This window comes from Pelobates fuscus, chromosome 4 (genome assembly GCF_036172605.1).
Source record: "Pelobates fuscus isolate aPelFus1 chromosome 4, aPelFus1.pri, whole genome shotgun sequence".
Taxonomy (NCBI): domain Eukaryota; kingdom Metazoa; phylum Chordata; class Amphibia; order Anura; family Pelobatidae; genus Pelobates; species Pelobates fuscus.
Window position 1 is genome coordinate 93,830,200 of NC_086320.1, and position 144,179 is coordinate 93,974,378.

General features: G+C 40.2%; 1 protein-coding gene across 1 annotated transcript; it reads left to right on the forward strand.

Annotated features, from left to right (window-relative positions):
* The first annotated feature begins 4,355 nt into the window (after positions 1–4,355).
* On the forward strand, positions 4,356–115,529 carry ATP6V1H (ATPase H+ transporting V1 subunit H). The gene is made up of 15 exons (XM_063450428.1): positions 4,356–4,457; positions 7,856–7,933; positions 12,858–12,972; positions 23,705–23,804; positions 25,293–25,382; positions 27,204–27,317; positions 29,616–29,720; positions 34,885–34,938; positions 42,088–42,185; positions 45,375–45,567; positions 50,774–50,952; positions 56,579–56,704; positions 62,225–62,326; positions 80,949–81,062; positions 115,029–115,529. The coding sequence occupies exons 3-15, from the start codon at positions 12,869–12,871 to the stop codon at positions 115,087–115,089; spliced, it is 1,440 nt and encodes a 479-aa protein (XP_063306498.1). The 5' UTR covers positions 4,356–4,457; positions 7,856–7,933; positions 12,858–12,868; the 3' UTR covers positions 115,090–115,529.
* The last annotated feature ends 28,650 nt before the right edge of the window (positions 115,530–144,179 follow it).

The window sequence follows — 144,179 nt, forward strand, 5'->3', positions numbered from 1 at the left end:
TGATCTCTTAAGCAACCTGCATTATATTATTTTGGAATATTCCTACCTGTTTCAACCTCTGCAACTCTGCATGATCCTGTATTGCCTTATCCTAAAATGTATTTACCTATAACTAGCTGCATTGCAAAGTATCCTGGAAATCCTTAACTACTTGGTATAACTTCAAGCCTGCTTGTATACAAAAGACTTTATTCATTTACTTTCTAAAGATCTTGTTTGGGGCATATCGCCTAAAGCCTGTTTTTCTCAAAGTATCCTGTTTGTGGAAGACTGCCCTTTATTCTTTATTTCATTAAATTTGTTATGTCTAATACGACATATAAAGTTTTAACCAATAACCCTTGCAATTGTCTCCTCTCTGACCTGCTCAGGAGCATGACACCTCTTTTCACTTGAGTACCCCTTGGCAGCCCATTTTCATAAATTGCACCCCTCGTATTAGCAAAACATTTGTTATAGGGCATACAGATGCCCAGACACATTGATATACACAGACATACAGTTAAACACATTGCCACACATGCAGATACATAGACACACAGATACAAACACTGACACACATGCAGATACACACTGACACACATACTGATACATACCGATACAGACACCCAAAACACACATATGGATCAAAACTTTAGCCACCCTCCAGTTTCTGACCTTTTAGATACAGGAGGGTGGCTTCTACTCGCTGATAGGCTTGCTCCTCTCCCCCCTACCGCACGTACGGGTCTGTTTCAGCTGGAAGGAAGTGACCGGCTTTCCCTTCCTCCCAGCTCTCCCAGCGGATAAGAAGGGGCACATTCTTGCTGTTAAAATGTTGCAGCGCACAACTGGCTCCTGATAACACATGTCTATCGGGTGGCCCTAAGTGCATAGGCCACCCGATGGACCGTCACCCTTTGGTTCCCAACCTGTGATTTGCAGCTTTTTTTCAACTACTCCTGGGTTCACTGGATTGTACCCCTTGTGGTGAGCATACCAAGGGTTGGGAACCCCTGATCTAGGACACTACTTTCCTTCTTTTCTCCATTTTTTCACTGTTTGTGCAGCTTTCATACCACATCCAATATCCCTCTCTTATACTAATATTATGAAACATCGTGAGAATGTTAAAATAAAATAACACCTGGGAACTTTGTGATAAGCACTATCATGTTTTTCTGTTTGTACATATGATTTAAAAACATGTATGCAATTTTTGATTATTTTTTATTTATTATTTTTGCACATATTTCATATTTACACTTTAAATACATATCATGTTTAAACTGTATCAAAAGAATCCTGGAATGTGTCATTTGCATTCAACCACACCTGCACATAGAAAAAGGGGGGAAGAAAAATAGGAGTATTTATTTCTGGTTACAAAGCAAACCACCACATCCCCGCGCAATTTATTACATTCACCTCAAAAGCTAAACATAGAGTGGGTTTGGTGCTAATTCACTGAAGACCACTGCCTGCATTCTTTCTTAAAGGATGCATGTAGGACCACACACATAGATAATCCCAAAGAATCCACTGAAAAATATTGAGTGTGAAAAAAGTATGTATTCTTTCCTCCCTGCAATGTGTGCATAACTTCCAAGTGACAAGGTTTTGTGTGGGTCGATGGACTTTTAATTTACTCCGTTCAGGGATATGAATGTAACAATTCCAATGGTACAAAAATACCTATCAGGTTTAGTTACTGTGACGGACCACCTGGCTAAACTTTAAATTGTAGCAAATTAAAGTCCAAGTGACAGCTGGGCTATTTTACCCTCTGTTTTGCCATTTGCTAAAATTTAGTTTAGTGAATAACTCAGTCTATTATTTAATGGACATTCTAAACAGTATAACCAGTAAAGTCCATTGTAGTGATTATAGGTACAGCATGCCTCCATACTTGACAACCTTAGGTGGTACAGTATGTAATTAGGACAAGTGAGCAGGCCTTCCAATGATGCAACTTATGACACCCATAATGGGCGAATCCTCCTAATAAAGGGGACATGTCAGCCTGGCGTCAAACAAGCCACGCTGACAGCATCCGGCCAGCCCGCTGCTTGACCATTTTTTTCACGGCTGTAGTACCCTCTTTATAGTGCAAGAGAGATAGAGGGGACATCAGGTTGCTAAAATAGGACAGATGGACAGGACTCTTGGCAGCCCTGTGTCCCTAGCACCATCCCCCAATGCTGTGTCAAACCATTTACATGCAGTTTGAAAGAAAACAATTGTCCCTCAACTACTCATAACCAATCCCTTGCTCAGCATATTAGCTTGCTGTAGTGTTTATTGTGACCGGAGTGCCTTGGAGTTAATTACCTATGTCTACCAGTTTTTTGCAATCCCTACTTCTGGTCTTCTCCTTTGGGAGAATCAGTTAGCTTTACAGATCTAAGCAAAGACAAGCAGGACCACGCTCACTGCCTGAGAGCATCCGCTTGAGTGCTCTCATTCAATCCTGTATGGCTTAGCTCTGAGCTGAGTGAGGAATTGGCTATGGGCACCTGGAGGACCCTTGATGTTCCTCCACCTTAGTGGTAAGGCATATTTGCACCAAACTGCTTGAAAAAAATTTGACACGCAAACCACAATGCATGCAAACATCATAACTACTACCTCTCTGGTGGTTATGGTACTAATGTGGCTCTGTCAGGCCAAACTTACCTTACTTAAATAGATTCCTTTTATCCCCCTCTACCTCTCTCCAAATCTGGTCTCTTTTCTATACAATCGTCTTTACATAAAATATTCCTACACTTGCCAAAGGGTGGTGCTTAACCCCTTAAGGACACATGACATGTGTGACATGTCATGATTCCCTTTTATTCCAGAAGTTTGGTCCTTAAGGGGTTAAGCAAAGTTTCTTTGGAAAGCTCACTAGTACCATAATGCTCATCCGACAGTCGTATCCCTCGCTGTATTCCCCAAACATTGCGCATGGTCAGGACATGTTCCCCTTCCTTTTGAGTGACTTTGACAAGGGCAAAATTGTGATTGCTAGAAGACTGGGTCAAAGCCTCTCCAAAACGCCATGAGCGCTTATTGATGCACATTGGGAGCGACAGCTAACTTGGCTGGTCTGAGCACACAGAAGAGCTACTGCAGCCCAAATTGCTGAAGAACTTAATGCTGGCCATGATAGAAATGTGTTAGAACACAAAGTGCATCGCAGTTTGCTGGGTATGTAGCTGCCGCCAGTCAGAGTGCCCATGATGAACACTGCTGAAAGCACCTTGAATGAGGTCGTGAGTGTCAGAACTGGACCATGAAGCAATGGCAGAAGCTTGCTTAGTCTAATGAATCACATTTCTTTTAGATCAGGTAGATTTCGAGGTGTCTGTGCGTGGTTCACCTGAGGAAAAGATGGCAGCAGGATGCAATATGTAAAGAAGGTAGGCCGGTGGAGGCAGTGTTATGCTGTGGCAATGGGTTCTGGCATTCATGTGGATGTTACTTTGACACGTACCACACATCAGGAGATTGTTGCAGACCACGTACCCATCTGTATGGCAATGGTGTTCCCTCATAGCAGGATAATGCACCCTGCCACATTGCAGAAACTGTTCAAGGGTGGTTTGAGGAACATGACGAAGAGTTCAACTTGTTGCCTTGGCCTCCAAATTCCCCAGATCTCAATACAATTGAACATCTATGGGATGTGCTGGAACAACAAATCTGATCCATGGAGGCCCCCACCTCGCAACTTGCAGGATTTAAAGGATCTAATGCTATTGTCTGGAAGCCAGATACCACAGGACTAGTTCAAGAGGTCTTGTGGAGTCCATGCCTCAATGGATCAGATCTGTTTTGGCAGTAGGAGGGGGACCTACACAATATTAGACAGATGGTTTTAATGTTGCGGCTGAACATGGTATAGTTGTGGTGGGGCAACAAAAACAAAACGGGTCTGGCCATGACAGAGCCGCTTTATGAGCACATCTATTTGTGGAACAGTGCAAATTTATTTTTTTTAAATCTTGTATTGAATTTAAAAGCAAGCTGCAGTTTGTAATAAATTCTCTTTGTTTTCCAGTTACTGCAAATCAAGGTTTAGTGAATAAACCCAAGTATTAGCGACCACACGAGTCATACATCAGAGTGAAACTATAACATAGAACTGGCACATATGTTAATTTAGAGGGACAGGGTTGTAAAACACAAAGCCACAAATAACAAGAGAAACATGCACAGTGATCTGCCAACAGAATACCATCAGCCATAGCAAAACGCAGAACTAACATCACACACAACCCAGTCTGATCACGTGACACGCTCTCCTCCTCTTGCACGATCACAATTTGCCTGCTTCCGGATTGTGAATCACGTGATCCTACTGCCGTCACATGACTGGTCGCCTTGTCAGCTGCACAGAAAGAGAGAGAGAGAGAGAGGTCATACAGCGATTTCTGGAGCTCGGTCTGATCTTCCTGGCGGACCGGTGTGCCGGGAGTGACCCGGAGACGAGGGTGAGTTCCATGCCCAGTATCCTGTGAGAGGGCATAGTATGTGTGGTCCTTCTGATGCCCAGCTCTGGCCTTTCTCTTACCCCATGTCAGTCCTGATGCCCAGCTCTGGCCTTGCTCTTACCCCATGTCAGTCCTGATGCCCAGCTCTGGCCTTGCTCTTACCCTATGCCAGTCCTGATGCCCAGCTCTGGCCTTGCTCTTACCCTATGTCAGCCATGATGCCCAGCTCTGGCCTTGCTCTTACCCCATATCACCCATGATGCCCAGCTCTTGCCTTCCTCTTACACCATATTAGTCCTGATGCCCAGCCCTAGCATTTCTCTTACCCCATGTTAGTCCTGATGCCCAGCCCTAGCCTTCCTCTTACCTCATATTAGTCCTGATGCCCAGCTCTTGCCTTCCTCTTACTCCAGGTCAGCCCTGATGCCCAGTTCTGGCCTTTCTCTTACCCCATCTCAGCCCTAGCATTTCTCTTACCCCATGTCAGTCCTGATGCCCAGCTCTGGCCTTCCTCTTGCCTCATGTCAGTCCTGATGCCCAGCTCTGGCCTTCCTCTTACCTCATGTCAGTCCTGATGCCCAGCTCTGGCCTTTCTCTTACCCCATGTCAGTCCTGATGCCCAGCTCTGGCCTTTCTCTTACCCCATGTCAGTCCTGATGCCCAACTCTGGCCTTTCTCTTACCCCATATCAGCCCAGATACCCAACTATTTCCTTGCTCTTACCCCCTATCAGCCCTGATGTCCATTTATGTGCTTTTTGACTTGGGTTCCTTCCTGGACATATTTCTGTGAGTGCCTGAAGCAGCTATTGCTGACATACCTATTAAGAATTGATTCACTAAAGTCTGACATATTGCAAATTCAAATCTGAATGTCAAAAATTTAGTCTAAAATAGCAAACTGTTGCTGACATTTTAGATTTCAATTCACTTAAATTCTATTTTCAGTGACAAAATTATTATTATTATTATTATTGGCCTTACAACATACACCATTAATTCTTAAAGCAGCATTCGTTGAGGACTTGCTGAAGACTGTATTGCAAAAGCCAATTGCTTTGTAAGCATTTGTATGTCTTTTTTTTCTTTTGTATTTATGCCTTTTTAAAAAATAGTTTTTAGGTAAAGAATGAGTTATGTATAAAAATAATAATTAAAAAATAAATATGCGTCATGGGTTGAATGTTCAGGACTCTGCCTTGACAAAAACATGAAATACCTGCTAATGTATATTAAAACAGTGGATACTTTTATTCATGGCTATTAAATGTAGTAATGTCCAGTGACAGTCTTCTCTCTTCTTATTTACCAAACTGAAAACTTTGGGAATTCAAAATGAATTTCAAGTTTAAGGAAAGAAAACAAAACCACAACTGAATTGGACAATTTATCCAAGTCAACTGTGCTTCTAGTTCAACTGTGTTGGTATAAAATGTCAAATTCACTTTGAATTTCTGACAGTTCTCATTTTACTAAATAATCCTGTAGGCATCTACTCGTCATATCCTGAGTAAAAAATTCCTGAAACAGAATTTTGGAAATGCAAACTTTGTTATTGTTAGCATTTATATGGAGTTAACAAATTCTGCTGCACTATCCACTCTGCTATTTTGTCTGCTACATGACAGACAAAATAATACCTACAGAAATCTATCAATGTGTGATTTGTTAGTGGTTCTACATTGTGGACAATGTTATCAGTGTGATTTTAATAATGTAAAATTATAACCTTAAGACACTTTTTAGCCACTTTGTTGCCACTTTGTGTGTGTTTCTAATATTATGCATAACAGTAATAACAAGTGAAGAAAAATCCAGGTCTATTTGTAAATTACAACTGTTTTGGTCTAAAATTAAAAATTCTATTTGAATTCTTGACAAGTCACACTTTAGTGTGAATAACCCTGCCAGTATCAAACTTGTACCAGAGGTATTTTGACACAATTTTCACATTACCAGTCCAGTTTAAATTTCTTCTGAAATTATAGAACTGAAAATTGAGGTTACTTGTAGCTGCTTGTGGTACAAGATAGGGCATTTAAAAAAAGTATTTTTAATGAAGTTTCATCTATTGAGAAAATCTTTGAGTATTTTTGTTATATGTAGATAAAATGGATAAAACATTTTATAGACTGTATGGGGTTACCTACTGAACAGGTAAAGTGCTGCTGGCAGGCTGATCTGCCTTCCCCACTGTGCTTGGTGTACTTGACACTTTATGGTTTATTGTTAAATACCAATACACCCTCATTTACGAAAATTACTACCCCAGTCGGGTAACTACATGGCAAATTGCAAATAAATGATTGAGACAGGAAAGAAAGGATTATGGCCTTGCTTTTAAATTTTTTTTTTTTTTATTTAACTGTTAAAATTATATAATATTTTGATATTTTTTGATAACTGATATTTTTTTACGCACAATATATATTTTTCTATTTTTAATATTTATAAAAAAATATTGTAGACTTTTATCTAATACTATTAAATAATTTTTAAAGCTTATGCAAAAATACTCAATTGTATATATTTTTAAATACACTTTTGGTGGTGCCAGTGTTCAAGTAACTAACTCCGCAAAACGGATAATAGCGCAGATTTCAGATCCATAACTTTATTCTGGTCATAGGTATTTAAGTAGAACAAATTGGTCAGAGGAAAGCAAGTAAAACCACGTTTTGGTTTGCTTTCCTCTTCTAGTGACCTTTGATTGTCCTTTTCTAGGTTTCTCACCAACCAATTTTCGCACAACTTTTATTTAGGTGTGCTGTGTTTTTATGAAATGCCCTTATCTGCCTGATCAAGCTTTTTTTTTTCCCATTTACACAACAGCTAAGATATTTAAAAAACAAAAAAAAAAGCAAAATGCTTCCCCTATCCTAACATACAGATCCCTTACAGCAATTTAGCCTTTTATTACTTTTCTTTGTCTTGTATCCAGTTTTTCCTACTTACTCTGTGTCTACATAGTGAATGAATGTATTTTAGCTTGCTATAGATTGCACATTTAGAAACCAGTCTTCCCCTTGTAGCTATTTATGTGCACTTATACTCCCTTTTCTTTACACTTCAAATTTCCGTTTTTCTTAACTCCTCTTGTTCCTATTTGTTATTAGTAACCTAAATGATCTTGTTTAGAGCTGTAGAACACTTTACTGGTTTATACATTAAAATGCTAATCAATAACAACTTCTGTGTTCGTCTACAGAGCTTATCCATTTGCTAAAAACGTAGGTTTCATAGAATAACATTTGATTTCACACTGGCATTTTCTATTAGTCCTCGTTTAGACTTTCTATACCATTTCTGTATGCTCTTTGAATGATTGTTGGTGCTACACAAGTTCTTCTGTCCTTGATTTAGCTTTGACGGTCACTGTATTTTTTTTTTTTTTTTCAGGGCAAATTTCTTTAGTTGTGACTTCACTCTCCATTGATCAGTTATAGTTCAGAGCATCCAGCTTGCTGTCTGTTTCAGGTGAGTCTGAGGGCTGGAAAGATCTGGGCTATGTGCAGATAGAACTGGCTCCACCCTTCACACAACTGTTTATGGAAAAACAGAGATTTGTTTTGTCATCAGACATGGATTCACATTACATGACAAGAATGTTTGAAGGACAAAAGAAAGCAAGGAGATCATTTGATTTAATTTTTTATTTCTGCAGTGCTCCCACTTGTAGCCAGTTATGCCATTAATGTTTACATCTGAAGGTCTGAAGCTTCAGATATTTCTACTTGTCTTTCTAAACTGAAAAGAAGAAAAGCTGTCTTTTATTTTTCTTTCTCTCTTTCTCTCCGCTTTTTATTGAGAAGTTACTAAGTACACCACACTACTATTGTATATTTGATGGTTGTGTTTGTCAGGCTGGCCATAAGTGCCTGACAAAGTTATGTTGCATGTTTGGTAGCTCCCTTTTGTTTTGTTTGATACTATAGGAAGTGCACAAGTCTCTAGAGGCGGCCCTGGGAGACATGCCTATAATTGCGCAGGCATGGAATCTCTATACAGCAGTGGAATTCACACCCAGGTGGTGTTTGCCTTCCATCAAATGGTGATTGAGCTGCTACACATGTTCCATAGGAATTTTGTATCTGGCACTGTTTAAGTTGTCTGGGTACAGTGTCCCAATTGCACTTAGTGTTGCAATGTAAAACATTGCAGTTCCAGAGAAACTGCAATGTTTACATTGTAGCACTTAGTCTGCCTACTGTGGCTGTCTCCCAGAAAGCCACTGGAGGCGCTTCCTAGATCCTAACGGACCTTTGATCCTGTAACTGTCGCTGGACGTCCTCATGCTCTGTATGAGGACATCTAGCATCAGATTTTTCACCATAGAAAAGCATTGATTCAATGCTTTCCTGTGGGGAGGTCTAATGCGCGCAGCATTTGTGGTGCATGCGCATTAGCGCCCGCTCGGCATGGGACTTTAGAGAAAGGAGTAAGGTAAGTAAATAAAGGGTTTTTAACCCTTTATTCAGGTCGGTGGGGGGTCACGAGGGAGGGGGAGGCAGAGGAAGGTTTGTATTCCTGGCACTTATAGTATCCTTTTAAGCTGTGCATACTTGTCTGTACAGGAAAACGTGTAACCAGCTCCCCTTCCCACATTCTGTTTTTTTTAATGAACACTATATTGTCAGGAATACAGACATGTGTTCCTGGCACTATAGTTCTAAAATAACAGTTTAGACCCCATTTTAAAAATGGTAGTTTGCTCCCCTTTCTTCCAGCACCATGCAGGTCTGTTGCGGCAGGCATCCGCCCCCTTGGCTTAGATCATCAAACTTGATCATCTCAGCCAATCCAGTGCTTTACCATAGGAAATCATTGGGAGGCTATTGTGTGTACATCTCCATATAGAGATACATTGAATCAATGCATCTCTGTGATGAACGTTTAGCACCTCCATGCAGCTGCATGTCAGTGCTGCACAGTGTTCAGCACTTGCCCAGGAAGCACCTCTAGTGGCCATCTGAGTGACTGCCACTAGAGGTGTCCCTAGGCAGCAATGTAAACACTGCCTGTTCTCTGAAAATGCAGTGTTTACATTAAAAAGCCTGCAGAGACATGCAGTAGACACCAGGAGAACTACATTAAGCTGTAGTTGTTCTGGTGACTATAGTGTCCCTTTAAGGTAAAGAATATTGTTTTTCACAAGACTTATTTTAATCCTGTCTCAACAGATGAGATGGACTAACCAGATAAGCCTGTTACCACAGCTACAAGCTAGATTCTTGAACCAAGAATCTAGCTTTTATTGAATGTTCCTTTGCTGGATGGCTGTAAAAAATAAATAAATGTTTTAGCCTCTTCCAACGGAATCCTTCCACGAGAACCTGCTGACATTTTGGTTCTGGACTCCTCTTATGGGTGGGATCAGTCTGAAATGCCTTGGAAGAGGTTCTCTCAGTAATTACACAAGTGAGCAAAAAATATTTTGAGACCTGAGCAGGGATGGACAACCTACTGAGTTTCTCTAAGCTTTTGTCTTTTCTCTGAGTTTGCATATTCTCTTTTTGTTGCAAAACAAAAGTAGATGCATATTTTTTCTTAACTGGTTCTTGAGAAACCTCTCCCAGCCTTGTGAGACATTTAAAGAAAAGGCTACTAAATCCAGAGATTCTGCATCTGTCCAGGACTGAGCCAGTGTAAGGAAAGAAGAGACAGAGGCCCTCTACATTTCCTCTTGGTCAGACATACCTAGCCAGGAATGGACTCTTATTCTGGTTTTCCGGCAGAGGAATAAAACAAGTTTTCTGAAGAGATGGCGGCTGTTATGGGAGAGGATGAGACCCTACAAAAAAATGGAAGGGATTCCGAGTACATCCAACATTTTCAAGCTTTATGATATAAGAATGGAAAAACCTGAGAAGAAAGCCTTTATTTTGAATCCTTTCAAACAGATCTTAGTTGCACGATTCTAAAAGCTGGGAAGAAGTGCCAAAGTTGGACGTGCAAGTTAAAAATTTATCCAAATAGCTACCGTTCCCATTGGAGAAGTGGCTGGGCTCAAGGATCCAATGGACAAGCAGACAGACACTTCCTGCAGGAGAACATTTCAAGCGGAAGCCTTCCAAAGAAAAGCCAGCATTGCGGGATTGTCAGTGGCCAGAGCTCAGAGTGTGTGGTTACAATCACAGGAAGTGTGTCTCTTAGGAAGAACAGCCAAAGAACTGAATCATCTTCTGAAAAATATTATATTGGCTAATAATTGATTAAAAAAATTATGTGACATAACAGAAGTTGTTCTGAAACTGTCAGCCCTATTCATGGGTCTCTCATCTGTGGCGAGAAGAGCGATCTGGCTACAATCCTGGATCGCAGATACAGATTCTAAAGCAGCTTTAAGTGACCTTCCTTTTGAAAGGAACAAATTGTTTGGTTCTCCGCTTGAAGAACTGATTAAGCAAATATCTGAAACAAAGAAGGTGCTCCTTCAACATAAGCGAAGCAAATGGAACAGGTGTTTTTTTCCACACACAAAAAGATATTACTGATATGATTGGTTTTGCAGCTTCCATAGGCAACTGCAGAATATCAGGTGGTGAGAAACAGTCTCATACCAGGCAAAATACAAAGAGAAAATGATAACGCCAGACAAACAGGGGGAAGAAGATTCGACAATGGGAACAGATGACTCAAAATCCTTAGGTGTTGGACGCCATCGCAAATGGGTACAAAATAAGATTTAAAGAGGTACCTTCTTCTCATTGCCTTTGTTCAACTTACAGTTCTCAAGTAAAGACCAATGCTTTATTAGCCTAAACTTTGGTTCTGCTCCCAAATTGCATCATAGAGAAGGTTTCCAAGATGCAACAATTATAGGAAGTCTATTCAAGATGTTTTCTAGTTGAGCACTTATTCAATAACAAAAATTTCAGACAGAGTCAATCTTTTCTGTCACCCATATGCTACACAGAGGTTACTTCATGACCATCTTGGAATTAAAGGACCCATATCTTATCGGTCACATATCTCCATGAATGCACTGCCATTGTGTCCTGATGGCAGTGCACTCAAGGAAGCCCTGAGATTTGCTATCAAAGCAGGAAGAACAATTTTGCACTTCCAATTGAAAGTCCTCTCTATCCACTATGCCAAGAAAATGTACCAAGCTTATCCCTCTTCCGGCAGGTGACTCCAGGAAAAGGAAATTTCAGTTGTCCCTTATTTAAATGATTGGTTTCTCAAAGCCCGTTTAGAATTGGTAACTAGAAAGAAACATCCAAGTCACACTCCAAATCTTGCAGGATAATGATTGTCTGGTGAACTGGGAGAAATCTTTTCTTATTCCCTTGACAAAAAAAAACACATTTTAAGGCCTAGAAATAGACTCCAGGTCTAAGACTCCAGGAAAATCAGAAAAGAAGTGTCTGCCTGTTCTATCAGGCAATGAGCACACTAGGAATTCTCACATAATGCAAAGATCCCCGATGGTGACATTGCTTTCTGGGAGTCCAGGGCAGGTAAAAGTGAGATTTGCTTACCTGTACTTGCCCCTCATGGGCATCACCATTTTGTTCCATCTGCCGACATCACTGCTGTACTATTACGCATGTGCAAGAGTACGGCATTGGGGTGTATGGATGATCCCGAGAGACTTAAGATTAGTGCCTACGTCTCTGTATATCTCTTGATGGTTTGGAATTTCCATGGAATTCTAACACAGTCAAAATGAGTATTTTGTAAAGATTCTGTGTTCTATAAAGATTCTATCCTTATGAAATACTCATTTTGTGGTGGGGGGATCGACAGTGCTGCTCCAAGGTATGAGATGGTGGCGTCTCTCTTTTAATTTACACATTTAATTATTGAGGCTACTCGTCCACTTTAAAGGACCACTATAGTGCCAGGAAAACATACTTGTTTTCTTGGAACTGTAGTGCCCTGAGGGTGCCCCCACCCTCAGGGCCCCCCTCCCGCCGGGCTCTAGGGGGTGGAAGGGGTTAAATCTACATCTTTCTCCAGCGCCGAGCGGGGGCCTCTCCTCCTCCTCGGCTGAATGCGCATGCGCGGCACGAGCTATGCGCGCATTCAGCCAGTCCATAGGAAAGCATTATCAATGCTTTCCTATGGACGCTGGTGTCTTCTCACTGTGAAAATCACAATGAGAAGCGCGGAAGCGCCTCTAGCGGCTGTCATTGAGAGAGCCACTAGAGGCTGGATTAACCCTACTATAAACATAGCAGTTTCTGAAGTGGTCTGGGTGCCTATAGTGGTCCTTTAAGGAAAAACATCCCTTTTTGTACTGCCGCCATATTAAAGTTAAAAGAAATTTACTGTAAGTAAAATTTCAGGTTTTTGCCATGTTTTGCTTTAATCAATCTGTGTGCATGATTAAATAGAAGAACAGAATTACTTGAAATTGGAATAACAGAAGTGCTTTCCATGTATTTGATTGCAGGAATTGAAAAGATGGATATTCGAGGTGCAGTCGATGCTGCTGTCCCAACAAACATAATTGCAGCTAAGGCTGCAGAAGTTCGTGCCAACATAGTCAACTGGCAGTCCTATTTACAGTGAGTCTTTGCATAGTTAATCTTTTAAGTTATGTTTTGTACTTAATTTGCCAGTGAGAGAACCATGCTTTTTAAAATTCGGTAAGATTTAGTATAAACAGTAAAATGAATTAAATGCTGTATGTTGATTTTTTTTTTTTCCCACATGAAAGTATATGAAATCACCTATGTGTAGATGGCAAGGTCCTTTTCTGAAAGTAATTTGGTCTGTGTTGTATTTGCAAAATCACTATTAAACGAAAATTATTAAAGGAACGCTCTAAGCACCATAACGACTTCATCTCAATAAAGTTGTAATGGTGCATAGAGGTCCTGGACACTGTATTATCTGTATTATTTTTAGGGGTTATATTGTTTACAAAATAGTTTTACCCCAAAGTTGTGTAGATGCCACCTCTCTGCTCTGCCGATTTTCTTCCAACAAAGTCCTCTGCTTTAATGAGGATACTTTAGGTTGGATGTCTGTGAAAGGCTGAGTGCGTCAGCTGATGCTCTCAGCCTATCAGTTGCTTCAAATTGAGAAAAGTGTACGAGATACATACATACAGAATAGTATGTGTGCAGCTGCATACCACATCAGAACACAAAAAAAATAGCTGTGGTCTATACCTCCTTTCTATTGGTTTAAATCTTAAAGGACCAGTCCACTCACACACATAAAGTACTTCAGCTTGCATTTTAATTGCAGTTTATAAAAGTAGAAGCCAATTTATCAATAATTAACCTTTGCGCCCACAGGGTTCATTAGCTGTGCGTCCCTGTCTTTCCTGGATAGCTCAAGTTGATGTGCACGCTCATGGCTCAAACTCCAAGGCTGAGAAGCCTCTGATTGGTTATTTCCCTGTCACATACTGAAAGTTTGTGCTGGGGAAAACGAGGAGGGCTTGCATAGGCTGCAGACAAGATTTACAGCTTTGTTTATAGATTTAACCTTATAAAATAATGCATAAATTAATGCGTGTATGTTTTTCCATGGGCAATTTATTTATTAAATAGTGATTTTTATATTGCCCATGGAGTCTATATACTATAAGAACCGAAACAACTTTAGCTTAATGAAGCAGTTTAGGTGTATAGATCATGCCCCTGCAGCCTCACCGCTCAATTATCTGCCATTTTGGAGTTAAATCATTTTGTTTATGCAGTCCTACCCACCCTTCCCTGGCTGTGACTCACACAGCCTCACTTCACACTTCCTGAAAAAGACTCTGAGGCTTCCCTTATTGCACAGTTGTTCAATTTATAATTTCTTATCTTCTGCTCTGTTAATCGGCTGTTAAAACCTGCAGGTGTCTCCTATGTGTGATTAATGTAAACACACTGCTCTGTAAACGATGCAACTTTTGTTCCCATGGAGGCTGTGAGTCAGAAATTGGATTTCTTATAAGCCTTTCTAGGCATTGCATACAATAGTCAGCATTTCCCAGACCAGTCCTCAAGACCCACCAACAGCCCAGGTTTTATTAGTATCTCCATTGGAATAAAACAGGGAAATACATAAATCCTGGACTGTTGGTGGGCCATGAGGACTCGTTTGGGAACCCCTGCATTAGCTATTGATGCTGTTGATGAGATATCCATGCTATGTTAATCTGCATAATAAATATGCAGATATGCTGTCTAATATGTTCACATACGTCCTATAAGGCTTGCAGCTGTTCATTTTCACATGCTACTTGAAAATCAGATTTTTTTTTTTTTTTTTTTTAATCCATTGAAGAGACATTGTGTTTACTGGTTATTAAGGGCACTCTCTGCACCATAATTACTACCGCTCAGTGTAGTGGTTTTGGTCAAAGAGTGTGTGTGCACAAAAACAAAATTGGTCTCTTCATCATACTCAAACACCATCCCCCTCCTCTCTAATTGATAATGTGGAAGTGTAAACACATCATTTCATTATTAATACTGCATCTGTGCAGCTTGGACAAGGGTGATAGCCTCTGCACGGCACATAGACAGAGGACAGTCTGTGGGATATAGGGAGAGCCCCTCTATGAGCACAGCGATTCATAGCACCATACTTTTGAATGAGAATATAATGAAATAATAGTAGAGGTATTCAGGATATGTTATTAACTAAAGTGGTGTTTATTACATTATATGCCAGGGTTCAAAAATTTCAAGGCATTAGGTTGTCATGGTGAAACAGAAATGGCACCTAGCTCCAAACATTTGTCTCCCTAACCTATCTTTTTATCTATTTATCTCTCCCATCAAAATATGGTGCAGACTGTCTCTACTTGCTTTTTTAAGTGAAATAAACTTCACTTTTTTTTTTTTAATTATCCTGATTGAGAGAGCCCCCAAAGGAAGTGATTACATCACACCCTTCAACAATTGCTCTGTCAAGATGCCACCAGCGGCAGCAAATTAGACTTTAAGCTTATCACTGCTGCAAGACAATGTAGCAACCGTAACAGTAGTACAGAGTACAGAATGGGAACCCCTGATCCCCCTCTCTTGCTTCACTGCTGATAGAGTAGGCATTGGAAATGTATTGGCTAATAGTCCATGAGAGTGGTTAAGTGTGTGTAAGTAAGTAAGTAAGTAAGTAACTAATATGGCATGGTTGTGAGCTTGGTTAATTGAGATTGAGTGCGACTAATGAGGTACCCTGATTTCCCAGGACTGAACTGTACTGTAATACCAATTGCTAAATATTCAATAGAAAAGAAACCGAAGCATCAGATGAAGGACTCCCCCTCCCCTCCAAAAAAAAGTATATACAAATTATAGAGGATTCCTATTTTATTTCATTCAGTGTTGTGATTTCTGTTGTGAACATTCCCCTTTAAGATGTAATAGAATATATCTGTTTGTCATTGATAAATAATTTTCCTGATTTATAAAATGTACAGACATTTGTCAAGCCCTGTTTTCTTTTCCTATCTTATGTCTGTATGTTATTGCTAAGAATTTTGCTTTACAGGTTTTAATATTTCACTACAGTAATAATGCGGATGGTTCTTGCTGGGTTCTACCAGTTCACTATAGTTGGTTCCAATATGTCCTGTGGAGAAAAGCAGCATATGAAACAAAGGACTGCATTACACAAACAAACACAACATGTTTACTGTACACTGCTTAGTAGTATGCCTGTTTGTACATAAATACTAGTGTGTGTAGATAGATCATATGTAAACAAGGCCATGAATGAAATATTAATTGTTATTTTAAGCAAAGTTTATTTAATTTTCATTTATTCATTTGGTGTTTTACAAACTCTCTTGGAAAGCTACATGTAATTTCTGACGGTGTCTGTTTTTAATTTACATTTTAACTTGATGCCCAGTAAGTGTTGCAGCAAATTGTCTACTCTTTGAAATAAATAGCTTTTTACATGACAAAGCTTTGAGCCTTTTGAGTGCCAGAAGGCTTTATTGGAATGCACTGTGCATTCCTCTGGCAAGTATTTGTTAAAAAGAAAACCTCACAGGCTGCCCTTTTTGCCCCAGTAGTATTATGCTTTTTGACCTTTTATACTTTTGATTTGCACATAAATCAGATTTTGAAATCCCTACTCTGCTATACAATTCTTTTAATCATGCCTCACACTGAGAGAACCTGGCCTTGTGCACTCTGAACCGTGCCTGTTATCATACATTAGATTCAAAGCATTATTTTAGTATTCTTTCTCAAAATAATCAGGAGAAGCATTGGCAGCTTAGACAAGTTATGGTTATTTGAAAACACATGCATAAATGTGTATACATGGGACACTGATGGTGATAGAATTACTTGGCACTATTTATTCTTTCCCTGTTACAAAAAGTCCATCCTTTTTGGATTCTTTTTTATTTTTGTTTTATTTGTTATTTTATTTTTGAACAGCAAGAGCTCAGGGAAGCTACTGATGGGATGAGGAGTATGTTTCAGTGTCAGCCAAAGTATGGTTCCAAGCATCCCTTTCAAATTGAAAAAATGATGCACTTTAATATCCAATATAGAAGATAAATTGTTGCTGCAGATACCTTTTAAAGGATCTGTTTTTTTTCTTTCTTCTTGAAAAAACAAGAAATTGTGTACAGCTATCTCCTTGTACTGCAAAGACCACCACTATCTTGACCAACACTGGGACATACATATCCAGATCTGCCTGATATTAGTAGGAGTTAAACTCTCATGCAGCTGTTGCTGCCATGTTTTTAAGACACAGTGGTAGTGTCCTTTTAACTATTAGGTGGCTTCTCCTCTCAGGAGAAAGGCCAAGAAAACTACCGTAATTATAATATGGATAGATGGTACTACCCAGCTCCTATTAGAAAGTGTTTTTTCATGTCATGACAGCAACTTAATATCACTAATGATTATGCATGCTGATTTTAGTGTCTGATGCCATGAGCACAGCTGTTATGAGAAATATTGTGGCCCTTTACACAGGGCCTTCGAGTTTGCCCACAGAGATACAATCTGTGTGTGTGTGTGTGTGTATTTCTGTGGGATAGGATAAGGGGTGAGAGAGGACCAGTTTAAAAATAAATAAAATGTATTATTATGTAATGGGGGGGAGACTAGAGTACTATTGGAACACCAGGGATTAAGATTCCAGCTTCCACCTACGCTGGGTGCAGGCTCTTCTCTCAAGCCCCGGCATTCTATAGCATTGGAGCAATGCTCTGACAGGCTGGTGCTCCGGTAAAAGGGAAAGAAAGGACCCGTTGGAGTTGAAGGCTGAGAGTCTCTCTCCCCTTCCTCCCTTCATACAAGCCAGGAGTGGTGGCCCTGGCCAAAGGGCAGAGGTAGGCAACCTTTGCCACTCCAAAAGTTGTGGACGACATTTCTATTGGTACTTTGCTTGCATTATGGATGTAAGAGCATTATGAGATTTAACCCACAACATTTGCTTGAAGGTAACCTACCCCTGCCATAGAGTATAGAGTATCCTATGGCATTTGTTACTAATTCTCATTGCTGCACTGTTTTATATAATTTTTATCTCCAAAATAAATTTAATTATTTTATACCACTTGGAGATTCCAGACCTATCTCTGTAGTTTTTATCCAGAGGATTCACACAGCAATATCCTTGGTGGGGATTATACCACCTAAGCCTATTGGGATTGAGCAATACCTTTATTTGCTCTCCGTTTATGAGTATATCTCATTTTAATTTCTTTTATCCTGTTTAATACATACAGAGAGCACTATATTCTGTTTTTCATTTCTTCACCTACATCTGGAGGACATTTGATTGCCAGACTGCGGTAAAACAACTAGGAGCACTGGGCACAACATCTGCTAATCAGTACAAGTACCTACCACCATATCCACAGGCAGGGACTGTTCTATCCATGCACATAAATCTGTAGCTGAACATAAGCTCCAGAAAATTGTAGGTATACTACACTATATTATGTTCTCTCTGCTTATTTCACATACTACTTTGGATCTAAGAACAACACTATAGGCACTGCCTCCCTGCACCTTTCTTTGCACATTATTTATAAATTATTATTTTATTATTTATATAGCGTAATCAGATTCCATAGCGCTGTACAATGGGTTAAATGATCTGCCTAACGTCTGCAAATCCTTAACTGTACACATGTATTCAGACGACACTGTAATCTACGCTAGTAAACCCAAGCTACCGCAGCTTGCAGCTGTGCTCCAAAACCAATTCAGAGGTAGAAAAGTGGATAGCGCATAACAAACTCTTCCTAAACACTGACAAAACTGTTACAATGATCTTTCGACCTGTCCCTAAATTACGTAAACTACAAAATCAACAACTGTGTTTCAGAACAAATTCAAATAGCATACTGACAGCAGTCTGCTCTTTTAAATATCTAGGTATGTTGCTAGACACCAATCTATTGTTTGGCCTTCACATTGAAAAAAATATCTTCAAAACTTTACCCAAAACTAGGTGTCCTGTATAGAAACAAATCCTGCCTCTAAGCCCTACAGTAAGGAAACAGTGCAACAAATGCTAATGTCAGTCATTGATAATGGGGATGTAGTTGATGCACCCGCACCGCAAACCCACCTTAATAAACTTAATACATTATATAATTCATTCTGCTGCTTTGTACTAAAATGTAATTACTTTACCCACCACTGTGACATGTTAAAAGAGCTAAACTGGCTACCGCTGGAATGCCGACGCACTCTTCATCTTTCCAGCCTTGTGCATAAGAGCATTTTTGGGAAGCTCCCACCCTACCTGAGTAGAATGCTCTCCCTGGCTGTTCCCACCTCCTTTAAGCTCCGATCCAGCACTAGCACGATATTTAGCATACCGCAATACAAAAATAAAGTGTTTAGATCCTCATTTTCCTACAGAGCACTGCAATTACGGAATAACCTCAGGGACACAGTCATATCTTCATTCACTCTAAAATCTTTTAAGAGATCTATGGCAATATACCTCAATACAGAATGCACCTGTCATAGTTGAATATATTTATTACCTGTTATGTATTAAATTCATACACATATATATATATATATGTGTAACAAGGGCTTGCACTCCTAGTTAAATTCTTTATGCCCGGTGCAGGTCTGGCAAAAATCATGTAGATACAGTAGAAAGGACCGCACTCCAAGGTCTTTGTGATAGTTTTCAAATAAAATGTAACTTTTATTTAATCCATATAAAAGTCAACGTTTCAGCCCCCACATGGAGCTTTCATCAGGACAAGAAAATCTCCTGCTGAAAGCTCCATGTGGGTGCTGAAATGTTGATTTTTATATTTTATATGGATTAAATAAAAGTTAAATTTTATTTGAAAACAATCACAAAGACCTTGGAGTGCTGTCCTTTCTACTGTGAAAATGAAATATATATATATATATTTTTAGTATTTTTGTAATATTGTAACAATGCAATGATTTGTGGACCCAGGACATACTTGAAAACGAGAGAAATCTCAATGTATCCATCCTGGTAAAATATTTTATAAATAAATATCAACCACACTACCAGGAAGAAGAGACTCTTCTTCCTGGTTAGGGGAGCCCAAGCTGCCACACTGAATACAGGTGCCTAAAATTCCACTCCCTTACATTTATGATATGAAGACTTGTTTCTTTTATAGGCTTGGTTATCTTAGCCTGACTTTCTCCCTTTTAATGTATGGTAGGACTCTCTTTGATATTCTCTATGGCTCATCAAACGGCCTCTAGAGTACACTTGTGGTGCTAGTTGCCAACACTGTATCTGATAAGCACCGGGCAGTACTGTTCATGCTAATCACTCAGTTTTGTTTTTTTGCTTGACATTTCTGCTTTTATCGAATACTGTCTTGGTTATCAATCAGGAAAAGAAAAACCACACTAAGTACATAAACCATCTTGAAAACTTGTCATATTTTCATGACAAATATATTTTAGAAAAAATTAAGGACCACATAATACTAAATTGGAACAGGAACATGTAAGATTTTTGCACAAACCAATTTATTAAAAACAAAACGGCAGAATCCATTTCTAACTAAAAGTTTTTTTTTTTTTTTTTTTTTTTAGCACAAACCACAAAATAAAAGCAATTGTTTATAGGCTGTGCTGGCACTGTCATAACATACTATCAGGCTCACGTTACAAGCCCCATGATGCCGTCCACAGCAATATAGAAGGGTGGCCGAAGCTGGCAAGCACTTGTTTACTACGGAGATTCTGAGTGGGAACGAGTGGACCTGCAGTATTTTGAAATGATGTTGCTCTGAAAACAAAGTGCTGAAGATGTTAATGTGTTTTTACTTACCTTTATAACCACTGTGTTTTCCACAGTGTGGGTTTTAAGATTTGTCACTTCCTAAGGAGCAAAAGATTTGTACAAAATTGTTCAAGTGACTAATTACTGCCTTTTGTTTATATATTATCATAGGTTTTTCCCATATCACGCAGTCACGTGTTTGTGGGAGTTATAACATCTACTTTTTACCTTTTTTTTTTTTTTTTAATATTTATTGAAATAAATCTGATTATAAAAGATTACCGTATATATATTTCCGATAGAAGTGGGCCTGCAGGTTAATCCTCTAAAAACATTTTCTAATCCAATGAAGTATAAAGGCTTTATTAATTCAGTGTAGACGGCAATACAAGCGAGAATGTCATAAAGTATTGCAATGCTGAAATGTAAACTTTACACCTTTTTGAAATGTGCTATAAGACATGGGGACAAAATGAATCCGCTAACAATACACTCTGCAGAATAGTTCATAGATACAGTTCTGAATGTGCACAGTTTATACTGTATACTGTTAAATGTGAGTGGGATAATGAAAGTAAGGGATCTGTAGAAATCCCAGCTGGCTTGGACTTATTCTTAATAAATATGGTCTTTTAAATCTGAATCACAGTATAGATCACTGCAAGTTACACTAAGCCTTACAGAGTCAATATATATTTTATTAAGGTCCTTAAGCCGGAAGGCAGAAGCATATTTTAAGGTGTATAAGATAACTATAACACACGTCTCACGATGAATTGGTTAGAATTAAAGAAAACCATGCTTCAGACGTACAATTAGTGCATGGGTCGTATAATTGCACTGTGAGGGCCCTGATCTTGGGCAAACTTCAGACATATACTTTCTGGTCTGCCTTTTGGTAATTTAATTCAACTTTTCCATGTGCTGAAGTAATGGCAGCAGCTAAAATAATTGTTTTCCAATAATACATGGTTCACCATTTCACATTATTTTGTTAAAAAATAAAATTAAAGAGACACTATAGTCACCAGTGCAACTACATGTATTCCTGACCCTATAGTGTTAACACCACCATTTAGCCCCTCTGTGCCCCTCATGCCTCCATAAATATAGTAAAAATCTTACTGTATTCAAGCTAGAAGCTGTAACTCTGCATGTGGTTTGCCTAAAAAAAAAAAAAAAAAAACAGTCTGCTGACATCATCAGAAGTGGTAGCCTGATCCAATCACAATGCTTCCCCATAGGATTGGCTGAGACTGACAAGTAGGCAGATCGGGGCAGAGCCAGCATGATTCAAACACAGCCCTGGCCAATCAGCATCTCCTCATAGATGAATTGAATGAATCTCTATGAGGAATGTTCAGTGTCTGCATGCAGTGGGAGGAGATACTGAATCACCGGATGCTCGTGCACAGCAGATCTGAGTGGATGGAGGCATATTATGCCTCCATCAACTCCGAAGTCCCTCTGGTTCACTCTGAATGACTGCAACTAGAGGTGTTCCTAGCTTTCAATGTAAACACTGTATTTTCTCAGAAAATACGGTGTTTACATGAGAGACTGCAGAGAGCTATAGTTCTCACCAGAACAACCTCATTAAGCTGAAGTTGTTCAGGTGACTATAGTGTCCCTTTAAAAAAATACACTTGCATAGGCTGAAAAGAGACATGTCCATCAAGTTCAGACTTTCTCTGCTGTTCAAACATCTGTACAGATGCTGAATAAACCACCCCGTCAGGCAGAAAATCCACATTTATTGTTCTTACTGTAAAAAAAACAAAAAAACTTTACTTTGCCATAGACTAAATCTCCTTTCATCCAGTCTAAATGCACCACATGTCCTATTTAGTCCTGTTTAGGAATATATTTCCACATAATATGACTTCTAATGCTTAGGCCTGTTGTACTGCTTAGTTCACTTAATACTGACTGATAAGTGTGAGCCAATCTACTTGACAGACATATGACTGTTTTGTGATCTGTAAAAATTTAAATTTTACTTTATTTGCTATTACATTTTCTAAAACATCCATTCCGAAAGAGCACAATTTAAAAAAATATATATATTTTATAGTTGATATATTTGTGCTTCTTTCTACTATTTATAGTAATTCTAAAGCGAAGTGATAAATGACAGTTAACATTTCACTGGATCCCACATGGGCGTACTGCCCCTCAATTTGCTCATTCTTTTACTTTGATAAATATGGCCTTTATATATTATCGCTTAAAGCACAATATATGCCTAATCAGTCATGCATGAAAGACGACATCAGAACTGGCAAGAATATTAATTGAGACCCTCTGAATAGATATAATATTTTTTTTTTTTTTATTTTTTTTTTTACTAATTTTATCTTTCCTTCTCTGGTATACACTGACCCGGCATGTCACCAACAGATAAAGTTGGCATGTTCTTACTGTGTGTCACATTCTTCTGCTCCTTTTTCTATAATGTTATTGATGTAGTCTAACATCACTAGGGGTGGCTGGCAAGTATGATTTCCATCTACTGCAGAAACTGAAAGAGAAAATCATGTCAATGTGCGAGATTGTCAGGTTGTCCCCAGTGTGCGCTGTCTTTTATTTATATTGTAGGAAGACACGATTTGTCACTTAAAAAGTGTCATTTTTAAGCTGCATGGTCTTTTTAATTTCCAAGGCACAAAAAATAAATAAATAATTGATCCTGTAAAACAAAAGAAAGTTTGGTATGCTTGACACGGCCTCCTGTGTGGACACGTTTTAAAAACGTCTTCTAAAATTTGCTTATTAAACAAACAAATCCTCATATGAATGTGTCCTGATGAAAGAAAACCCTTCCATGTTCTTCTACAGCGTGTAAAGACTTTGAGCTGTGGTGTTTAGGACAGTTATTCGACATGGTCAGACTGTCTTTTAAACTCTGAGTTCTGCTTCCTCCTTGCAGGACGTTTGCACACAGTGTCTGTAAGAATGTGCTGTATAATGAGCTGTGGTTGCTATGGTATTTGCTATTTCCCTTTAAATAGTTGGATACTTTCATTTGCCTTCAATAACATGTTTATGGTATGTTCTCACTTTCCCTTTTAGAGGCCAGATGATTTCTGGAGAAGATTGTGAATTTATCCAAAGATTTGAAAAATGCCGCACTGAGGAGAAGCAAGCAATATTATCCAGCGATGGAAATCAGGTATATTGATAATTAGCTCTCAGTGGACAATAAACCCTGCCATACCTCGTGATCCATAGGTCAGGTGGGACAGCATTCTCAGTGTTTTGGAGCCACAATGAGTTTCTTCATTAGGTCACGTCATCACCAGCGACTTATCTTTAGCAAAAGTGTTTCTCACAGTTGCAGTGGTGATGCGCAAGTGGCATTAAGAATCCTTAGAAAACTCACTGTAGAGTATTATGAAAAAAATATAGTCAGCACTTTGCTAGGCTGCATTTCATTTATTTATTGCAATGAAAAACTAGACCCTATACTGAGCGTGTATACACTCTTAACACCATAACCACTAACCTGTATTGTGCCAGGAATGCCCCATTGCATGTTGAATGGTTTGACTTCTTACCTGGGGTCCATTGGGAGCTGCTGTAATGGCTTACCCGAGGTGGGAGTCTGGTAGGCAGAGATATATGCTCACCCTTGCAATTAAACACAGGCCAAGGTGGTCAGGTAAGAATTCACCTGGCCTGGGAGTCTGTGCATGGGGGCAGTGCAGGATATTGCTCCAAGTCGCAGTACAGGCAAGGACACAAGCAGGAGAATCGTCAAGGGTAAGCCAGAAGTCAGAGGGTGCCATAAGTCAGGATAAACAAGGGTAAGCCAAAGTCAGAGGATGCCAGAAGTCAGGATACACGATAAGAAAGCCAAGGTCAGGAGCCAACTGGAGAACACTGGATCACAAATACCAACACAGGAACCAAAGTCAATGAACTGACACTGCCCTCAGAGAGAGGCAGTGTTTTATAACTAGCTATACAGGTGGACCATGATTGACAAGAGCAGTCACAGGTTAAGTCAAGCCACCAGTGCTGGAGACATGGCAGGGCTAAGTTTCAGGCCAAACCAAGAACTGAAGTGGCTCAGAAGCAGGAACACAGGCTTAGAGCCATATAGCACCCAGGTTCAAATCCCCTGTTGGACACATCTGGGGTGACCTCGTCTGGATGTCACGGTGAGGACCGTGACAGCTGCTCCCTGCCACCTTTTATCCACTTGGAGAGTGAACTGTTCCTGCTGAGGAGCCTCTGTTAATTATCCTGAGCTAAGCCCTGAAGTCCTCTTTGGCTCAGAGAGTCAGCTGACTGCACTCGGCCAATGAACTTAGCCCTGCACAACCGTGCTTAGCTCAGACATATAGCTTCTGGCGCTGTGTCTTCTATATTGGGGGCAATGTAGTATTTATAGTGTTTGTAGTGTTCCTTCAAGTAATGTTGTGTTATTTTAACATAAAGTTTACTCATACGTTGTCCACGTATCTAGAGTTTGCCTTTAAGTGTGTAATGAGGCTTTTTTTGCTCCTTTAGACTGGTAGGGGATGAAAATACTGGCTGTCGTTTTTTTTTATAATTTATTTAATTTTTTTTTTAAATTTAAATCAGATTTTCTTCCCTGTCATTTAAGTAGATATTCAAATTTAATAATTTCTGTTATACTTTTGACTTTTTATAGTGTGCGAAAACCTTTATCAACTTGATGACACACATTTCCAAAGAACAAACGGTGCAGTATATTTTAACCATGGTGGATGACATGCTTCAGGTATGTTGTTATCCTTGAGTGGTACCTAGTATTGAATTAAATTAGATAAACCTACACCTTACTGTATAGTTTGGGACACAAGATTTTTTTTTTGTTTGTTCGTGTGTCTGTCTGTGTATATATGTGTGTGTGTATGAGAATTTGTGTTAGTTTATTCCTGTGTACCCAGCCCCCATTTGGCAGTTTTGTTTGGTACTACTTTGGAGTCCTCCTTTCTTAAACTAGTTTCTGAGTTTACGCTCTTAAACAGATTGGGATAATTTATTTATTCATTTTTAGGTATTATTTGAATTAATCACCAACATATTATTTATCTGTTCAGTTCTTATAACACATGCCAGATGTTAGAAGATATATCTCTGTTTTATAATAATATTTAACATAAGGTCCCCTAGTTTGTCCAGTATATTACTTACTTCTCCTGGCCTGAAGGTGCAGTTTGGCTCACTTTCTTGTTACTTCTATGTTAAAAACAATGAATACGCTTTGCCGTCACTGTGAGACTGGGCTGACTTCCTTTTGCTTATCTTTTTGAGTAATGATGTCACATTAATTACTCGGTAAGCGAAAGGACAGAGCTGAGATACTAATTAATGTGATTGATGTCCTTCCAGTACTGTGGTTATTGTCCATGCATTGTGAACACACATTACAGAATAATGATATAACTCTTTTGCCATGATCACTTTATAAAGTGAAATGGAGAGCGAGAGAGAATTAATATATATAAACAGATTAACAAGGGGTACATTTCTACTCGCCTGGACTACGTTTTCAATCGCCAGCGCCTAATCATTATTCATCAGGTTAATGGAAATTGCAAAATTGTATTTATTTATTGGGTGTAAAGGTTTTCCTGCCTCTGAAAGCCATTACTGCTGCATAACCTCATGGATTGCTATTCCTCGTCAATTCTGTTTGTGCCATGAAAATATAGGCAGTTATGATCCAAGTGTTTCTGTTATAGTTATGGCTTGAAAAACGTTTTGAGCTGGGTTCTCCGGACCATATAATTGTTTATCTTTTTGTACAGTGTTTCTGAATATGTTATGCAATTTATCTGTAATGGTATAATATTGCTCCAGGCTGTCCAAGTATCCTAGAAATGAAGCTCACAAACATATGCATAGCCAATGTTTTTATCACTACAAATTGCAGATATTTTAAGATATTGGTTAAAGGTCTGTCAGTTATTATTGTCCATAAGAAAATGTTTATTTTTAACACTCCAACAAATATGCATACTTGAGAATCTAATTAGAGTAGGCACAGAAGACAAAATTATTAAAAAAAAATTTAAAACTTTTTAATTGTTTTTTTTTTTTTCTGTTGTGTCATAAATACACAATCCTCATTTAAGCATCAGACCACCAAAAGGTTAGCTACTGCGCAGATATGAAAGCTATTTGGAGTGTCATCAGTGACCTTATAGCTTGATGAAGGTTAATTAATCATTGTTTTTTCTTCTGTTCTGTAAAACCAACTGCCACCTTAATATTATTTAATTTTAGAATGTTCTCAAATGGTACCTGCTTTTGGCAGATTTCTTGGATATTTATTAATTAACCTTTTGTGATCAAGCTGATCATTTTTTAGCTTTATTCACTAAATAGTGAGACAACGGCTGAATTGTCAATTGCTAATGTTGATCTTTAACAGCTGTCATGTTTAAATATATTAATAAATCTCAAATTGGCTTCCTGCTCATCACATTTTAACGTTTAGTAAATTCCTCACCTCTTTATTTTATGTGTACAGTCTCCTGACATCCCGAAATGAAATATTTTATTGTGTATCCACTTATAATTGTTTTGTTTTCAGGAGAATCATCAGCGTGTCAGCATATTTTTTGACTATGCTCGCCGTGGAAAGAACACTGCGTGGTCATATTTTCTACCAATGCTAAATCGGCAAGATCTGTTCACCGTCCACATGGTAAAAATAACACTGTTTTTAAATAATCGATTATCCACTGTACTGAATCATGCTTATTTTTCAGTAAGATATTTATTAACTATACTGAAAAGAAAAAAAAATATTTGCTTGACTGTCTCATCTTTACTTTCTTAGCTTATTTTACGCTATAATTTCTACCATAGTACTTGTGGTTCTGCTTAATTCTTGACATTTAATTTCCCTGACTAAACTCGGTCACTCAGCAGACCCAAGTCTGGCATCAGGCTTGTCAAATCATGTAAAGATGCACAGGTCCCACAATGAATTGCTGTGCGTTTCAGCGCATGTGTTGTGAGTGCTCAGCAAATGGGCAACCCTGATTGGACATTCTGTGGGTCAGCTTGTCATCTTGGAGCACACATCCTGCAGTACTTCTTGTCCTCTTGATGGATGGCATGGCCCCAGTGACTCTAAATGCATCATTGTGGCACTTGCCTGTTGCTCCGCTCAGTCTTTTTTGATGACATGCTGTACTAGCACTTATCCTACCTACTATATACCTACTACTGGAACTATTCTGCATCTAACTGTTTATTGTTCATTACATAGCTTGCATTTTGTTAAATAAATCTCTCATTACCTTGCAGATAGTTGATTTACAATGTTAAAGGTTTTTTTTTTATCTTAGCAAAGGTTAGTTTGGTGGCATGTGAAGCAGAAATGGCTCTTTGGCTTCATCACTCATGTTTTGATCTGGGTGAGAATTAATGGCTCTTGTAATTAATTCTTAATACTTTCCTTCAGACTTCGTCCACACACTGCATTGCACCCCAGAGTGAATGGAGCGTCTGCTAGCTATTCCACCTCTGAATAATGTTAACCATGTCCCACAATTCCAAGCATGGTAGTGCAGCTGCCCCTGCCACATCTTAGTGCAAAGAAAAAAGTGAAATATAAAAAAAATAAAAATATCCCCCCACAAAATCCAAAAATGAAAGGAATAAAAAGCTGCATTTGAGGATCACCTGTTCTTCAGATCTCCAGTTTATCCTGTGTGTTTTCACCATACCAGGGAGTGAATCAAATATCACATCCAATCAGAGTCCCTAATTTTCCACTGGGAGCACTGGTTATGTCTTAAAAAACCCAAAATTAGTTTTTATAGGATTTGCATTTTATCTGTCAGATGTTGGCAAATGTTTGGAAAGTCTATGCATACCCGACTAGAATTAGCTTTCTTAAAATTTCAATTTATTTTTTATTTTTTTTTATCCACAAATGAAGCTTTTGGAAAGAAACTGGAAGCATCTCTAAAATAGTGCCTAACGTGTGGGTGCTTGCAGTGTACGCATAATTTTCAACTTGGCGGACTACATATGATGCATTAAAGGGACTATAGTCACCAAAACAACTATAGCTGAAATAAGCAGTTTGGTCACTATAGTCCCTTTAATGCATCAGTAGTGTCACTGCTCAATTCTCTGCCATTTAGGAGTTAAATCACTTTATTTCTGTTTGTAACATCCATCAGATGTTAACTTGCTTTACCCTGTAAATCGAACTTTGATCACACACAGGAGGCTCCTGCAGGTTCTAGAAAGCTAATAACGAAGTAGAATTTTGCAGAATGTGCGATAAATTAAGTTTAAACACTAGTTAAACACAAGAAGTGTTTAAGAAGACTGAGATTTACAGCCTTCCCTGTAACTGGAAGGTGTGGCTAGAGCTGCATAAACAAAGTGAATTAACTCCTAAATGTCAGAGAATATAGCAGTGAGACTGTAGGGGCATGATCTATACACTAAAACGGCTTCATTAAGCTAGTAGGGTTTATAGTGTCCTTTTAACCCCTTAAGGACCAAACGTCTGGAATAAAATGGAATCATGACATGTCACACATGTCATGTGTCCTTAAGGGGTTAAAGAGGATTGGTAAGCTTCCTCTGTAGAATAAATGCATATCAAAGTTTATAGGTATTACAATAAATACAGGCAGAATGTTCATCCAGGGGAAAATTCTGTTTGCATTTTCAAGTCAGTCATTTTATTTCCCTGGATAAGATTAACAAAAAAACAATACCTGAGGGGCTGAATGTGATAATCGTGTTTACAGATGAAGCAATTATACATTTCAGTACTGAACGATTGCAATAAACAGGCAGGGAACTTTAAAGTTACATAAACCTTAATAGCTTTCAATTTTGGAGCATGCTATTTGCTGAAGATTCTCTGCATTGAATACTGAAAAAAAGTAATATTTTTGTTCTTTGAATAATATATCTGGCTTCTAGTTAGATGGAAATAAAAGATATATGCATGTTGTTTTTCCTCTTCCAGGCTGCTCGCATAATTGCTAAATTGGCTGCCTGGGGTAGAGAACTGATGGAAGGCAGTGATTTGAATTACTACTTCAACTGGATTAAAACTCAGCTAAGCTCACAGGTATTTTGTTTCACTGAATATTTCTCTTTTTCTGTATAGGATGGAATAGTGATGCTTGTTTCAATAGATGATGTACACTGATTTGTTTTATCTTGAAGTATTGTTTTATCTTGAAGTATAACAATGGATGATAAAAGCAGCTGTTAAATTATGCTATGGCACATTGCCTCCAGCACATAAGAGCTTTCTTGTATGTCTGGTCCAGTATGTCTTGTTCCAGCTTAGTACTGATATATGATACATACTGGGAAGTGGTGTTTTAGTTAACCATTTTATATACCAAATCTCATGTAGAACGTTGTCCACCACCACTACTGCAGACCTCTTGGAGTTTTACATTCACTATAAGGGAAGTGTAGTATTGCTATGGTCATTGATAGTCTAGTTTTAACTAGGCACTACAGTATTTGCATCCCAGTGTAGGCAGAGCAGGGAGGAGAGGGCTTTGTTGCCAGGTCACAGCCATACCCCATTTGAAACCCAATGTTGTCCCAGTGCTCTATTTAAGTGGAATGTACTCTAGATCAAAATTAAATGTTTATAGCTCTTTTACGTCATATACATATGGGTAATATATGAGGGTTAGGCTTCTGAACAATCTGAATGTGTACCATGGCATTAATACACATACAGACGTATATGGACTTGATTTCAAAATGCAGTCAACTCCCATTTGGAGTGTCCAAATTACGATAGCCTGAAACCTCTAGTCTTGTAATTTCAAGTCAGATGTTCTCATAAAAGGCACTCCAGGTAGGATTATAGCACAGCCTACGTTTATAGCCCAGTGTGCTAAATCTTTGTGCAGACACAGAGATTCATCGGTCACATTGAAAACAAAATATACATGAAATAGTATTTCCCCTTCTCCAGTATTTGTATATTATTGCTTTCGAAAAAGAATGTGCACTGCATTCCTAAACAATTATGAGCTCAATTTGCCTATTAATGTATAAATTAGTGACTTGTTGCAGGTAATATAAAGTTCTATCTTAAAAATGCACTGGGAACTGTGGCTATAAATGTTTATCACGTGACATACGTATATAGGAAAGGTATGAATGTGACATTTCTCTATTCCAATAGACAGGATGGCTCAAGAATACACTGGAAATACCAACATTTTAAAAACTTTGGATGTGGCCATTTATGTATGGGGTGTTTTATTCACTAAACTGTGAATTGTAGTGAATTAAAAATCAATTGCAAAATATAGAGTGTGTGTGTCTGTGTGTGTGTCCCCAAATAGGTCATGATGGGGTAAAATTGTGATTGAAAACCCCTTCCACCTGAAGTCTGTGGATAGTTAATACAATGTTAAACAAAAATCTGCACACCAGTCAAACCATAAGACTTGCTTTTCCCACAGAAATCACAAATCTGCAGTGATGTTACTACCGCAAAGGATTCTGGGTAGGCATATGCAAATTAGTTTAACAAACAATCACATTTTTGCCTCATTCCATTTTAAACATGGATTCCTTTGAGTCTGTGTTTGCTGCATACAACAACTTTGAAACACAACTTAGGAAAAAATGCATTGCCAGTGGTTTGCATATGCCCACCCAGAATCCTTTGCGGTAGTAACATCTCTGCAGATTTTTGATTTCTGTGGGAAAAGCAAGTCTTATGGCTTGACTGCTGTGCAGATTCTTGTTTAACATTGTATTGAACAGCTAAGGAAACAATTCTCCCCTCCTTGCCGTTCTCTTTCTCAACCACACATAAATCATGCTTTCCCTACCCTTCAGACTTTCTCCCCAGCTACTGAACAAGAGGTGGCTGCACTTCTCCATTCCTCTCGCCCCACCACTTGCCCACTTGATCCTGTCCCATCTCACCTCATCAGATCTCTGTCCCCTTGTCTTGTGCCTATCATAACACACATCTTCAACTGCTCTCTCTCTTCTGGCACTGTTCCTGCTGACCTTAAACATGCCACTGTAATACCTATCCTGAAAAAAACATCTCTTGACCCGTCCTCCCCCTCTAACTATCGTCCCATATCCCTGCTCCCTTACTCATCAAAGCTTTTGGAAAGACTTGTCTTTACCCGTGTGTCTCACTTCCTTAATTCCAACTCTCTCCTTGACCCTCTCCACTCTACTGAGACCGCTCTTATCAAAGTGACTAATGACCTAATCTCCGCTAAATCCAAAGGTCACTACTCCATATTAATTTTCCTTGACCTCTCTGCTGCCTTTGACACAGTTGATCATGCTCTCCTCCTTCAAACTCTTCAATCACTCGGTCTCTGTGACTCTGTCCTCTCTTGGTTTTCCTCCTATCTCTCCCAACGCTCATTTAGTGTCTCCTTTTCCAAGGATACCTCCTCCCCTCGCCCTGTCTCGGTTGGAGTTCCCCAAGGCTCTGTCCTTGGTCCCCTTCTATTTTCTCTTTATACTGCCTCTCTTGGAAAATGTATTGCCTCTTTTGGATTCAACTACCACCTGTACGCTGATGACACTCAGATATACCTCTCCCCGGCCGTCCTGCAACGTGTCACTGCTTGCCTCTCTTCCATCTCTGACTGGATGTCGTCCCGCTTTCTCAAACTTAACCTCTCTAAAACTGAACTCCTTGTCTTTCCTCCTCCTAATACTGATCCTCCTCTCTCACTCTCCCTTCAAGTCAGTGATATCCACATAAGTCCATCCCTACAAGCGCGATGTCTTGGCGTCATACTTGACTCTGGTCTCACCTTTGAGTCTCACATCCAGTTTGTTGCCAAGTCCTGTAGGTTCCAACTCAAAAACATAGCCCGCATCCGCCCCTTTCTTACGCAAGATGCTACCAAGGAGCTTGTCCATGCTCTAGTAATTTCCCGCATGGATTACTGTAACCCTCTCCTGATTGGTCTCCCCAAAAGCCGTACTGCCCCGCTACAGTCTGTAATGAATGCTGCAGCTAGACTGATTTTCCTATCCAGTCGGTCCTCTCACACCTCGCCCCTCTGCCAGTCCTTACATTGGCTCCCTGTATCCTATAGGAGTCAATTCAAAGTGCTAACCCATACATTTAAAGCACTGAACAATTCCAGCCCCTCTTATATCTCTTCACTGATCCAGAGGTATGCCCCTCCTCGTACCCTCCGCTCTGCCCGCGACCACCTCCTGACCGCTGCTCGCACCCGTACGGCCAACTCAAGCTTGCAGGACCTCTCACGGGCGGCTCCTCTCCTATGGAATAACTTGCCTACTGCCATCAGACTCTCCCCTAGTCTTCAATCATTTAAGAAGGGCATTAAAACCCATCTCTTCAGGAAAGCGTATGGCCTCCCAGAGTAATCTCTCCCTTACATACCTGTCTCTTGCTCTCCTATGGGATAGTGCTTTGCTCTCTCCTCCAGCTCTGCTTCACTCCTACTTGATATTTCCTATCCTAATGTTTCTAATACCCCACCTCCTATAGACTGTAAGCTCATTTGAGCAGGGTCCTCTTCAACCTATTATTCCTGTAAGTTTTCTTGTAATGGTCTTATTTATTGTTACACCCCCCCCCCCTCAAAATATTGTAAAGCGCTACGGAATCTGTTGGCGCTATATAAATGGCAATAATAATAATAATAATATTAACTATATATACATACATATATATATACACACATACTCTATATTTTGCAATAAAAGTAATATATTTATTTATTTATAAAATATTTTACCAGGAAAGATACATTGAGATTTCTCTCGTTTTCGAGTATGTCCTGGGTCCACAAAACATTGCATTGATACAATGCAATATTCATTGCATTGTATATATATTTACAGCTAGGCTATTTTGTTGTTTATGGACTATATGGTCTTGGTTTAAGAATAGAGGGCCAGTTTGTTGGCACATCTGGCACCCATGAGTTGCACTGAATTTAGTAATTTTTTTTCTGACATTATGTTCATCATTCATGGTAGTCAATCTGCCCTGGACCTGCATTTCATATCAAAACGATCGTATTGCAGCAAGACTGGTATTTAGAAATTTTTATTTATTTATTTATTTATTTATTTTCTTCAATTTGAGGAGTCGGTTCTTGTCGGACTTAAAGGGCTAATCCAAGCACCGTGAGCATGTATATTTATTTGACATGGTCTTGGTGGTCACTTTTGAAATTCTGTACATACTGAGATTCACCCCTTTGCTGCTGAAGTTGTAACACCACCAGCGGTGTAATGAGCTGGAGGTTTCGGACTGGCTAAATTGTTTGTCCCTTTACCGGGGAATCGGGGCAGGGTACTCCTGGCATAATGACCACTACACAATAAGTTGTAGTGGTTATGATGCTTGGAGCAATACTTTAAAGGGCATGCCTCAAACAACCTTTAGATTGTGTATACAATTTTCTCCCCATCTATACAATTGCTAGCAAATGTATTGATGGGGAGAAAAACCTATTTAAAGGTAGGTTTTTCTCCCAGCTGTTAGTCAATGCCTCTGCATGCCAAGTCATTGACTGTCAAGGGATAGCTAAAAAGACCTCCCATAGAAGGTTCCCAGTTCACCACCTACCGCATCCATAGCACATACGCTGTTGTTCCTATGGAAACTCCCTACCTGGCGCTTCTAGCACTTGCTAGTGTCTATAGGAACAGAGTGACATGATGTCACTCCATTCGGATGATGGCAACGAAGCCAGTGTGCCAATGTCACTGTGGAGATTTTCCCTGCTTGGGGATGTGTCCCCAAGCATGGCAAATCAAAGAAGCGACCAGGAGGAGCAGAGGTGGGTGTTACATGAAGAGCTAGAACAGAGGAAAAGTGAGTAAATCAATATATTTTACATTAAATGTATCTTTGTGATAAATGTTGTATTCAATGTATATGGGAGCAGTTTCAGGTAATTTTTTTTCATTACATTTTCACTTTAAGCTCGTATATTGTACTGGTCACTGTTTATTTTTATTTTTTATTATATAGTTAGTGTTTTATAGTAGGTTGTGCTTTTCCTGTTTAAAGAGAGACGTAAGATGTGGAATTATTGTAAGTTTTCTTGCTAACATTTCATTCATAAACCATGCTTCAGGATGAATAATGAGCCATTACTTTAGCTACCTGGAGTGTTTCTTTAATGTTTTTACCAGAAGTCTCTTTGGATTTATTTACAATTGAAATTGGACATAATGCACCAACGAGGATTAGTTACTAATCATTTTTTCCTGTTCTTTTTTTAAAGAAACTACGTGGAAGTGGCACTGCTGTGGAACCTGGAACTGTTTCGCCAAGTGATGTGAGTAAATGGAAATAGTGTGTATTAATACTGTCTCCCTGGTACCTAATCATTGGCAACACATGCCATTAATTGCTAATCAGAATATCTGCTGTCTTATGATTTTGCTCCATTGAATTATTCTTGGAGCTGAAAATGATGATAAGTTTGATTATGAACAGTAATACACCCACACTTCTCTCCTGCATTCATTTTTTTAACACAGCACTGAGATCCAGCTGTATCAAACTCAGTGTGTTGCTCTAATGCTTAGCAATAGATTACAGAATTGATTGTGGAGGTGGTGGTGGCAAAAATGATGTATTACAAGCATCTGCGATTTACTTTGAAATATAGTGACAGTACTACCAAGGTAACCTCATAAAAGTTTGTGCTTAAATTTACTGCTCCTTTTATTGTTTTTAAATCTGTGCCGGAAAGAGTCTATATATCAGTGCTTTAAAAATAGAACACTGAAAACACAGAAAGATATAAGCATCAATTCCTTCTTCCGTTGATCATTTGACATGTAATTTGTCTTCAATGTTTTTTTTACAATGCATTCTTATTCATATATACATACAAATTGAATTTACCCATGCTAAGCATATGTGTGGTAGTTTATTACTCAAAATCCATTTTTTCTACCAGCCCACTCTTGTTTGTCTACCTCCTAGAGTGTCCGTCACCCACACTGTTCCTCTCAGTTCGTTTTTTTTTTGTCTGTCATTTCCTCTCCGTTTTGTTTGTCAGCTGCCCTTGCAGTACCACCCACATAGCTTATCCATAACCTCCTGTGTCTTTCTCCATATCCCACCTAACTGCTTCTCTCTCTTTCATTTACCTCTCATTTGCATGTTTTTTTTTTGTCCATATGGAAAATGCGCCTCTTAATTTAAATGATTTGCTTTGACCTCATCATTGTTTAATTTAAAGTGGCTCTGTCAGTCTTTATCTTTTTCTGTTTCAGCGTGTATAAAATCCATACCCCCTTCTCTTCTCTTCTTTTCTTTTTTTTTTTTTTTTTTTAAAATCATGCTTATTTCCAAAATTTAAACATAAGGAAAAAAATAGAATTTTCCTTTTTATATAACTTGCAGAGTTAAAAAAAATAATTGACAAAAGGTGGAGCTCATGTCGAGCTCCACAGCCTTTGTCATCTTTGTCATTGGCTTTCTAGTTCTTTTCTCACCTCCCTCCACTGTCACTTAAGTTCCAGCCGAGGTGAGTCATGAATCCTCTGTTGACTCTTGTATCTTTAGAGTCAAGACATTTCTAAGATGTGGTAGACATGCACTTAATTTAATACGCATGTCCTAGGGAAGGCAGAAGGTGGGTTTTCTGGCGGCAGCCAAATTAGAGATTCTTAGATGGCAGCATTGTGAAAAAGGACCTGCCAGGACTGGCAGAACATTAGAAAAGGTAAATTGCACCGGGCCAAATCCAGGACTTTGGTGGTATGATATTGGGCTGTGTATAGGATATACTATAGTATGCATTAACCCCTTAAGGACCAAACTTCTGGAATAAAAGGGAATCATGACATGTCACACATGTCATGTGTCCTTAAGGGGTTAAATAGTTTACCAGTATGATAGGTATGTTCACCAGTATTCCCCATGTTGGTTTTCTGTATTGAATAGTAATGTTAGTGCACAGTTTTGAGCATCTTTTGTGCATATTGCATTACATCTTTTCATCTTTACTCTGGTTTTCATCTTGGGTTATTTTAATATTAGATTGCCTTATTCTAGTTGTTTAAGTGATCTTTGAGGTGTGAAATTAATTACTTGCCTATTATTTTAGTGTGGCTTTGGGCTCTCCCAATTTGCTGTGCCATATAATTTTTTTTTTTTTTTTTTTACATTAAATGTAATTCTTTTGTGTGCTAACCTTTCAGAGGAAACAGGGGAGGGGGGCGTTAATCTACCTTCATAAGTGGAATTCTGACAAATTTACTACGATCTATATCTTTTGCTTGTATTTACAGAATGTATTGGTGATATTAGATGCATTCATATTTGCATTTTTTCCCCCTAAAAAACGCACTAGGGCTTATTTTAAGTGAAGTTCTTATATTGGGGAAAACCTGTAGCAAGTATCTGCTAGAGAGCAGGGGGGAATTCCCCCGAACATAGACCAGTTCACTAGGTCATTGAATCCCGCAAATCTATCTTTGTGGAAAACTTTCCGAAACCTAGATTAGTTTACTCGCGAATAGCATCCCACGAATCTATTTTCGGCGAAACTTCCCCGATCATAGTTTAGCGGACTAGCGTCTAGGGCATATATTACGAGCATACCCCGAAAATAAGCCCATGTCTTCAGGGAAACAGGATATGTATGTGTGTGTGTGTGTATGTATGTATATAATATAATTTGTCTGTGCTAAATTTAATTATACTTATAGAATATGTTGAATTTTGCATTTTACATTTTAAAATCTTAATTTTCTTCATATTTTTGCATTTTACATTTCTTTCGTCATTTTTGTAAAAATGATTTCAGTGTTATTTTAGTGGATATCTGTCATTCGTGATGAATAGCCTTGTATAGATAGCAGATGCCAACTGGAACTTTATTTTATTTAAGAGCTTTCTGTAATTCATTGTTATCAATTCTTGCATACAGCTGTTGTTTTAGAAGGTTAGAATAAAAATATTCCTTCCATAGCAGGGGAAGAGTTGACCTTGTGTCCTTCCACTAAACGCTTTCCTCTAATGATACATAGTGTGCATTCATTTTCTCAAATGTTATAGAAAAAAGGAAGCATCGCAGCAGTTTTGCATTCATTTTTTCGCAAAAGAATCTTATTCTTCTGTCCTTGAAATTATGTTCTTTTTCTGTATTTTTTTTCTATGGTTATTGTAGCCTATTTTAAATGTGATGGATTTTAATTGTAGAAATCTTTATTGATTTAAAATTGCATGAAAAAGTCAATTTATTAGTTAATTGACTTGGTTGTCAATTTTGTGCCCAAGGATCTCTCTCCTCAAAGCATTAATGTGGGCTTGTGATTATATTTCCAGGAATTTTTCTTTTTACTGTAGATGGTTCTTCGATCAATTCATTTCTGTACTAGGTTTGTACAGTTATTGTTATTTAACATTGATGTTTATTTGCTTACATGATTAGTACATCTTTATGTAACTTGCTTTAGTATTAGTATTGTACAGCTTATTTTCTGACAATATACACTATTGAGACATACCTCTTAATTATTGAATTCAGGTGTTTCAATCAGACCCATTGCCACAGGTGTATAAAATCAAGCACCTATCCATGCAGTCTGCATTTACAAACACTTGTGAAGAAGAGCACCATGAATTCAAGTGTGCTACTGTGATAGGATGCTACATTTGCAATAAGTTGGTTCTTGAAATTTTATCCCTGCTAAATATTCCACGGTCAACTATAAGTGATATTATCGGAAAGAGGGAGCGTTTAGGAACAGCAGCAACTCCGTCACAAAGCAGAATGCTATGTAAAGTCACGTAGTGGGGTCACAGAGTGCTGAGGCACATGGTGCATAAAAGTCACCAACGCTCTGCTAATTCCATAGCTGAAGAGCTCCAAACTTCTGCTGGCATTACTATCCGCACAAAAACTCCTGCAGGAGATTCATGGAATGGGTTACTATGGCTGAGCAGCTGCATGCAAGCCTTACATCACAAAGTACAATTCCAAGCGTTTGACCGAGAGGTGTAAAGCACAACACCACTGGACTATGGAGCAATGGAAACGTGTTGTGGGGAGTGACAAATCGCGATTTCTTGTTTGACGGTCTGATGGGTGAGTCTTGGTGTGGCAGATACCAGGAGAACGTTAATTGCCTGACTGACATTATGCCAATTGTAAAGTATGGTGGAAAAGGGATAATGGTATGGGGCTGTTTTTCAGTGTTTAGGCTAGGCCTCTTACTTCCAATGAAGGGAAATCTTAATGCTTCCGCATATCAAGACATTTTGTATAATGCTGTGGTTCCAACTTTGTGGGAACAGTTTGGGAAGGTCCTTTTTTTTATATTCCAGCATGATTCTGCCCCAGTGCACAGAGCATGGTCCTTAAAGACCTAGTTGGATGAGTTTAGTGTGGAAGAACGTGACTGGCCCACACAGAGCAAGGACCTCAACCCAATGTGCCAATCAGCATTACTCAGAGATGCATTGAATCAATGTATCTCTGTGGGGAGCGTTCAGTGTCTACATGCAGACCACTCTGCAGCAATAACCCAGGAAGCACCCCTCGTTGCATCTGAGTGACTGGCACTAGAGGTGTTCCTACTCCGTAAAATAAACACAGCCTTTTCTCTGAAAACGCCTGCAGGGGCAGGCTTTAGACACTTGGAACAACTACACTAAGCTGTAGTTGTACTGGTGAATATAGTGTCCCTTTAATGTCTATGTATTTAGTATATGATGTCATAAACGTCCATGTTGGTATAATGGTCAGGTGTCCCAATACTTTTGTGTGTGTGTATAAAATAACTTTTTTTTTATTTTCTCACACCTACCGGGTGGTACATATTTTTTGTGTATTCCTCATTCTGGGATCCTTTAGAGACCTGGGAGTCTGAGGGTTCTGCACAGTATCTTAGCTGATCTTGGAACCACTCTTAGAAGTTTTTAGAAGCACTCTTCTGGACAGAGATCTCAGATGCTCACAGCCCGGAGTGCTCCAATCACAACTGGGGCTACTACTGCCTCCACTTTGCAAATCCTTTCTAGCATCTCTTTCAGTCCTTTGGTATTTGTCCACCTTCTCATGTTCCTTCTTCCTAATGTTATTGTCACTTGGTATTGCCACATCAACCACCACTGCAGTGTTCCGTTCCTTGTCTTCCACCACAATGTCAGGTTGGTTGGCCCATAGCATCTTAACCATGTCATTCTGTTCTTTCTACCCTGTGTAGTATCTGCTGTCTAGACTTACAGGCCCAGCCCATATTCTGTATAGATGTTTCAATACATAATCCCAGCAATTTGGTTGTGCCTCTCCGTGTATGCTGTCCCTGCTAATATCTTGCATCTAGCCACTATGTGCTGGATTGTCAGAGGCCTATTTGCCTAGTCTGCACCTTGTGCCTTGCCTGCTGTTGTAGACACTTGCTTCTATTGATCTGCTGCTAAGTGCTGATAGGATTAGTGCCTCAGTGCTGTCTCTCAGTCCTACCTTTTCCAACCACTGGTAGAATTTTTCAATGTGAGCCACATTCACTGTCTATCAGTAGTACACTCCATGGAGAGGTTTGTCTTGCCAAGGAATCTCATCCATCTGTTGATGCCTTAGCAGTACATCTCTGCGAGCCATCTTCGTGATGTACCTGTGGATGCTCTGTGTTTCATCCAGGACTGTGATCTTTACACTCATCAGGCCCTGACCTTCTTTCTTCCGGCTCCACCATTCATAGTGAGTAGTAACAGGTTTTGACATCCGTGGTGACCAATTATGAGTGATAATTTAGTCTTGCTGAATGAGCTGCAATGATAAGTTGAACACAGGAACACATGTCAGTTTGGCAGTGCTAAAAGGCTTAACATTTTGCTATATTGTCTTTACCAGTCTGACTTGCTTCCTCAATTCCAACTCTCTCCTTGACCCTTTTAATTCTGGATTCTGTCCCCTCTACTCCACAGAGACTGCTCTGAATAGAGTTACAAATGATATAATTGCAGCTAAATCCAAAGGCCACTACTCCATACTAATTCTTCTTGAACTCTTCTCTACTGCCTTTGACACTGTTGATCATGGCCGGTCGGTCTCTGCGCTCTACTGGTGACCTTCTCCTGTCTGCTGCTCGCACCCTTACTGCAAATTCATGCCTGCAAGACTTCTCACGGGCGGCTCCTTTCCTTTAGAACAACCTGCCTACACCTGTCAGACTCTCCCTTAGTCTTCAATCATTTAAGAAGTCCCTCAAAACCCATCTTTTCAGGAATACTTATGGGCCTCCAAGAGTAACTTCTATCTCTCGATCATTCCTCTTGCTCTCTCCTAAAGTGCCACTCTCACCTCCAGTTCTCCTACTTTCCCGCCATTTCTATTTGCTATCTCCCTCAATACCCTTCCCATTGTGTTTTTATACCCCACCTCCTCTAGACTAAGCTCGTTTGAGCAGGGTCCTCAACTACCTATTGTTCCTGTTACATTTTGTTATTGTTTCATTTGGTAAATTCCCCTTTTATTGTAAAGCGCTGCGGAATAGGCTGGCGCTATATAAATAATAATATATTCCTCTACTTTCTGTTTATGTGTGTGTGTGTGTGTGATATCCATCTATCTATCCATCTCTCTCTATCTCCATAAAGGTGTTAGTTGGGATTCAGGCTCTGAAGGCTGTAATAGTAATAAAAGGAAATTTACTCTCATTCTGGAACTCGCGTGAATCCCGTAATTATCTCTGTTGTATCTGACTAAGCTTTTTCTTCCTTGCCTTCTGATCTTTGTATTTTATTTATTTATTCTTCTACTTAAAACCTTCCTCATGACCATTAATAAGCCCTGACTTACTGCAGCTTCAAATTCACAATAAAACGCTTTTTTATTTTTTTTCATTTTCATATTTATTTCAAAACAATAATTCACATTTACTATCTTTCCTCTCATTTATGCATCTCATTCATGGTTAAGTCTATAAGGATTTGACCTCCTGTCAGTGTTATCGTTATGGTTTTATTTGTCCCTTCCGTTAACTGTGTCCTGCACATACTGAACTCGATGCTCTACCGTAAGGTGACCTGTAAAATGCCAAGTACATCTGGTAACTCCATATAAGGAAAAATCTAGGTCTTAAAGGATTCAGAACAGAAATGCGCACATAATATCGTGACACTTGAGAGGAACGTCTGGGAGATAATGCTGCCATGGGATATAGTTCTACTTTAATTCTTATTCCAATCTTAGGGGTAAAGATAAATTCATGTTATAACTTATTTCTTCTTTCAGCAGTATGTCTGAGTGGGTAATTCAATCACCAATTTTCTTTCTCTTAATAGATAGAGCTTCGAGCCACTTTCTGTAGTGCTTTACAATCCCTTGAGTTTTAGAATCCAGATTGAACTTTTTTTTTTTTTTAAATTGATGTATTTTTTTTCTCCATATCAAACTCCCTAAATATTAGCAATATATCTTTATTTATTTCACACACTGTTTAATGCTTACTTTTTTCAGAGTTCCCAGTATGTGCAGTGTGTTGCTGGATGCCTACAGCTGATGCTCCGCGTTAATGAATATCGCTTTGCGTGGGTTGAAGCAGATGGTGTCAACTGGTGAGATTTTCTAAATTTTAATGATAAATGCATTTAGAATCCAATTGCTGTCACCATGGATTTAGGATCATCTTGTGAATACTATTAACATGATTATGGAAAAATAAGGAATGCAACAAAACATAACAGAAAATCATAACTGAAGGGAAGACCTATAGGAATTGAAGAAAATACAAATTCTAGAGAGCTTTTGTGTTTAGTAAAAATATAAAGATACTTATTTGTTATATAAAGAGAATTAAAGGGACAACTGTCATTTCCAAGTTTTTTTAATATCATGTTTTCCTAGTTCTTATACATAACTAATACGTTTTTACGAGGTGTGAAAAATAAATTAAAATGTTAAAATGAACACCTCTTCATGTGGCAATTGGGCACCTCCATCTTCGCTCCCTGTCAGTCATTGTTGTAAGCTCTTTCATTTGCATCTGGCAGTCAGCATAGAGAAGAAAAACAATCAGAGAATGGATGAAACATTGTATCGATTTCTACTTCCCATTTTAACTGTTGGCATAGAGTGAACTGGATTGTGGTGTAATTTTCTAGTGAACTGGATTGTGGTGTAATCTGCTAAATGCTTATATCAATTTAAAAGAAAACCGATAATCTGGGTCATTTACAGTTCAGAAGTCTTTTTCCAGTACATATTCCCTTTCTGAGTATTTGATGATACGGACAAATATATCTGCTCTTTCCTCTGTCAGAGGGAAGTGGTAACGTGTAACAGTCACCTGGGGAATATGTAACAGGAGATGGCACAGGAAGGAGGCAAAATCCAAAACACAGTACAGAATAAGGGGAAATCCAAAGGCAGGGTCAGACGAGAAGCAGAAGTCAGGGCCGGCAGCGGAGTAACGTAGTCGGTAAAGCAGGCAGAGGTCAGAGTCCAGGAAATCAGTCAGTAGCAAATCAAAGATCCGTCAGGAAACGCCAAACAGGCAAAATGACCAGATACTAGGTCTCAGGCAGGGCTAGCTTTTACAGCCTGCTAATTAGGTGCAGCTGACCCTAATTGGAAAAGGGCTGCAGGTGGATCAGCACTGCTTAACCCAGACAAGGGGTCAGAAAGCAGAAAAAAGAGTTCAAACCCAGCCAGGTCTCTTAAAGGGGCGGCCACGCCTTGCTGTATGCAGGGCTCGGGCTGTGCCGTGACATAACGTAATTAGTGACATGTTGCAAAAGGTACCTAAAGCTGAAGCGACAAAATTAGGGGGTTTGAAGTTTATTTTTCATATTAATCCGTTCTTATTCAAAGTAAACCTTTTCTTTTTATCAAAAATATGAGAAATGTGAAGGATTTCATTTCTCAAGGTTTTTAGTCTTGAAATATTGTTTTTTTTTTTGTGAGGAATAACTGTCAATATGCATAATGAATTCTTTATACATAGTAAGGCTGTAATACATGAATACATACAATGCTTGTGAGTCAGATGTATATGGCAGACCACTGGAAACAGAACTGCTGTCAGAGATTCATTTCTCGAAATCTGTCTATATAATTAATGATATTTAATGTTTCAAAAAGGTTTACTCCTTTAACTATAAGTAAATACATTGAGCCCATCATGATACCCTATGTAATACCCATAATACCTATCCATGCCTACCCGCGTGAATTTAAAAAGTACTTTTTATTTCAACTCCAACATTACAAGATTCTCTATCAAAATACTTATACATGTACTTCTGTGATTTACTGTGCATATTCAATCTTCTTGTGCGCGGTTAACCTAGTAAGAGAGCCCCATCATTTCTGTATAGACTTCTTTTGTTTCTTTGACACCATATATAATTTTCCAGACTGAACATAATTTCCAATCTGCTCCATTGCAAAGAATTTCCTTACAAATAGCCAAGAACTGTATTCAAAGTTAACTCTGAATGTCCATGCCACATCTCTGCCATTAGATTTGGAAGGGAAATAAGAATATTTTGAAATATCTATACATCTGCCAGTTTATGGCTGGAACAGTGAACTAATATAATAATTAGGAGATGTCAACTGTGTATGTATACATTATGCATTATTGAATTAATTAAAGAATATGATTAGGTCATCAAGTGTACAGCGCTACGGAGTCTGATGGCGCTATATAAATAATAAAATGTACAGCGCTACGGAGTCTGGCGCTATATAAATAATAAAATGTACAGCGCTACGGAGTCTGATGGCGCTATATAAATAATAAAATAATAATCAAGATTGATAAGGATAATATGATGAAGAGAATAGTAATTTAACACGTCATTGTTTGACCTTCCCTGTCCTTCACAGGGATCCCCCATACACATTAAAATAATAAATCAAGTTATGGTGTTTATATGTGTAGCTATGAGACAGAATTTGCCCTGTACCAAACGAATGCAGATCAAAGAATGCCCAATAATTCAAAGCCTGCTATTGCAACCCTCACAAGGACAAGGATGCTTCTTTAAATGTCTGGGTGAATGTGTTAGTACATTTTGTATGTATCATATAGTTAATTGTATAACGGCAAATTAACGGAGTTTGGAAATATGCCAAGTTAGCACTTAGACCTTAGGGTTAATGGCTAGTGTTGGAAACTTTGGGTCATGAAGTTAGGAATTGGGCTCAAGGACCAGGGTTGTTTATCTTAAACCTTCCATTTATTGTGCCCATGCAGAGATGTTTGCTGTGCTGTACACATATCTGGGTTTTAGCTGCCAAGAATTAAAATGTTGATAACTTGAGTTGTGTATGTATAACAATATGTACTGTGTGTATAGTACAACCATTTTGTTTTTCTTAAATAAATGCTTGTAAAATAATACTGAAAATGTGGGAACATATTAAATTGCTTTGGTTAGTCCATGCTGAGATTTACATTTTGGGCTCACTTATACATTTAGTAATTTAACCTATTCTTTTTGCAAATTGTGGTGCACCCACCAACTTGCAGAGATCACTAGACTATTGTGACTAGTGAGTGATGGCAAACGTTGAGGTAATGAGTTTCTCGCATTATCTACGAAATAGGGCGCTGTCCTAATCCTTATGTTTGTTGCACAAACACCTCAATAAAAATATTGAAATAAAAAAAATAAAGAAAACTGAGATAATGTGGATCGCATTGAGGAGTTTTTAAAAATGTCTCTGCATTAATAATTAGTCCATTTATTTAGCTTTTGTAACAAATAACTTTTTTTCCATGTGTTTGCCTTTTTCAGTATAATGGCAGTGCTGAGTAACAAATGTGGATTCCAGCTGCAATATCAAATGATATTTTCACTCTGGCTACTGGCATTCAGCCCACAAATGTGTGAGCACCTTCGGCGATACAACATTGTGCCGGTATTGTCCGATATTCTCCAAGAATCGGTCAAAGAGAAAGTGACAAGGATCATTCTAGCAGCTTTCAAAGTAAGTCTATTTATTATGTATTAGCTCTTACAAAGTCAAAATCATGATATCAATGGGCAATAGCACAGTTCATGTTATGTTAATTGTACAAAATAAAAGCAAATATCATATAACCCTCTTCACGGTTAATGCATGCTATGTTTCCCAAGTACCTAAAAAAAACTATTTACCATATGTCTGAAATCTGTGCTTTATTGACAAGATAGACCTTGAATATACTAACTAGAGTTAAGCAAGATTTAGCAAAGTCCTGAATCATGATTTTTTAAAATGTATTCCTGAATACAGCACTTATAGGTTTACCGAATTTAATGATCAAATCTCACCATCTCAAAATAAAGTTAAAAACAAATTAAGAAGCTTGGAATAATGGAAATGCTAATGTATTACTAGATAAACAAGGGTGTGTAATGATCTTTGATTGTTTTGTGTAGCTGTAACTATATAAGTTTGTGCAGGGGACGCATGCAAATCATATCATGTTCAGAGATAAAAATCATGGTGTCAGTTCAATAGATTAGGAGCTTTTCTTGAGCATTATGTGGCAGCAGCAGTCAGCATTCTGGGTAAATAGTAAAAGGAAGCACTTCGCATTTAAAGATTATTGAGACAGGTGGTGTTTGTAGAAATTCTTTGCAATTTGCAACACTTATTCGCACTGCTAGGTTCTGAATTATGCTGGCCATACATTCACATCAAGGCTGCAGTCGAACATTGAAAAGCTTGCCTTAAACTGATTTATACACAAATGGGAAATATCGCATTAAAATACCTTTCAGTGAGGCAATGAAAAACATCCATTTTAAAAACCTTTCATTGAGACGCTAAAACGCGGTCTACATTAAATATTGAAAGAAACTGATAACGAGACAATGGATCAAAAATAAAACAGAAGCAAAATACATATTGTTACTTATAAAAAATGTGGAAAGCTGGGAACACATTCAGTATCTCCACCTTGAGTCCCAAATGCAACATTTGCAAGGAAGTGGTTATCAACGCGTCACTGTATTCATTATACAAACAATATGATACGATGAAAAACAAATGCTTTTATCTAAACAAAGGGCCAATGGCCTTCTTAACTGTTTGTGTTTTGTGGTATGTAGGAGTATGATTACATGTTTAAAGGAATACTATAGGCACCAAAACAACTTTAGCCCAGTAAAGCCATTTTAATGCTTAGATATTGCCTCTGAAGTCTCCCTGATCAATTATCTGCAATATAGGAGTTAAAACATTTTTCATGGAACCGGTGAGTTACAATTGGGAGAGTTGTGGATAGGGCTGCATAAACAGAAACGTGATTTAATTGTCAGTCTGATCTTAAACTTAACTTAAAAGTTTTCAACGCCTTCACTCTAAATTAAACTTTAATCACACACGAGGCACCTGCAGTCTCTAGCAGGCTATTAACAGAGCAGGAGATAAGAGATTATAAATTACATTTATGGAATAAAGGAAATGTAAACATGAGATTTCTCTTTACAAGAAGTGTTTAGGAAGGTTTAGGAAGTCACATGCATAGGAGGTGTGACTAGGGCTGCATAAACAAAGTGATTTAACTCCTAAATGGCAGAGAATTCAGCAGTGAGACTGCACAGGAATGATCTATACAGCAAACCTGCTTAATTAATCAAAAGTTGTTTTGGTGGCTATATATCCCTTTAATGTATTTAAGTATTAACCCCTTAACGCCGTTACGACGTGCTATGCCGTCACGGATTAAGTGGGCTTTAAAGCCGTTGTGACGGCATAGCATGCCGTAACGGCTGAAGCCCCTGGAGCGCCCGGTATACTTACCTTACCGGCGGTCTGCTTTGGGAGGACTGCCTCACAGCCCAGGCAGCCCTCCCCATGGCAAATCAGGCCCCCAGGGGCCATGTGATCGCTCTCAAAGAGCGATAACATGGCCCCCTATAGCTGGCTGTGGATCTGCCAGCAGGGGGACTGTCTAAAATGTTAGACAGTCCCCCTGCTGGTAGGAGGTGTAAAAAAAAAATATTAGTCAGGTTAAAATAAATAAAATGCATTTTTATATATATAATATATGTATATATATTATATATTTATATATAATATATATGTATATTATATATATTTAACGTCATACATAGTGTATTTTAATACTAATATAAGTACATATATTAGTATTAAAATACACTTAGAATGACGTTACATATATATAATATACATATATTATATATATAATAGATATATACACATATATTATATATATAAATACGTATAATTACAATAATAAATAAATAAAATAATAAAATTAATAAATAAAATATTGAAACAAAATTTAATATAAATTATATATACATATGTAATTTAATTCTAACTGTATTTTGTTATTAATATATATATTGGTAACAAAATACACTTATACTGTATATAGAATGTCATTCTATCTATCTATATATAATGCAAATAACCGCAAATAAATATATATATATATATATATATATATATATATATATATATATATATATATAGATAAATACATATAATTACATAAAAGATTACATTAGTATACACGTAGAATTTAAATACCTATAAATGCATATATATTAAAATTCTACGTGTATATTTAAGTAATCTTTTAACATAATTAGGTGATTTGATTAATTAAAATTTGATTGACATACCTGACAACACAGGGAGAAAGTGCTGAGAATTTAATTCGCAAGCACTATATTTGACCCTGTAACTCTCCAAGACAACATAAAACCTGTACATGGGGGATACTGTTTTACTCGGGAGACTTCGCTGAATTCAAATATTAGTGTTTCAAATTGGTAAATTGTATTACAACGATGATATTTTAAGTAAAAGTGACGTTTTTTGCATTTTTTACAAACGAACAGCACTTTTATGGACTATATTATTGTTGTAATATGTTTTACTTAAAACACTAATATTTGTGTTTAGTGAAGGCTCCCGAGAATAACAGTACCCTACATGTACAGGTTTCATGGTGTTTTGGAAAGTTAGAGAGTCACATATAAGGGCTTGCATTTCATTTTTTTGACATTGAAATTTGCCAGATTGGTTATGTTGCCTTTGAGAGCGTATGGTAGCCCAGGAATGAGAATTACCCCCATGATGGCATGCCATTTGCAAAAGTAGACAACCCAAGGTATTGGAAGTGGGGTATGTCCAGTCTTTCTTAGTAGCCACTTAGTCACAAACACTGGCCAAATATTAGTTTTTTGCTTTTTTAACACAAAAACAAATATGAACGCTAACTTTGGCCAGTGTTTCTGACTAAGTGGCTACTAAAAAAGACTAAACATACCCCACTTTCAATACCTTTGGTTGTCTACTTTTTCAAATGGTATGCCATTATGGGGGTAATTCTCATTGCTGGGCTACCACACCGTCTCAAAGGTAGCATTACCAATCTGGCAAATTTCTATTTGAAAATGGAACGTTCTATATTTGACCCTGTAACTTTCCAAAACACCATAAAACCTGTTAATGGGGGATACTGTTGTACTTGTGAGACAAATATGTGCATTTTTGTGCAGTAAAACCTAACCGTATTATGACATTCACAGCTAAAATGTCAGACGGAAATACAAATTTAAAAAAAATCTTATTTTCTCACATTTTTTTAAAATTTTATTCATAATGAATTATGTTCCATATATGAATAGTTAATGATAAATTAAAGCCCTGTTTCTCCTGAACAAAATGATATATAATAAGTGTGGGTGCATATAATATGAAAGAGGGGAACTACGGGTGAACAGACATATAGCGCAAATTCCAGTTTTTGTTTACGTTTTGTTTTGATCAGAACGTGCACTATTGACTCAGTCCTGAAGGGGTTAAAAAAAATATAAACAAATCTACAAATAAATAAACCAATCCACAATCTACAAAGTTCCTAAAATTTGAGCACTTTCACAAACGTGTTCAACCAATGTAACTTTTTTTTTTTTTTTTTCCTGTGGGGGTTTTCTTTGATCATAAATTGTTGTCTTGCAGAAGTTTATCTTATACATATTTCAAACCCTGCTGCAATTTCACTCTTTACAAAGGATGAGTAAGCTGATGGCAGCCGTGTTGTTTTTATCACTTTATTCACAGCTTGGCTAATGTGTTTTGCTATTGTGTAGCGCCACAGAAGATGGAGAGACTGAATTTGTGTAAATTGGACAGAAATGTAAATAGCTTCTGATAGCTGCTAACATTTTTGAAAATTGCTACAGTTGTACAGCACTGGACAAAAGCAAGGGAACAAGGTCCTCTCTGCGCCATAACTTTTGCAATGATGTAAAGTTTTCATTGCTTTTAGGGTAACACATTATTGTTATTGGACAAGACAGGTAAAAGTGTACTCTTTAAATTAATTTAATACATTTTTATCAGAACATCCAGTTTGTGCAAAATGTCCAAGTGGGTCGCTCTTGGTCTAGAGCCCCAAAACAGGAGAAATAATAAAAGAAAATATACCATAAAGAACTGTTTATAATGCTTTGCTCTAATAGTACTCTAATCGTTTTAGCCTTACACGTGGCAGAGTACCTTTTTATGCTCATCGAAAGCTTTATTATCTTATATTGTCTTATATTCAATCTAGATGTTACATTATTAATGCATATAGGCACATTGGCAACATATTAACCACATTTCCTCTAATTTCTCAGTTTTTATGTTGTAGTTGTTTTCTGCTTTATCAATAACAGTTTTGTTCATTTATTGTTTAAAATAATGTAAAATAGTGTGTTTTACCATAGCAAAAATTATTGATCTATCAAATAATACTATTTAACATCTTCTTATAGTGCTGGATTTTAGATTTTGCTTTCATGTGATGTGACGTATTTTCCATTCCCCTTTGTGTCTTGCTCTGCATATAATTTGAATATTTGGAAATAAAGCATAATATTCTGAGCTTCAGAGAATATACACAAATACTGCCATCCATACTTTCATGATTTACATGCTGCGATTTTACAGAAACCGTCTATATCCTGTTGGGCCAAAAGAAGGCTGCATGCGGTCATCTCTATTTGGCTTCATGTTGCCCACATAATGAAAAAGAAATGTCAAACGTCATTATGGTCTGCTCGCTCTGCCCAAAAGCATAATGTTAACCGCTTCTAAAATGGATATAAAACACTGCCTGAAAATATAGATCCATTTTAATGGGTTACATCTTGATATACTAAATTAAATTGTCTGATTGCAGAACTTGTTAGAAAAATCCACCGAAAGAGAAACACGACAGGAGTATGCTCTAGCCATGATCCAATGCAAAGTGCTGAAACAGCTGGAGAACTTGGAACAGCAGAAGTATGACGATGAAGACATTGTGGAAGATATAAAATTTCTCTTGGAAAAACTAGGGGAAAGTGTCCAAGACTTGAGGTATAGTATCATGTCACCAGGTTACCTCTCCTTCAACAATCTCAGTCTGTAACTGCCATTCGGGTTGGACGTGATATTCCTTGGTAATACGAAAGTAAAGCTTTTCCAATATTAAGGCAACTGAAGAGAAGGTAGTCTGTGGGTGTGACGGAAAGCCCTGTATTTTTTTGTTTACACTGTCAAATTTGGTTAAAAAAACAAGGTAAAAACAAAAACACAGGCAATGGTGCTCAAAGACTTTTAACACTCACAACTGCTACAATGAACTGCAGTGGTTATAGTGCATACAGTGCCCCTTTAAATCGTCCTTAGGAAAGATATGGAAGTGGGGGGTGAAAACAAGATAGATGTTCTATTGAGAGTTTAGGAGCTGTGCTATATAGAACATAACTGGCCTCTTTGCATTATCTTATTCTTCCATAATTTCTTATTATTACGAGAGCAGTTGAGCAGGATCCTGGGTGAAATTCTGATATAAATATAGTGGGCCTGTCCTGTCATGAGTATCTAGTATATTATTGTGAGAAGTTTAAATAATTAATACTCCACCAGTAGTTTGTATAGTTACATACTTTTTGTGGCTTCCTGGCTGTATTATATATATGTTTCATCATAGTAATTTTAACAACAGTGTTCTCGTTTTTTCTGTAGTTAGAACACAATTTAACATAATCTGACATTCTCATATATAAAGTCCATGCTTCCAGTTCTGTGATCACTGTTAGTCCAGTCCGTTTTTTTGTTTTGAAGGCGTGCTCTTCAGTTTACTAATCCTTTTTTTTATTTTTATATATTTTGTTGTTGTTGTTGTGCTTGTCTCTACATGCAGTCTTTTGTGATAATGTTTTATCCTTATAAACTATTTGTGTGTGCGCTTTTTACATTTTTATTTAATGAAATGAGTTTGGATGTGTAGAGTAATCCATAGTGATAAGAAAGCCTCTGGATAAAACACTGGATTTTATTATCTTCACCTTTGTTTGACATGAGTGCAGTTAACCATCCAGTGATTTAGATTATTTTTCTTTATTTTTTTCTGTTTTGGATGCTTCAGGATTAATAGGCTGTCTGTATAGAGATGCAAACACAATGTTTACGTCCAGTGAGATCTACGTGTGGTTGTATGCATACGCTGGACAACTTTGGGCTTTTGAACTTCCTTTTCTAAATTATAAAGCTGTTTTTAAAAACCAGTTAGAAACAATAAAAAAAAAAGTTATTTTGCCTAGTGTAGCCTTTTTTAAAAAAAACCTTATTTTCTTGTTGTAGTTAAATTAGTAGCACTACCGTATAACTTTTGCTTCCACACTTGCGTTTTTGTATGTCCATGAAAATGTTAGTGTTTTTACATTAGTTAAGGCATTAAAGGTACTGTTTTGCAATTGTCATAGACCTCAGAAGCCTCCCATTCCGATTATAACCTTGCTGTACAGTATACCATGTAGCGAGCAAATCTCATAAAATGAGAGGTTAAAAAAAAAAAGCTTATTTTATTGTATCATTAATTCACTTCCAGCTTTATTTCCAACCAAGCTCAGATATTAAACTTTGTGTAATTGCTTTGGGATCACAATTCACCACTAATACCTGCAAATTCCTAAGCTGCATGTGGCTATATAGGACATGACATGATTGAAAATTATCCAATGAAGCACATAGAGCAAAAATGCACCTACAGAATACAGATTTTAATGATATAAATTTATCTGGTTAATCAGAGCAAGCGAATGAAACAAACACCTTGAAAATATTGACTACTTCACATACTCAGGCCTGCGTGATTTCACTTTGCAATGTTTCTCCAACAGAGTGATTCATATTAAATTCCAATAATTTGAACCCTTGTGCTAAGAGACTTTGAACGGATGCTGCCAGTAGATTTAAATGTAATTAAGTCTTTTTTCTTTTCTTTTTTTTCAACATTAAAATACAAAAACAAACCTATATCGTAGGTAGTTTCAAAGAAAAACTGCATTGTGCCCCATAACATTTATTTCCCAAAAAATTATTGGAAGGGTCTTTTAGATTCCAGGCCTCCCTTTTCACCCTGTGACATACCTAATACAATCACATTCACCCTACCCCCTGAATTACAAAGATTTACCAACCCAGTCACGTTCAGCCACTCAGTCACATGTCTTCACTCACCCACCTGTCACATCATACCCATCATCTACATACCTACTTGCCACCTACACCTACCATCAAACCTAGCCACATCGCGGCCACACCCAACGACCTATATTTTTTCATCACTGCAAACAAATTCACCTACCCAACAACAATTTTCTTCACACATTATTCACAAGTCCATATATAAATATAATGCACACAGCATAAACACAAAGTACATATGCATTCACATGCACACATTAGCAAGAAATCTGCACTTTTAGGCTGGTTTAGGATGTTTGTAATGGAAAGTTTGCCCTACAAACATCTGCAATTGTATGGTTAAAGGGACAATGTAATCACCAGAACAACTACAGCTTAATGTAGTTGTTTTGGTGAGTATAGTCAGTCCCTGCAGGCTTTTTATTGTGTTTACATTAAAGCCTATTGACACCTCCAGTGGCCACTCCTCTGATGGCCACTGTATGGTGCTTCCTGGGGCAGTGGTGCACAGTGTGCAGCATTGCCGTTCAGCACGCTGAACATTCCTCATAGAGATGCATTGATTCAATGCAGCTCTATAAAGAGTTGTTGATTGGCCAGGGCAGCGTTTGCTTTCGCCCCAGCCCTGCCTCCTTGGAGAAATCTACCCTGTGGGAAAGCAGTGGATTGGTTGAGATCATCAATTCTAATGATATCAGCCAAAGAGGCGGATCGTGGGCGGGGCCAGCAGCAAACCTATGGAGAACTGGAAATAAGGTAGGTAAGGTGGGGGGGGCAAGCCACCTAAATGTTGGTTTTAACACCATAGGGTCAGGAATACAGGTTTGTGTTCCTGACCCTATAGTGTTCTTTTAATCAACATTACTAGTCACTACATTTCTCTAGATTTTTTTGAGGACTATTGTATCCTATGGCCCGTTTTATTGTGAAACAGGCGGACATGTAAAAGAGTAGATGTATAAAGAGGCATACGGGGCAAGTTGTGGAAATAAATTTAAATTTAGAAATTCACACCACTGAGTGTAATGCTGTCAATAATCTAATCGAAGTGCTTTCTTGGCTCCCTGTCAGTCTTTGTTATAAGTTCTTTTCGGTCACTGAATCTCGACTGCGGTAAAACATATAGTGTTCCTGTTTCTCCTTTTCTAATGTACTCTGTGCCCTAGCTGTGCCTAGACTGAACTAGCATGTAAAGTCAAGAGCTAAATCTTTATATACATTCGAATGATAAAAGGAGAATCACGCAAAAAAAGATTGGAACAAGTTCTACATTATTTTCAATGTTTCACTCAGTGCTGCGATTTCCAGATAACGGATGCCACCTATTTAAGGTTCTGCAATTACTGGCACCTTATTTTCAGTAAAGTTACTGATTAATTAGTTTTTAACCCCTTAAGGACCAAACTTCTGGAATAAAAGGGAATCATGACATGTCACACATGTCATGTGTCTTTAACCCCTTAAGGACACATGACATGTGTGACATGTCATGATTCCCTTTTATTCCAGAAGTTTGGTCCTTAAGGGGTTAAGGGGTTAAACAACTGTTTCACAGAGTTGGTATATTTATTTTAAAAACAATCTTTTTCACACTGCACAAATATATATTTGGTAAAATCTAGTGTATGAGTAAGCAGATTATTAAATGTCCCCAGAAGTGACAGTTTCCCTTTAAATCATCAGCCTTTGGTATATGCTGACTGGTTGGCAAGACCAAGATTTTACAAGACACTCGAGTAGTAGATTTTCTTCCACTCCATATGTAAGGACAGTCAATTTTTGTAATTTGCTTCCTCAAAGTCCTTTGTAAATACACGTCATTATACTCCACAAAGCCTTACTGTCTGAGAGGGTAATTATAAACGACCAAAATAACCCTCTTAGCGAAATCTTCGTAGGGTCACGTATGAGTGTGTATATAATTATTCTTCTATTAGCACCCTTTATAGATGTACATTGCTAAATTAGAAGCTTTAATTAACACAGCTCCATTAAAGTGTTAATTTTAAACAAGGTTATCGTTATAATCTATATGATCTCTAGCAATACTACCAAGATTGGACACAAGATCCTTCTTGCGCAAACTCTTTGTCAACCTAATTTTAAACTCCGTGAAATGTTAATATTTATTCACTTTTATTTTCCTTATTCACCCTTTTCTAAGATTACTTGTTTTCAGGTTTGTGACCTGTCAGCCTCTTACAGCAGGACCATTCCTTGCACTCCATGTTTAACCTTATCTGACTTACTAAGTAGCTCCTCTGTTAAATCTTGAAGTTGAAATAGCCATTCTTGTTGTGCAATGAGAATTGATTGATCTGTCTCAGGAAGCCAAGAGGCTACTTGATGAAAATTGAATGCCTGTCTTATTAATTTTCATTGGAAGCAGGTAGTCAGTATTACTGATCTAATACTTCTGTACATGTTCTAAAAGCAACTTCAGGAGCAGCAGCATTTTTAATCAATTGGCTGCTCTGCTCCCTTGATGATTGATGTAAATGGTTCTACCTATATTTTGCTAACAATAGTGATATATAATGTGATATATAACCGTGTTTTCAATGTACTCTCTTACATGAAGAATGTAACAAGGGGAGAGTTGTTTGTGGTTTGTTTTAATTCTATTTATTGGTAAAGCGACTTAAAATGTCTTTGCTTTGAATTTCTGGGGAGCACTGCCAGACACTTAAACAGTAGCAGAGTTTACAGGTATGGCTTGATTTTAGCTACACAGAGACAGATGTTATGTATTTTTAGAACATTGAAATGCTATCCCGTACTTGTTGGCTTTGTAGAAGATTATTGGCCTACGTGCTTCTCTAATAGAAGGTATGACTGAGTTGCTGGAAGTAGACTAAGTGATGGATAGGGAACATGAACTGCGTGTACTGCAGAGGTAGTTTCCAGAGAAATTACCATTGAGTAAAGGTGACCTTAATTTATTTCTATATATCCCATTTATTTGTGTGTTTGTGTGTATTTTCAACTTACACCACTACTAGTCTAACTCTGTTTATTGTCCCTGACTACAAATGTAAAGGCTGGGCTGAAGGCGGAGCCTATAGTTGTAGGTGGGGTTACCCGGCCTATAAACACTCAAGCCACATCTTATGATGTTGCCTGGTTTAGTCCACCCACCACTTCCTTTTACAGATCATTTATTTTGGTGGGCCCCCTGTTTTTACAGGCCTATGCAAATGCAAAAGTCACCCTGGCAGGTAGAAATGTACATGTGGTGGGTATGCAATGACATGCAATGCCCAGTAAGTTGGAAGAGGACTTCAAATTTCAGGTTAAATATTTGTATTGTTCAGATTCAAATTACTTAGAACATTTGTGTCCTAACTAAACCAGAATAATGCTACGGTTTTTAGTCTTCAGTTCACTATAAATAAATTTCTTTTTTGGCACAGTTTATTCACATTTTTAATATGATGTGATATGCTGCAATATTTTATAATCTATAATTTATTTATATTTAATGATTTATTTATTTTTCTCGCGCATACAGCTCATTTGATGAGTACAGTTCTGAGCTGAAGTCGGGAAGACTGGAATGGAGCCCGGTTCACAAATCAGAGAAGTTCTGGAGAGAGAATGCTGCACGATTAAATGAGAAAAATTATGAGCTCTTGAAGTAAGTATACCAGTTTAAATAAATAAGTTGTCCACTTACATGGCGTAATTTTAATAAACCCTAGTGGGTTCCCAAGATATTTTCATATTGTTGCTAGGCCCTGGCTAAACAGATTATTTTAGGTTATATTTTGAGTTTTATGTGTGTAACTGGGAGAAAGTATAAAAAAAAAGTATTTTACACAAACTAATTAAAAATATAATCATTCAAAGATACATTTTTATGTTTTTGTTGCTTTAACATTTCTGTTATATTCTCAAATGCCAAACATTATAGAGGAAAGAGGGGCAGGGGTATTTGGGTTCCAAAAAGGAAGTGAAATATTGGAGCTATGAAGTAAGAAGAAAAAAAAAAATCCTCTTTTGCCAGTGTCAGATTAGCACTCACCTCAAATCCCATTTTAAACCATGTTATTACACTACACTTGAAGTCTCTTACATTGTTCTAGCTGCTCTAATGTCTGCCTTCTGCTGACCACGTCTTTGATCTTGCTGCCTATTTGGTTATTTCTGGAATTCTTCAACCGTCTTGTTAATCAAAATTGTATAGCTCTGATTTTTTTTTTTTTATTCTACTAGTTTTCTAGCTCATTTTCTTGCCACTGTAGGCACCTGCAATACTCTTACGATCCTTATCTTTGCTGTCCCGCCAAGTCCTCCCTGTTTAGCATCTTTTCTGTACTCAATGAGCTAGTGTCTCATTATAATGTAATAGTCACAACCAACAAGTTAATGTGTGTGTGTGTATTGGTATATATAATATATTTATGTATGTTATACATTTATTTGCGATACACTTTCAAACACAGAACATCTGCTTTAAATTCAAAATGATTTAAGGCTCACTATAGTGTCAGGAAAACACACTATATCATCCTTAGGACCCCCCACCCTCAGGATCCCCCCGCCCCCCCCCTTGGCGCTGAAGGGGATAAAACCCCTTCAGCCACTTACCTTTATCCAGCACCGGGCTCCCTTGGCGCTGCTGTCCTCTCCTCCCACTCCGACGTCAGCTCCCACTACATCTCAATGCTTTCCTATGGACGTTCTGCACCCTGGATGCGAATTTCGCATCCAGCGTCGCAGAAGTGCTTCTAGCGGCTGTCAGGAAGACAACCACTAGAGGCTGGATTAACCCTGCAATGTAAACATAGCAGTTTCTCTGAAACTGCTATGTTTACATCTGAAGGGTTAAAACCTGGGGGACCTGGCACCCAGACCACTTCATTGAAGTGGTCTGGGTGACTATATTGTCCCTTTAAGATATAGTTATTTTAATTATAGCCAACTTTGTTCCCATTGAGTCTTGAAAGAATTGAGTGTTTGATGACATGTCTGGGTTAACATTCAAAGCTTAAATGTAGTCTCCTGAAAAGAAAATTGTCTAATGATTTTCTTTGTGAAGTTAAAATAGCTTTGTCTGTTCATCTCATGAAAGGTGCTCCTTTCAGTGTGATGTCTAAATTAATTCTGATTCTCTTTTGTACAAATCTCATAATGATATAAAAATGTCTAATATTGAAAATTAATGGATTATTTGCCTTTTTTTTTCAATTCTTTATTTAGGTTGTGCATGAGGATAACATTCAAGTGTGCATTACCACAACGGTTGTCACACACAGATCATAAAACATAGGATTGTAAACGTGGTTTTATAAGCTAAGCACATTTTTTGTTTTATATAGAGAAGACTAAAAGATTAATTCTGGTCTAGGCATGCATTATCATACATTTTTCAGGAGAGTGACATGCTAGGAGGCTTGTAGGGAACGTTTGAGGTTATATTCTGTGCGTGGTTACGCTGACTTACGGAAGTGTACATATGCAAATTTTGTGGTCGATTTTATTGTTCCCTGGTGAACTAAAAATAAAATAAAATGACGAAGTACTAAGGCCCTACTGGGGATAGTCACACAATTTAGTGTTTCATCCTGGTTGGTATAGCTATCTTAGTGAGCGTTACTGGCGTTTATTCACCGTTGAAGTGCCACCAGGACTTTTCTTGTAGGGCGAGTTATGCCTATATCTGGTAATAATTACGCCCGGCTATGGCAGGGTTATGCTCGATAGGTATGCTAGGCTAGTGTCGGGCTGGGGGGGGAAGCAATGTGGTCGATAGACCTTCCTGTTAAAGGAGTGTGGCCAACAGGCGATTAACTTCAGCAGCCTAATAACTTAACCGTGGCTGTGTAACAGGTAAGTATATTTAACGATTGAACAATTGAGTCCAGCATATCACGGTTCAGTGTCCGACATGTTTCAGGTAGTCACATTCCCGATCAGGTCAACCGTGGGTCCACAAGGGACAAAGGGTGTCACTCTTTCGGGGTTCCACCTGGTTGCCGGCTTGGTTGTTCCCTGAGTGTCAGCTTCATTCAGAGAGTCCTGAGGGAATCCCAGTGTGGATAGTAGTGCTTTGGCTTCCCGGAGGTCTCGCACTTCGTGTATGGTATCTTCGTGTAGGATCATCAATTTGCGGGTCTGGTGCCATTTATATTTTAGTCCACATTTCTGCAGAAGTGTCGTGAGTGGTCTGAGCGACCTTCTCCATGCCAAAGTGCCCCCTGTGAGGTCTGTGTAAAAAGATAGTTCCATTGTTTCGAATTTGTAGGGGGAGCAGTTTCTGGTCGCTGCCAGGACAGCGGTTTTGGCTGAATATTGCTGGAACCGCACGATCAGGTCCCGTGGCGCTGCCGCTGGTGCCGAGGCCGGCTTTGGTGCCCGGAAGAAACCGTCCACGGTGAGTGCTTTTGCCTGTCATGGTGATAGTAGGGCCACTAGTAGGCACCTCAGGAGGTGCGGTATTTCGGCCTGTGGAGTATTCTCCGGGATGCCCCGTACCTTGATGTTATTAGCCTGGTGTGCATCCTCCAATGCCGTGAAACGGCGTTTATGTTCTTCGTTCTGTTTCTGCAATCCTTAGACCTCTTGTTGTAGTGAGGCAAGTTGGTCTGAGCAGACGTTGGAGGCAGTCTCCAGTGCTCCCATTCGACCTGTCAGGCCGTGTATGTCGTTGCGGAGTGAGGCTACGTCTGCGTGGATGTTCTCTTGGAGGTCCGCGAGGAGCGCCTTCAGTACCTCCGTAGTTACCGGTGAGGCATCCGTCTTTTGGGCGGCTAGTGTAGGTATTTGCATGGGTGTTAAGTCCGCTGCCTTGTCCCCTGAAGAGAAATCGTCTGATAAGTCGGAATAGGTTTCTGGGTAGGCGGCCATCTTGGGCCTAGCAGTCTCGCGTGTCTGTTGCAGGAGATCCGCAATATTAGGTCCCTGCCTCGGTTTTTCGGGTTTTATTTTCTTGGTCTTGCGCCCCATCCTGTTGTATTATCACCCTTGGACCATTTCGTTAGAGCCCTATTTAATATCCATGCCTAACTCCTTAGTAACACTGCTTACTTGTGCTTGATTGGCACTTCAAGGAAATAACAAGCAAACATTTTTATTTTTGTAATGTTTTGTACAGATTTATTTTTGCTGTATGAGTTTACAACACCTTGTGTTATCTAAAACAGTTAAAAAGAAAAAAAAAAATCAATGTACTCGGCTTCATCTACAGAATAAAGAAATACACCTTTATTTTGGGACACCTTCATTTCAGTTTTCAAATGTGTATTTCTGACGAGTTGATTTGCTGAGCCCAAGTCTCAATTTGAGACGTTATAGTCACTACAACTAAAGGAGTACTTTTGGATGTCTCCAGTACAAGAAATTGCATAGTTTACTCATTCATATCAAGTGAATTTGCCCTATTACTTATTAGACTTAAATGCTTTCCTCTTTTCTATCCTTTTTATTCTTTTTTTTTTTTTTGTAGGTCACAGTTTGTGGTGTATATGAGTAATTCAAGAGTTTTAGCGACGCTGTAGTAAAAGTGTTTAGAAATCGGTTGGGGTGTATGGAATGGTTTCTTTTAAATTATATTTTCAGTTACATAAATGGTCATGATATTACTTGGAACAGCTACAACCTACAGCTATATTTCATGAAGATTGTTTTACGCTTGGTTCCAGTGGCTGTGTTGTAATATCCCATGATAGGTATGAAGTGCTTTATAATATGCCTTTTCTCACTTTAGTAGGTCACAGATGGATATGGTAAAGCATTCCATTTAACACAATTTTACTATTAATGGCATGTAATCCGTATATCTTCATATATTACCCAAATACTTCATCTGTACAATTTAAAACATATTTTTTTTTTTTTTTAACATTTACCAAGTAAATGTTTGAAATTGTTTGTTTTTATTTTATTTGCTTTATTTTTAAATTAATTTATTTTTAAGAATTCCCAAAAACCCTTGGTAACATCGATGGAAGGCTTGGCACAAGCGTTCAAACTGTTAAAATTAACATGTCAGTGAATTTTTTTTCAGCTATATAATATAAGTAATATAACAGTTGTAGTATTATACAGTATACATAAAGTACCTCCAGTAGTATAATATCTTCTAAATAGTCTTTATATCTAGAGGAAAATAGAGAAACTGCATGTGTATGCTTTATATATTTTACTTTGTTTCATTGTTTGCAAATTTAACAGTAGTTGACTAAAGTGCATGATTTATGTTGCAGAATTAGTTGTTTTTTTTGGTTTTTTTTGTTTGTTTTTTTATGAGTAGTTACCTCATTTTTACAGCAATTCGCTCTGCACTCTCACCTTATTGTTTTGTGCATCACCTGAACACAGAGTATAACTAGTAATCATATTGATTGTGTGATCTAAGGAGTATGCAGAGTGTCCTAGCAGCAATTCCTAAAATGAACAAGTTATTTACCATTATTTTACTAAGCGCCTTTATAGCTAAACTAATTTCCACATTTTTTTGCGTGTACTCCTGTCACGAATTAAGAGCACCTGAATATAATTATCATGTAATTGTTTAGCAAAACCCTAATAAAGTCGGGAGTGGTAGTCAAACAGCAGGTACATTAAGGGTTTGATTATTATTATTATTATTATATTATTTATAGAGCGCCGTCAAATTCCGCAGCGCTTTACAATGGGTGGACGAACAGACATGTAATTGTAACCAGACAAGTTGGACACACAGGAACAGAGGGGTTGAGGGCCCTGCTCAATAAGCTTACATGCTAGAGGGAGTGGGGTAAAATGACACAAAAAAGTAAGGATAGTATTAGACTAGTGACAGCTGCAGAAGAGGAATCAGTTGGGAGCTATTAAGAGTTTAATTATCGTTGGATAAGCTTTCAAATGAGTTAATATTTTTGGATAAACTTTTGAAATAATTTAATATTCTAAAAAAATATGATAATTTTGCAATATTTTGAAGTATTGATTTTTTTTAATATGGTGGATTTTTTATATTTTAATATGTTTAATTTTAATATAAATAAATTTTTTTTGCCCAACTTACTGTAAAAGTCAAGCATCACAGCTGTGGTTCTTCTGTTTTATTATATATAAATATTCATTTGAAAAAAAAATTATTTCAAATTATTCTGACATCAAAAAATCCAAAGTAGTTATAAGTTTTATTTCTTTTTTTTCTTCCTAATTTTAGGATTCTAACAAAACTTCTGGAAGTCTCTGATGATCCTCAGGTTCTAGCAGTAGCTGCACATGATGTAGGCGAATATGTACGTCATTACCCAAGAGGAAAGAGGCAAGTAACAAACTAAACATATGTTTGGCTAAATTACAAAACTACTTGTGTGTAGTTCAATACAAAGTATATAAAAAATGTCTATGTCCACTCCCAGCATTCTTGATTTTTTTATTTTGGGTGATACGCAGAAAAACATAGCAGTAATACAATATGGAGTAAGGCAGAATTATCAAAAACAGTCACTTATGCCACTATATATACCCCAGTTTTATAACATGGGGTATAGGGTGCTGTGTAAAAAAAAAAAATAAAGGCTATGGCAACAAGTAAGATAGGTCTTCATTATATCTGTGAGGCATACCCCTGACCAAGGGAACAGGGAAGGAGGAGGTGGGAGGGGTGGGGGGATTGGATAAGAGGTTGAACCTTTTGTAAGTGAGCTTCCGAGCTTAACTTGGAGGGGGATAGATGATGTAACGTGGTATGAATTGTGCTGTTGCTCCTCCATAGTGTTTGTGTCCGGTATGCCTCTGAATTTAATGTTGCGCCGGCTTCAATCATCAAGGGTGCTATTTGTTGATTGTACTGGATATGCTTAATAGTGTCCCTCATGGAAGATGTACCTTGATGGAGATCTAATATGTTCCCCGCAGAGGTTTGGACTCTTATCAGTGACCTCTTGGACATCTGTCTTCACCACTGTCATGTCTGTAACCAGTAGCCACTGTATGTATGAGGTTCTGAATGTCTTGTTTAATGTCAAGAGCCATGCCATTAGACACACTCAAATTTACACACAGATATTCCATACAAATACACCACTGTATTTACACACAGACAGACACTCTGTACACATTCTCTCCTGAATTTAAGCCTTGCTATCTGTTTTAAATGAAACAAAGTTATACAATATGAAACTGTGAAAAGTTTACAGTGACTGTAATTTGTGAGCAATTGTAACAGTTTAATAGGAAAGCGGTATTAGCACAGTAAACCATTTTAGTAGCCTTTAGCTGCCAGGGCTTTATTTTGCTTGATCTAGCTGTCACAGTTTGGAGCTCTTAGAATTGGTAAATTGCTCAATTAGGAGGACAACATTTCGTGCTCTCTGATATCTTGAGCATAATAAACACTGTGAATTTGTTGTGCCAACAAGATTTAAGATTAGGTAGGAGTTCTCTTTGTAAATAAAAGTATTGGTTTAATAGGGATTGAATCTATGAAGAAAAGTTTCATGAAAAAAAATCTTAAAAAAAATAATCTAATTTATCCCCATTAATGTGTCAGTAATCAATACATTATGCAGGCAATTTGTACCACTGTGTGTTAGTAGTGCGCAAAGCACACAGTAACTTAAAAGGTTACTCCAACCACCATGACCACTTCTGCTTTTAAAAGTAATAATGGTGTTGGGAATCTGCGTATGCAGTGTTTCCTCAGAAATATTTGCACTTTTGTGCTGCGCGCTTCTTACACCCTCTGCACATGTGACAGTTCTGGGCTGCCTAAGGTTAAATCTGTGCATACAATGTCTGTCCATGGCACCCGAAGTATTATGCTTCTACCCTTGCAGGCAGTGATCCTGCAAGGGGAAGCCTACAACAACCCTCCCTCCATGAACTTCCTGCATTTACAGTTAAGCCTTTTTTTTTTTTTTTTTTTAAAGAAAAATAAATAAATACATATATTTACACACACACACACACACACACACACACACACCCTCTCCCTTGACCTCTCATCCCTTAATCAAAGTGTACACATGTGCTCTGAGCCTTGTAATTGGTCCGATTAATATGAGAAACATTTGATTGGACTACCAAGAATAAAGAAGTGATGCAGTAGGACATCTGACAGTGGGTGGAAAACCTTAATTTCCAGCCTTTTTGTTTAAAATAAAAATGATGCAGTGGAAACGCTATTAGTGCCCAGTAGGGCCTTTTAAAATAAAATATCTAGACGAGAAAAACTGATTAGAGTAACCCTTTAACCCCTTCAGGACCGCTGACGGTTCAGGACCGTCAGCGATAAAACGTGCGTTTGGACCGCTGACGGTCCTGAACCGTCATAACGGTCTGGGGCTACTTACCTGATCGCCGTCGGTCCCACGGCGGCGATCAGCTCTCCTCCCGGTCCAGGGGGACTGCCTGTCTGCCCGGGCAGTCCCCCCTCGGCAGATCAGGACCCCACGGCCATGTGATCACTCGATCACATGACCGCAATAGGGGTCCATGTGTCTGCCTGCAGGTGGACTGTCTGTGCTGACAGGCAGTCTCCCTGCAAGTGAAAAATCAAAAAATAAAGTGAAATAAAATCAATCAGTGTAAAAAAAATAATAATATGTGTATATATATATATATATATATATATATATATATATATATATATATATATATATATATATATATATATGATATATATATATGATATATATATATATGATATATATATATATACATGTATTATATCTATATATACCTATATATAATATATGTATATATATATCATATATATAGTCATACTAAGTGTATTTTTATATTTATATATACGTATATTAATATAAAAATACACTTTTATTTAAATTACACACTAATATATACAATATATATATAACTATATATATATATGGTATATATATATTATTATAAAATACAAATAAATGTTAATAAAAATAAATAACAACAAATAAAAATAATTTTTAATAATTAAAAAAAATTATATATATATATGCAATTTTATTCTAACAGTATTTTGATATTGATATATATATATATATTTATATAAAAATACACTTAGAATGTAATGATATATATATCTATGTATAAATAAATAAATAAAAATAATACGGAATATACATATGTCCACATACATAATTACATAAATAATTTCATAAATATACACGTAGACGTCAAATATATAAATATGTATATATATTAAAATTCTACGTGCGTATTTATGTAATATTTTTACCTAATTAAGTAATTTTAATGATTGCAATTTGAGGGACCTGCCTGCCAACCCAGGCCGAAAGTCCAGATAATTTAATTTGCTAGCACTGTGTTTAACCCTGTAACTTTCTATGACACCCTAAATCCTGTACATGGGGGTACTGTTTTACTCGGGAGACTTCGCTGAACACAAATATTAGTGTTTCAAAACAGTAAAACATATCACAGCGATGATATTGTCAGTGAAAGTGAAGTTTTTTGCATTTTTCACACACAAACAGCTCTTTCACTGAGGATATTATTGCTGTGATATATTTTACTGTTCTGATACACTAATATTTGTGTTCAGCGAAGTCTCCTGAGTATAACAGTACCCCACATGTAGAGGTTTTATAGTGTTTGTGAAAGTTACAGGGTCAAATATAAGGCTTGATTTTACTTTTTTTTTTTTATATTGAAATTTGTCAGATTGGTTAGGTTGCCTTTGAGAGCGTATGGTAGCCAAGGAATGAGAATTAGCCCCATGATGGCATACCATTTGCAAAAGAAGACAACCCAAGGTATTGCAAATGGGGTATGTTCAGCCTTTTTTAGTAGCCACTTAGTCACAAACACCGGCCAAAGTTAGCGGTTTTTGCATTTTTAACACACAAACAAATATAAATGCTAACTTTGGCCAGTGTTTGTGACTAGGTGGCTACTAAAAAAGACTGGACATACCCCATTTTGAATACCCTGGGTTGTCTACTTTAAAAAATATGTACATGTTAGGTGTGTTTCGGGGATTTATGACAGATAACGGTGTTACAATGTCACTATTGATACATTTAAAATATATATATATATTGAAACAGCAATTTCCTACTTGTATTTATAGGCCTATAACTTGCAAAATAAAGCATGTAAACACTGGGTGTTTTTAAACTCGGGACAAAATTTTGAATCTATTTAGCAGTTTTTTTCATTACCTTTTGTAGATAAGTAAAAGATTTTTCAAGTAAAAGTCCAAAAACATGTTTTTTTTTTTTTTAAATTTTTCACCATATTTTATTACTTTTTTTAAATACAATATATGACATAATACAAATAAATGGTATGTAAAGAAAGCCCTTCTTGTCGTGAAAAAAACCCAATATATAATTTGTATGGGAACCGTAAATGAGAGAGCGGAAAATTACAGCTAAACACAAACCCCACAAAAGTGTTAAAACTGCTCTGGTCCTTAATGTACAAACATCGCAAAAACAGGCCGGTCCTTAAGGGGTTAAGGTCACTAATAGTTCTGCAGCCAGATTAGTGTGTTGTCTATATATCATCTGTGAAAATGACACTTGCTTATGAAATCTCTCAGAAAACCATAAAAGTAAAGGCTGTTAATCAATCTGTTCCCAGAATCTTAATAATTAAATATTTTTTTTTAAAATGTCTGCCTCCCTACTGATAGACTGTCTCATTCTGTAGCCTGGTTTTATGAATATTGCATTAATGTATTCACATTCTGGCTCATTACGTCTTCCTCTCGGTATGGAAAGGGGATGCGATGTCAAAGGTTTAATCTGAAAATTAAATCAATATGCATAAGTATAGAAAATATAGAAGTGCCAAAACCATTACAAGTTGAATACAAAATGTAAGTAACAGTTTACATTTAAATTTAGATTTTTAATGTCTCCTTCCCCATGACGAGTAGGTCTTGTAAAGCATTTTTCATATTAGGGTGAGCAGCTATGCACGTAAAGCAGTTAACACATATGTAACGGAACCTTCCGTTAATGGACGCTTCCTAGCTTACGCCGAGGACCACAAGCACCGCACCGGACACCACAACCACCGCAGACTCCGCAACTTCCATAGCTTGACTGGAGTCTTGCCATCTTCCTTCCACCCTGGATCAGCTTTTGTCCTCCAGGACCGTGTGGGAAAGATCTCTTCCTTCCACCCTGTATGAACCTCCAGCATCCAGGACTGTGTGGGGAAGACCTCTCCTCCAAGGAGAGTGTATCAGGAACAAGCTCTTAAAAGAGCTAAGTGATTCAAGCTCAGGGGAATATGCAGAGCATAGAAATCATAGCACAGCTCCCTCCAATAACGAGACAAGGCTAAGTTTTGAGGGATCAAGAAGAACTGTCTAAAACTTTTACTTGGGACTAGCCCATATGGTTATTACATTAACATTGCTGTGAAAACTCAATAAAATTACAAACCGTCAAATCATAGCAGGCAACATACAGTGACTTATTATAACACAATGGCATATTTTTAAAGGGGTGGGGGAGACAACATTTAACAGAAAATATCTCACGTGCCTGCAGAATGTGCAAATCTACCCAAATATGCAAATGAACCAGTCTTGCTATTCAGGTAGTGCATATTGCTGTTGCTACCAACAGAGGGCACTAGACAAGCTCCATAGCCAAATCCACCTAGTTGGTAGCAAACCTCAGCAGTACAGGAGAGCAGGCAATACATTTCACCGTACACACACACACACTATAAACAATTACATTGCACACACCCTGCACCTATAATGGGTACAGGGTGACTAAAACATAAGAGAAATAAAGCAACCTATATAAATAGTCTGTCTGAAGGTAGAATAGGGGCTTTAAAGCCAAATACATCAAAGAGTTATAGTCACAGGGGAGGAGGCTGGCAAGCAGGCCTCTCCAGGACCAAGTGGCGAAGGGCCCTTCGTCACAACATAAATCACTAAATATTTAGAATAACTTTGTGACTGATATCTGTTCCAACAATGTTCTTAAACTGCTATCACCGTTACAGAAATTAGGTGCGCAAAAAAAAAAAATATACGTCTGCCGTCTGCATTGCACACTGACAACAGATGTAATATGATCCTTCCCTTGGAGGCAAAACTGTGATCAAACTTGCAATATAAAGCCACATCTCCTTAATGTGCTTAAATAAACCAAGTCTCCCTTTAACGAACAATGTCCGTTCTGCAATTAAATGTTCCCTTCCATCCCTCTCTTCAGTTTCCTCCCCTTCTTTACCCTCCCATCCACCTGTTCTATAGGGGGAGGAGAGACTGTTAATTACTTATTACTAAAATTAAAAAAAGGATAACGCTATATATGTTGGAGTTTACATTTGAAATTCAGTTTGAATTCTCACATTAGTGGCTTACTATGTAAGTATTTGGAGCAGGTATACCTAACATGACTAATGAGAGTATGTATTTCTAATTGATCAGATTTATTTTTTTTTCCCCCTATGCAGTATTTTATTTTCCAACAGTCAATCACTAAAGCCGTGTCTTCCTGTCAGCTCTCACATTTATATGTGTTTGTACAATCCCTCCTAGGTCTTTGTAGAAACATCTTCCTATCACTATGGTTACATGAGATGTGTTATTTTATTTTTAATTTTTCTTTGTTTCCCTCTTCGTTACACACAAACTGTTAGCTGTCTTATGGTTTTTATGGATTTGTAATACAGGAGCCTGCATATATACACAATGCTAATAAAATAAATAAACAAACAAATTATAAAATCTGAGTGCGTGCAACTGGTGGTGTTTTTAATGGAATAAATAACAATTTATTTCTTTTTTGTGATAAGCGTGAAAGAGGTCGGCATTTTACAGTTGGTAAAAATGCATAAAATCATTAAAGGGACACTCCAGGCACCCAGACCACTTCTGCCCATTGGAGTGCCAACTCCCAATACCCTTAACCCTGCAAGTGTAATTACTGCAGTTTCCCTCGTGCACCGCAGTGATGCCGGAGCCAGAATATGACGCCATTCCGGCTCCGGCATCAGTGCCGGGCGTGCGAGGGAGCTGGGCAGAGAGTGCTCAGGGGAGAGTGCTCCCTCGCACGCCCGCCAGCCAGCACGCCCAGTGACACCAGGGCCAGCCTCGGGGGGCCCTAAGGTGGCCATCTCCTGGACCCCCCAGGAGAAGAGGCTGGCCACACTGGCGTACATACTGGGTCGCAGGGTGGCTGGGCCCGGCCGAAGCCGCGACCCCTGCGACCGCGGTATGTACCCCAGTGAATGTACATCATTCCTTTTGTGTAGTCATACAATCATCACTAATATAATAAACCAGCGGTTCCCAAACCTCACGGCCCACCAACAGTTCAGGATTTATGTATCCCTGTTTTATTCCAGTGCAGATACTGTCATAACCTGGACTGTTGGTGGGTTTTGAGGACTGGTTTGGGAAACACTGCACTAAACTATAATGATTTTGCGAGATTTAGATTTTTTTTTTTAATTTCATTTCAGTTAACTACGATTTGATGTTCAGTGAATAGACACACAGACGTTTCTTCTCACAATAGAAATATTTATCATTTGTTTTCATACATCTTATTTAATTTTCTCTCCACCCCCAGGGAATTTGGTAGTCTTTAATCTCCTGCTCCTGTAAAATGTTTTCTTGTTCCGTAAATGGTCTTCCTGGCAGCACTTTCATATGTGTTTGTACAATATCTACAAGGTCTTGTAGAACATCTTGCTATCTCTATGGTTACACAAGACTATCTATACTTACATCACTTATACCCCGTAGCATAGTTGTTACCAGTTCTATAAATTGACTGGTAAAGTGCCATTTGGTGGATTGTGATTTGAGAATCTGTCAGATACAGAGAATATAAAATAATTGAAAATCTTTTTGTGTGCAGGTGGTGAAGTCTTGAATAAAAATATAGATACATCACAGGTCACATCTGCACATAAATTACATGTATAAAATAGCATTAAAAAAAAAAAAACAAAGACGTGTGACAGCTGCAAAAAAGTAAAGATTTTTGTAGTTGGTCTGTGTTAAATTGCAAACAAGTGCGATGTTATTAGTTCCCGTTTTTGTGATTCGGTTGTACATCCTGCTGTGGACAGAAAAGCTTGCAACTGTGATTGGTTAAATATTCTGTTAAATTATCCCATTTTATGTTTTTATCAAAAATCTAAAATAAAAGCACACCGAGATATATACTGGGGGTTCATGCTTTGGGCTCGGAATTGAAAAAGTGTAGAAAATGTTAATAATTTTTCTCCTCATGTTACATAAAAAATGTCAGGGTTATTTACTAATGTGAAAATAGTTAGGAGTTCAAAGTGAATTTCACATTTTAGACCAAAATAGCTGAATTAGAAAAATAGCTGACTTGGAGAATTTTGCCCGTTTAACTATTTTGACCTTTATTCGAAATTCCCTTTGAATTCCAGGCAATATTTTACTATATTAGAGTGAATTACTTAAATATTAAATAAAATTAAATAGTTGAAAAACCAGAAATAAAATAAATACTCATAACACACCTTCATGCACCACCAAAATATGCACAACAATGCAAGCACCGAGTTAAAGATAAGGTGCAAATGGCGTAATACCCTTTATTATAAACTGCCACTAAAAACAATCTAAACACTTACAGAATAGGTGCTGGCACCACAAAGGGGTGATTTATAAATAGATCCACTATTCACATCCCAGTATATAGCTCTGTAGCTTCCTCATCTTTTCCAGCGCCGTAATGAATCTTTTAACTATGGTTTCACAGATTGTAGCATGCAGGTTTCGGGTTCACGAATGGGCGTGAAGAAGTGATTTGTGTCAGCATTTCGACTAAAAGGGTTTAACAGTTTGGGATGCTTCTGATAATAGTTTTTAGTGTACCTGCTGTGATACCTATTAATCTACCAGCAGTTTGGACACTTGCTAAATCCATGCCCCTCCTGCCTACATCGGAAAAATATTATTTTTCACATCTTGTTTAATTTTTTTTTTTTTTTTTTTTTAGTTTCTCTCAAGGTTTAGTGCATTGACGTCTGAGGACATAAGTAGGGCAATCTTGTTCTCTGCTAAGATAACCAATGCGTAAAAAAGGATTTAACAGTGAAATGGTTTATTTCCCAACCCTTCATTTATACATTTTGGGACCAAAGCAGCATGATTATTAGAGAAGAATTAAAGATCTTGATTATTTGGGTGCACTGACTAGTAGAATCAGTCAAAATTAATCTCTCAAGTGAGGCACTGTCATGCTGAGTCCAGATGGACCACACAGTCAGGAGCACAGAATATATAAATTGATTAAAGGAACATTTGGGAAAGTTGTCCATATAGTGCTGGCTATCTTAAAGGGACACTCCAGGCACCCAGACCACTTCTGCTCATTGGAGTGGTCTGGGTGCCAACTCCCACTACCCTTAACCCTGCAAGTGTAATTATTGCAGTTTTTTATAAACTGCAATAATTACCTTGCAGGGTTAAGTCCTCCCCTAGTGGCTGTCTACTAGACAGCCACTAGAGGGAACTTCCTGGTCCCTATCACGCTGTGTGAGGACCTCCAGCGTCGCTCTATTCCCCATAGAGAAGCATTGAAATTCATTTTCAATGCTTTCCTATGTGGTGCGCCAATGCGCATACCACATTGCTGCGCATGCGCATTGGGACTCCTCGGCCGGTGGGCGGGATCAGTCTCACCCACCGGTCGACGGAGGAAGGAGGAGCGGCGGGGGAGGAGCAGGCAGCGACGTGGGACATGTCGCTGCCTGAGGTAAGTGACTGAAGAGGTTTTCACCCCTTCAGTAACCGGGGATTGGGGGGTGGGAGGGAGTGGGACCCTCCAGTGCCAGGAAAACGGATCGTTTTCCTGGCACTGGAGTTTCCCTTTTTAAGGACCACTATAGGCACCCCGACCACTTCAGCTTAATGAAGTGGTCTGGGTGCCAGATCCATCTAGGGTTCACCCTGCCTGCTGTAAACATAGCAGTTTCAGAGAAACTGCTATGTTTACATTAGGGTTAATCCAGCCTCTAGTGGCTGTCTCATTGACAGCCGCTAGAGTCGCTTCCATGCTTCTTACTGTGATTTGCACAGTGAGAAGACGCCAGCGTCCATAGGAAAGCATTGAGAATGCTTTCCGATGGACTGACTGAATGCGCTTTCAGATGATGACGTCCAAAGGATGAGGAGAGTCCCCAGGAAGTGCCAGGAAAACGAGAAAACGACTCAAGCATTGACATTCTAGCCCAGTGACTATGCTGGGATGTTTGGTGTGTCTGTCTACAGTAGTGATTGTCTTTTCCAGTTTCTGAAGTAACCATCAGTACTTGCCTGCAAGGTAGCCATAAATAATGGCGGTTCACTGGGTTCACCTAAGGTGTTTAATGCCCTATTGCATCATTTTTAGGCCATGATACAGATGGTGAAATTTAATAGAAAGCCGAGGCGAAAGACTGTGCAGTGAGAAGGAGAGCAGGTATGAAGCGACAGATGAAGATTGGTATGGATGATGGGAAACTAACATTTTTTGAGAGAACTAAATACTGAATTAGAAACGACAAACTGAAAATGTGATGCATGGTTTCTGATCTCTGTAACACTCCATAGCCTTTCTGGAGAGCACGCCTCACCCAACATTCTCAGCCTAACCCCCCTGAACACAAGAGAAACCTGAATTCTTTTTCCTCCAGCAACTCTCAGCTGATGTCCATTCTGAACTCTCATTCAACCTTACCTTCTTCTATCCCTCTCTGGCTGTTTCCTCATATATAGCTACCCTCACCTCTGCCCTGCACGCTGCAGACCCCTTCCAAACATACACCTTAAGGAGGATACACCCCAACGTGGCACCATAAGTGTATCCGCTACCTGCAGAGATAGTCCTGTTCAGCTTAAGGATATTGCGCACCTTTTCCATACTTTCTTCATTATAAATTAATCTTGCATTTAGTCAGCGCAACCCTCGCCTTAGCTAAACAATAATAATTTTCCTCTCTCATTAGTTAATACTCTCACAATCTCAAGCGTCTCTTTGATACCTTCAACTCTCTTCTTCACTCCCCTCCCCCCTCCCCCCCCCTTTTTTATTTTCCTGGCACTTTAGTGTTCCTTTAAGCAAAGCATTCTCCATTATTTGCTTCTCTCTCTCAACCGCACTTGGACTCTGCCTTTCTTACCCTTCAGGCCTTCTCCCCTGCTACTATACAGGAGGAGTTCTCCACTTCTCCTTTCCTCTTGTCCCACCACTTGATCCAGCCCTATTTCACCTTATCAGATCTCTCACCCCCTGTCTTGTGCCAGCCTTAGCGCATATCTTTAACGGCTCTCTTAATGTTGGCATTGTCACCACTCTATATAAATGTGCTCTTGTGGTACCCGTCCTTACATAGTTACATAGTTAGATAGCTGAAAAGAGACTTGCGTCCATCAAGTTCAGCCTTCCTCACATTTGTTTTTTTGCTGTTGATCCAAAAGGCAAAAAAAAAAAAAAAAAACCCAGTTTGAAGCACAATTTTGCAACAAGCTAGGACAAAAAATTCCTTCTTGACCCCAGAATGGCAGTCAGATTTATCCTTGAATCAAGCAGTTATTACCCTACATTGAAAGATTATATCCTTGAATATTCTGTCTTTGCAAGTATGCATCTAGTAGCTGTTTGAACATCTGTATGGACTCTGATAAAACCACTTCTTCAGGCAGAGAATTCCACATCCAGATTGTTCTTACAGTAAAAAAACCTTTCCGTTGCCTTAGACGAAATCTTCTTTCTTCCAGTCTAAACGCATGGCCTCGTGTCCTATGTAAAGTCCGGTTTGTGAATAGATTTCCACACAATGGTTTGTATTGGCCCCGAATATATTTGTATAATGTTATCATATCCCCTCTCAGGCGACGTTTTTCTAAACTAAATAGGTTTAAATTTGTTAACCTTTCTTCATAGCTGATGTGTTCCATTCCTTTTATTAATTTTGTAGCCCGCCTCTGCACTTTTTCTAGTGCCATGATATCCTTCTTTAGAACAGGTGCCCAAAATTGCACAGCATATTCAATATGTGGTCTTAGCAGTGATTTATAGAGAGGCAAAATGATATTCTCGTCCCGAGAATGAATGCCCTTTTTCATGCATGACAATACCTTACTGGCCTTGGCCACTGCTGATTGACATTGCACATTGTTGCATAGTTTGTTGTCTATAACAATTCCCAAGTCCTTTTCGTGTGTTGTTATCCCTAATTCACTTCCATTAAGGGTATACGTTGCTTGTGTATTCTTTACGCCGAAGTGCATAACTTTGCATTTTTCAACATTAAATTTCATCTGCCATTTGAGTGCCCAGTCCTCCAGTCTATCTAAATCCTTCTGCAGCAAAGTAATATCTTGCTCACATTGTATTATTTTACAAAGTTTTGTGTCATCTGCAAACACTGAAACATGACTTTCAATGCTGTCTTCAAGATCATTTATAAAAATGTTAAATAGAAGGGGTCCCAGAACAGACCCCTGAGGGACACCACTTGCCACCTCTGTCCAGCTTGAAAATTTACCATTAACAACAACTCTTTGTATTCTGTTTTTAAGCCAATGTTCTACCCAAGAACAAGCATTTTCATCGAGACCGATTTCCTTGAGTTTGAACACTAATCTTTTGTGTGGAACTGTATCAAATGCCTTGGCAAAATCCAAATAGATCACATCCACTGCAACACCCTGATCTATACTTCTACTTACTTCTTCGTAGAACGCAATCAAGTTAGTTTGACATGACCTGTGCTTCATAAAACCGTGCTGATTTTTGCTGATAACCATATTCTTCTCAAGTAATTCTTGAATATTATCCCTTAATAACCTTTCAAATATTTTACCAGCCACAGAAGTTAAGCTCACAGGTCTATAATTTCCAGGCAAGGACTTTGAACCCTTTTTGAATATAGGAACCACATCTGCCTTCCTCCAATCCTCCGGAACACTTCCTGAAAGAAAAGAATCTTGAAAGATTAAAAACAGAGGTTTACTTATTTCTACACTTAATTCCTTAAGTACATGTGGATGGATACCGTCAGGCCCTGGAGCTTTGTTTATATTAACAAAAGCCATTGCATGGCCTGTCTTCTCGTTTCAACTATTGTCCCATATTCCCGCTCCTTTTCTATCAAAGCTTCTGGAACAATGTGTCTTTACCCTTCTGGCTTGCTTTCTCAATTTCAACTCTCTCCTCGACCCTCTTTTAACCTGGATTTCGTCCCCTCCACTCTACGGAGATTGCTCTGCTTAAAATGACTATCTAATCGCAGCTAAATCCAAAGGCCACTATTCTATACTAATTCTTCTTGCTCGCTCTGCTGCCTTTGACACTATTAATAATGTCCTCCTTATGCAAATTCTGCAAACCCTCGGTCTCTGTGATACCATCCTCTCGTGGTTCTCCCAACATCTCCCCTTGACCTGTCTCGGTTGGAGTCTACCAAGGCTCCCCTTTTGTTTTCTCTTTAAACTGTCTCTCTTGGCAAACTTATTAATTCCTTGGGTTTCAGCTACCATCTGTATGCCGATGACAACCAGAACCAGTGATCTCTCCCTCTCTTTCCTAGAATGCAACACTGATTGCCTTTCTTCCATCTCTGATTTGGATGTCCTCCCGCTTTTGGAAACTCTATCTCTTTAAAATTGAGCTTCTCATTTTTCCTCATCTCTTTCTTTCCCTACAATTGATGGTACCCATATCAGCATGTCCTTGCAGGTTCACTGTCTTGGTGTTATTTTTTAATCTTGCCTCACCTTTACACCTCATGTCCAGTCTTTTGCCACATCCTACTGATTCCACCTTAAAAACATTGCCCTCGTTCTCCCCTTTCTTACACAAGATGCTGCTAAGGAGCTTGTTCATGCTCTAGTAATTCTTGCATTGATTACTGTAATTGTGTCCTAATTGGTCTCCCTAGAAACTGTAAAGCCCCTCTACAGGCTGCAATGAATGCTCCTGCCAGGCTTATTTTTCTCTTCTGTCACTCCTCTCACACATCGCCCCTCTGTCAATACTTACATTGTCTTCCTTTACCTAATAGGAGTCAGTTCAAAATATTAACTCTTACCTATAAAGATCTAAACAATTGTTTATTCCTAGATATGCCCCTTCAAGGTCTCTCCGCTCTGCCTGTGACCATTGTTTGTCCACTTCCCTCACCCATCCTGCTTGCGATTGCAAGACTTCTCGCAGACGGCTCTTATCCTTTGGAACAGCCTGCCTACCCCATCAGACACTCTCCTAGTCTTCAATCATTTAAGGAGTCCCTTAAAAACTACCTCTATAGAAAAGCTTATGGCCTCTCATCACAATTTCTATTTCACCAACCTGTCTCTTGCTCTCTCTTAAAGGGCCAGACTCCACCATCACCTTCCAGTTCCGCTACTTTCCCATATTGTTGCTTAATGGCCATCTCCCTCCATGCCTTTCTTGTTGTGTATTAATACACAACCTCCTCTATATTGTAAGCTGGTTTGAGTAAAGTCCTCATGAACCTATTGTTCCTGTAACATTTTGTAATTGTCTCATTTATTGTTTAATATTCCCCTTTATAGTATTGAAAAGTTCAGCGGAATAAGTTGGCGCTGCATAAATGCCAATAATAATAATAATAATAATCATCTTGTAATAGTGAGAGACAAATGGAGTGGGGACAGATAAAATAAAGTTAGCAGTGTACAAATAGTGAAAAAAAAACTTACACTGAAAGGGTTTTATGATATGGAGGGTTCAAAGAATGGCATTGTATGGATGATGTTTGCTAAAATGCAGGATGTAAATCGTATGTTTCCACTAGGAAGCACTTATTGATACAAGTGGAAACATACGATTAAAAAGAACCCCATCACTGTTTTGTTTGTTTTGTTTTCAAACCCATTATTTTGCTATTCCTCTGGAACATAGATTTTGTGATTATGGGTATATGTATTCTTTGATAGCAGTCCGTAGTAATGTTATGTATTTCATTATTGCTACATTGCATTTTTTTGCATGTGAGATGTTTTAGTTTGTGTTGTACAAATATTGTTTTGTTAACGCTGGATTCATTCAAAGAATTTAATAGATGAGCTGGGAATAATCTGTTGCTAAAAGCTTGCAATATTTAAAAAGAGAACCACTTGATTATGAATTAAAAAAAAAATACATTAAAGCTTTTTCAGGAACTGTTCTTAAAAGGACACTACAGTCCCCACAACAACTTTAGCTTAATTAAGTGGATTGGGTGTGTAAATCATGCCCCTGCAGTCTCACTGCTAAAGTCTCTGCCATTTAGAGGCTCAATCACTTTTTATACAACCCTAGCCACACTTCCCCACTGACATAGCCTGCATAAAAAAAAAAAAAGTTTAATTTTCAGACCATAAATTATACTTATATACTTTATATGTTTTTATCCCTTTGTAAATGTAACATAATCACACACAGGAAGGTCTAGCAAGCTATTAACAGAGCAGAAAATAAGAAATTAAAAAACAGACTGTGCAGTAAAATAAGTTTAACCCCTTCCCGACCAGTGACATCCGCCAAAAAACAGTCGTTAATGACCGCGGAAGTACCTGGTACGTCATTTAGTAAATCACCACTTACCTGATTGCTGGCGATCGCGATCCTAGTATTTTTTGCATTGATTACTGGAATTGTGTCCTATTTGGTCTCCCTAGAAACTGTACTGCCCCGCTACAGGCTGCAATGAATGCTCCTGCCAGGCTTATTTTTCTCTTCTGTCACTCACAGTTTATGTACCGTCTACACCCTACACAGCAGAGCTCTTTGTAGCTCTATAAATTGTGAGTGAGTTTTTGCTATAGCACTCTACTTCACTGTGTTAGTCATACTGCACTATTTTTCTCTCTTTTTCCTTTTTTTTTTTTTTTTGAGATACCATGCACTGTATAACCGCCAAAGACTTCATAGACTTTTAACAAAAAAGTATGTACATATGTTTTATATTTGACTTCATTTTGGGACATTACTGTGTTTTAAGGCGCGGCTATCTATTTTTTGGATTTGTCTTTTGTCTCTATTCCTACAAGGTTTTGGAGAATCCTTGTAAGATTTACTGCTGCCTTAAAGTATATGGTGAGCACCTAATTTTTGTGTTTTTTACAAGATATCAGTGTTACAATTTTGTTAACACTGATATCTTGTATCTTTCGTTAATTTTGTAGAAAAAAAAAGGTTTGGAAATAGCAAAGTGCTACTTGTATTTATTGCCCTATAACTTTCCCCCAAAAAGCTATGAACATGTTAACATTGGGTATTTCTAAACTCTGGACACAATTTAGAAATTATTTAGCATGGGTGTTTTTTGGCAGTTGTAGATGCACAACAGATTTTGGGGGTCAAAGTTAGAAAATGTTTTTTTTTTCATCATATTTTATCTTTTTTTTTATAGTAAATTATATGATATTAAAATAATGGTATCGTTAGAAAGACTGAAACACTGCAGAAATGTAAAAACAGCTCCTTAACAGTAAGAAAATTTATAAACGGTCTGGTCACTAAGGAGTTAAACATTAGATCTCACTTTACAGGAAGGTGTGTAAGTGCCATGCAGGGAGGTGTGACTAGTTCTGCATAAACAAAGTAGATGGGAGAAATGAGCATTAAACAGTGAGACTGCAGGGGCATGATCTATACATAAGACTGCTTCATTTAGCTAAAGACGTTTTGGTGACTATAGTGTCCATTTAACTTGTGTTTAGGTCTTTAATTATAAACATACGAAAATTGTACTGGCTAAAACGACTTTGTGTTTTCAAGGGCACCTGTCACGACAAATACGACATAATCTTAAATTACTGAGAATCCAATTGCATCTGTACCTTGTGCTAGCAGAATTGCTAGCAATGTAAATATTTCTCTAAATTCAGTTCAGGAACAGCCCTTTCCCCTCCCGTCGGTCAACACTGCGATAAGAAGGCTGTGAGCAGCGTGTCTGTTATCGGTGACACCCTCCTCTGGGCGTCTCTCTCTTGCTGAATTAAGACTAAGGAAAAGCAATGTCTAAAAGGGGAAAGGGGAAGAAGGGAAGGAAGGAATGATTTACTGCAGCAGCTTTGGACAGGCAATTTGAGAATTGAGAGAGAGCATATACATTTTATGCACACAAAGCCCATCATAAAGTGTTGGGGACTTTTAACCTTTTCTGGTGAGCAAGTCTGTTCTTACCAAATGGAGATATGCAAGAGAGGTGTGTCTTACAGGAAGTGTGACACCCACTAAAAATATGATTGGTGTTTGTCTCAGCAGGAGACGCAAATTAAAATATCAGCTTTTAATAAAGGGAAAAACAATTGTATAACATGAATCAAGCCAGATAGTTAGAAAAATACTGCAAACCTATACCTGTCATGTCAGGTTCACTGTAAGGGTCCACAAAAGCCTTGCAGTAAAGGATTGCATGTATATATGTATGTATGTATGCTCATAGCTTTAAAGTACCGTATATACTCGAGTATAAGCCGAGTTTTTCAGCACATTTTTTGTGCTGAAAAACCCCAACTCGGCTTATACTCGAGTCAATAGTCTGTATTATGGCAATTTGCATTGCCATAATACAGACAGGGGCTGTGGGGGCTGCAGAGATGTTACTTACCTCTCCTGCAGCTCCTGTAAGCTCTCTCCTCCTCCGCGCCGTCCGTTCAGCACCTCGGTCAGCTCCCAGTGTAAATCTCGCGAGAGCCGCGGCTCTCGCGAGACTTACACTGTGAGCTGACAGAAGAGCTGAACGGACCGGCGGAGGAGGAGAGAGCTGACAGGAGCTGCAGGAGAGGTAAGTAACATCTCTGCAGCCCCCACAGCCCCCTCCTACACAGTGCCCATCCACTGGACCACCAGGGAAGGAGCCCCCCTCCCTGGCCAGCTAGCAAGCAGGGAGGGGGGACGAAACAAAAATAAAATAATAATAAAATAATAATTAAAAAAAAAAAAAAATAACATTACAAATAATAAATAATAATAATAAAATATGAAAATAATAAAAAAAATAATAAGTAAATAAAAAAAATAATGAAAAAAAAATATTAAAATAATGTAAAAAAAAATAATAAAATTGCCCCCCCCCAGGCTCTGCAACACACACACACACACACACACTGCACTCATACACACTGCACTCATACACACTGCACTCATACACACTGCACTCATACACACTGCACTCATACACACTGCACTCATACACACTGCACTCATACACACACACACACTGCATTCATACACACTGCACTCATACACACACACACACACACTGCATTCATACACACACACACACTGCATTCATACACACTGCACTCATACACACACACTGCATTCATACACACACGCTGCACTCATACACACGCTGCACTCATACACACGCTGCACTCATATACACACACACTGCATTCATACACACACACTGCATTCATACACACACACACTGCATTCATACACACACACACTGCATTCATACACACACACACTGCATTCATACACACACGCTGCACTCATACACACACTGCATTCATTATATACACACACTGGAAATAAATATTCAATTAATATAATTTTTTTAGGATCTAATTTTATTTAGAAATTTACCAGTAGCTGCTGCATTTCCCACCCTAGTCTTATACTCGAGTCAATAAGTTTTCCCAATTTTTTGGAGTAAAATTAGGGGCCTCGGCTTATATTCGGGTCGGCTTATACTCGAGTATATACGGTATATAACTTAGAACTGAGACTGCTGATGTTATGTGGCACCAAAGTGCTGGCAGATCATTAAGCAACATATCCTGAGGCCTGTGAGTGCGTTTTTCAATCATTTCACACACCCATACGCACATTTTTTTCCTCCAGTCAGTTAAATTCAGTTTGACTTTGTAAGCACTTTTTCATTCCCAGTTGAGATGAATCTATCTGCCTTATTGTGAAATAAATCAATAAGCCTTGTCTTTGTCTCTCTTACAGGGTGATTGAGCAGTTGGGTGGAAAGCAGCTGGTAATGAACCACATGCATCATGAAGACCAACAAGTCCGCTACAATGCACTGCTTGCTGTACAGAAACTGATGGTCCATAACTGGTACGTGGCAGAATGTGAAGACTGGTGGCTTGAATGAAACCGTACTTTGAGCCAGCTGTAGCAAAGTCAATCAATTAATGGCGCACATAGATTAAAAAGCATTCCTGAAATTCACTGACCAATAGGAATATGATTTGAAATTTTTTCTTCTCTAGGGCGGGCTCGGTAAATTTATCGGAGATGTCCATGCATAATGAGTGCAGAGTTTGTTTCTAGGTTCACTTGAAAACAATTAAAAAAACAAAGCTCGCAGCAGCTGCTATTTCTTCCAACACTAAATCCACAGAACAGCAAATTGTTGTAAATTGAAAACTAAAATGCAGTATTCCAGCTAAGATATCCAAGCTTCCACCATCGCAGAGTTGGTTTCTCAACTGTCTTAACCTACATTTTAAAATATTTTAGAAACCTTTTGTTCAAGTGCCATTCTAGTTGAGAATTATGATGGAATTACTTCTATATGTGCTTTGTTACAAAACATGAGAACCATAGCAACTAATATTTAAATGTTTTTTAGCCGTTTGTGCTGACCAGGGGTGGATATAGAGTCCAATGTAGGAAGGAGCACTGTAAGATTATTTTATTGAAGTGAAATATATTAAAATAACAAAGCAAAACCTCTACTTTATTGCACATTAATCATGGGATATTCACTAAACTCTGAATTGTAGGGAATTAAAATTAAAAAATATCCAAATGAAGGCAAGCATAGCTTGTTTGGAGAAACTCTCCAGATCACATGTAGATATACCTCTTTTAGCCTTTATTTTGCTGTTTTGATTTCGCTATATAACCAGTAATAATTGAAAGCGCTTGAACATAAAAATAACTGTACATTCTATGTGAAATTAATCAAATGTGCATAAAAATCTAAATTGCTCTCAAGTACAGCCATTAATATCCAGAGCCAGGGTAGACAAGACTCTGGCGCATGTGAGTCTTACTACTGGCCATATATTTATTCAGTAGATTCACATATGCAAAAATCAGATGGTCTGTACTATTATGTGCTTGTGTTATTATTATTTGCAGAATTTATTGTGAGAAGACTGATTTGTTTAAATTTCATTCCAAGTGCACCACTATTTGGGGTATTTTATTGGATTTTGCTATAGCTTTTTTTGTGAATAACCCTAAACATTTCTGCCACTTGTTCCCCTCTCCTCATTGTTTTATTTTTTATTGCCTGTTTGCCTTTTTACCTTTGTCCATGCTTCCAATTTGTGACCCTCTGCCCATTTTCCCCTTATTTGTTTCCATATGCATTTGTTTCCATATGCTCATGTCCTCAATTGAATCCCTCTTTCCATGTCCCCTTGAAGATTTTCCCTAAAATTAAAAAGACTCTGTTACCTCCACGGTGACATCACTTCTTGGGTCACAGTGGCCAGAGGGTGCAATTGAAGGTCGATAAAATTACCTGAACCTGTCTCCCACGGGCACCGCTACGTTATATCTTTAGCACTTTGTCTGCCAGACCTCAGGATCCAAGTTTTGCGATACACTAGATAAAGTCTGGTTTTTAACAGCCATCGCTAGCAAGAGAAGTAAGAGTTCAGAAACTTGATCAGAGAAACTAAAAAAAAAAAGATAAATAATACCATTTTACCATTTGTATTATTAATGTATTGTATATAAAATATATGGAGGAACCTGAGGGAAAAAAGTACTTGTAATACTGTGCTGGTTTGAAAACCACTGTAAAAGATGATCAACAAAAAGAGAAAAGGTAAAAAGAAACTCTCTGTTTCCAATTTAAGTGTTGAGTGTTTATTGCAATTAGAGTGCATTCATAGACCAAAAACTAACCATTCTGAAGCACAAACAAACTTCAAAGAGAATTAATAATACAACATCCCTCACGGTGCTACAAAAATGATAAACATGGGGAGAAATATGTACTTTGGATGCTCAATATCGAGAATATTACCAGCTAAAAACAAAAAAAGTAATGTGGTTACAAACCATCATATCGTAAATATAGACCTAGAAATCAAAAGCAATTCATAAAATAAGTTGCTTAAGTTGAATGAATAGCAAATCTTTCCTTTTGAATATTTTAACATGTTCATCTGTTGGATTTCTTCAGATCAAAAAATGAGTGTACCCCAGGTGCAGTAAAATTTTTAATATTTACTAAGTGTGCACAGGTTAAGGGCTTTTTTTGTGTGTATACTTTTGTATATGTTTTGGCCTGTTTTCTGTCTAGTTGAACTATGTTGGGCTTGTATTTGCTATAGGTTATATAGGTTACGGATATTGTTGCAGAATCCTATATGGGGTTTTGTTTTGTTTGTTTTTTTCTTTATCTCATAAGCTCCTGTAATGCAGGGGATTATGGAATATGGGGTTTTTTGCCTTTGTTTACATTAGTATAGGATGTTTGGAACTTGTATCTAATCAAATAAGAGCCACATAGCTGCCAGTGAAATTGTGATCATAGTCTTACTGCAAGATGAACTGAATTGAAATGTACTCTGGATATATGTGAGCATGTAAACATTAGACAATTTCTTGCTGCTTCTATGACAGAAGAGAGGTAGAGAGAGGTGACTTGGCTATCACAGAAACTGGCTCTTATGTGTTCCATGCATTATTGGTCCATAAATAGTTCATTCAAAATTGGATGTAACCAAATTAAAGTGTGGGGTCCAAGTATTGGAAAAATATAAAGTTAGAATCATTTCAAGCACAAAATTGTCTGAACTTTTTAAGCAATAAATAAGATATTGAATTAAACCTCTAATACCAGAGTCTTCAACATACTCCTGGAAAGTGAAAGTTCCTCGATAAATTTGTGGAGTAGCTTTCATTATATTTCAACACAGATTTATCTTAGAGAGAGACAAAAACATGCAGTTCGGTTTTATATCATTTCAGGGTTTCTCAGAAATAAGACCTTCTACATCAATTTATTCAGCCGTAGACGGACAACGGAGTAATTTTATTCTCCAAGTCATTCTTTCTATAGGAATTTAGGACTTTGATTTGTAGGGAGCAAATTGGGAAGAAGTCAAGAGCAAAAAGAGCAAATGTTTTATATTCACTGCTAACCTTGTGTAATCACTAATGTGAAGTGGATAAGGTCTAAATACAATAAATGTAAACTAGCTAAGCACTGAGATAACATTAACCTTGAATCCAAATTAGAATAATGGATGGATTAAATTCCGTGAAATACATTATCAGGCTGCAATGGAAATCTATGTGAATGCATCAATTTATTTATCTATATATATTTTTTGTAATGGAAGTGCTATAGAAGGTATAAGGATATTGGCAGGAGGGAAATGTGTACATTAGATGGTTTAAACACTTCCCAACATTTTAAATGGACAAACAGGGACACTTATATTTTAGGGATGTGAGTGAGTGTGTGGGCAGGGGCAGGACTTTTTATGTGATAAAAAGAATATTCAAGGATATAATTGATCCAAGGAAAAATCAGATTGTCGTTATGGAATCAAGAAGAATTTTGTTTCCCTTTTTGTGGCTAAATTGGAAATGGCAACAATTTATTTAGTTTTTTTTTTACTTGTGGATCAACAACATAAATGAAAAGGATTCAAGGGTGAACTTGATAGAGTTAAAGGAGCACTGTAGGGTCAGGAACACAAACCTATATTTCTGACCCTACAGTGTTAAAACCACCATCTAGCCCCCCCTGGCCCTCTCTTGCCTCCCTAAGTATAGTAAACTCTTACTTGTATTCAAGCCTGAAGCTGCTGGCTCTGCCCCTGTCTACCTCAGACCAGCAAGCTGTCTGCTGACATCATCAGAAGTGTTGTTCTGAGCCAATCACAATGCTTCCCCATAGGATTGGCTGACACTGTGAAGGAGGCAGATCAGGGGCAGAACCAGCACAAGTCAAGCACAGCCCTGGCCAATCAGTATCTCCTCATAGAGATGAATTGAATCATTGAATCTCTCTGAGAAAAGTTCAGTATCTGCATGCAGAGGGAGGAGATACGGATATGTTGTGATGCACACTAGGCAAGACTGAGATAATAAGCCGCTCTAGCAGCCATCGGAGGAGTGTCCAGTGAAGTATCAGGCTAGGCTGTAATGTAAACACTGCATTTTTTTCTGAAAAGACAGTGTGTACAGCAAAAAGCCTGAAGGGAACGATTCTACTCACCAGAACAAATTCAATAAGCTGTAGTTCTGGTGACTATAGTGTCCCTTTAAGGTTTTTTTCAACCTAAACTACTATGTAACAACAATGTAGTTTAGAACAAGAACAATGTATCTTATTTACACAGACTGATTTCTAGTCACAGTTATTGTAGTTTAAAGACCCATTACTGTGAGTGTTATTGCTCTGGAGGAGCTCTGCTGTACAATCCGACACACCAACAATATTTGTCTTCTAGTAAAGAGGGACATTAGGATAGAAAAGTGGGGCAGAGTGATTAGGGCCCAAAATAGGGGCTGTCCCTCCTTAATAGGGACAGTTGGGAGATATGGGTTTCTAGGATATTGGCCATCTGATGCAGAGTTTGACTGCAAACTGATCATTTCTATGTGTAGCACAGGGTGTGATTTGTCCGTGTTTATGTACAAATACATGATATTAATGAAACACATTAAGGGGTTCATTTTGTTTTTCCTTTCTCACCCTATGATGATTTTTTTTTTTGTATATTATTTTGGACAAAAACAGAAAATAAAGGCTGAAATTAACGTACAAAGAGTACTCCATCTTGTTTATATTCTTCAAACTGTTTTATGAATTATTTTCCACTGGACTTAATGTAGGGGCAGGCTTTAAAGTGCCTTATATAATTTAGTACGCCTTCGTAATTGAGGTAAAAGCTGCTAATGATCTGAATGGGCCTGCTTCTGATTTTCCCCATAACTTTAAAGGAACACTCCATGCACCAATACAGCTTAAATGCATTTGATATGTTTTGGCCTTATGTTCGTTTTATTAGTTTTTTTTCCTCAGTGGTCCAATCTCTTTAGTTTAAAATAAATCAAATATTAATAATTGTTGTTTTTGGCAGCATAATCCTGCCCCCATAACCAAGCCTCCCGTTTTCACTAAACCTCTTTGTGAAAATGACATTTCCGATTTATTATTATTATTATTATTATTATTATTATTTCAGTGAGCAGTCTGAATGGGTTGGTCAATATCAAAATCCATCTTTTTGTATTTCTCCAAATATTACAGTATTTATCTAAACCAGACCAAATAGCTCACATTTTTTTGAATGAGAAGTCCCACTTTCATGTCTCTTTGCTTTAAAAATAAATACTGAGCTTAATGTAATGTTGTATACAGAGTCGGAGTAGCTATGCCTAAAAATGCTTTTCACAGCTGAAGGGCTCGTAGTGACACATGGAAAGTCTTTTTAAATGGTGTAAAGGGACCTGCACATTATTGTTTTCATACAATAACGGGTTTATATGAATTTTTATTACTTGTTTTAAATATTGAACCAAGAATTCTGCATGGAAAAATATGTTCTACAACTGTAGCAGACACAGCTAGAAATAGATGTTTGTGTGCCTTAATTTGCAACCACCAGTTCTGGTCGGACCACAATTAGAGCCCTATGAGCATGTTCTTTTGAGAAAGTACACATAAATAGTTTTGATATAAACTGCAGTCTTTATTTACAGTTGTTTCTCATATAAAAGGTATTTTGGTTTCACGCCTGTATTGTAATAAGGTATTATTTGGATGGGTTGTTAATATTGCGTCAAGCCACTTACTGACATATATGCACATTTTGGCAAAAGATGGATCTTTCTGCTGTTCTGTGTGGGCTTTTTTATTTTTACATTTCACTGAAATGAGCACTGCGTCTTCCAGACTTTGTGTTATTTTGTGCTATTTTTTATTTTATTTTTTTTGCTCTTTGGTTATTTTTTAATTTAGCGTGCATGAAAATAAATATGAAATAAAATTTAGAAACACTAATATTTGTGTTCGGTGAAGTCTCCTGAGTATAACAGTACCCCCCGTGTACAGGTTTTATGGTGTTTTAAAAGTTATTGAGTCAAATCGAAGGCTTGAATTTCCTTTTTTTCATATTGAAATTTGCCGATTGGTTATGTTGCCTTTGAGCCCAGGAATGAGAATTACCCTCATGATGGCATACTATTTGCAAAAGTAGACAACCCAAGGCATTGCAAATGGGGTATGTCCAGTCTTTCTTAGTAGCCACTTAGTCACAAACACTGGCCAAAATTAGCGTTCAATTTAGTTTTTTGCGTAGCACACCCTAAGGATCTGTCACTCCATCCACCCTAAATATTTACCCTCTGCACCAATTGCAAGAAGGAGACCTGCCTGAGAAGCCAGGCAGTCTCCCTGCAGCCAATCCAGCTGATCCAAGTCATGTGTTCGTGGTGACACTACATTCACATGACTCTAATCAGGTTGATTGACCGATTTGGTTGCAGAGGAACTTCCTAGGTTGTCCGGCAGATACCCCAATGCATAAGTAATATAAATAATTCAATTTTAAATATATGCGTAGAATTAAACTGTGTATATGTGTATGTATAATTTACTTCTAGGTGTATTAATATATTATTTTATTAATGATATATTTGGAACTTGCATGAGAACCTAGGCAGCAATTTCAGAATGTGTTTTTTTTTTTTTTTAATTCTTTATTTTTGAGTGCAGAGTAAGGTACATGCATATTACATAGTTACATAGTTAGATAGCTGAAAAGAGACTTGCGTCCATCAAGTTCAGCCTTCCTCACACCTGTTTTTGCTGTTGATCCAAAAGGCAAAAAAAAAAAAAAAAACCCAGTTTGAAGCACAATTTTGCAACAAGCTAGGACAAAAAATTCCTTCTTGACCCCAGAATGGCAGTCAGATTTATCCTTGAATCAAGCAGTTATTACCCTACATTGAAAGATTATATCCTTGAATATTCTGTCTTTGCAAGTATGCATCTAGTAGCTGTTTGAACATCTGTATGGACTCTGATAAAACCACTTCTTCAGGCAGAGAATTCCACATCCTGATTGTTCTTACAGTAAAAAAACCTTTCCTTTGCCTTAGACGAAATCTTCTTTCTTCCAGTCTAAACGCATGGCCTCGTGTCCTATGTAAAGTCCGGTTTGTGAATAGATTTCCACACAATGGTTTGTATTGGCCCCGAATAAATTTGTATAATGTTATCATATCCCCTCTCAGGCGACGTTTTTCTAAACTAAATAGGTTTAAATTTGTTAACCTTTCTTCATAGCTGATATGTTCCATTCCTTTTATTAATTTTGTAGCCCGCCTCTGCACTTTTTCTAGTGCCATGATATCCTTCTTTAGAACAGGTGACCAAAATTGCACAGCATATTCAATATGTGGTCTTAGCAGTGATTTATAGAGAGGCAAAATGATATTCTCGTCCCGAGAATGAATGCCCTTTTTCATGCATGACAATACCTTACTGGCCTTGGCCACTGCTGATTGACATTGCACATTGTTGCATAGTTTGTTGTCTATAACAATTCCCAAGTCCTTTTCGTGTGTTGTTATCCCTAATTCACTTCCATTAAGGGTATACGTTGCTTGTGTATTCTTTACGCCGAAGTGCATAACTTTGCATTTTTCAACATTAAATTTCATCTGCCATTTGAGTGCCCAGTCCTCCAGTCTATCTAAAACCTTCTGCAGCAAAGTGATATCTTGCTCACATTGTATTTTACAAAGTTTTGTGTCATCTGCAAACACTGAAACATGACTTTCAATGCTGTCTTCAAGATCATTTATAAAAATGTTAAATAGAAGGGGTCCCAGAACAGACCCCTGAGGGACACCACTTGCCACCTCTGTCCAGCTTGAAAATTTACCATTAACGACAACTCTTTGTATTCTGTTTTTAAGCCAATGTTCTACCCAAGAACAAGCATTTTCCTCGAGACCGATTTCCTTGAGTTTGAACACTAATCTTTTGTGTGGAACTGTATCAAATGCCTTGGCAAAATCCAAATAGATCACATCCACTGCAACACCCTGATCTATACTTCTACTTACTTCTTCGTAGAACGCAATCAAGTTAGTTTGACATGACCTGTGCTTCATAAAACCATGCTGATTTTTGCTGATAACCATATTCTTCTCAAGGAATTCTTGAATATTATCCCTTAATAACCTTTCAAATATTTTACCAGCCACAGAAGTTAAGCTCACAGGTCTATAATTTCCAGGCAAGGATTTTGAACCCTTTTTGAATATAGGAACCACATCTGCCTTCCTCCAATCCTCCGGAACACTTCCTGCATATGCATATGCATATGCAGTTATTTGTTAAGTTCTATACATCACATTAAACAGTTTGCATAGGTAACACTTTTTTTTTTTTTTTTATAACACGAGAGGAACATGAGTGAGTCAAGATATGCTATAAACTGTGATAAACAAGGTTTAAGACCGTCGAGCATTTTAGGCTGATGTGTCTAAGTAGTTTGCATTTTTACTGGCAAGGTACAAGAGGCCATATGCTTACAGCTTGCTTGGTAGAGTGACTCTCTCTTGTGTAAACGTTGAAATAACTCGTAACATGCTTTTAACAGTGCATGAGAGGTTAAGTAGATAGGTGGTACACAAGCTTAAACAAATCTGTTCTATCACAAATATGGCACACTAGCTTAGTTAAATATGTCTGAATCTGGGGTGCCAGGTTACTATATTGCAGACTATGATAATATGGTTGCAAAATTATTATGAAATGCAAGTTGTAAATAACCCTGTGAGGCCAAGTTCTGTGGCAAAGATAATCAAGGCACCCCTACGGAAACATAACAGCTTAAAACACACTCAAAAGATGTGGCTTAATAGGAGCCTAGTGGGTGCTTCCTAACTGGGCTAGGTTAACCTGAGGTCCTCTGGCTTTGAACTGGCTTTGAGAGAGAGACAGTCCAGGCGAGCAAGGTGACTGCTGCGTGGGTCTAAGATGTGTTATGATAACCTGTAAGATCTTGCTGAGTCCGTGTGTATGATGATCTATGCTTATCCATAGTCCACAGTCCTTGATGAAGTGGCCACTGAGATACTTTATATCTCCGGCTGAGTGAGGTAATGATCCCTGCGTCTCGAACAGGGCCTCAGGCCGTGGGCCTCTGAGTGTATCAGTCCGGTTTGCGTCACCTGATGCCTTTTCTAGTGGCTTTGCTTGCGTGGCAGGGTATGTGCCCCATCGGGGTTCCCTTTCCGGTGGGCTGTGGAAGGGCTTTCCCGCTGGTTTCGCCCCCCTGCAGACATCCTCGCTGCTTTCTGGTCAACGTCGCAGCGGGCTTTGTGTGCATCCATGTGCGGGGTTGTGCTTTGCTGGTTGAGGGTTTGCTGGTGGGTCCTCTTCTGGAGCTTGCGGTCGTGAGTGCTGCTATCCGAGGGCCCCGGCGCCGGTTCCCGCCATGATGAGCTTCGGCTTTGTCTCCGTTGGGAGACATCTCGGGAGTTACAGGGTGGGTTTCCCTGCAGGTGGCGCCGTCTAGCCGGGCGGATCCACACCATCACTTCCTTCAGCGCTAGCTTGTAGATCTTTCTTCGGGCTTTAAACTTCGCCCAGAGGTAGGTACATAGCTGGCCAAAGAACTCCAATATGTGCTTGGGTGGCTTAATAGATGTTCGCTTGGTCTTAGGCTGCGTCTGAGCAGCCATCTTGGCTAGGCCCTGTTTGTCCAGTTTGGCTGAGGGTTTTGTTGCTTGTTCAGGCGGTGGTACGGGGGATAATCGTCCCCAGCGAGGACCGGGATGTCCCCCGCCGGTCGGGGGGGGTAGCAGGGCTGTACGTCCGCCTCCTCCGGATCTCAGGCTTTGCTCTGGTTTAGGCCGCATGGCCGGTACAGGTTTTTCAGGCGGTGCACCGGAGCTGGACTGGTACTGTTTTGTTTGGCATGTTGCTCTGCGTCTGTTCCCGGTCCCCCTGTGCCGCTAACATGAATATGTTGCTCGGTTTTAGCTCATTTATGCCTGTTGTTGCAAGAGCTCTTAGGATGTGTGACCAGCCATCTTGGCTGTCAGGCCCTGCCCCCAATTTCAGAAAATTTTAATAGCAAGCCCTATCTTTAACCTGTAACTTTCCATAACACCATAAAACCTGTACATGGGGGTACTGTTGTATTCGTGAGACATCGCTAAACACAAATGTAAGTGTTTTAGAGCAGTGGTCCCCAACCCAGGAATTACCTAGTTGTGTTTTTAGAAAAAAAACAAGACACTTTATACTCAACAGGGTAATCCCTAAATCCTGGACTGGGTTGGGAATACCTGTTTTAGAGCATTCAAATGTATAATGATGTTGATATCATTCATGAAAGTGCATTTTTTGTGTGAAAGATGAAAAAACCCAAAATATTAACACTAACTTTTGCCAAGTTGTGTGACTACGTGGCTATTAAAAAAAGACTGGACATACCCCATTTGCAATACACTGGGTTGTCTGCAAATGCAAATGGTATGTCATGACCGGGGGTAATTTTCATTCCTGGGCTGCCGTACAGATTCAAAGGCAACATAGTTGAGTAAACCAATCTGGTGTATTTCAATGGGTAAAAACTGAAATGGGGAAAGCTCTTTATTTGACATTGTAACTTTCCAAAACACATACATGGGGAGGATCGTTGTACTTGTGAGACAGCACAGCATATACATTTGAGAATTATGTTGCAGTAAAAGCGAACAATATCATGACATTCACAGTTAAAATGCCATGCAGAAATAACAATTTCTCAGTTTATTTTAAATTTTATTCATTTAAAATAGTTTCATATTTAAATATTTGATGTATAATGAAAGCCCCATTTCTCATGAAAAAAATGTATATAATAAGTGTGGGTGCACTTAATATAAAAAGAGGTAAATTCTGATTGAACAAACTATAGCGCATCAACGAAGCAACTTCATCTACCTTCTGCTGGAGGGGAAGCTACTCTGCCAGCACCTCAGCTACACGAAACCCGCAACTCTGAACCAGCTAAAATGGCGGCCACCTCCCAGGCGCACACCACACAGGAATGATGGACAACCAGCATGGTGCGGCTTGACAAGATATTCGCTAACTTCTGGCTGGAGCTACACCTTAAACAAATGCAAGCCGAGGAGCTCGGAAGGCGCTGTCACAAGTCGCATCCCTCGCTTATAGGCGCAAGGCGCTCCAAACCTGCAGCAGTCAGACGACCTGCCATCTCGCGCACACACCCGACGAAGCAGGTGACGATACCGCGACCTACTCCACTGGGGAGAGACCGGAGACTACGGAGCAAGCCGAAGAGAGGACCCACCTCTAGCAAGGCATCCCTCACCTACTCACGCGGAACTGGGGCCAAGAGGGGCCCCCAACAGCGACCACACCAACGAAGATTCAGGGCCCGATATAGACCTGATACCACTCGGGACTTTCGTTGCCACTCTCAGGGGATGGACTTGGCCTTGAACAGAAACAGAGTCTGTGGCACAGGTGCGGGCACGGGATAGGCCGAGGGTATCCCCCGAGCACTCCTACGCTCTCACTCCCGGCAAATACCACCTGCATGCTATGAACTTACCTGTCTCGGGAATAGACTGAATGACATGAATACAACACCCGATGGCCTGCGACTTTTACCACAGTTCCCTGCCAGGATTCAGAGAGCAGCATGTACAGATGTGATCATGGGCGTAGGAACCGGGGGGGATGGGGGGGACGCATCCCCCCCAGCAAATCATGCGGGGGGGACAGGTAATGGGGAAATCCCCCCCAGCTCCGCCGGCCCCCCTTTTGCTGCAGCCGCCCGAGCGCTCTGCAGAGAGCCTCAGGCGGCTGCAGCTCTGCCCGGGCCCGGGCGCAGCCAGAGGAGAGGGGCTGACAGGAGGGAAGCGCTCAGCGCTCCCTCCTGTCACTCCCTCTATGTAGCGTGGCCGAGCCTTGTATAGTCCGCCGGTACAGGGAGCATCTGTCTCCTGTACCCGGCCGGACTAAAAGGAAGTGAACACTAAAGAAACAGGGAGGGAGGGGGGGATAAAGAAACAGGGAGGGAGGGGGGATAAAGAAACAGGGAGGGAGGGGGGGATAAAGAAACAGGGAGGGAGGGGGGATAAAGAAACAGGGAGGGAGGGGGGATAAAGAAACAGGGAGGGAGGGGGGGATAAAGAAACAGGTAGGGAGGGGGGGATAAAGAAACAGGGGGGGTGATAAAGAAACAGGGGGGGTGATAAAGAAACAGGGAGGGAGGGGGGGATAAAGAAACAGGGAGGGAGGGGGGGATAAAGAAACAGGGAGGGAGGGGGGGTGATAAAGAAACAGGGAGGGAGGGGGGGATAAAGAAACATGGAGGGTGGGGGGGGATAAAGAAACATGGAGGGTGGGGGGGATAAAGAAACAGGGAGGGAGGGGGGATAAAGAAACGGAGGGAGGGGGGATAAAGAAACGGAGGGAGGGGGGATAAAGAAACGGAGGGAGGGGGGATAAAGAAACAGGGAGGGGGGATAAAGAAACAGGGAGGGGGGGATAAAGAAACAGGGGGGAGGGGGGGATAAAGAAACAGGGGGAGGGGGGATAAAGAAACAGGGAGGGAGGGGGGATAAAGAAACAGGGAGGGGGGATAAAGAAACAGGGAGGGAGGGGGGGGATAAAGAAACAGGGGGGGATAAAGAAACAGGGAGGGAGGGGGGATAAAGAAACAGGGAGGGGGGATAAAGAAACAGGGAGGGAGGGGGGGATAAAGAAACAGGGAGGGAGGGGGGATAAAGAAACAGGGAGAGGGGAAGAAACAGGGAGGGGAGGGAGAAAGAAACAGGGAGGGAGGGGGGAAAGAAACAGGGAGGGAGGGGGGAAAGAAACAGGGAGGGAGGGGGGAAAGAAACAGGGAGGGAGGGGGAAAGAAACAGGGAGGGGGGGAGGGGGGGAAAGAGTGACAAGGGAGGGGGAGAGTGAGTGACAAGGGAGGGAGGGGGAGAAAGAGAGTGACGAGGGAGAGAGATTGACATCCATCACACACACACAATCATGCCACCCTCACACACACAGAAACACACAATTCATCCTTACACACACTCAATGCACCCCGTGCACACACACACAATCACACAATCATGCAATCCTTACACACACAGAAACACACAATGCCTTCCTTACACACACTCAATGCACCCCGTACACACACTCAATGCACCCCTTACAGACGCACACACTGCATCCCGTACATACACAGAATCACATCTTGCAGCCCTTACACATACAAACACAGATTCACACAATGCATTCCTTAGACACATATCAGGACATCCCCTACACACTCCACCCCCTGTGAACAAACTCATTGGTGGAACGTGAAGGTGGACCCTGGGACCCAGACCTTGAGCTGTGTAAAGGGCCCCCAAAAAATGGAGCTGCTTCCCGTTCTCACAGAACATTGATTTTTGGGACCACAGTTACAAACAGCCTCCAGAGAGCCTGTTCTACACCAGACCAGTGGAGCCAGACTGCAGCTAGAGTCCATCATCATCCTCATCTGGTTGTAAGTAGGCAATCTAGCATATTATTCGTGGCACTAATCTCTTATTTACCTCACATTAAAGAAACAATATAGTCCCCAGAAGCACTGCAGCTTAATGTAGTGGTTCTGGTGTCTATAGCCTGTCCCTGCAGGCCTTTTAATGTAAACACGGCGGCACTCCAGCACTGGCGTTAGTTAACATGGCAGAAAAATAATTGGAAAGGGTTAGGGGGGCTACTAATAAGGATAGGGGGAGAGGGGTAGGTAGAAAAATAATTGGAAGGGTTTAGGGGGGCTACTAATATGGATGGGAGGAGGGGGGAGGTAGAAAAATTATTGGAAGGGGTTAGGGGAGTACTAATATGAATGGAAGAGGTAGGGTGGGTTCTAATATGCATGGAAGGGGTAAGGGGGTACTAATATGCATGGAAGTGGTTAGGGGGTACTAATATGCATGGAAGGGGTAGGGGGTTAATATGCGCGGAAGGGGTAGGTAGGGTTCTTTTGTGCATGGAAGGGGTAGGGGTGGTTCTAATATTCATGGGAAGGGTAGGGGTGGTTCTAATCAGGAGGATCCCGGCGCTGTAGCCAGGTAAGTAAAACCCCTTCCTTGTAGTGACCCTTTAATGTTATTATTTAATCATTTATATAGCGACTGCAAATTCCGTAGCGCTGTACAATGGGATAAACAACTCCTAGTTTACGGAATAAGAATATACCCGGCGAGTAAAAATGCTATCCCCCCCCAGATTTTTTTGGGTTCCTACGCCCATGGATGTGATCAATTTATTTGTGACATAGTAGGGTTTAATTTCTCTGTCAGTTAAATTTTGTATTTTGTTTACTCTATTAAGTACCCTTTACTAGCTCAAGCAACAACCCTTTAAGCCTCCCTCCCTCCAGTGGGACGCTATAGTCATATTTCTCCCCATATGTTCCCCACCTCTACTCAGGTTAACGTTATAGAACTTGGAACATATACTTGATGAGCGCCTGTATAGCCTGATTTCACCTAATAATCTTAACCCTAATAGTCTAAACAGCCTATCCTAGTGTAATAATACAATATATTGCCAATCTAGATGCATATTCATAGCCTGTGATATATACTTAACTATATAATACCTCAATATTACCAGCTTGTTTATGCTAAATGAATAACTTGTCTGTCTTATCTCTTAGCTGACATATTGGTCCCACTCTTACTAAACCTACATTAATATATAAAATATGCACTGTTATAATATGCCAAACAACTGTCTATATGATATGTTGACCATTACGTTTGCAATCGCTGTTGTGGCATTGCTTGATGCTTTGTACTTTGCCTGCACGATAAAATAAAGAATTATAAAAAAAAAAAAAAAGAAATGCATTGGCATAATGCATCTCTATGAGGAGCCGCTGATTGGCGTAGCGCAGCACATGCCACCCAAGTGTAGTGTGTACGAATTTATTGAAGGGTTGACCAGCCAAATAGAAATCTGTATACCTAGAATGTATAGAATGCATCATCACCAGTATTGAAATGCAAAACGACAAATTCTGACAATGCGTATGCCTTGCACTGCCTTACCTTCTATAGAGAAATATAATCAAACTTACATTGATTTAAGAAAGACATTGTACTGCGCTCAGTAGTTGCAGCAGTTTCCTAAAGTTTTACAGGAGAGAAAAGGGCAGCCAGACCTTAATCAGAGCCATTTAAATAGCAATTTAAATAATCTTTCAGTAAAAATTTACTTCTGCAAAGGTTTCAAAACTGCAGTAGTTAGCATGTCACTTGTCTAGGAATAATGATATGTCTAAAATCATTTTGACTTCCCTTAGGTAGAATTCTGGCGAGTAGAAAAACCCACCCACAAAAAAGACAGTGTAGATATTTTTTTGAGAAGTGTTGTAAGTACTCATCATATTAGAACAGGGCTTTTATAGTTGGTGACTGTATATTATTGCACGGTGAGATTTCTACATTATAGGAATCGGACAAACTTTTTTGGGGGGGAAGAAATAAAATACTTTGTCAGTATATATCAAATCAAATAGGTATGTAGCCTTGTCAGAATCTATCCTGTAACTTTGTTGCAGTATTTCATTACAGTGACACGATCTGCCAAGGTGGTATGCTTAAAATTCAGACTTAAAATATTAGCTCCACCTCAGACCATTGGGCATAAATAAGTTGAGCTTTTTTGTGCTGGCTTCCTGCATCAGTATATGTTTTTGAGCTAACTAAACTCCAAGAAAAAAAAAATATTCTTCAGTATTTTTATTCTTGATTTAGTGTTGGAGTGTAAATTATAATTACAGATGTTTACCTGATTTGGGAAATATTGTTGTTGAGCAGCATTTATTTAGTCTGAAAAATGTGTAAGGTTTAAAGGAACACTGTAGAGTCAGGGGCACAAACATGTATTCCCACCATATAGTGTTAAAACCACCATCTGATCCCCCCCGAACCCCCATAAATATAGTACAATCTTACCCTTATTCCAGTTTGCTGCTTCTTGTTCTGCCCCTAATCTGCCTGTTTGACATCATTATAAATTATGATTGGAGCCAATCACAATGTTTTCACATAGGAAAGCATTGGGTTGGCTGAGCTTGTCAAGGATGCAGATCAGGGGCAGAGCCAGAACAAGCCAAACACGGCTCTGGCCAATCAGCATCTCCTTATAGAGCTGCATTGAATCAATGCATCTCTGTGAGGAAAGTTCAGTGTCTCCATGCAGAGGGTGAATATACTGAATATCAGTGCTGCACAGTGTGCAGCACTGCCCCTGGAAGTACCTCTAGTAGCCATCTGATGAGTGGCCATTAAAGGTATTCCTAGGCTTTAATGTAAACTGTCTTTTTTCTGAAAAGACAGTGTTTACTCCAAAAATCATGCAGGGACTGATTATACTCACCAGAACAAATACAATAAGCTGTAGTTGTTCTGGTGACCATAGTGTCCCTTTAAAGTATGTTTATAGAATAGTATAGATTAGTATTAGTTTATAAACTACACATATATTCAAGAAGAAAAAAAAAGTTAATACAACTTGAAGAACTTTTTTGAAGAGGAGCATTTTTATTTATTTTATTTTTAAGCGTTTTCTCTACCATCTGTAAGATGCATAAAAGTAAAGGGAGGGGACATTTTTTTTCCTTGGGTTACTATCTGTGACACAATTTGTTGCATTTTCTGACACCATTCCACTTGATACACTATGCCAGAATACAGCATGTCTATAAAAGTCTACATATACTTTTCTGATTCTACAGTGATTTATTAGCATATCACAAAATACTAGACAAATGAACATTGCTTATAAGAAAGCTACAATAGGACTTTTACACCGATTTTACATTAGTCTGTTGGCAACCAGAAACCTCAACATACAATCAGATCTTGTTTTTTCTCCATAGACTCCTAATAATGCTCTTTCTGCTAACAACTTGGAATAATCTTTTTCCTCTCTTTGCCGGCAGGCATCCTTATCAATCGCTCTCAACTGCTGACAGCATGATGCAAGCTTGCTTATTACAGATGGACTTTCACTTTCTCCCGAAATATTTGACTTCATCAATAGTGCATTTAATTATAGGCCCTCCGATGAATGATAATGATTTCAAATTAATTACTTGGCTTAGACGACCTGTAAGATCCAACTCTGCAAAATCCAGTCCGTTTTCTGTCATGTGGTTTTTGGTTGATGAAGGTCTTTTGGGTGCAGAAAAGGCATTAGATTGGTTCATACCAGCTGAACTGCAGTTGTGCTTAAGTCTAGTGATAGTGGTGTATACAGGGAGGATGGTGGCAGGTGAAGAACTTTCAAGGAACTTTGATTGATCTCACCTTTTGTGTCATGCATGGTATAGGGAGCTCAGTTTAATCACGTTTTCTGTCGAGAGATAATACATGTTCACTAAATTAACTACAGAAGGATCGTCATAGATGATCTTGGTTCTGTTCTTTTTTTTTTTTTCTCTAAGGAGGCACTTTGAGAAGATGTCTTGGGTTACTGTGTTCTTTTGTTACCTTAAAGCAGGGATGTCGAACATGCGGCCCCCCAGATGTTGCTGAACTACAACTCCCATGATTCTTTCAATGAAACAGATAGCCAAGGAATCATGGGAGTTGTAGTTCAGCAACATCTGGGGGGCCGCATGTTCGACATCCCTGCCTTAAAGAGTTCTTCAGGGCCAGTCTGTTGATTCTTTTGGATTGAAGTTCAATTGGATGTTAGATCTGTATCTTCAGACAGATGCTTTCCTTACATCCTGGTTGCTATGGCTTCAGTCTTTGAACCATTATTTCAACACATTTCCTACTAATTTCTAGAGAAGTATCAGGAGGTTACCTAGCAATTGAAGATCATATTAGCTTTAGTGTACTAATAATCTTAATTTTAGTAATGACAGGAGGCGAATATTTGCATATCTTTCTTTACTGAAATCTCCAGCAGCATAGAAACAGTAACAACCAATCAGAGAAAAGATATGCTGCCCATAAAAGGGCCTGTCTATGACATCACTTCCTCTTTCTTTGAGGCGAAAAAATTAACAGTCCATACAACAGTAAACAATACAAATTAACAATTCAACAACATATTAGGAAAAAAAACTTTGGTAGATCCATGGTGTTATGGTGTGGAAAACGAGTCTTCTTCCTGTAGAATGGATATTCACGCTGAAAGAAAAAGAAAAAGGTGAAAGGTTTCTGGCGTGGCATTATGTCCGCATATCATAAACATTGAACATCTGAACATAGATGGATAATAAGATGCGTAATCATACAACTAACATAGGATTTCAAAAGCATAACGAGTGAAAAAACATAACAAACATAGCCTAGTTAAAGGGAAAAAATGGTGAGTTATACAATCCACACATATAATAATAAGCAACATATCAAAAAGTAAAAAACACATACAACAAGAGCTAGCATGCTTACCTGAGCACTAGAACCTAATCCTGAAACCGTAGATAAACTGGGGGGGAAAAACATCCCTAGGGTGGGAAATATTCGCCTCCTGTCATTACTAAAATTAAGATTATTAGTACACTAAAGCTAATATAATCTTCAATTTTACCACATGACAGGAGGCTTCATATTTGCATTTTTAAAGCTTAGGCCGAACTAGTGTGAAGGAAGCATGTGAGATTTGCCGGAAATAGAAAGTACGAAACCTACTTTCCCGAGACCAGTCCGCACAACGCATAATGTCGGCTAGGGAGGCGCCTGCCAAGAACGCTTGGGACGCTGCCGCCCCTCTGACCGAATGTGCTCCAAAGCTAGATTCGATTCCTGCCAACTGAAGTAACCAGCGAACCCATCTAGCCAGGGTTGTCGCAGATACTGGGCCGTGAGGCTTTACGTAGGAAATCAGCAACTGGCCCGACAAGGAGCGCCGGAGGGCGGCTGTGATTTCCACGTATCTCCTAAGTGTCTTGACAACGCACAGTTTGGAGTCTGATTCGAAATATGGGTAAGACACGGAGGACGAATCTGATTTAGTCCGTCTTGTGATGGAAAAGGTGACTCCCTCTGGAGTGAGAGAGAAACCGTCCACGTCAAAGGCCCTAATGTCCGACACCCGTCGGAAAGAGACGAGGCATAACAGTAAGGCCAATTTGGCTGAGAGTTGTTTCAGCGATAGCGCAGGGTTGTCTGGCCAGCCCCGAAGGAAATCCAGCACTCCATTCACTTGCCAGAGGTTGGAATATTTGGGTGCTGGAGGTCTCGTCAGTCTGGCACCCCGTAATAGACGGCATACCAGCGGGTCCTGACCCACCGGTCTGCCTTGTACTGGGACGTGCGCCGCTGAAATGGCCGATCTGATCACGTTAAGGGATCTATATGATCGACCCGTCGAGAAAAGATGAACAAGGTAATTGAGTATCAATGGGATAGGGGCAGTAAAGGGATCGGAATCCCTTTCCATGCACCAATCACTCCAGGCCGACCAGGCGGAGATGTAACATCTCCTGGTGCCCGGGGCCCATGAGTCCCATAGGAGATCTTTAGTAGATTGTGATAGGCCGTGGACCGACCAGGAGCCCCTGAAATCGTCCAGGCCACCAGTTCCAGTTGTCCTTCCAGGACGAGGGGGTGAGGTTCCCCTCGAGGTCCCGACAGGAGAAGTGGAAAGGTAGGAAGCAGGACAGGATTGTCGTGGGACATCTCCAGGAGATCCGGGAACCACGGTTGACTCTGCCAGAGAGGCGTTATGAGCAGGAGCGATATCCTGTGGGTGCGTAGGTACCTTAGCACCCGTGGAATCATAGAAAATGGAGGGAAGGCGTAGGCCCCGTGAGAGGGCCAATCTTGAAGGAAAGCATCCGCTGCTTCGCCCATCGGGTCCGGAAGCCAACTGTAGTACCTCCGTAGTTGGGGGTTGGTCCTTGAGGCGAACAAGTCTATTGATAGCGGACCCATCCGTTGTCGTAGTGTCTGAAATACCTCTCTGTTGAGTGTCCAATCGCTGGTGTCCCTCCAGTGTCGGGAGAACCAGTCCGCCGTCAGGTTGGAGACCCCTGGGAGATATTCCGCTTGTATCGTGATGTTCCTCCGTATGCAGAAGCTGTAGATGTCTCTCGTGGCTTCGGTCAGGTCTCTGGACCTCGCTCCGCCCAGGCGGTTGATGTATTGCACCGCTGAGATGTTGTCCATGCGGAGCAGTATACAGCAATTCGACTTGTCTTTGGCCAGGCTGCGTATGGCGAAGGAACCCGCAATCAACTCCAGGCAGTTGATGTGTAGGTCGGTCTCCTCTCCTTGCCATGGGCCCCCCGTGGAGGCCTCTGAGCAGTGGGCGCCCCATCCCCACAAACTGGCGTCCGATTCCACGACGAAGTCCGGGGAGGGGCCAAAGATCGCCTTGCCGTTCCAGGCTTGTATGTGTAGTAACCACCATCGCAGTTCTGATCTTACCTCCCAAGTGAGTGGGATCCAGTGGTCGTAGGAATGTCCGTTGCGCAGATATCCCGCTTTCAGCCGTTGCATGGCCCTGTAGTGTAGGGGGCCCGGGAATATCGCCTGAATGGATGAGGACAGGAGTCCTACAATCCGAGCAAGCATCCTGAGCGGTATTGAGTCCATCTTCAAGACTCGCCTGATTTCTTTCCTTATTGAGGCAATCTTTTTCGAGGGGAGGCGTAGTACGCATTCCTTCGAATCGATGTCGAAACCCAGGAATTGTACCGACTGGGATGGAGAGAGAGACGACTTTTGCCTGTTCACCACGAATCCCAGGGACTCCAGTAGGTGAACTACAAATCTCGTCTGCGATCGTAGCCTGGACGCGGATTCGCAGAAGATCAGCAAATCGTCCAAGTATACGAGACAGCGTATGCCCTTCGAACGAATGCGAGCCATCACTGGTCTCAATAGCTTCGTGAAGCACCACGGAGCCGAGCTGAGGCCGAATGGCAGACAAGTGAATTGGCATACCCGTCCTCTCCATCTGAAGCGAAGAAACTGACGGTAATCTCTGTCCACGGGGACCGTGAGATACGCGTCTTTGAGGTCCAGGCGTGTAAACCAGTCGTTCTGGACGAGAAGGTCTTGTAGAAGATGGATACCCTCCATCTTGAAGTGCCTGTAGACCACAAAGGTGTTTAGTTGTCGGAGGTTGATAACCGGCCGATACTCGCCTGTCTTTTTCTTGACCAAGAAGATATTGCTTATAAAGCCTCCCCCATCTGGCGCATATTGAACTGCGCCCTTCTCGAAGAGCGTGTGGATCTCTTCGTCCACTAGTCGGCTTTGGTCTGACGACATGTGGATCGGTGGGGGGGGAGTGGCTTGGACGGGTTGTGCGGCAAAATCTATTACGAAGCCGCGCACCGTTTGGAGAACCCAGGCTTCTTTGGTAATTTGTTCCCAGTTCTGGAAAAAAGAAGACAGGTTGCCTGCAATAAACTTTGGGACATTGGTTTGTACGGAAGGACTCACCATTATTGAAGCGGCCACGTCCACGGCCTCTGAAACCTCTGGTCCTCCCTGCACCTCGGAACGTAGAGGGCCTTTGTGATGAGGACGGGAAGAAGGTTGACGTCTGTGGAAACGACCTAGAACCTGAGGTCCAAAATCGGCTGGCGGCACGGTTCCGCTGCTGGCCAGCCCTTCCAAAAACACCTCTTGTGGGAGGAGTGTGGAACACCTGCCTGAGGGAGGTCTGAGCCTTGTTTAAGGTTGTGAACAAATTCACATGTCGCTTTAGCTCTGAGATGAAGGCATCACCAAATAAAAGACCCTGGGCCTTTGGTCCAAATTCCTTGGCTCCAAGTTCCAGGAGCTTGCTGTCGATCTTGATCAGCGCTGATCTGCGTCTCTCGACGCAAAGTGCGGCGTTAGCGTTGCCCAGTAGACATATTGCGCGTTGGGCCCACTCGCGTATGACATGAGGGTCCAGTTGCGAGTCCTGGCTGAGGGCCAAGTCAGCAAGATACAGCATCTTGGCTAAGGGGCCTAGCAGATCTAGCACTTTGTCCTGTGCCGCCTTCATGCCTTTTTCCACCCCTTTGCGTGGGTCCCTGCCCGAACGCGACATAAACACCATCATAGTGTCATCGAAGTCTGGCGTCAGTGCCACTTTGTCGGGGATCAGCGGTCTAGGGCATTCGGCCCGGAGGCGCGTCCGTACCTCCTTTTCCAATGGCTTGCGCAGCCAGTAATGAATGAATTTTGTCAGATGTTCTGGCAGTGTCCATTCCGAGGAGCGAGGATGTCGGATGGTGCGCGGGTCAAATAGCAGCATCCCCTGGTCATCCATAAAGACACCATCGCCGGACGGACCTGCGGGGCGGTCGTCATCGGCATCCGTGCCTAAGAATGTCTCCTTGACGTAAGCCGAAGAAGTGGGTGGTAGGTCTTGCCAATCCTCGTCGTCCGAGGGTGAGCCGTCTCCTTGCCATTCGTCCACCACAGTCAGGGGGTGTGGGCCATAGGCCTCGTCCGAGGACAGGGGTGTGAAGGGGGCGGTTGTCGGTCCGCGCTCTTCACCCGCTTGACGGGCATCTTGCCCTTCGCTTTGGCGGAGGGGGGGCTCGAGGCCTTTCTGAGCCTCTTAGCTTTGGGCACTTCTGAGCCCGACGCTTCCGTGCGTTCTGGCGGGCTAGAGTCGCCTTGACTGTGGGGGAGGGCCCGTAGGAGGGCCTTTTCCACAGAGGCCGCCACGGCGGCATTGATCATGGCCTGAAATTCTGTATTATTTTGAGTATCCTCCATGACCCGAGGTATCTGTGACCTGTTGGACGAAAACAAGTTTCAATGGAAATGCCGTGGAGGTTTAACGTATTGCAAAATATATATATATTTATATATATATCGGCTCCCGCCACAACCGGAGCAACCCGGTGTAGGGGTATATGTATAGAAGGCTCGATGCACGTAATATAATCCGGTAGGGCTGTATATAGATTAGTTAAGCCCTCGTGCATATGCTCGGGGTTCACCCCGGGTGGTGTGCCGTGGAAACCAGAGGACACCCACATCAACCAAAAACCAGGTGGGCCGAACGCCCTGCATGCGTATCTGGGGGGTCACCCCAGGTGGTGTGCCATGCAAAAATACCCAGAGGACACCCACATAAATTTCACCCTTAGGTGTAGTAATGAATATGACCCTGCTCAGGGTAACCATATGAAAAATACCCTGAACGGGTAAAGTAATATCAGCAAATCCCTTGAGGGATGTAACATAAGCATATGTCCCTTTAAATTATTATGTATGGGTAAGTATAGAGCCTTCAGATACATATATGAATAATTGCATGCATATATTCTTGCCTATGGAGGCAGATACACAGGAAAAAACGAAACAATAAAAACTTCTACCCTCTGGGGGCAGTAGAGCTTGACTTTTCCCTGCCTAAACGAAAGAGGCTAGGGGAGAAGGTGGGGAAGCCCCTAGAGGGCAAATCCCGATATCGTGGTAGCGGTCGGGTGAGTACCGGACCGCCGAGTAGGAGAGAGACGGCCGCCGCGGATCTCGCGAGATCCAAGATGGCCGCCGGCCGCGTGAGGAGAGGGTTCCTGCTCGCGGCGGCGAGCGAGATGCCGAAGGCGGCAAAACACAGGTAAAACAAACCCCGGTTACCCTCCACCCGTCCCCACAAGCCCCTGTATGACAAGAGGAAAAAGGTCCGCGCGGCGACCGAGGCACGGGAAAGGCCGCGCCGCCCGCGGACCGCAGAGATGAAAAACTTCAAATAAATACAGGGACAGTTAGAAATAGAGGGGGAAAAAACGGGTACAAGTAGCCAGGGCAGTATGATGTAAGAAAACAAACGTTAATACAGTACACACTATATGAGAATCAAGCAAATTAAACGTAAATGAAATAGTAGGAGAAAATACTCTGACCTGTTGATGGCTGGAGCAGCAAAGAAAGAGGAAGTGATGTCATAGACAGGCCCTTTTATGGGCAGCATATCTTTTCTCTGATTGGTTGTTACTGTTTCTATGCTGCTGGAGATTTCAGTAAAGAAAGATATGCAAATATGAAGCCTCCTGTCATGTGGTAAAATTCAGTTTTATCAGTTAAAGTAAATTGTTACATGAAATATATCTTCCTGGGAACCAAGGAAAAAATTGGCTTCCCATATGCCATCCATTTTTTATGAAAAGGAAGAGGACGTACCATGCATCCCAGCCTATCACATGACATATCACTGGGAAGCCCAGGATATCCTCTTTACAATACAGCAGGGATTGATAGAGTAGCTCAAAAGAATAAAACGAGATGCATGTGAACGAAATGTCCAGTACAGAGGACACAAGTTAAGGGGCTGGGTCTCAGGAGGAAATGCTAATTATAATGTGCAGGTGCTATAGGATTTGATGCAGTTTTATATCTGGATGTAAATGCAATGATTTCAACAGTTTGATGTTATTATGAAAATAGCAATGTCTATATGTCTGTCTTAATGTAAATGCATTATACATTAGCTACTTTTCTGTTACTTTTTGTGTATTTTGTTTGGCTACGGTTATTTAAATCTTTATTCATTGTGATAGACAGACATAATTCTGTTTATTAATGGTCTCTTGTATGAGATGTAACATCATTTCATATCAATTTCACATTTGAAATGTAGTCTGCTCAGGTGTACAGCACACTTTCAATATGTGATCAGGTTTTAATATCCACAGCAATCGCAAGGTTCTGTAATAATGTATTTTCAGTATGAATTCCTTATAAATTTCACATTGGATGTGACTTGGATACTGTGTGTATCAGGAAGATGGAGCTGTCACAGAATATTTTAGATAAAGCTTAGATAATTGTGTAATAGGCTGTCATTTTGGAATATGGCAAGATGTTGCAGATTTTTTTTTTATTAAGATGTTCTGAATATTAAATTTGTTCCATTATCAAAGATCCTATCACATACACATAATCCTCTATATTTAATGGTTGATGCATCCGTCATGCTATAATGCTATTAAAATGACATGTCTTTATCTGCCTGTGGCTGTTTGTCATCTTGAGTGACAAATTGGGATCTAAACAACTACTATGTTTCATGCTTATATTGCATAATCCTCTGGTTGGTACTTTAAAAACGGTTTACTGATATAATGAAGTGAAATGCCACAGTGCTTTCCAAAGCTTACATTGCAGCAGTAGCGGAACTAATGTAAATATTGGTGCAAGAACATATATTGCCCTCCCCCAGCTCCCCCTCTAGCGCAAGAGTGTCAAAAATATAGATCGTACAACTCCCACGAGGCTATACTAGCTGGGGATCCCATTCTGGCACGGTTGTATTTGTGAGCAGTGTTTGCGCGTTTGAATGTAAGCATGTTTTTGTATAGAGTTTGTGTGTGCATGTAGGGGTGTGTTTGTATGTAATGTTGTCATTGGAATGCAGTGCTGTACTTGTGTGTAGTGTTTGCATTTGAATGCAGGAATGTGTTCGTATGTAGTGTTGCCTTTTAAATGCCGATGTGCTTTTTTTGTAGAGTTTGCATTTGTATAGAATTCTAGTGTTTTTAATAAAAGGGTGTGTTTCTACATTTGCGTGCAGGGGTGTGTTTGGATGTACCGCTGTCTTTTAAATGCAGATGTACATTTGTGTGTAGAATTGGTGTTTGAGTGAAGGGGTGTGTATATATAATTTTGGAGTTTGAATTCAGGGGTGTGACTGTTGTGCTTGTATTTGCAGGGGTGTGTTTGCATGTTGTTTGTAATTTATAGACATGTTTGCTGGAATGTATAGACAAGTATATACATTAACACATATAAACACACTAACGCACATACACAGAGACACAAAGATACACACACACACTGATATGTACCCACCTGGAATAAAAGAAATACATAAAATAAATACATTTTTTTTTTATATTTTATATATATATATATATGTATATATATTGTATTTCTACTATCCCAGATTTATTTTCAATCATCGTATCGTATATATATCCACCCCATGTTTGTGTGACTGGTTCTGTGTATATGTGTTTGTGTTGCTTATTAAACTTGCTACTTCATTCTCCACTTTTGTCTGCAGTTCCATAAAGTCTAGAGGAATTATCAAGCCGTGGTGTACCCTGCACCTAGAATGTGAATGCGCTATGAACTCACTGACCTATAGCTTCACAAACCTGGAGGAATTAGCAGCACTCATTGCATGTTCAATAATTTGTGTTTTGAACATTTTGCTCTTAGTGCATTGCATTTCACAATCCTAATCTCCAAATCTGTTATGGTTTTTTTTTTCATCCTTCTTTATTCTTTGTTCCATCTCTCCCATTGTCTAGACTTGTAACGAATATTTTTTCCATATTAACTGAGGTCTCAAAAGAATCACGGTTTTTCCTTTCTGTAGAATTACACAAATGGTTAATAATGCTAAAACATACTACAGCTTACAGCAAACATAAAATCATTATTCTAAATGGCAAGTGCTACATTCTCTGTTATTTTCACCATAAAATATTGCTTTTGCTCAATATTAGTCCACTATTATAATAAAGGTCATTACTTAAGGCAGCGAATAGACTGGCTATTTCTTTTGTACATGTAAATCCTGAGAAGCCATACCCTCATCTTATAATGCTTGGTTCTTTTTGTTTCAAATAGCGAAACGATGGATGTTTGTGTAAAAGCCACTTATTGCAGTTACTTACTGCCTGTCATTTGCTTTCTGATTACTTGCCCACCTGTTGAGTTACTTGGTTATGTAATTAAGAAAATCTAATATTTAATTATAATAGATTTGTTTTGACCCCGTGTAGCACTGGCGTGCACTTAATGTGTGTTTGCTTTAGTTCTGCTTTGCCTATTTCTCTTCAAACTTTTTGTTGGTTAATGTTGGGGTTAATATCTTGATGTTCTATTGACGGAGAGATAAGAGGTTTTTGTTTTTCTGTTATGCATTTAGACAATTAAGGTTTTTTTGGGAAGCGGGTGGTTTTAAAAAAATAAATACATTTGTAATGCTTTTTGACACTTCACATCATGAAAATTACATTAAAGGGTTTCTGCAACCTTTTTTTTTTTGTTCTTTGAATAATGCCCTATTAGATCAAAGTGCATGCGGGAGGTGTAGAGGGAGGGAGGTATAGAAGTAGAGAGGCAGGTGATTAACCCCTTAAGGACACATGACATGTGTGACATGTCATGATTCCCTTTTATTACAGAAATGTGGTCCTTAAGGGGTTAAAGGAACACTATAGTCACCTAAATTACTTTAGCTAAATAAAGCAGTTTTAGTGTATAGATCATTCCCCTGCATTTTCACTGCTCAATTCACTGTCATTTAGGAGTTAAATCACTGTTTCTGTTTTTGCAGCCCTAGCCACACCTCCCGTAGCTATGATTGACGGAGCCTGCATGAAAAAAAAAAACTGGTTTCACTTTCAAACAGATGTAATTTACCTTAAATAATTGTATCTCAATCTCTAAATTGAACTTTAATCACATACAGGAGGCTCTTGCAGGGTCTAGCCAGCTATTAACATAGCAGGGGATAAGAACATCTTAATTAAACAGAACTTGCAATAAAGAAAGCCTAAATAGGGCTCTCTTTACAGGAAGTGTTTATGGAAGGCTGTGCAAGTCACATGCAGGGAGGTGTGACTAGGGTTCATTAACAAAAGGATTTAACTCCTAAATGGCAGATGATTGAGCAGTGAGGCTGCAGGGGCATGTTCTATACACCAAAACTGCTTCATTAAGCTAAAGTTGTTCAGGTGACTATAGTGTCCCTTTAAAAAAAAAAAAAAAAAAAAAAATCTGGTGAGCCGAAGGGCTGCAATTAACGAGGGAGAGGAGAACCGAGCTTCCTCTTGCAGGCTCTGTCTGCAAGGGAGAAGTAGTGAAGTCTTTTGCTAGCATGCAGTGCACGCTGACGGCAGAGGTAAAATATGCACAGAATTTACATTTTCTGGGCTGTGTAAGTCATGTGTGCCTGGGTTGTAGCTAGTCCCCGGCACACAAGTGCAAATAACTCTGTATGTGCAGTGTTTCAACCTAAAACACTGCATATGCAATTTTCAACCACTAGGACCACTGCTTAACACAGAGGTGGTATTGGGGTTTGGAGTTACCTTTTACGTCCACAATATAACGTACAACGTTATATCAGTAGAAATTAAATGTGAAATTATACAAAGGCTGGATTACTTTACCACTGAACTGTCACATAACATTGTGCTGGTAAGGAACTAAACTGTATCTTGGATAAAGCTTTGCAACTGTGGGACAACCTTCCTTTTGGGACAACCTTCCTCAGAAGTTAAACTCATGGGCCAACATCTTAAACCATTCCAACTACATTTGCTGGGACCATGTTTGCTTAAGTTGGCCGGGACTTGCTTTAGTAAATATTTAGGATGATTACCGATAGTCTGTTATTTCTGAGTGTGCAACTATTTCTGGATGACTAGTTCTTGCCATTAATAAAAAATATTAAATCTAAATATAGCTTTTAGTGGCACGTTGATATCCATTGATATATTTACTATAGGCATTCGTTAACTACCCTGAACTTGGTACATTTGAATATTCATTTATAGGTCATTGTAATTGGAGACACCTTTGACATTCCCACATATAATTAATGATTCTCAAAATATAGTGTAGAAATGTCAAAATGTTGTTAGATTTCAGAATTTTGACTAACTAAATTCCAATTGCAAAATTCAGACTAAAAAAAGTCTTTTAGAAAAATACTCCAATATGGCCATAGTCATGGCTGTCTTGGCCTCAGTTTTGCAATTTAATTTTAATTTGCTACTATTCAGTGTTTATTGTATATTTGCTAAACTTAAAGAAGAAACTAGCACCCACTCTCATGATATTTACATACATGTATGCCGCCCTTTCATTTCATTGATTTAATGTGTAATTTATAAATACTACATGAATCAGAATCAAGAGATCTCTCAAAAGGGCAACTGTAGCAAATTAGCAACGCGTCCTCTCCTCTATGAGCAGTCTGTTAAGTGTTAAAATCTGATGCTCTGTTAAAATATAGATTTTTAAAAGTAGTTAATGTAGGCTTTTTGTTGATTGACAGCCTCGTTTTCGGAATTGGCAGTCGCCCCTGATACATTACATTGTACAGGATTTTACCTTATTGATCAACTTTATTGATATTTATTGAAAATTATACTTGTTATCTCATCAGCTGTACATTACAAAGTGCCACGTTCTGGCAGAACTTGCTGCGTAACTCAAACACTTTTAGCCCTTCAATTATCTAGTGCAGTAACTGAGTGAATAACAAACCTTCAGCAATAATTACATCCAGCAGGGTTGTATAGATTTTCTTCATACGTGACAGATTAACAGTACCATTTTTACAAAACCTTTTTATCAGTAGTCTACTTTAAGATCAGGGTGCTGGGAAATAAATGAAATGCTATTAATGACTGATGTTCTGCCAATCCTTACACAGCGACTTAACACATGTACATTGAAAGTTGCCAGTGGCCAGTGAAACCTTTTTATTAACAAGTGATATTATAAGGGTTTGCAGAGGTTAACATCTTCCTGACTCATGAAGGTTTAATCTGAATCTTGTTTAACTGCCACTTACTAAGTTCAAATGCCAAGTGTGGTGTTAAAACCAAGCAAGCCGTTTTATTGGAGGTATTAAAATTGGACACTGTTACAAGTATGGTTAGTTATTAAAGGACATAGGTCATCAGATTTTCACTTTTTCTTTTCTTTTTTTTGCATTTAGTGAAACTTAAAGGAACGTTACAGGGCCAGGAACACAAACATGTATTGCTGACCCCATTGTGCTAAAAATTCCACCTCCCCCCACCCCACCTTGTGCAGAGCCAGCACAAGCCAAACACAGCCTTGGCCAATCAGCATCTCCTTATAGAGATGCATTGAACAAGGCAAGTTCAGTGTCTGCATGCAGAGGGTGCAGACACTGAATGGCAGGGCTGCACACTGAACAGCACTGCCCCAGGAAGCACCTCTAGTAGATATCTGAGGAGTGGCCCAGGGCTGTAATGTAAACATTACATTTTCTCTGAAAAGACAGTGTTTACTGCAAAAAGCCTGAAGGGAATGATTATACTCCCCAGAAAAAGAAAATACAATAAGCTGTAGTTTATTCTTGTGATGATAGTGCCCCTTTAATTATATTAGTGATCTATAGGACTCCACCCACCCCCTCCCCAAAAATTTCACTTTTTATCTGGCTGAACAGCCATGTTGGGTCAGTCTCTTTTATCTGACCAACTGCTGTTTGACCTAACATGCCTGCTGCTACAATTGCTAGGTTGAGCAGCTGTTGAGTCTGCCCAACCAGATAAAAAATTAAAAAAAATGAAATAATCTTAAAAAATAAACTTAAAAAATTAAGTGAACACTTTATGACCATTGTCCTTTAAAGAGACACACTGTAAGCACTCAAACAGTATCCTTGGATACATTGGATTTAATGCATTTCATAATCATAACACTGAATTGAACACTTTGACATTAAAATGAAATATATTGTAAAACCGTATCACATTCATTTAGCATTCATGGTCTGTCGATGTCTAGAAGGTTAAGGTGGTGCTTTTAAATAGCCGTCTATAAGCAAATCTATTCATTTCAAACTTGTGAGAGCAAACGCTAACTGGAGTCTAAATGTAATCCAGGATTGAAAAAGAAGAAATAAGACAAACTCTGCCTTGAACTTGCATTGAAATTGAGTAATTGGCCTGTAACTGGTTGGTCAACATATGGCATCTGCATCCCAGTCATTGGATTACAACATAGTTCATATTTTGCAAAGTTCGATTGCTTGATCTTATGCGTTTGAGATTAAATTGGATATTCAAAAAGAGGATTGTAATTGATTAAGGGAGGACAGACACATTTATAGAAAACGAGAGTAAACAAACTATATCTCCTCTACATTTATTAACTTTGTAGTATATATATTAGACTACAAAGTTAATAAATGTAATGGATGATTTCAACGATACAAAAAGACTTGAACATTTGATTGTGCTAGAAAATGCATCTCTGATTGAAAATGGTAACATTAACAGAATGCACTGTGTTTTAATATCTTTTCTTATCTTTGAATCAGCAAACTATTACTGTTATTTTTGTTACATTTTTTGCCAGAACGAGATCAACGGTAAAATATTCATGGGATTGACTGGGTATAGATTGTGTGTGTTTATTTATTTTTTTTAATTTTTTATGCGCATTGCAGAATTATTGAATTCTGTACAATTGCCAAAAATGTATTACAGCTGTAGGCTTTGAATTTACATTTCATACTACAAGCTGTGGGGTTTTCAATACTAATGTTGTGCACAACTTATACACAATTCAAGAAAAGGTCGGCCGTTAGAAACATAGAATGTGACAGCAGATAAGAACCATTCGGCCCATCTAGTCGGCCCAATTTTCTAAATACTTTCATTAGTCCCTGGCCTTATCTTATAGTTAGGATAGCCTTATGCCTATCCCACACATGCTTAAACTCCTTTACTGTGTTAACCTCTACCACTTCAGCTGGAAGGCTATTCCATGCATCCACTACCCTCTCAGTAAAGTTACACATCCGGATATTATTTTTAAACCTTTGCCCCTCTTATTTAAGACTATGTCCTCTTCTTGTGGTAGTTTTTTTTTTTTTCTTCTTTTAAAGTAAGCAAACCGTTAAGTGAAGGTTGAGTCTCAGAAAATTAATATAACTCATCCTGTTCTAATCTGACACTACAGACTTGATTTCCTTCAAGACATATTCAGTTTTTCATCCTGGAAATTAACATTTGTTTAGCTAGTGAAACCCATGAGTCTTGGAAAAAGACGTGTGCAATCAGCAATGAAGACAATCTATATGTTACATAACTAAATAATTATATATTCATAATAATGGGCTTTATGTAAACACACATTTCATTATATTACAAAATATTGTATATCCACAAAGGCATGAATAAACCCAGTCTGTTGAAGTGACTTCGCTTCTTAGGATTTAAAGGCTCTTAGGAACATGCAATGATATTGTATGCTGTGCTTGTTTACTTGAAGTATAGTCAGCATTTCATGGGGGGGGGGGGGGGGGGAGACTTCATAATATGGTACTTATCTCCTATGCATGTTAAAAGCCAGACTTCATTGTTGTTAGTCTAGAAATACATGGGTACACCATAATCCTGAAAAACTGAGAAGTTGTTGTATAAATCCAATTACATGGATGATATTGCAAGCCTTGTGTAGAATGCTAATTATCTTTTATCTCCGTTACAATTGTAATACAGAGCAATCTGTATAGTGTGAATGCTTACTTCCTTCTCTAAGTAAGCTACAAATGATATGTATAATACGGTTTAATGTAATCGAGTGATGGTTTGTAGTCAAGTACCTAATTAACTCTTTCACAACCTTTGTGGGGAAAACATATTTTGGGTGCCTTGGAAGGTAATATTTAATTAATGGAACTAATTAATGGAAAAAAATAATTTTGGTTCGACAGAAAAACATTTACCAAATAATAAAGTTTACTGATCGGAAAATAATGTTGTAAACAAATAACTTTTTTGAATATGTAACTGACTTTTTACCCCTCGGAGTCGATCATCCTCCTTATACATATACATTATACCATATATATATATATATATATGTATATTTTATCATATATCCATGTATATTAAATATGTTGTCGCCATATGATACAGATCACCCCTCACATTGCAGCCATGCTGCCTCTTTGGACACACACTCTAATACATGTACACATATACACACAGTCTAGTGCACAGATATTCTGGACAGACTCACTAATACAACTGCTAGAAAGACAAACACACATACAGATACTGTGCAATATACTGTGAGACACATAGACAAAATATCACACACAGAAATAGACAACAACGCACACGTGTCTATGGCGTTCCTATACCTATTTCTGACTACCCCCACCCCTCCTACACACATTTGCCCTGGTGTTCTAGTGGTGACTGTACTGTGAGAGCAGATGCAGCTATCAGAAAGTCTCTTATCACATGCTGTATCCATGCTAATATGCAGTGTACATTTATGTTTAACCCCTTACGGACACATGACATGTGTGACATGTCATGATTCCCTTTTATTCCAGAGGTTTGGTCCTTAAGGGGTCAAATGGAGCATAGAAATCAGTGTGCTGAGCAGCTGCCAGTCTCTCCACACATGAACTGCTCTCCCCTTTGCCAGCTTTTCAATCAGCCACCCTCCGATTATCTTCTTCCCTGGAAGAAGGGTGGCAGTTCCACTGGCAATTAGTGGAAGGTACACTGTATACAGAACACTAGTCTCTCTGTATACAGTGTTTAGATGCTCACAGCTTTGTGGCTTCCAGTGGCACTGTGCTGTGACTGGTCACTCTGTTTAGGGGGAACATTTATAAACAAAATTTGCAATAAATGAAGTTTGAGTGCAATTGTGTACATGATTCCAGTGTGTGGGTTGCATACCTTCTTAGACATTTGTTTATGATTTCCTTGGTGAAGGAGTTACGAAAAAGGAAAAATGATCCGTTGGTACACGTTTTTGTGAATATGTTCTTGAGTTGATTTAAACGCTATAAGGAGGGCTGTCAAATCTTGTAATTTACAAGGGTATTAATTAGCCTCCTGAGAGTTATACGCAATCAAGCTCTGAAATCTCAGTTTCAGTGCAGTAAGTAGTATTATAACAAGTAGTTTATGCAAAATCCATTAATAACGTATTCATATAAATTTGTTTAGCTCTGTGTACCTCTGGACCCATGTGATTAATTCACCTTTCACCTTATATGGAAAGGTAGGCAATAATTCATGTTCCATTGGCACTTGGTGTTGAATTCATGAAAAACATAAGTCAAGTTTCTATACACAATATTGGATTTTGAGAGTGCCTTATTTCCCCCCCTCAGGAGTTTAAACATTGGATTCTTCCATCTGTGGTTAATATGTATTAAAAATAAAAGGCAGACTCTTTCTCAAAAGTTTAACATTTTTGACACTGTGATTACAATATTATTCCTAAATTCTAACAGATGTTATGTCTGATTTTGTCTTTCAGGGAATACCTTGGGAAACAGCTCCAATCAGAACAGCCTCCTGCAGTAGCTGCGAGAAGTTAATTCCATCACTAAAATGGCTGTAGTTCGTGCAAATCGTTCCCTCCTCTCAACACTCGTTGAATAGTTTACTGTACTTTGGTTCATATCTGCCATTGACTGTACTGGTTTTATTTTGTCTCTGTGCCCTTCTGCATTTCCTAAGAAATCCACTGTTGTGGTGAGGTTACATTGTTACATTGTTTATAAATGTAAACTATTGCATGGGAGGCGTGTGAACTTAATGAGATTTAACAAGTTAAAAATAGTAAAATTAAAAGAACCATAGTCCAGTCTATATGATTCTGTAATTTATTGTTGCTTTAAAGAATTGATTAAATGAAGATCATTACAATATATTTAAATTGATTGTGTTTTTGTACTTTCCCATTATACACTGCACATATCATGCAGATATCTCCTGTTTGTTGATTTCTTCACATAAAAACAAGTAATTATCCATACCTGATTTTGTCATTCATTTCTTAGGTATGCAAAAAATATTTGGTCTTTATCTATCTCTTTTCATTGCCACTTTCTCTCATTCTCACATGCACTGATCAGCCACAACATTAAAACCACCTGCCTAATATCCTAGAGGCCTCCCTTGTGCTGCCTAAACAGCTCTGATGCTTCGAGGCATGGATTCCTCAAGACCTCTGCACATGTCCTGTGGTGTCTGGCACCAAGACATTAGCAGCAGTTCCTTTAAGACCTGCAAGTTGCAAAGTGGGGCATCCATGGATCGTATTTGTTGTTCCTGCAAATCCCACAGGTTCTCAATCGGATTAAGATCTGAGGAATTTGTAGACCTTGATCTCTGTCATATTTTCTAACCATTCCTAAACAATTGTTCAGTGTGGCAGGGTACATTATCCTGCTGAAAGAGGCCACTGCCATCTTGGAACACCATTGCCATGAAGGGGTGTACGTGGTCTGCAACAACGTCTAGGTAGGTAAAAAGCAAACCGAAGGATCAGCGCTGTACCACCAAATAAAGAATAAGCGGCAGCAAACCAAAAACAAAATGGGGCTTCCTCGAAATCCCAACAGCAATAGAATAATGCAGCAAAACAGGAAAAAGTTGCTCATATATGAACAAATGCGTTTAAAATATTAAAACACTATGTGTCAAAATAACAACCACATTGATGACAGGACCCAAGGTTTTCCAGCAGAACATTGCTGAGAATATAACACTGCCTCTGTCGGCCTGCCTTCTTCCCATAGTGCAGCCTGCTACCTTCTCTTACCTAGGTAAATGACACACATGCATCTAAAAGAAAACATTATTCATCAGACCAGGCTAGCTTCTTTCACTGCTCCGTGGTCCAGTTTTGATGATCAAGTCCCCATTAAAGGCGCTTTCAGCTGTGGATAGTGGTCAACATGGGCATTCTAACTGGTTTGCGACTACACATCTCCATGCAAAGCAAACTGTGAGGCACTTTGTGTTCTGACACCTTTCTATCATGTCCAGCTTTACGTTTTTCTGCAATTTTAACTTCTGTGTGATCAGACCAGATGGGCTAGCCTTCGTTCCCCATGTGCATCAATGAGCACATGACCCTGACACAGGTTTACTGCTTGTTCTTCCTTTTATTATTGCCATTTATATAGCGCCAACAGATTCTGTAGCGCTTTACAATATTATAAGAGGGGGGATTTAACTATAAATAGGACATTTACAAGAAAACCTGCAGGAACGATAGGTTGAAGCCTGCTCAAACGAGCTTACAGTCTATAGGAGGTGGGGTGTAAAACACAATAGGACAGGAAATGTCAATCAAATAAGGTGGGAGTAAGGTAGAGCTGGAGGAGAGAGGAGAGTGCTGCCCTATAGGAGAGAGCAAGAGACCGGTATATGAGGAAGAGGTTACTCTGAGAGGCCATAAGCTTTCCTAAAGAGATGGGTTTTAAGGCACTTCTTAAATGATTGAAGACTAGTGGAGAGTCTGATGGCGGTAGGCAGGCTATTCCAAAGAAAGGGAGCAACCCGCTCTGAGTGATGAGAAACAATTGCAACAACCCCCAGTGTCTAAAATCACTCAAAAGACACTACATAAACAAGTAAAAGCAAACACAGTGAGGGGGGTGCAAGACATACAGTAATTAATACTTATTATTGTGAATACCTCCTGATCATTCTGTAAAAAACAGTATTAAAAAAAAGACATCGCACTATACTGTATAAAATAACAATTGATCAATAACAGAGGTAATGGGTCTGTAAAAAACAGTATTAAAAATAAAGACAGCACTATACTGTATAAAATAACAATTGATCAATAACAGAGGTAATGGGTCACTCACAATCTTCAGAGCCTAAGAATGCAGGCTCTGGCGGTATCAGCAGAAGAATAACAAATGTATTCAAGCTATCAGCACAACACCTCGATGTCCTCCTTTCCCAGGTAGGTATGAATCAAAACAATATCATCTGAGGTAGGTAAGAAGTCTCACTTCAAAGAAAAGTCCAGTAACACTAATGCGTTTCAACCTTGCAGTCTTTGTCAAAGTGTATAATGTTCATCACCTGGTGCTGGCTTTTAATCTGTATATCCGGAAATAAATTTTCGTGCCGTCTGGAACTCTGCATTCATACGTCATTGCTGCAGTAACGTCAAAACGTTTTGACGTCATACGTGACAGGATCGTCCATTCTATCTTACCCGGAAGTGGAGATATCGGAAGTCCAGAAAACGCCATAATAGTACCGGTCGTGATCCATTTATAGGATGTATAGCTCTAGGCGGCACAAAATTAATTTCTGTTAATGAATGTGAGGTACCCCTGATAGGCTGAATGAGATCCAAGACGCTTTGCTGAGGCCCATATAGGGCCTAGGGTGAATGCACCAAGCAGAGTTTTTACCATCCTTAAGACAGAATTGTATTTTCACTCTTCTTTTTTTTTTTTATAACTTCACTCCTAGTGGCATTATGTACTTTTTTGTAATTATTTTTGCCCTATACTCTCCTGTTAGCATTAGCATGCTACTACTCATGGGCATAGTGACAGTCCCCTTAGTCTAATTCAGTTTTTGCAACCAGTACCTATGCCTCACATTTTAGCCTGTTAACCTTCTAAAACCCAGCACTAGCACTGTGTCTTTCTAGCTTGCATAATTAATATAAAATGTGCAAACTACGCTCTACTGTTCGGTTTTCTCACTACATGTTTATAACGAGATTTGTTGCTTAACAGTATGCTGTCATGTACCATCCATGCACAACAAAAATAATGAATTATAAAAATTATAAAAATTATAAAAGAAAAAATTATAAAAGTGAATTTCCAATTCAAGGTCAAAATAGTCAACTGGAAAAAATTTGGTATATGAGCTATGCTTTCAGTTTAGTTACTGTAGCCTTAAATCTGAAATTCACTTTGAGTTCTTACTTTATTTTTATTTTTAAATATATTCTTTATTAAAGGGACACTATAGTCACCTGAACAACTTCAGCTTAATGAGGTTGTTCAGGTGAGTGCTACAGCTCCCTGCAGCCTTTTTCTTGTAAGCACTGTATTTTCATAGAAAGGTGGGGTGTAAAACACAATAGGACAGGAAATGTCAAATAAGGTGGGAGTAAGGTAGAGCTGGAGGAGAGAGTAGAGTGCTGCCCTATAGGAGAGAGCAAGAGACAGGTATATGAGGTAGAGGTTACTCTGAGAGGCCATAAGCTTTCCTAAAGAGATGGGTTTTAAGGCACTTTTTCATAGAAAATACATAGAAAATACAGTGTTTATATTGGAAGCTTGGAACACCTCTAGTTGCAGTCAATCAGACAGCCACCAGAGGGACTTCCTAGTTCAGAAGCCCTAAACAGGCTTATTCACGTCTGACGTATTCACGCATGGGCGAATACTTCAGACGTGCTATCAGCACACAGAGCACTGTGTTAGTTTGTAAACAATAAAAACACAGCACAGACTTTACAATAAATAGCTTTCCCATGTGTACATCCAAATCAACTTTTAAGATAACTAAACTTAGGAGGAAGCCTTCATAGCATACCAAGTAATACTGTTACCGAGTAAACTAACAGAAGCCAAACACAGAGAGATGGATGCAGGTCTTCAGGAAGTAAGAAGTCTTTATTAACATACCGATCGGGCCTCAGATGAACTATCGTTCCAAAACAGATCTGAGAGACCAATACATGGTGTACATTCCTTTTATAGTACTATAACTCCTCCCATGAATAGCTATGTCCACATATACCTTTAACCAATCAATGAGCAGAGTATAGACTTGTTCATCTGGTCAGACCACATGGTTCATCCAAGACAAAGGAGAAATAAGTGCAATTTCAGTTCCTGTATTCCTGCACATGCTCAGTACATTGATCACAGTATCCTAGCTACGTGTAGCTAACTAACTGACACAACATACACATATGCCACGTGGAAATCTCGGCCTACTAAATTTACATTCACCGAAATTCCACCACATTCCCCCCCTTTGATGCCTCTGATACAAATTATTCCAGATGCATCACCAATCACAGGTTACCCATACCTCTCAAGTAGCCATTGAACCAGGGTAGACCTTGTAAGCATCTTAGCAAAGACTCCTTCAGCATTCCTCATCCTGAATATGTTCTCTTAGGGGATCATATCTATAGACAGCCATTACATGTGCAGCTGTCTTTCTTTCTGTAGTACTCTCTATAATACTACGTAAGGATCTAACCACTAATGGAATTAGGCAGGGCAGAAAAGACATAAAAATATAATATACACTACTCCTCCTACTAACGCCTTAATTCCTCCAAGCTGCTCATACCTACTTCTAAACCAACTATTAGGATTATACCCATTCCAGACCTGAGTTGGTACATGCGCAAGTTTAACCATGTGACTAGCAAGTTCAGCCACTGCCCGACCTTCATCATCTATGTGCAAACAACAGTTGCTAAGGTTAAACTTTCCGCATACACCTCCTTCCACTGCTAATAGGTAATCCAAAGCTAATCTATTTTGATAGATGGCTGATCTCATCCTGGTATTTTGCTTAGCTAGAAGATTAAGTGCTTGAGCTGTCTCATTAGTAATAATCTCAACCACCGCTTGTAGTCTAATAATACGGTTGAGCATATATATCAGAGTTCTATATCCGTAGGTGCCATCTTCTGCCCAAGTAGCAGATCCGTAATAATTACTAATGCATTGAGGGGGCCACTCATCATCTTCCCAACTACCTATATTCAAGGATGCTCACTTCTTTTTATGATTTACATCGTAAACCTTAACTCCCAAGGTCTCTCCTGTCTCAATTGGAAACAAGAAGAAGGATGGTTTGAGCATACCTAATACACATGCCCCTTCCCAATATTGTGGTAACGCCGAATATGCTTTCTTACCACAGATCCAGTATAGATTTGCTGGGGCTTTCCAACTAGATGCAGCAGATAAGTCAAACCATACCTCCTTTAAATTAGTGTAATTGGCAAACAGATTAGTAGGCTCCGAAACATTTGAAGCTGACCACCAAGTAGTATCTTTAGTATTATCATTATAGGCTTTTTGTCCCAAACAAGTTAGCTCACCTACAGATGTGTTATACATTGTCCCTTTCCTGGCTACACAAACATGACCTATAATGGAGGTTTTTAACCGCCATTCCGATTTACTTCTAGTACTTACTTGATGATCAGACTGAAAAGGTATCTGTTGTTCATATGTCTCAGAGCCAGGGTACCATACTTTCTTTGCCTCCCATGGCCATTGGTCTCCCATGTTAGTACCTCCACATACAAAGCAATTAGTTACATTAAGACTACCCGCAATACTCTCAGCCAAATCAATATATAGGTTCTTAACATTATGGGGAATTTTATCCTCAACACTCATCTCCTCATAGAAGGAATGAAAAACCTGATGAGTTTGAGTTGCTACTGTCTCATTTTCAAGACCTACATATATTATTGTTCTTGGATAGTGATGTCGCGAACATAAAATTTTCGGTTCGCGAACGGCGAACGCGAACCGACGCAAATGTTCACGAACGAGCGAACCGGGCGAACCGCCATAGACTTCAATGGGCAGGCAAATTTTAAAACCCACAGGGACTCTTTCTGGCCACAATAGTGATGGAAAAGTTGTTTCAAGGGGACTAACACCTGGACTGTGGCATGCCGGAGGGGGATCCATGGCAAAACTCCCATGGAAAATTACATAGTTGATGCAGAGTCTGGTTTTAATCCATAAAGGCCATAAATCACCTAACATTCCTAAATTGTTTGGAATAACCTGCTTTAAAACATCAGGTATGATGTTGTATCGATCAGGTAGTGTAAGGGTTACGCCCGCTTCACAGTGACAGACCAAACTCCCCGTTTAACGCACCGCAAACAACCGCAAACAGTCCATTTGCACAACCGCAAACTCCCCATTTGCACAAGGTTGGATACCAAGCTAGCCATGTCCCGTTCCTTGTTCTCACTGATGTCATTGAAGGTCTCTTCCTCCACCCAGCCACGTACAACACCAAGGGTCCCCGAAAGGTGACAACAAGCCCCCTGGGACGCCTGCTGCGTTTGGTCTTCCACCTCCTCAAAGCCACCTTCCTCCTCTGACTCCTCTTCTTCAGACTCCTCTCTCTGCGTTGCCTCTCTCTGCGTTATTATAAGGTGTGTTAAGTAGTACTATTCCTATTAGTTTTATTCAGGGCCGGACTGGGACAAAAATTCAGCCCAGGCAATTAAAGGCAGAGCAGCCCACTATTAGGGGCGGGGCCAGAAAGGTGGCATATCATGTCACCACCATTGACACGCACACCCCCTTCCGCCCCCACCAAATGAGTAGTTAATGTGACGCTCCTCCAGAGCATCCAGTGCTCCTGGCTAAAATAAATGCCATGATTTTGGGGGGGGGGGGAGAGGGGGGGGGAGAGGGGGGGGTTGAGTTTGTGCTGCGTTTGCTGGCGATTTGTCTCTGGTGTCCTCAATAGTGGGATACCAGAGATCAAAACAGGAACCGGACTGTTAAAGAGTGTTGTGCATGGGTGGGGATGTTCCTTGTGTTGTTGTATATGTTTGGACGTTGCATGTGTGTAGAGCAATTGTGTGTGTGAAGGGGTCTGTTTGTGGCGTACTGCATGTGGCTAGCGGCTGTAGTGTGTGTATCTCTGGGTTGTAAAGTATGTGTGTTTGTGTGTGTGTGTATTTATATAGGGCCTGTGGAGTGTGTGCATGTAAGGAGCTGTACTGTGTGTTTGTGAGTGTATCTAGGGGCTCTAGTGTGTGTTTGCATATAGGAGCGTTAGAGCACATGTGTATAGGGGGATAATGTATGCATAGGTGGTGTAGTGTGTACAGGGGGTGCAGAATATGTATTTATAGGGGATATAAATTAGTGTGGATGCATGCAGGGGGTGTAATGTGTGTGTTTATAGGGGTATAACGTATGAGAGTGCAGGGAGTGTAGTGTAGGTTATGGGGTATAGAGTGTGTATGTGAGTACCAGGGGAATAGTGTGTATATAAGGGGTATAGAGTGTGTGTAGAGTGTTTGTGTGTAAGTGCAGGAGGTGCAGTGTGGATATAGGGGTATAGAGTGTGTATTGTGTGTTAATGCAGGGGCTGTAGTGTGTATGTAGGGGTATAGAGTGTATGCAGTGTGTTTGTGTGTTAGTGCAGGGGGTGTAGTGTAGTGTGTTTGTGTGTTAGTGCAGGGGGTGCTGTGTGTGTAGTGTGTTAGTGCAGGGGAGCAGTATGTTTGTGTGTTAGTGGTGCAGTGTGTGTTAGTGCAGTGTGTGTTTGTGTGTTAGTGGAGGGGAGCAGAATGTGTGTGTGTTAGTGCAGTGTGTGTTTGTGTGTTAGTACAGGGGAGCAGAATGTGTGTGTGTTAGTGGTGCAGTGTGTGTTAGTGCAGTGTGTGTTTGTGTGTTAGTGCAGGGGAGCAGAATGTGTGTGTGTTAGTGGTGCAGTGAGTGTTAGTGCAGTGTGTGTTAGTGCAGGGGAGCAGAATGTGTGTGTGTTAGTGGTGCAGTGTGTGTTTGTGTGTTAGTGCAAGGGAGCAGAATGTGTGTGTGTGTTAGTGGTGCAGTGAGTGTTAGTGCAGTATGTGTATGTGTGTTAGTGCAGGGGAGCAGAATGTGTGTGTTAGTGTTGCAGTGAGTGTTAGTGCAGTGTGTGTTTGTGTGTTAGTGCAGGGGAGCAGAATGTGTGTGTGTGTTAGTGGTGCAGTGAGTGTTAGTGCAGTGTGTGTTTGTGTGTTAGTGCAGGGGAGCAGAATGTGTGTGTGTTAGTGGTGCAGTGTGTGTTAGTGCAGTGTGTGTTTGTGTGTTAGTGCAGGGGAGCAGAATGTGTGTGTGTTAGTGGTGCAGTGTGTGTTAGTGCAGTGTGTGTTTGTGTGTTAGTGCAGGGGAGCAGAATGTGTGTGTGCTAGTGGTGCAGTGTGTGTTAGTGCAGTGTGTGTTTGTGTGTTAGTGCAGGGGAGCAGAATGTGTGTGTGTTAGTGGTGCAGTGAGTGTTAGTGCAGTGTGTGTTTGTGTGTTAGTGCAGGGGAGCAGAATGTGTGTGTGTGTTAGTGGTGCAGTGTGTGTTAGTGCAGTGTGTGTTTGTGTGTTAGTGCAGGGGAGCAGCATGTGTGTGTGTGTTAGTGGTGCAGTGAGTGTTAGTGTAGTGTGTGTTTGTGTGTTAGTGCAGGGGAGCAGAATGTGTGTGTGTGTTAGTGGTGCAGTGTGTGTTAGTGCAGTGTGTGTTTGTGTGTTAGTGCAGGGGAGCAGAATGTGTGTGTGTTAGTGGTGCAGTGAGTGTTAGTGCAGTGTGTGTTTGTGTGTTAGTGCAGGGGAGCAGAATGTGTGTGTGTTAGTGGTGCAGTGTGTGTTAGTGCAGTGTGTGTTTGTGTGTTAGTGCAGGGGAGCAGAATGTGTGTGTGTTAGTGGTGCAGTGAGTGTTAGTGCAGTGTGTGTTTGTGTGTTAGTGCAGGGGAGCAGAATGTGTGTGTGTTAGTGGTGCAGTGTGTGTTAGTGCAGTGTGTGTTTGTGTGTTAGTGCAGGGGAGCAGAATGTGTGTGTGTGTTAGTGGTGCAGTGAGTGTTAGTGCAGTATGTGTTTGTGTGTTAGTGCAGGGGAGCAGAATGTGTGTGTTAGTGTTGCAGGGAGTGTTAGTGCAGTGTGTGTTTGTGTGTTAGTGCAGGGGAGCAGAATGTGTGTGCGTTAGTGGTGCAGTGTGTGTTAGTGCAGTGTGTGTTTGTGTGTTAGTGCAGGGGAGCAGAATGTGTGTGTGTGTTAGTGGTGCAGTGAGTGTTAGTGCAGTGTGTGTTTGTGTGTTAGTGCAGGGGAGCAGAATGTGTGTGTGTTAGTGGTGCAGTGTGTGTTAGTGCAGTGTGTGTTTGTGTGTTAGTGCAGGGGAGCAGAATGTGTGTGTGTTAGTGGTGCAGTGTGTGTTAGTGCAGTGTGTGTTTGTGTGTTAGTGCAGGGGAGCAGAATGTGTGTGTGTTAGTGGTGCAGTATGTGTTAGTGCAGTGTGTGTTTGTGTGTTAGTGCAGGGGAGCAGAATGTGTGTGTGTTAGTGGTGCAGTGTGTGTTAGTGCAGTGTGTGTTTGTGTGTTAGTGCAGGGGAGCAGAATGTGTGTTTGTTAGTGGTGCAGTGAGTGTTAGTGCAGTGTGTGTTTGTGTGTTAGTGCAGGGGAGCAGAATGTGTGTGTGTGTTAGTGGTGCAGTGTGTGTTAGTGCAGTGTGTGTTTGTGTGTTAGTGCAGGGGAGCAGCATGTGTGTGTGTGTTAGTGGTGCAGTGAGTGTTAGTGTAGTGTGTGTTTGTGTGTTAGTGCAGGGGAGCAGAATGTGTGTGTGTGTTAGTGGTGCAGTGTGTGTTAGTGCAGTGTGTGTTTGTGTGTTAGTGCAGGGGAGCAGAATGTGTGTGTGTTAGTGGTGCAGTGAGTGTTAGTGCAGTGTGTTTGTGTGTTAGTGCAGGGGAGCAGAATGTGTGTGTGTTAGTGGTGCAGTGCGTGTTAGTGCAGTGTGTGTTTGTGTGTTAGTGCAGGGGAGCAGAATGTGTGTGTGTTAGTGGTGCAGTGTGTGTTAGTGCAGTGTGTGTTTGTGTGTTAGTGCAGGGGAGCAGAATGTGTGTGTGTTAGTGGTGCAGTGTGTGTTAGTGCAGTGTGTGTTTGTGTGTTAGTGCAGGGAAGCAGAATGTGTGTGTGTTAGTGGTGCAGTGAGTGTTAGTGCAGGGTGCAGTGTGTGTAATGTGTTTGTGTGTGTATATGTCCTTTAATTATTATTATTAAAAAGTAAAAAAAAATCAATTTATTCCCCCTTTTAACTTTGCAGGGAGCATTCACATACCTGGTGGTCCAGTGAGGAGGGCCTACGCCACACACACATCCAAGGTGGTCCAGCGGCAGGTAATTCAGTCTGTACCCCGCAGGGTACAGACCATCTCTCTCTCCCTCTCGCGAGCATCGTTTTTTCAGAGCGTTGCCGCGGGTTACCATGGCTCTGATAATCTCGGAGCTCGCGAGAAGAAGAGAACGGAAGCTGCTCGGCGTGCGCGGAGGGAGACCAGCTCACTTCCCGATCTCCCCTCCGGCCCATGATGGGATAGAACTCCATCTTGGGGCCGGTGCTGCTGCGCATGGGCCGGCAGGGGAGATCTCTTGATCTTTCCTGCTGGCCTCGGCCCATGGCCATCGCGGCCCACCGGGCATTTGCCCGGTTTGCCCGATGGCCAGTCCGGGCCTGGTTTAATCCCTGTTACGTCCCCTATCAGGGGACGTGTATATAAGGCATCGATTTTAGGAAGCGGGAGATGGAAAAAGCTGCTTGGTCGGTCCTCCTACTTCAAATTTGGGGCACTGCGCGTGCAATCTAATGTGCCACCAGATAGGAGTGGTGTGTTAAGTAGTACTATTCCTATCAGTTGAATCCCTGTTATGTCCCCTATCAGGGGACGTGTATATAAGGCATCGATTTTAGGAAGCGGGAGATGGAAAAACATGCTTGGTCGGTCCTCCTACTTCAAATTTGGGGCACTGCGCGTGCAATCTAATGTGCCACCAGATAGGAGTGGTGTGTTAAGTAGTACTATTCCTATCAGTTTAATCCCTGTTACGTCCCCTATCAGGGGACGTGTATATAAGGCATCGATTTTAGGAAGCAGGAGATGGAAAAAGATGCTTGGTCGGTCTTCCTACTTCAAATTTGGGGCACTGCACGTGCAATCTAATGTGCCACCAGATAGGAATAGTACTACTTAACACACCACTCCTATCAGTTTAATCCCAGTTATGTCCCCTATCAGGAGACGTGTATATAAGGCATCGAATTTAGGAAGCAGGAGATGGAAACACATGCTTGGTCGGTCCTCCTACTTCAAATTTGGGGCACTGCGCGTGCAATCTAATGTGCCACCAGATAGGAGTAGTGTGTTAAGTAGTACTATTCTTATCAGTTTAATCCCTGTTACGTCCCCTATCAGGGGACGTGTATATAAGGCATCGATTTTAGGAAGCGGGAGATGGAAAAACATGCTTGGTCGGTCTTCCTACTTCAAATATGGATATAGGAGTGGATAGGAGTGGTATGTTAAGTAGTCCCCCTCATCAGGCCTTTTTTAGTCGAATGTATCGCTCACTGTCAGTCCCTTCGGGATCCATCCCTCATTCTTCTTAATAAAGGTGAGGTAATCTAGACTTTTTTGACCTAGGCGACTTCTCTTCTCAGTGACAATACCTCCTGCTGCACTGAAGGTCCTTTCTGACAGGATACTTGAAGCGGGGCAGGCCAGAAGTTCAATCGCAAATTGGGATAGCTCAGGCCACAGGTCAAGCCTGCACACCCAGTAGTCAAGGGGTTCATCGCTCCTCAGAGTGTCGATATCTGCAGTTAAGGCGACGTAGCCGGCTACCTGTCGGCCGAGTCGTTCTCTGAGGGTGGACCCCGAAGGGCTGTGATGATGCGTAGGACTTAAAAAGCTCCGCATGTCCTCCATCAACAACACGTCTGTAAAGCGTCCTGTCCTTGCCGGCGTGGTCGTGGGAGGAGGAGGATTACTTTCACCTCTTCCCCTGTTAGATTCCCGTTGTGCTGTGACATCACCCTTATACGCTGTGTAAAGCATACTTTTTAATTGATTTTGGAACTGCTGCATCCTTTCCGACTTGCCGTAATTCGGGCACTTTCTGCTTATACCAGGGATCTAGTAGCGTGGACACCCAGTACAGGTCGTTCTCCTTCAGCCTTTTTATACGATAGTCCCTCAACAGGCACGACAGCAGGAAAGACCCCATTTGCACAAGGTTGGATGCCGAGCTACTTATGTCCTGTTCCTCATCCTCAGTGATCTCTCTGAAGGTATGTTCTTCCCACAGCCACGTACAACACCACGGGTACCAGATAGGTGACAACGAGCACCCTGGGATGCCTGTTGTGGTTGGTCTTCCTCCTCCTCCTCAAAGCCACATTCCTCCTCTGACTCCTCATCCTCACAATCCTCTTCCAGCGTTGCCACAGGTCCAGCAAGCGATGCTAATAAGGCTGTTTCTGGTGGTGATGGTGACCACAACTCTTCCTCTTCACACTCATCTACGGCCTGATCCAGCACTCTTCGCAGGGCATGCTCCAGGAAGAAAACAAATGGTATGATGTTGCTGATGGTGCCTTCGGTGCGACTGACTAGCTTTCTCACCTCCTCAAAAGGACGCATGAGCCTACAGGCATTGCGCATGAGCGTCCAGTAACGTGGCAAAAAAATTCCCAGCTCCGCAGAGGCTGTCCTAGCACCCCGGTCATACAAATAATCGTTAACGGGTTTTTCTTGTTGGAGCAGGCGGTCAAACATTAGGAGTGTTGAATTCCAACGTGTCGGGCTGTTGCAAATCAAGCGCCTCACTGGCATGTTGTTTCGCCGCTGGATATCGTAAAAGTGCACCATGGCCGTGTAGGAATGCCTGAAATGGCCACACACCTTCCTGGCCTGCTTAACCCCTTAAGGACCAAACTTCTGGAATAAAAGGGAATCATGACATGTCACACATGTCATGTGTCCTTAAGGGGTTAAGGACGTACTGTAAGCCCGGGTACTTATGCACAAAGCGTTGTACGATCAGATTACACACATTAGGAGTGTTGAATTCCAACGTGTCGGGCTGTTGCAAATCAAGCGCCTCACTGGCATGTTGTTTCGCCGCTGGATATCGTAAAAGTGCACCATGGCCGTGTAGGAACGCCTGAAATGGCTACACACCTTCCTGGCCTGCTTAAGGACGTCCTGTAAGCCCGGGTACTAATGCACGGCACATGTGTCAACTTGCCGAAATGCAATGCCGCCAACAAATTTCTTCCGTTGTCACAAACCACTTTGCCGATCTCCAGTTGGTGCGGAGTCAGCCACTGATCCACCTGTGCGTTCAGGGCGGACAGGAGTGCTGGTCTGGTGTGACTCTCTGCTTTCAGGCAAGTCATTCCCAAGACGGCGTGACACTGGCAAGTCGTGGCAGTGTCACCAACTCCTCTGCAGAGCCACGCATTCCATGCTTGGCAGCTGTCAGCAGGTTTACCCAATGCGCAGTGTAGGTGATATACCTGCCCTGACCATTCTTTGCAGACCAGGTATCAGTGGTCAGATGGACCCTTGCCCCAACACTGTGTGCCAGACATGCCATTACTTCCTTTTGCACAATCGAGTACAGGTTGGGCATTGCCTTTTTTGAAAAGAAATTTCGGCCGGGTACCTTCCACTGCGGTGTCCCAATAGCTGCAAATTTTTTGAACGCCTCAGACTCCACCAGCTTGTATGGTAAAAGCTGGCGGGCTAGGGAGGCGTGTCCTAACTACTGAAGTGAGAAGTCGCCATGCATACGCCAGGCATACCGTAAGCAACATGCTTGAGGCAGAGGGAATCCTGGGGCAACTGGGTCTCCCCCCGGACTCGCTACTCACATCGAAGCCTCCAACAAACTCCACGCTCCCTCCATATTGGGGCAACGCCGAGGCTCCAACATTTGTCCCTAGAAACCTAGCCGGGACATCATGTGCAACTTGAATGGAAAACGGGACTAACAGGTCAACCCTGCTTACGGAGACTCACAGGTCATTGATCGTGTCAAGAGGAGGGGAACAACTTCAAAAATAGATTCCTGGCAAATTCTTAAAAAAAAAACGTGCAAACATGAATCCTGAAAGTACAGAAAGACAAAACCACAAGAAGAATTTTTTGAAGACGAGAAATAGCTGTGTGATATAATGTAGAAACATTTTATTCACCAGATAAAAAGAAAACAACCGACTTAATACAGTTTTTTACAACTTTGCTAGTTTTGCATTGACTTTTTTAGCCAGTACTTCCTTTAGATATTGCACTGAATTTAGTAAACTCTGTAGTATGTTACTTTTAGTTGCCAGAAAAACTAAATAATAGTTTTCACATTTGGTAGATAGCTTGTGTGTGCTAATATTCATACTTACATTTTGAATTTTAAGGCAGTATTTCTTTTTTATAAGCAGATTTTGAATTTTTTGTATCTTTTTAAACATATATTTTCTCAAGCTGCTTTGATAGATTAACATTTCTTTATTTTATTAATCAACGTGCTTAATCGTATTGGTGTACTAATTTCCAGTATATCTAAAAATGTTTTACATATTTTCTGATTTTAATTGCCATGTGTACCTTTCGTATGCCCATGTGAAACACTTTATCATTTAGGGCCCAGAGTGGGGTCATTTAAACAGATCATACCTCGAGTGCAGAGTGCGTTTAATCCGACTCGTTAATGTTAGTTATTCACTAAGCTTAGTGAAAACATAGTTGGCTTAAAGATGTTTTCGATTCAAGTTCTTGTGCCCCACAGTTCAAATTAACATTCAAATTACAATTCATGACAGATCACACAAGTGAATAGCCCTGCCAATGTCGTCTCAGGATTTTTTTGTTATCTAAGAAGAAATAAAAATGCATATCAACGAAAAATGCTTTTCCTAGCTGTTATGGTATTGAAAGCCAGCTGTGATTTTCCTTTGCACAATTAGCAATGCTAACTGCTGTATGACGCCCCCTTGTTGTGTACACATAGTTTAACTTTTATAAGTATTATTCCAACTAGGTACTACTATACTAATCAATAAGGGGTCAATAAGGAATTTTTTGTCCTAGCTTGTTGCAAAATTGTGCTTCAAACTGGGGTTTGTTTTTTTTTTTTCTTTTGGATCAACAGCAAAAAACAGGTGTGAGGAAGGCTGAACTTGATGGACGCAAGTCTCTTTTCAGCTATCTAACTATGTAACTATGTAACTATGTAATCATCAGTCAGCTGTTAACTACTTTTCAATGCTTTTCCTGTGCCTAGTCAGGGTAACAAGATCTTTGAATATTTTATACTATTGTTAGCGATGTTACATTTGTATTCAAGTGTCGTAGATCAGTTAGATAAGCCAGTGCCTAGATTGAATGCTCCATAAAGTTTATAACGCATTGTGCCGCCAAGGTTTCGTTAGACCTGCTCGGCTAAACTAGGACCACATTTTAATTGTATACTCAGTGTAATGTGTAAACGTGGACAATCTCGACATAAATAACTAAAAAATGTGCACGGATTTATGAAAACCCCATTATTAAAAATGTTGATGATCAGCGTGAGGAATGCTATTGGGGCACCACACGCCTGCTGTTATGATTTTTTGCACTGCAAATATAAAGAAAAAAAAAAAAAGCTGGCGGGCTAATAGTTCGGACAAACCAGCTGTCAGACGCTGGGCAAGGGGGTGACTTCCTGACATTGGCTTCTTACGCTCAAACATGTCCTTGACAGACACCTGACTGTGGGCAGATGAGCGAGAGACGGAGTGGCGGATGGTTGAGAGGGGGCAAGGAGGACAGCAGTAGTTGACGTGGCTGAAGATGCTGGACCAGGAGGAGGATGGCGGCTTTGAGTTTGTGTGCTGCTTGTACTCATGTGTTGATCCCATAGGCGTTTGTGATGTGCGATCATGTGCCTACGCAAAGCAGTTGTACCTAGGTGGGTGTTGGACTTCCCACGACTCAGTTTCTTTTGGCACAGGTTGCAAATGGCATCGCTGTTGTCAGAGGCAGACACACAAAAAAAATGCCACACTGCTGAGCTCTGCAATGATGGCATTCTGGTGGTGGACACAGCATGCGTTGATTGGCGTGCTGTCGGCACCCGTGACCCCGGGTGCCGATGCATGCTGTCTGACTGTGCCACTAGCTCCTTGCGACGACCTCCCCCTGCTTCCAACTCGTCTCCTCCTCCTCCTCTCTGTCTCCCCATCTGAACTTTCGTCCTGTTCTTCTTCTTGCCGAGCGGGCACCCACGTGACATCCATGGACGCATCGTCATCATCAACCGCTTCACTTGTATCTGACAACTCAGCAAAGGAAGCAGCAGTGGGTACAACATCATCATCATCACACCGTACGTCCATGTGTGTAATGCTGCCTGCCTGAGACATAGACCAGATATGAGTGGCACTGTGCAGTGGCAGAGGTTGGCAGAGTACACGCTGTAGGCCTGACACACCCGCTTGAAGACAACTAACTGCTATTCAATCTATAACAGTGAAAAAAGTTTTTTGTTTTTAAATGCACGCTATTGTGACACCAGATATGAGTGGCAAAGTGGCCTGGCAGAGGTTGGCAGAGTACACGCTGAAGGCCTGACTCCCAGACGCTTGCAGACAACTAACTGCTATTAGCTTACAGTGAAAAACTTTTTTTTGTTTTTAAAGGCACGCTATAGTCACACCAGATATGAGTGGCAAAGTGCACTTGCTGAGGTTGGCAGAGTACACGCTGAAGGCCTGACACCCAGACGCTTGCAGACAACTAACTGCTATTAGCTTACAGTGAAAAACTTTTTTTTGTTTTTAAAGGCATGCTATAGTCACACCTGATATGAGTGGCAAAGTGCACTTGCTGAGGTTGGCAGAGTACACGCTGAAGGCCTGACACCCGCTTGAAGACAACTAACTGCTATTCAATCTGTAACAGTGAAAAAAGTGTTTTGTTTTTAAATGTCAAGCTTAGGCTATTGTGACACCAGATATGAGTGGTGGTACTGGTAAGTGGGCACAGTATCTACTGTGAGCCTGACACAGAAGCTGGCAGACAACTAACTGCTATTCAATCTATTACAGTGACATTTTTTTTCTTTTTAAATGTCAAGCTTAAGCTATTGTGACACCAGATATGAGTGGTGGCACTGGGCAAATGGGCACAGTATCCACTGTGAGCCTGACACAGAAGCTGGCAGGCAGGCAACTGCAATTGCATTACACAGAAAAAAAAGCAGACTGATGTTTTAGCCCTAAAAAGGGCTTTTTGGGGGTGCTGTCCTTACAGCAGAGATCAAATGAGTCCTTCAGGACTGTAGTGGACACTGAATACCCTAGCCTATCTATTAATTTCCCTATCTAATGAGCAGCAACTACACTTTCTCTCCTCTCACTAACAGGGCCGTCTTTAACACGGGGCAAACGGGGCAGCTGCCCCGGGCCCTTTTACTTCTAGGGGGCCCAAGGCAGCTGCCTCGTGGGCCCCGCTGCCCTCAACAACTTTCTTCCCCCCAGCCCTCCACCCATGGGCCCACAGTGCATCCTGATCTTGGGGACGCACACAGGGGCCCACCGGGTGGCCCATGCAGTAAGGGCCACCCGGTGGGCGTTTGTAAGCAGGGGCCCGGTCGCACTCTGTGGCCCTTTAACGGCACAACCGGGCCCCTTTTCTTTTCGGCAGCATGGGAGGAAGTGACTGCTGTGAGTCACTTCCTCCCTGAGAGAGCCGCGTGGGAGAGACAACACCAGGGAAGCAGAGAGGAGGAGGGCTGGTCCAGATTGCCAGTCTGCAACCCCCAAAAGCCTCAGCCACCACTCTGGCCATCAGGGAAGCAATCCTTCAAGGTAGGAAACGGGGAGTAAACTTAAAAGTGTGAGAAGAGGTTTACATTTTTCTTGTCTGTAATCATTAATCTGCTGGTTCCCTTTCTTTTTTACATACACCCTCTCTGCTATATGTACGAGCTGTTCACCCCTGATAATTTTTCTTCTGGTTTGGATACTGTAACAGCTCTTTGAACCCAGTGATGTACACCATATTTAATCAGGATTTCAGGACTTCATTTAAAAATATTTTATGTAAAGGGGAGAGGAGAAGGATTGTGTAGTGCTGGGGGAAGAACATTTGGACCATGTAAATGTATTTATTGTACCATGCAGTAAGACCAATATTCCTAATATAATCCTCCTATATTCAGTTTATAAACAAGTCACTATTAACCCTGTATGTACCAGGTGTCTGAGAAAAGCATTTCACGCTTTCTGACACTCAAAGGAGTTAAAACAAATATACATGCTATTACTGAAGTAAAATTCTCTACCAGTTCTATCTCATGATCATTCATATATATTTCTTAGAGCTAGTCCTTTATTGTTTTAGTAATATTGCCATTTTATTGCAGTGTTTGCAACCTATAAGCATCACAAATCACTTCAGGGTATTTTCACTAAACAGTGAATTTCACTGAAAAGCTAATTTTCAAATTTCAGTCTGAAATATTCAAGCTGGTATTATGTGTAAATTGGAATATGCTATATTTTCGGCCAAAACAGTTGATTGTAAAGAATTATCTATTTTTAATTCACTGTAATTCACTGCTTAGGACACAGATCACACTGTGTTTGCTCTTCCTTTAAGGTTCTACATACATTTTTATTTTATTTTTTTCAGTTTGAAAGTAGATATCCTTTTCTCCATACAAGCAAAGTATTTACTGACAGTGGTTTTAACCCTTCGAGTGTCAGTGTGCTCCCTGCACAATAACAAGCAGTGCACAAAGAGTTAACATGTTTCTTTGTCACTTAGTGGTTAAGAGAAGGCCTGGTGAAACATTGCCTAGCAGGAACGTTTTGGGTATGTAATGGGCAGACTTAGTTGTAGTGGCTTCCAGCACTGAACAGGTTAATAAAAAGATGCAAAACAGCAACAGGGATTTCAGTTCAGATAATAAAAAGTGCAGATTAAACAGCAAAACAACACATTGCTCACCCTTAGGTTTGCCATGGGAAATTGCAATGCAAAGGGGAAATCTGGTGGCAACTAAACATTAGCCCTATGAGTGTTTTGCAATGTGTTGGGCACGCCTCTGGCACTCGATGGGTTAACTCAGGTTTACAAAATGTCTCTCTAACAATTCCCAGTATTAAATGCAGAGCTATTTGTTGCACTTAACCCCTTAAGGACACATGACATGTGTGACATGTCATGATTCCCTTTTATTCCAGAAGTTTGGTCCTTAAGGGGTTAAAGGGCTCACACAACCATAAGCATCCCAAAACCAGTTTGAATTGCAGCTTCCTTGAGATTAAGTATCCACAGGATCTTGGGGACGCACACTAAGGAGGCCCACCGGGTGGCCCATGCAGTAAGGACCACCCGGTGGGCGTTTGTAAGCTGGGGCCCGTTTGCACTCTGTGGCCCTTTAACAGCACGACCGGGTCTCTTTGCTTTTTGGCAGCATTTGAGAAAGTGACTACCGTGAGTCACTTCCTAACAGAGAGAGCCGCGTGGGAGAGACCACACCAGGGAAGCAGAGAGGAGAAAGGCTGGTCCAGATTGCCAGTCGGCAACCCCCAACAGCCTCAGCCACCACTCTGGACACCAGGGAAGCAATCCTTCAAGGTAGGAAATGGGGAGTAGATTTAAAAGTGTGAATGTGTCAGTATGCCTGTGTTTCTGTCTGTCAGTATGTCTGTGTGTCTCAGTATGTCTGACAGTGTATGTGTGTGTCAGTAGGTTGTATGTCTGTCAGTATATGTGTGTGTCAGTTTATGTGTCTCTGTGTGTGTCAATATGCCTGGTAATGGGTATGTCAGTATGTCTGTCAGTGTATGCCTTTGCGTGTGTGTGTGTCCATATGTCTGTCAGGTTATGTGTGTGTGTCAGTATGCCTGTCAGGGTATGTGTCTGTGTGTGTGTCAGTATGCCTGTCAGGGTATGTGTCTGTGTGTGTGACAGTATGTCTGACAGTGTGTTTGTGTCTGTGTGTGTCAGCATGTCTGTCAGGTTATGTGTGTGAATCAGTATGTCTGTCCGTGTATATGTCTTTGTAAGTATGTATGTGAAAGGTGTGATTGCATGCCAGGGAATGGGGAGTGCCCATGGGGCCCAAGAAAATGCTTTGCCCAGGGTCCTACTGATATTAAAGACGGCCCTGCTCACTAAGAATGCAGCTTCAGAATGAATCTAAAATGGATGCTGGGAGGGAGGTGGGAGGGTCTGGAAGGGAGGGTCTGCTGCTAATTTGCTGGAATGTGTCTGCTGACCATGAGGCACAGGGTCAAAGTTTGCTCAATGATGACGAATAGGTGGTGGCGAACGCGAACACGCTATGTTCGCCAGGAACTATTCGCCAACGAACAGTTCGGTACATCACTACTGTTTTTATTAGTTTATTCACTTTGTGTCCCTGTGCACAACAAGGTCCACCTGGGTATCACCCTTGTTAGGACACTTGCATAAAAGGCCAGTGTGCCTCCATTAAAATCTATTCCAGTTTACGCTCCAAAACTGTGTGTCGTCCTGTTATTGAAGGGAAAGAAGATTTACTCCTTTGTCTGCTGTTCCAGCTTGCAAGAGATTCAACAGGGAAAGTCATTGTAAGGACTAGAGCTAATCCTCCATTCGGCTCCAGGAAGGAGCTGTTCCAGGGCCCAGTCAAGCCACGGCGATTGTGGGCAGAAGTGTTGTGGTTTGTCCCCTGTTCCAGCTAGGAAGCGGACCTTGACGGAGGTACCCAGCCGAGGTACAGGGAGCTCTGTTACACACGTCTACTGCTTTTTTTTGTACGCAAGCAAGCATGGTGAACATATAAAAGCTGCAGTTATTGTAGGACACTGATGTCTCATATGACTGCTGCCAGGCAATCCCATGTTTATGTCTGAGTGATTGTGTGTGTCTGGCTGTCAGTGTGTGTATGTCAGTGTGCATGTCTGCCTGTCAGTGTGTCTGTGTGTGTGTGTCGGTCAGTGAGTGCTGCGTAATAGTGTGTGTGTATGTCATTGTTTGTCAGTGTATATGAGAGTGTGTGTCTGTCAATGAGTGTGTGCGTCTGTCAGTGAGTGAGCGTCTGTCAAATTGCCGGCTTGACAGGAAGGTGGTGGGGGAAATTTAAATGTGGTGGGGGGAGGAAGCCTTCACCTAATTTTAAAGAGCATGATTCTACAATGAAAACACTAATAAGCCAAACAGATTTTTGGATCAGTGACTGAATTTCCATTGCGAAGGCTGCAGTTTGGTGAAACAGATGCTTAGGAATCAACTCGTCCGTTTTGCTCTCTGTAAAAAGAATACTGAAAAGGGTTACATAAAATATTGTAATCTTGCTTGTTTGAATGTATCCACTTTTCTCTGCCAAAGCTTTATGATTTTACCCCTCAGTGATGCAGAATTTTACAGAGCTATGTAAATAAATGATAACAGTAATATAACCAGTATTATATTTAAGTATTTCATTCGGGATGCTGGAAAAGCTGTCATTGTTTAAAAAATGTTATTCTTTTGTTAACTAAATACAATGTGTAATGTTTTGAAACAAAGGAATATGTGAGAACACATTAATTTAGATAATTGGTAATTCGTTTATAATATTCAATCAGATCCAGAAATAGCTATGACATCAAAAGCATCTATTAAATGACGCTTAATATATACAAGAACATGACTAGTTGAAGCTGATGCATTTGTATATCCAGTCGGGCTTTTACAACATTATCTGTGTTTCCATTTGTAATAATTAAACTCTAATTACTAAAGGTTTTTAACAAAAGTAGCATGTGATTTCCCAATTTGCTTTATCAGAGATTTTTGTATGTATATTAAATTACCTGGTCTTGCATGCTGATTTACACAGCTTATCTAGAATGAAATGATTTCTCTTTAACCAGTAATTAAACAAAATGCTTAACACCTTAACCCCTTAAGGACAGATGACGGATATATTCCGTCATGATTCCCTTTTATTCCAGAAGTTTGGTCCTTAAGGGGTTAAGTGGTTAAGGACACAGCTTCAGAAGCTTGTCTTACGCTTAATGACACAAGCAATTTTTGCATTTTCTTGCTGTTTGCGTTCAACTGCAATTTGCATCTCTCTTGTTTATTGCACCGACACATATTATATACTGTTTTTTAAAGGACAGAAAGGGATTTAATTTGATGTAACATATATATATATATATATATATATATTGTAGCAAAGAACAGCCGCTCTCCGGTCTTGTAAAAGTCCAAAATGTATTCAATAAAGTTTAAAAAAAGAGACCAACGTTTCAGTCCCCGCTCGGGACTTTCCTCAGGGTAACAAAACAATACCCTGAGGAAAGTCCCGAGTGGGGACTGAAACGTTGGTCTCTTTTTTTAAACTTTATTGAATAAATTTTGGACTTTTACAAGACCGGAGAGCGGCTGTTCTTTGCTACAATATTTGATTGGAGTTCATGCCATGGCACCCGGCGAAGTGGATTGCTACTAAAGCGTGAGTGCGGGGGATTTTCAAGTTTTTATATATATATATATATATATATATATATATATATATATATATATATAAAAATGCTTATTTATTATCAAAAAATCCATAAAAATGCAAAAAAAATAAAACAAAATGTTTTTTTTACGGTTTTTGCAATAATAATGTGTGCATAATAAGTGCAGGTTAAAGAAAGCAATTAAAAATAAATTCATTTAGTTGTTCTGATTTACCATTTCTTAAAGAACACATCCCAGGGAATTTCAAAAGGCATATTTTGAACCTTAGCGTAGGATCATTTTTCCGCTAGCTTGTACCAAGTGTAGTGGTAATAAGCATTTTTTCTGCCTTTTTGACACACAAAGTGAGTTTGCACAGTATATTTTGCAAACCTTATGTGTACCACCACTCTATAATACTTTATATGTTGCTCAGCTATGTCGGCTGAGTACAGCAATACCCCCGTATGTACCTTTGCCAGGTATATGTGGATGTTGAAGGGGCACATTTGAGACGCAGCCATTCAGTTTTTTTTTCTAACTTCGAAGTTTTACGCTGTGTCCATGTTCCATTTTGAAGTAGTTTTGAAACTTCCCCCCAAACACATACTATTTATTAAAGAATACACCCTGGGGTAATTCAAAAGGCATATTTTGAACCTTAGCGTGGGATCATTTTTTCTCTAGTTTGTTCCAGGTGTAGTGGTAATGAGCATTTTTAATGTTTTAATGTTTTTTTTTTTTACTTTTTTAAACTTTTGTACGTTTTTAAAACTAGTTTTTAAACTTTTGTTTTGCTTATTATTTTTTTTTAAACTTTCCTAAATTTTCTTCAAACTTTTTACAGATTTAAAATTTTTCTAAACATTTTTTTACCGTTAACCCCTAACTAGCAGTAAGCAGCACTAACCGTAAATTCCCCATTTTCCCATAACTCCCACCCACCCCAACTAGCAAAATATATAATTATGAAATATTTAAATTAATTAAATAAATTGAACCCCTGAGAGTTAATAAATAAATAAAAGTTAATCCTCAGGGGTTAAAACAATTATTTTGATCACTGTAGGCAGTGATCGACTGGCAGGGAAGGGGTTAATTTTAATTTGAACTGGGTAAAGGGGGTTGTCTTTTTTATTTTTTACTTAAACGTTATTAAAACTTTTTTTAAAAAGTAATTTTTAACTTTTTAAAGCTTATTTTAAAACTTTTTTTAACGTTAACCCCTAGTTAGCCTAACTCCAAATCCCCAAATTTCCCACTAACTTCCACCCACCACAGTTAACGAAATATATAATTTTAAAATTAAATTAATAAAATTAATTTAACCCCTGAGGGTTAAAAAAAAGAATTAACCCTCAGGGGTTAAAAAAAAAAATCAGATGACAGTAAAATGTAATCCCTGCCAATTGATCACTGTAGTCAGTGATCAATTGCCGGGAAAGGGTTAATTTTTTATTAAAATGGCTAAAGGGGGGTGGGATTTTATTAAAACTTTATTTTTTTTTTACACAGGGGGCAGGATCACCACTGATCCGTCTCCCTGCACTTCACAGTGAACCCGGAAGTGCAGGGAGGCGGAAGGTGAGTATACTGAGCACATGTGCTCGCTCTGACATGCTGTCAGAGTGAGCACATGTGCTGGGACAGCCCGATCCGGGGCTCCTGGTCTGCCTCTAATACAGAGGCAGACCAGAGTACCATTAATCCCGCGATCGCTGCGATTGCGGCGATTTGGGGTTAATTTTACCGCGTCGTTAAGGGTATCCCCAGGATGACTGACCTCGTCCGTCACCCGTCCTGAAGGGGTTAAATGTTTTTGTTACTGCATACTTGTAGTCAGCTTACTCTGCGCGGGCCAGGGCCACGGCACCTGGTCGCAGGGGTAGCCGAGCTGCGACCCCTGCGACCGGGGTATGTACTCCAGTGCATGTAGATGCACACACACTTAAAGGACCACTACAGACACCCAGATCACATCAGCTCAATGAGGTGGTCTAGGTAGTAGGTCCCTCTAGTTTTAACCCTGCAGCTGAAAACATAGCAGTTTCAGAGAAACTGCTATGTTTCACTGAGGGTTAATCCAGCCTCTAGTGGCTGTCTCACTGACTGCCACTAGAGGCGCTTGAAAATCACAGTGAGAAGACGCTGGACGTCCATAGGAAAGCATTGAGTAATGCTTTCCTATGGGGCGTTTGAATGCGCGCGCGACTCTTGCCGCGCATGCGCATTCGGAGCTGAGAGGCGGATCGGGGCGGAGGGATCCCCAGTGCCAAGGGAGTCCGGCGCTGGAGAAAGGTAAGTGCTGAAGGGGTTTTAAACACACACACTCTCACAAACAGATGCATACACCAGGGCCGCCATCAGGGCATGACAACCGCAACGGTTGTCATGGGCCCGGCGGTCCTGTGGGGCCCGGACTGCTCAGGTCGTCCGGGCCCCACATTCAGTGGGAACATACCGGGTCGCAGGGGGCCCTGCGACCCCGGTATGTTCCCACTGGGCCAGCCTCTTCTCCTGGGGGGCCCAGCAGCCGGTCACCTCAGGGCCCCCCAGAGGCTGGCCCTGCTGACACCCGGCGGGCGCGCGAGGGAGCACTCTCCTCTGAGTGCTTCCTCTTCAGCTCCCTCGCGCACCGTACTGATGCAGGAGCCGGAAGATGACGTAATCTTCCGGCTCCGGCATCAGTACGCGGCGTGCGAAGGAGCTGAAGAGGAAGCACTCAGAGGAGAGTGCTCCCTCGCGCACCCGCCGGGTGTCAGGAAATTTGGGTGGGGGTGGGGAATTTGAATGGGGGGGTGGGGGATTTTAATGAGTGGGGGGGGGGGAATTTGAATGAGTGGGGGGAAAGGGAAGGCAGGAAATTTGAGGGAGGGGGGAGAGGGAGGGAAGGGAGGAAATTTGAGGGAGTGGGGGGGGGGAGAGGTAGGAAATTTGAATGAGTGGAGGGAAGGGAGGAAATTTGAGGAGTGGGGGGGAGAGGGAGGGAGGATATTTGGGGGGGAGAGGAAGGGAGGAAATTTGATGGGGGGGGAAAGGAAATTTGGGGGGGAGAGGAAGGTAGGAAATTTGGGGGGGGAGAGGAAGGAAATTTGAGGGAGGGGAGGGAGAGGTAGGAATTTGAGGGGGGAGAAGAAGGGAGGAAATTTGAGGGAGGGGGTAGAGGAAGGAAATTTGAGGGAGGGGGAGAGGAAGGAAATTTGAGGGGGGAGGGAGGAAGGAAATTTGAGGGGGGAGGGAGGAAGGAAATTTGAGGGGGGAGGGAGGAAGGACATTTGAGGGGGGAGGGAGGAAGGAAATTGGAGGGGGGAGAGGAAGGAAATTGGAGGGGGGAGAAGGAAGGAAATTGGAGGGGGAGAAGGAAGGAAATTGGAGGGGGGAGAAGGAAGGAAATTGGAGGGGGGAGAAGGCAATGAGAGGGAGGGGGAGAAGAAGGAAATTGGAGGGGGGAGAAGAAGGAAATTGACGGGGGTAGGGGGAGAGATTGACATCCATCACACACACACACAATGCACCCCTTGCACACAGAAAAACACACAATGCATTACACACAGACACACATACACAAGCAATGCATCCCTTACACACAGCAACACACAATGCACCCCTTCCACACACTCAGTGCATCCCTTACAGACACACACACTGCATCCCATACATACACAAACTCACCTTGCAGCCCTTACACATACAAACACAGATTCACACAATGCATTCCTTACACACATCAGGACATCCCCCCCCCCCCCCCACACACACACACAGCCCTGTGAACAAACTCATTGGTGGAACATGAAGGTGGACCCTGGTACCCAGACCTTGAGCTGTGTAAAGGGCCCTCAAAAAATGGAGCTGCTTCTCGTTCTCCCAGAACATTGATTTTTGTGACCACAGTTACAAACCGGAGGCTGTTCTACACCAGACCAGTGGAGCCAGACGGCAGCTGAAGCCCATCATCATCCTCATCTGGTTGTAAGTAGGCAATCTAGTATATTATTCGTGGCACTAATCTTTAATTTACCTCACATTAAAGGGACACTATAGTCCCCAGAACCACTGCAGCTTAATGTAGTGGTTCTGGTGTCTATAGCCTGTCCCTGCAGGATTTTTATTGTAAACACGGCGGCACTGCAGCACTTAGTTAACATGGCAGATCATATGGGTGGGGCACTGTGATGTCACATGGGGGGGCGGCAAACTTTACTTTTGCCTAGGGCGGCAAAAATCCTTGCACTGGCCCTGCAGACACTGCATCCCTGTGGGCGGACTCGGGGGGGGGGAGGTAGGGGGGAACTTGGGTGCAGGCGCCGGGGGGCCCAGACCTTGAGCTGTGTCAGGGGCCCCAAAATTTCTGATGGCAGCCCTGGCATACACACTAGCTAACAGACACACACATTTACTGACAGAGACACACTCACTTACAAAACATACACTCTCACTGACAAACAAACACACACTCACTAACAGACACCAAACAGATTCGCTAACAGGCACACACACAAACACACTCCGTGACAGACACACACAGTAACACACTCACTGACACTCACTAGCAGACACACACACACTAACACTAACACACATACACATGTTTTTTTTTTAAATTTAATCCCCCCAGTCTCCTTACCTTTGGGAGAGCTGAGGGGATTCCCTGGGGTCCAGTGGTGTTGCTTGGCGGCCGGTCAACGGGAAGGCTGGCACACGCGAGAGAGCACTCTCCCCTGAGTGCTCCCTGTTCAGCTCCCTTGCGCACTGTGTACTGATGCTGGAGCCGGAATATGATGTCATATTCCGGCTCTGGCATCAGTGCGGTGTGCGAGGTAGCTGGGCAGAGAGTGCTCAGGGGAGAGTACCCCCTATGCGCGATTGCCAGCCTGCCCACCTGGTTACACCAGGGCCAGCCTCGAGGGGCCTTGAGGTGGCCAGCTCCTGGGCCCGCCAGGAGAAGAGGCTGGCCACACTGGCGTGCATACCCGGTATGTACGCCACTGCTTGTAGGTTTATAGTTTATAGCAACTGCAAAAGTCCATATGATTATTACAAGAGTAGATCTTGACCAACTACCACAGTACAGTTATTAAAGTGACATTCCAGTCCCCCTAAAGCTTTTCAGGTTGTGAAATACTTTGGGGTTAACTTCCTGCCTTCTTTATTCTTTGGATTGGTTTACAAAAATGCTAATTTCAAGAGAAATCAGCAGTTTAAATTATTATTATTTTAATTTTGTTTTTAAATCCCTCTGATTTTCAAGTAGACAGCTGGGTGGGATTCTTGCCTCACTTGTTTGAACTGTAGTTGGCTTCAAAGTTAACGGATTGTGGCAGTTGATGAGCATATGCTGTGTGTACCAATGTATCCCTGATTGGATGCCAGTTATCAGGATTGATAACTTCACAGGAGGCGAAACTTTCTTGGTTTTGGAATAATGGTGAGTAATAGATTTTAAAGGGTTACTCCAACCATCAGGTCCTTTCCTGCTTTTAGAAGTGGCCATGGTGGTAAGAAGCTTTATGTGCACTACACATTAAGAGATATTTGCACTTTTGTGAAGGGGGCTAGTTGTCAAGTCTGTGAAAAACTTACCATTGTCATCAGCACCTACAGCAAGCTTGCAGCAGATGTAATTAGCTTTAGTATCTCTTCCCTCCCCCCTCTGTGTGCTCTCCCTCCCTCTAGTGAAAGTTACTTTTTTTTTAACTTTTTTAAAGAAATCTCCCTCCTTTCTTCCATCCCCTACCTCCCTTACCCATGTGCGTCCTCTGAGCTGCTGAAATTGTCCAATCAGATTCTTCTCTATGAGAAGCATTGCTTGGACCACAGAGAAAGAGGTTATGACATCTGATGGGGCAGGGAAACCAGTGAGGGGAGCTTCGTCCAGTGCTGGATGCCTGGTAAGTTTACAGGTTATTTAATAGAGTATATATATATATAGTCTACAGTACCAGTAAAGGATAGCACTCCCAGGATTATTAATTAAAAATTTAAATAATTAAGCTTTATTTCTTTGCAAAAAAACACTTTTTTGTGAGTGCTATGCTTTAGTAAGCTGGATTAAGCCCCAAGCATTACAATGAGTTAATGCCCTTGAGTGTAGGTTGACAACTATTATTATGTGTGTGTGCATATGTATGTTTATGTTTAATATTATTTTTTTTATTCTTTGGAGTGATACTTCAAAGGGACACCAAAGTACCAAAACAACCTTAGCTTAAAGAAGCAATCAAGATCAAGTCAATGATCTCTGTAGATGAACGTTTTGGGAATATTGTTGGGGAACGGAATTGTTTATTGGTTTTCTGACAATATTTGTCCTCCCCTCCCTCCCTCCCCCCCACCTCTCATTTTCCACCACCAACCCTTTACATTAATGTTTTACATGATCTGAATATTAATGACTTGGAACAATTCTAATGTAGAACTTTATGGACTTACATTTTTTTTGTTTAACTCGACATTATGTTTAAAAATCACAAAGGTCCTGGAGTTGAACAAAGGTTAAATTGCAGGCTGTCAGGATTGATTTGATTATATTTTCATCCATAATTCATGAACTGCATTAGTATTTACAGCCCTATTTATGCTTAAGAACTCCTCTGAGAATATCCGCACTCTTAATGGGAAAGCGATTTTA

Excerpts from the sequence above, each read along its gene's own strand:
- ATP6V1H (XM_063450428.1), top strand. The coding sequence starts at position 12,869 with ATGGATATTCGAGGTGCAGTCGATGCTGCTGTCCCAACAAACATAATT. Across the intron at positions 45,568-50,773 it reads TCATTCTAGCAGCTTTCAAA|AACTTGTTAGAAAAATCCAC; the intron begins GTAAGTCTATTT and ends GTCTGATTGCAG. Across the intron at positions 62,327-80,948 it reads CATTACCCAAGAGGAAAGAG|GGTGATTGAGCAGTTGGGTG; the intron begins GCAAGTAACAAA and ends TCTCTCTTACAG.